Here is a 144179-nt window from a genome sequence, read left to right as displayed (position 1 = left end):
GAATAGTAAAGCACATTCCTCTGTAAATTCCTAAGCCTTAATTCAATCCCTTCCAGAAGATGTATGGAAAAGCAGATGCCCTGTTTTGACCACATACGGTTCACTGCCCTAGAGCAGCTTTCTGACAGAGTCCACCCCCACAATTTGTCATCTCTTGTGGGCTCCAGTTTTGTTTTTCAGGGGAGTACCCACCATGGTACATTTATGTGGGATGGCCCCACCATCCCTAGCCAGTGCTGCTGGTGTGTGGGATAATATCCATTGAGGATGGCAGGATGATGTGAGAACAGTGGCCACTTTGCACCACTTCAGCTTCCTTTTAATTCCTTTCTCTTACATGGCCTTTTGGGTCTCAATTTACAGAGTCAGGGGTCTGCATAAACAACAGCCGAATCTGGCACATGCAATGTACCTGGAAGGAAATATTGCTTTGAGTTATTTGGATTTGCACATGAATCTTGGCACTATTCAGAGCCATATACGAGGAAGCAGGCTGAAACAATGTGCATAAGTGGGGGGGAAAGAAAGAGGTATTCCCTGTACAATGAATAGATTTAGCCATTTCCTTTTTATACTACTTACTAAATACTCTATATTGTACCTTAGTTATTATTTTTTTTTTTATTATTTTAAAGTTGGGTACAGTGAGATGGCCCCCTGAGTCCACCAGTTATTTAATATCAACACAAAGTACTGGGCCCAGTGAAGCATTAAACTCCAGGATAACCTCTTATTACCTGTGTTTTGGTGTCTGTCATTACAAGAGCAGGTCCCATAGTATGGGATGCTGTGCCCCAGGAGTTTGAAAGCTGTGTTGTGAGAATACCTTACAAGGGAGAAGGGATATGACAATGGTAAAACTACCAGGTGCATAAAGTGCCTAACTTGGTCAAACTAAACCAATAAAAAATATTTTACAAGGTATAAATAAATAAATATTTCCTGTTTTCCAAAACCATAGAATTACATAATCATAGAATACCAGGTTGGAAAGGACATGAGGATGATCTGGTCCAACCTTCCTTGGCAAAAGCACAGTCTAGACAAGCTGGCCCAGCACCCTGTCCATCTAAATCTTAAAAGTGTCCAGTGTTGGGGAATCCACCACTTCCCTGGGGAGATTATTCCAGTGGCTGATTGTTCTCATTGTGAAAAAATGTCCTCTTGTGTCCAGTCAGAATTTCCCCAGGAGAAATTTGTACACATTACCCCTTGTCTTTTGCAAGTGACTCCTTGTAAAAAAGGGAGTCTCCATCTCCTTTGTAGCCATCCTTTAAATACTGAAACAGGGTGATAAGGTCTCCCCTAAGCCTTCTTTTCTCAAGGCTGAACAAACCCAGTTCTTGCAACCTTTCCCCACATGGCAGGCTTCCCAGTCCTTTGATCACCTTTGTGGCGCTTCTCTGGACTCTCTCCAGCCTGTCCACATCATTTTTGCACAGCAGGGACCAAAACTGAGCACAGTATTCCAGGTGTGGCCTGACAAGTGCTGAGTAGAGTGGGATAATGACTTCTCTGTCTCTGCTGGTGATGCCCTTGTTGATGCAACCCAGCATCCCATTGGCTTTCATTGCCACTGCAGCACACTGTTCACTCCTATGGAGCATGTTGTCCACCAGGACCCCCAGATCCCTTTCCACAGAGCTGCTCCCCAGCCGGGTAGATCCCAGCCTGTGCTGCACTCCTGGATTATGTTTTCCCGGGTGCAAGACCTGACACTTGTCCTTGTTGAACTTTATAAAGTTCTCATTAGCCCACTCTTCCAGCCTATCCAGGTCTTCCTGCAGAGAGGCTCTCCCTTCCAATGTGTCCACTTCCCAGCACAGTTTGGTATCATCAGCAAACTTCATCAGGGTACAATAGATCCCATCATACAGATCACTTATGAAGATATTAAGCAGCATTAGGCCCCATGTCAATCCCTGGGGGACCCCACTTGTGACAGCATGTAGCATGGAAAATTATTCTGACTACACACTGTTTCAATACATTGTCTGCATTTAATATAAGGGTTAAAAAAAAAACCCAACCAAAAAAGAATAAAGAGAATATGGTGCTCCTACCAAAAATACTGCTCCTTTGTTACCTCTCCCGAAGCTTTAGAATTAATAGGCTGCTTCCATCAAGAGAACATTTTCTTTTAGAAGTATAGTTTTTAAGTAACACATGTGGTACTTCCTATGATCTTGATGTATGTTGGAAAGGAATGACAAGTACTAGATACTTATTCTTAGATGATAAAGTAATTTTAGGAGTGAAGTACTATTAGTACAGTGTAGCATGTATTCTAACAATATATCTGTTGATGTATGTGACTAATTTGTAATAGCAGAACACAATACATGATGAAGTTGAGGTCTTTCCTGGAAAGGAATTCAGGAAATATGAGCTAAAAAGCACTTTTCTTGCACTTACTTTAGAAAATGAGAATGGTAAAGTGTTAAACCTCTTCATTTACATGTGTAAAAAACATGTTCTTCTATAATAGTCATCTCATCCTAGTTCTCTCATGTGAGATACTCATGAGTTTGAGTAAAGGAACGTACAGAAGAACATACTTTATTCACTCAGTCTACTTAACTGTATTCTCTCTTACTGCCAGCTGAAAAGTGAGTCTAATTTGCTGATGAATACAATTAGAAGCAAATGATCCATTACATTAACTTTAATGAGCTGCAGCAGGTCACTTGGTTATGGATAGTTCCATGCAGAGGTTACAGTTCAGGGCAATACTAAATTTCTGACAGTCATCCACAAAGCTTTTACATAGTAGACACAACAAAGACTTACTTACCAAGTCCTGGTCACAGAAGTGACTAGATTTCATAGCCCACTGCTAACTGCCTTAGCTTTAGTCCTACAGTTTAATAATTCATAATTAGCTCTTATACAACTGACAGCCACATAATAAAGGGCATTAACTTAGTGGTCTTGTAGTATCGGGGTGTGAGAACAGGCTTTTCACATCTAGCATATTTTCTCAGATTAGGTTCAAAGAACTCATTCCAAAATTACATTTACTTCTCAAGAACTGAAAAAAAAAAAAAAAATGATACAGTAATAAAGCTCAGGGTAGTCAAATATAACATAAGATCTCATCTGTATTCTCAAAAGGAGTTCAGCTCACAGAAAGAATCTTAATTTCAGAATATTAATATTGATAAACCCTAAAAAGTAAAAATAGCTGAATGAATGACTTAAAATAGTGGTATTAGTGATGTCATTGCTTATACTATTTTCTGTGACTAAAGTCTTGGACCTCTAGAATTGTGTTGCTGGATGAAGTCAGCTCCGTATTCACACCTAGATAAACACTTTAATCCAGCTATTCTAGATATTCACTTTGTTATAGAGTTTGCAATTGCCATAATCAGAAAACTTTTTATGGACCCAGTCTGAGCTCTGTCAGAAGATATCATCCAAACGCGCTGCAGTCCCTGAGCTGAGCCAGCGGAACATGGGAGCCTCCTGCCAGGGGTTCAGGACCATGTAGCTACCTGGTCTGGGACCACAGCTGGATCACAGCTGGAGCTGATCTGAGCTTGCCTGGGTGAGTGCTTACTTCGGTCAGGGCAAACTCAGGCAATTCATTCTGCTGATTTCCTCAGCAGAAGGGAGGAAGCAGGCAACTGGCATCTGTTATGCTAACACAGCTGTTTCTGACCACCGGTTGAGCTGCAACCTTACACTAGATTGGGGATTTCTCATTCAGGTAACCAGGTTGCACTGAATGCACTAATTTCTAGAATGATTGCAGATATTTATAAACTTTGGAGAATACTCATTAATGCATTGTCCTTTTTTTTCCTCCATTATCTAAAAGTTGTCTTTACTTTGAAAAGGTTACATTTAATAGATGATGAACTATTTTTAGACCGTGATAAACTGCTTAATTTGACTGCTTGTTACTCTTATTTTAGATTTGTATTTGATCACCTAGGTCATGCACCTTGAGTGGACAACAAACACTTCAAAAAGGGGAATAATGGTAGAGAAGCACAAATAAGCTATGGTGAATAAGGAACACCCTTGTTCACACACAAATACCCTTGTTTGCACATGAATCTGGGGTTTTGTATGAAAAAGACCCATTCTCCAAACATCCATGTGAAGAGAAACCCATTCAGCATGAATGTTTGTGAACACTGAATAACAAGTGGATGAACAAGCCTGAATCAAACAGCCGTTCAGACTTTGAACCAATGTTCGCAAACACTGGTTTGCATTATTCACCCAGTCCTGTGAACAGCCATCTGTTCAATAACTGATAATGGAGATGGAAGTTGGGTTGTTGGGTAGATATGGCTCATCAGGGAGACAATGGCTATCTATTTGCAGGATTTCTACTTAGACTGTTGCAGGCATAGCCTCTGTTCCTCTTGACCTGTGATACCGGGTTTTTCTTCTCCGTCTCCTGCCAAGATGAGGTTTTGCTTAATGTATAATTTGAAATAAACTTGTATATGCAAATATACAGACACGAACATACCTACACGCACATATATATATTTACTGTCGTTGGTTTTTACTTAGCATTTAAAATATATGTTAAAGTTAAGCACGAGTATCTTTATGACTGAAGTGTTTAGCACATGTTTAAGACCTAGATATGCAAAGATCTATCTGTACAGTTTAAAAATCTGGTTTAGGTGTATTTAGATTTAAAACCAAACGGATCAACATTTTGCACAGCTCTACCTATCTGCATATAGTAGAAAATAATCCTCACTTTTCTTAGGATTTTATAAATATAATATCTGAAAAACACTGATTTTGTTATTAGGACAGACTTTAAAACAAAAATTTTTGCATCCTGTTCCTCAATCAACTCTTCACTGATATTCTTAGTGTAAAAATTCCTCCAGCAGAGGAACTCTCTAAGACTCGTTTTGGAGTTTTAGAAAGTAGGCATTTTTTATTGCAATGCTGTTAGCAAGACGTTTTGGCTTACAGTATGAGCTCTTCCTATCCAAGAGATGATAACTTTGCTCCATTGCTTTTATGTGAGAATAATTAAATACAGACAACTTGTCTGGATTTAGTATAATTTATCTTAAAGTCTGAAATATTTCCAAGTGCTTCTACTGCTTTTCTAACCCCTAAATGAAATATTTATTTTGGGTTAGAAAACATCAAAATAATGTCTGCATAAAGTGCCAACTTATATTTTTGATTTCTGACCTCAGCTTCCTGCACTCTTTAATAGTATCCTTTATCATTCTTAGGAACAATTGGTTCTGTTGTCAGGGCAAGTACCAAAGGTACAGAAAGTCTAACATCTTTACCTATCAAATAAATTTCCAATCAGTGTGGGGTACCCATCAACTATGTTTTAGCACTTGTTTGGAATGTAAAATATTTTTTTTTATTTTTGCTTTGTCCTCCCTGCAGTTTTTTAACCTAAAAATGCCTCTAAGTGCACTTCTCGCAACAGTTGAAATAATTACAAAAAGTGTATCATAAATTAAGATGATAACTGCACCTGGTTCCCAAGCTCTAGTTCTCTAGTTCTTTGACTCTTCACTTTGTCAACATAGCTACAGGCTTACTCTAACCCACAGATGATTCAGTATTTGCTCATTTCAAAGAACTGGGGAATCCGGTGTCTGTGCACAAACTTTGTTCCAAAGTTGCAGTGTTATTTGCAAAACAGTTACTCTAATTCTCATCTATGAATTACAACCTGAGCACATATACATTATCACAACTCAAATAGAAAAAGGAGAAACAATTGATTAAGAATTTAGATTTTAAAAAGCATGAGTTTAATTTTTTTAATTTTAAACCCCCACATATATCATACATTTAAAGTGCATATGCACATTTTCAGTTTTGTAGTGACAATTTTAATAACAAATTAACAGACTCGAATTAAAATTAGAGTCGTAGTGTGGGGTTTTTTTAAACGTTGTTGACTAAAACATACACAAAGAACTAAGAAGCAGCATTTTAGAGTGTGATCATTCTAAATTGCAATAGCTTTGCAGTGGGCCTGAGTAAGTAATGATTATCCTGCCTTTTAGAATTTACCTTGCAGAGAAGGAAGAGATAGCAGTAACTGCAGCCCTAAAGCAGTTCATCAGCTGATGGGAAGAGGAAATAGCTTGATTTAGAAAAGCAAACAGTATGCAAAGGTAATGGCTGGAGCTATTGTCCAGTTGATGGGTGATGAAGCAAGACTGAAGAAGCGCTGATCACGAGGAGATTCCTTTTTCAGCAGGCTATTTTGAGGAAGAGTTCTTATCGGTGTTTTAAGAAATATTTAACATTTTTTATGAGAATCAGACTTTTTGGTGCTTAGGTGTTGAAAAGGGGGTGGCTGATCGGCTTTAGCTTATCCAGAAAAACCTGAAAACTATCAAAGAAACAGATCTATCCCATGAAAAATATGCTTTTAACTCAATCATTTTTTAAAACAATATTTTTAGTATTTCTCTCCCCGGCTTTCTGAGGCTCGAAGCTTTTCGTGAAGAACGCAGTGTGGCTGCCACCCATGGCCATGAGGATGTGTCCAGCGCAATGAGGGATCAGTGACACCAGCACATGCTGCATGTTTTGAGTATAATCTCAGTTGTTTTTCAGAGTAGACAGGTACAAACATAAGTCTGGCTCTGTGTGGTTTGACTTGATAAACTGCTGCATTTTCAGGGAAAGTAGGGAAGTGCCTTCCTGAAGAAAAACATGGATCATTTCCTTCAGTAACGAGCCTGGATCTTTCTTGTGTTTTTATCAACTAGGAGGGTTTCAAATCTGTGCATCAAGTGGTTACTCCTACTCATGTAGCAATATATATATGCAGTCATAAAAGTCAAGCAATTGCGAACAAGTAGCTGTTACCCAAAGTTTATAAAGAAAAGCTTCAAATAGCCAAACTTTCGATTCCTTTTACCCAGTAAGGGGAAGCCCTGTTTTTCCCCTTGTGAGCCTTTCCGCCAGCAGTGCCCCCACCCCAGGGGCACCCCTCTGACTGGCAGAGAAGCACCTGTCTGTCCCCGGCCAATGTCCAGGGCCGCGTTGCCCGGCTAAGCTTGGCTTGGCTTGGCTCAGCTCGGCTGGGCTTGGCCCAGAGGCAGCCCCCCCGGGATTTACAACACTCCAGCTGCATTGAACTCGGGCTTAGTGACGGCGTTAATTAACTATTTTGCCAGCCTTTCAGCAGCTGCCTGTTTCTGTGGTTTTGCTGAAGGGTAGCAGCTCCTTTCTGGGATACATATCTGGCCTTTCCCAGACCTGGCGCTGGGCTAATAATACTGTCTCCGATGATGGCCAGGGCTGCTCTCCAGCTTGTACCTTGGAGCACAGTGTAAGGCTGCCGGACCCCCACAAGAGCGTGGGCCACAGAGGGGCTGGTGAGCAGTAGCCTGTGACCCCCCGGCCCCCCGTACCTTCCTGGGTTGCTGAGGTGGGAGAAAGAAAAGAACAACTTGGGTTTTCTGGGGCTGGAGGCTCCCTGGTCAGCACCGGCCACCCCAGGACATTTTGCATATCATATGCCAGGTGTGAGCTGTGGGGTTTGCTTTACCCGGGGGAAGAAGTGAGAAAGCAGTGCTCCCCACCACCGTGTCCCCTTTGATGCAAGTAGGCCCTGTCACTTTAGTACTTATTATCTTTGTTTTTTGATCAAAGAAAGCTGTTCTAATCGAAGCCCTAACCCTAGGCTAAGTAGAGGCAAACTTTATAGCCATTTGATTCTAGTAGCCATCATCTTAACCACTTAACATTAGTTTTACCAGGGCCACAAGAAGTTGTTAGTATATGCCATAATTTGAGCTACTGTAAGAACTACTTGCTAACTCCTCCCAGTGAAACTCCCTATTAATATAAAATGTAGTGAATTGTTAAATGCATATCTTTACCATGTGTTAGGAACATAAACTGCCTCTGTTGTCAGTTTCTTGCATAAAGACTGTGTTCATCAACAAATGTTTGCTCTCCATGTCTTTTATTTAGGCTTGAGAATAAACAAATTTCAAGAGAGTGACTCACTGGCACCCACAATGTAAAATAAATAATCGCTTTGGTTTTCCTTTTTACTTGCACATTGGTCAAGCTCAAATACATTAGAACCACCAGCAGTTATTCATTGACCTTGATGGTCTGAAAGAGGCCTTAAAGACTGATATCCTTAGAGTAGTTGAATAAAAACAAAGCTGATTTTTCTGTGAAGTCAGTATTTGAGAGCAAGGGTATAATCTGAGCAAGTTTTCCTGGATTTGGATTTATCTATTTCTAAAATAAAATATTTTCTTTTATGGGATGTTTGTTATGAAAGAATGACTAGAAACACAGATGCAAAAAGAGAGCGTCAAAACATATTTTATTACTGAGCTTTACAATATGAAGTAATTTTTTCCCTTTTTATAACAAATACAGAACTAACAATAAAGCTATATGTTCTTATTTCTGTGGTTAGAATTTAATCTTTTTTTTTTTTGTCTTAGCTCCTTAGCATCAAAACTCAAATGGGTTTATTTATTAGACATTTGTTTAATACAAGGAACACTTTTCTAGATATGGAAAGCGCATTTAGCCAAATTGGGACCCTGAGATCTTGCCATAAAACTCCCATCTTTAGTAAACAAAAAATGCATTCATACATGCATGTGTACTACGCATATGCAAGCAGGTATATATATAAGTATATATACATATATAAAAAGTTATATCTCTTATATGTATATATACAATCTATAAAATATGCACATACAGAACTAGTTAATTTCAAAGAACACAAACAAAACACCGGTTGAAATGATTTCCCTGTTTTCCTCAACACAGAACACATTCTTTGTTAGTCTGAAGTTCTTCGATACCACTCAGTAAAGTTTTCATCATATGCAACTGCTGTGTCATCTATGCTACATTTATTGCAAACATAAGGGAGAAGATCTTTTGGTGAAAACTGCACTAAAAATGTGCTCATTTTATATTTACGTGTGGCTTGTCAGTCTAATAAGTATGGTCAAAATCACAGGGGATGATCTAGAGCTGCTGCCAGCTCCCAGTAGGAGAGGGCTATGTGTTCATCTCTTAGGTGCAGAGGAAAAGATTTTGCCTGTGAAATCCCAGAAGCCCACACTCCCAGGAGGAAAATGCTGTCCTTGAAGCACATACATGTTTTTATACCTGTCAGGTCTTTCTAGCTGGTTCTCCCCAACTCTTCTTCCTCGCCTTCCCACACTTCCAGGGGGATGAGCATTTCTCCTGACTTCTCTGCTGTGTCATCTTATCTTCTCTAAAAATGCAGGGTTTTTTCGATTCCCTTGTGTCCTTTCCTCAGCTGGTTACAGGACACCCATGAATGTTGTTAATACATTGTGAGTGGGCTTATTTTTTGAATCCTGTGTGAAAGCTGAGGGAAGAGCTCCTACTATTCCCACCTTTTGGCCATCTCTTTTTTTGAATGGGGAAGTCTTAAGTCTTTCCCCCTTAAGAATAGAAGTAAAGAAGCCCCTATTTTGCTTAGCTTGTCTCCTCCCAATTCCTTCTCACAGATGCTGAAGGAGTGTTTTTGTTTGACTGGCCAAGGAAAAGGCTGCTAATAGAACTGGAGGCAGGGTGGTGGGGTAGCTTAAGTTCAGGATCAAACTTCTGCTCTTCTACGATAAAAAAATATACGCAGGTGTGTGCATTATTAACTGTACATACTCAGATTCTAAATCATCTTTACTCTTAAGCAATCAATAAGTAAATGACAGCTTTATGTTGATGTTAATATCAATTAAAATATAGCTTGAAGAGAAACTGAATATGCTTTTACTTTGGCTTTAGTAAAGTTACTTAAAATAAAATGTAGACAGCAGTAGGATAGCACAGTGAAATAAATATATCCTTCAGGAAGCTTGTCCTCTCTATGGTTACAGTTTATTTTATTCTGGCCTCCTGATAATGTATTTGGCTGGAGTGAGGAACACAATTCGTTCAAAGTTAGTCTGGTAAAATCAATTTTGCCCACTTAGATGAATGTGTTGTATGAAACAGTGAGATAAATAAAGACAGTGTAATAAAATCCAGAATTGACAGACTGTGTAATGAAAGCTCTTAATAGATCCTGGCTACGTGTGTCACGCCATGTGCCTGTGGTCTCGCAGCACAGTGTGGTATAGGTGTGATTCTCGGAGCCAGGGACTGCTCAGCTGGTGGTTGCAGGGTTTATCTCAGCAGGAGGCACTGAATGATGAGCACCAGGGAAAAGCAGGAAACTGTCTTTGGTGCAGATGTTTGGACTGAAGAGACCAGCACTGTAAAAACACAACCATCCCTCTGCAAATTTGGCTGCTGCTTATAGATCTTGACCTCTGCAACTTCTCAATCAATGTGTTGATTTCGATGAGATCATTTCTTAGAGAAATATGTTGAGGAAGAATTATTTTCTTTTAATTTTGACCTTTTTTTTTTTAAGGTCATTATGTAATTTTGATTGGTTTTATCAATATTTTTGTCTTACATCCCATTTTTATCACAATAATGTCAGTACTGGCTTAATGGCTTGGGTTTGTCTGCTTTCTGAAATCCGAGACTATATGAGGTGAGGGTAGGGGACCAAAGAGTATTAAAGCAAACTTCAGCTCCGCAAAAGACTTAAGGAGCAAAACTGAACCCAAAACAGTAATTATGTAGCCTAAAATCCAATACCTGGCAGAGCATTTAGGAGATCTGAAGTACCGTATGGTTGTCTAAGGAATCAATGGTTCATTTGTAGTTGCACTTGCAGCTGATACTTCGCTTAGGATTTAACTGTGTATCCCCCTGTGCTTATAAATAGTGTTAGTGCCTTATTAAAGCAGATTCTGAACTTTTTCCCTTGGCACCCTCCCCTCCGAATAATTTCCTGTTGCTGGTATGAACTGCCATCCAGTAATACCAACCCAGTCTCAAAAAATTAATCATATTTCAAAGCTTCTTTGTGAATTGGACTATGTATGATGATACTCATTTAACATTTAGATGAAACCTGAAGCCCGATGACCAGGTGCATTGCTGGCAGAGTCACAGGGGAAATACTGCTTCACGGGAACTGATGCAGAGCCAAAGGATTACAGTGGTCACAGGGTTGCTCCTCATGAAGTCTGATGCCCAGCTCTTTGCTCCTACCAATTAATGCTTACTCTTTAATATAGCACAGGCAACAGCTTAACTGGTCTCAGAGGTCTACAACCACATGAAATTAATTTGTTTCAGAGACCCGAGTGCCACAATTATAGAATTAAATCATATGCTGAATGACTGACCAAACAAAGTGTTATTGAAACTATTACCTGTGGGTGCCTCTCTCACCCAAAACCTAAACCATTGTAGGAGCTGCCTTAGACTATAGCTGACCTTGCCTAAGGCTGTGGAAATGTAGAACTGTCTAACATGCGCTTCCTTCCACTGTTGGACTAGTGCAATTCCTACCTTGTATTTGTCTGACTTCTGCAGCTGATGTGGGGATGCTGCCTACCTCCTGCACACGTCAGCACCCACTAAGGTGTGCAGGCCTGTGCTAGTAATGCTGTCATGTGCTGATTCCTGCTGCTAATGCTGCCCTCAGGAAAACCGTTCCTGATTTCCAAAGTGTCAGCATCAAGTGGAGAACTACTCCCCTTTCACAGGAGCTGACCTGGAGATGGTAGGAGATGCTGATAACACACTTAGAGCTGGAAACCAACAGTTTACACCCAGACACTGGCCAGGTCCAAGGCTGAGTGCTGCTTTGCAACCCTGCCTGCATGGTGAGAAAAAAATCCTGCCAGGTGAGCATGGGTGCCTGTGGTCAGGCTTGCACAGGACAACGGAGTTTCTGCTTGTACTTCCTTTGCTTTCTACCCCATATCTGGTAATATGATGTTCTAGTTGAGAAATTTTAGTTTTACTCAGCAGAAGATCCAGCACCACATCCTTTTATGCCACCCGTTACTTATTTACATTAAAATTTCTTCTTTGCTCACATTAAAATTCAGCCTCTTGGTTCTTATTTAAGTGTTTGTGGGTTTTTTTGTATATGCCCAATGAAGTACAGCAACCATATTTCTCTTTCAGTGCTGCTGATACAGTACTGAGGGAAGGCAGGGAAGACTTAAAATGAAATTTCTTCACCATCTAAAGTCTACTATCTTCCAGAAGAAAACAAACCTTACAGAGTACAGTATAGATTTGATAAACGTATTCAGTCACATAACTGATTCTGGTCATCTCAGTTTGAACAGTGTGTAATGACTTCAGGATCTGGAAGTACTGGAAGAATAAATAACCCAAAATAGCATAATCTATGAAATATAGGACACACTTGGGATAGAATATTAGGGTGATGCAATGCTGCCACTGCTGTTATTGTTATTGTTATCCCAAATTGATGAGAACGTCTATCTGCAATAGCAAGCACGATACACCACTACTCATCCAAGACAGTTCACAAGTGTTCTGGGGATTTGGTATGCTTCCATCTCTGGGAGACCATGATATGTTGGTTGAAAGAAGCTTGTTTTTTCTGAACATGCTGAAAATCCATCACCAAATATTTGAAGTTACCTTCTGCCAGCTTCCAAAGATCAAACTATTCAAAAACCCAGTCATGCTGAGTTAGTGCTTTGTAACATTTTTACCTTTTCAGTGTGTTTTTATTTCACCAGTTTGCCACTATTTGGGGATCTAATTAGGAAAAGGGTGCGGTACTGATGGACTCAGAAGCACTTTCTCTTTTATTATCTGTTTCTTCCTATTTATCTCTTTTCTTGTAACTGCTTTACATAATAAAAGAGGTTTGGTTGCTTGGTGGTTTGTTCGTTTTTTTTCCCCCAGAAGGCAAATCAGATATTTTCAAAGAAGGCTGCTAGCACAAAGACCTTAAAATAGTCTTGGTCATTGCTAAGATACCCCAGGCAAACACTAAAAAAAGGAGGCAAAAATAACATGAAGAAAGGCTGGATGGTACAAGTTCTGCCAAAGCAAACAATCAGAAAAGGAAAAACAAACACCGTCCCCCTGTTTCCCCAGAATGCACATGTAAATTCAATCACATTTACAAATAAATTTGCTTTGGTTATGCTTACACCTTTACATGTGTGCTTTACGGTGAGTGACTGTCAACATTTACTTATGTAAATACAGAAGACCTGTGATTTTGATCTTTGTATATGCAAACATTTACACTGGAAGTTTTGTAGTAGGATATCACACCTCTGGAACCACCAGCTGACAGTGTTCCCCTCCCACCACGTGTCACAGTCTTGACACAGAAAGGACAAAACCAGCCAAATGCCTGACCATGGACTTTGAGAGCGGGTAAGGGACAAGCACTTCAACTCATCTTGTGTCTGTGATGCTGGAGTTGGAAAATTGCGCAGCAGGAAATTCGATGATACCCTTGGAAGAGTTTGTCTGGGATGGAGAGCTCAGAGCTTCCCTGAATTCTTTGCTGGAATAAAGTGCATGAGAAAGATAAACATTGTATTGGGAATCCTCCATTCAGCTGTGCAAACTGCCAAGGGAGACTCACATTTGAATTGCTCACATTGACCAGGTTTTTACTGAAAGTGATTTTTGGGAAAGGTATGTCTAGCTCAAAAAAGAAAACTACAGCACCATCCGTAAGAAGTATTCTAGAAACCCTCATGCATTTGTCATATAATAAAGAAAACGAAAATTGCTGGGAACTTACCTAGGCCAGTGTACCTCAGATTTAGTGTACGGACTTTTACACAGTTATAGGGAACTATTTGCAGTTCCTTCAGACAATAGAAAAAAATGCACCAAAAATTGTAATAAATAGTTTTTTACTGCAATCAAGTTAAGGTAATTACCTTCTTTTCACATATAAGTCCAAAAGCAGGGCAAGGGCACTGCGTTAAAGACTGCTTCAGAGTCATTTGCTCAACTTCTGAACCTGGCTTCATGTGTAAAATGTTCTGTCCCACAAATTCATTTGCTCTTCTATCATCTGTTTTCATGTCTTCTGCTTGCAACTATGAAGATAATGTAATATCGTAAACAATTCCATACAGGCCAAAAGACTAGGAAGCAAAAAAGAGTGGTGAGAACCACAGAGGAGAATGAAGAAGACAAGAAGTTCTTTGTTTCAGCAGTTCTCTGCTGAAATTTGTTTTTATGCCCCATATGCACTCTTCTGAAAGGTCGCTTCTTATTCATGTTCACTTACCCAACTCCTCATCCAGGCAGTCAGCTTCACCCTCCCCAGGTTGAAAGGCTTTTCATTTTAGAACTTGTGTCTGATGTCTTATACTGACATTTTCCTAAAGGCACAATAAACCTCCACTATCTTGTTATATATTTTATGTTTAAAATAATAACAATGTTTATATTTAAAATATTTATCCCAGACTGCATTATCACTTTAGCTCTGCAATAATATCCTTTCAGATTAAGGATACATTTTCAGGTACAGTGATGTTATTTCAGCCATCGTTTCCAGGATATTTTAAGGCAAGTTCTGAAGAACATCACAGAAACTGCTAACCTGCAATGATATCTCAGGCAATAGCAGTTTTTTTCCAGGCTTCTAAACAGATGGTAGCCAATCCAAATTCAGCAGTGCTAGCAAGCAACACTCAATAAAACTGTAATTGATGCATATGGTACCTGCTAAGCTGTTTAAAAACCAGCTCTGTGGCATTAAAGGGAAATTGTTTAAATGTTCTGGTAGAACTGGACCTGAATTTTGGAGTAAATCTATTGGAGATGAAGTCTTCGCTTCATGTCTTTAGCCTCTCAGTAACCCCTCTGTTTTTATGTCACAGCAGCAGAGTGTTTCTGACCCTCATTTTCTAGGAATCTAGCACAGAAGCTGTAGGTAATGCCGCCATAAAGATGTGTATCAGGTCTTTCAGGCTGTAGCAAGAAGCTGGGCAGAAGGAGCTGAAATAATTTCTTGCTGTTGCAAAGTGAACTGGAGACAAAGGAACATAATGTGTCTTCTCCATCCTGATGAGGTTCCTTGCTCAGTGTTCTGCAGAAGACACCCCATTCAGGAGTCTGCTCTCACTGTAACACAACACAGTGTCACAGGTTGACTTGTTTGTCTCTTGCATAAGGAAGAGGAAAGGAAAAACACAAGCACGCAGCTCTTCGTGACTCTCTGAGTCTGATTAGCCCATAGAACAACCTGAGGGAAGGAGTGTTTCACTGCATTATGAACCACAGTGAGATTTTAATTGGGAATGGTGAGGTCCAAGCTCACTTGTTAATTTACGCAATAGGATGTGACACTGAAAATATTCCTAATTTATCCCTGCTGAAGAAATAGGGATAAATGCAGTAATCTTTTAATAGGTGAGATATTCTAGCAATTTGACTTCTACTCTGAAAATAACCAGCCATCAGGTATCAGGGAACTGATGGATGTGTGCTACCCACCAGAAGATACTATTTTTCAAATTCATCATAACAAGAGCTCTTTCTTCTTCCCTGAAGAAAATGAATGAGATTCTGTGGTGCTTAAGGTGAGCAAAAACCTATAGGAAAGTGATGTTTAAAGGCATGTTTGCCCTGCATAGACTAGTGTTGTACAGGGAATCTAGCGTTAACCCCAAGTTAGACCCAGCAGGGGTCTAGTCCAGGCTCAGCACTTTGTGCTGCTTCTGAAGTAGGCTTGCTTATATGATAGCTCTGGCTCATTGTAATACATTTGTAAGGTAGGGAGGCATACACATAGCACATGAGAGGCACAGGAACAGACACTGAGAGTCACTGAGGCTGCTTTACCAAAATTCCTTAGAGGAAAATCCCATATGTAGGGACAATACAAACCCTCATTCTTTAAGTACTCGAGTTTCAGAAAATAGGATGAGTGGACTAAGAAGAAAAATGAGAACTGGCGTGAGAGGACGACTGAAAAGAAAATGAGACAATAGGGGCAAGAAGAAGGCTGGGGGCTTCTGCACAACTGTGTTTGACCATTGTTGGGTGTTGTGAGCATGACAGACTGTTACAGGGCAAGGATCTGAAGGAAGACACTGAGCAGATACTTACAGCGACCTTGTTTTTGGTGTGAGGGGCAATATGGGAAAATGGATGACGATGCTTGTTTATGTATTGAAGTGACAGAAGTAAAAGTGAGTTAAATGTGGGTGGGAGCTGGTGTCCTCACAGTCACACCATGAGAAATTATAGATGGAGATAGGCTGTGGTGATTTTGTGGTGAAAATAAGATGACTTTAGAGAGATAGAAGAGATGATGAAATCCAAATGATGGATTGGGAAAATGATCTGAGCAAGTGACTACCATTGGGACTATGTGTCACTTATTGGGGGGGGGGGGGGGGGGGGGGGAAGGGATAAAAAAAGGTGATGCAAAATTATGAGAGACTAAAAGGATCTATTTCTCATAAAGAGAATGGAGAAGCCATGGCTTGGGGGATATCCTCCAGATAGTATGTGTGAAATATATACCTAACCCAAGCCATAAGGTCCAGAAAACAATCCAAGCTGACTGGACACCTGAGTTACAGGCAGGATGGTGCTAGTGTTCAAGGTAATGGAAAAAGCATGCAGAAGGAGGGTTTGGTAGTATGGAAATCTCTATTTTAGCCAATCTGAGCTGAAAGTGACAACCAGAGATTTGTTGGAAAGTTTCCAAGAAACAGGCCAAGGTTTTGATTTGGGATAGGCCTGAAGTAGAAAGGTGTCTCCATCTATCTGTCTGGTCCCAGAGTGGAAAAGAAGATTTGTCACTGATGTGCATAAAGCAGGGGTTCATTGTGAGTTTATCACTGAAATTACTGAAGTCCTGCAGAGTAAAGAGGAGTGGACTGAGTCCAGAGCTTGGTGACATCTTCACAGACATCCAGAATGAACACGGGAAAACTACTGCACTGCTTTCAGAAGAAAAAAATCTCCACTGACATAGAGCCTCTACTGACTGCACATGAGGACAACTGAGAAGAGGAGGTATGGACTTTGAGGGAAACCATGATCTCAAGCTTTCAGGAAGATGGGAAGAATTGAGACGTGGAGGCACCAGGTGGAGTTGGTGGGAGCTACTACAAGTGGTCCTGGACACAGCACACAGCAAACTCAGACACTGAACGGAAAAGAGTCTGGGTGTGCAACTGAAGAAGCATAAAGTGCTAGGGATGGCTTCATCATTTAGTTTTTGTTTTAAGTTGGGAAAAGATAAAGTGAGTTTGCCTTGTTAGAGAAAAGAGCCAGCTGGGACTGAGGGGTAAAGGAAAAAGGTAATTTGGGAGTCAGTTTATCCTAACATGTCCTTGAAAGATTCGTTTGTGCTGCTTAGAGCAAACTCTTTGTAGCTTTGGGTTAAAGCCCAGGAGTGTACTTTTTATCTAGAGGATCTCTTGATGACAACTCCAGTGCTGGAAATGCATGGTGTTTTAAAGGTACAGCTGTTTCAGCAAATGCTAGAAATTAAAATCTGCTGGAGACACTGCTCTGTTTACACTGACACAGGGTAGCCTGTAGAAAAAAAAAAAAGAGCTGGCCTCTGGAGACAGAGATTGGGTATGGGCAAAGAAAGATAAAATGTTTGGCAGACATACAGAGGATTTGTAACCTTTCATGGGGTCTTACTGGTTCCAGTCTTTTGATAGACCACACTCCACTAGCACCCAGTCGTGCCACGTGTCATGATTGTATTGTAAATCTCAAGAAAAATTGTGCTTTTCTTAAAGCATTTGAGTCCATCCTATTATATCAGGATATAAGCTTTCATTAAAAAAACCCTCTAGTCCTCATACTTACAAAAAAGCTTGAAAAACATCCCCTAAAGATTCCCAAAAACAGAATTAAAAGAGAATCATACATGTACTACTTGCTAATATCTTGTGATTTTACCTTATTATTTTTGCAGAGTGTTGTGGCAACTCTGATCACTTATAACAAAAACTGAGCTGAGACCTTCAGGGCCTGGCTTACTTTTAAAGTTTAAAAATCTGTTGTGAAGTATGCACTAAGGCAGTGGCTTCCAAAATGTTGTTCACCTTTGGATTATGGTAAAGTGCCTATCATTTGCTGAATGACTTTGCACTGTAGTTTCCACATTGCCTTCACAGCATATTCAACTAAAAGGTGGAAGATAAGCCTGCCAAATGATGTGAGAAAATGCAGTGGCCATTAGGAAACTGAGGGTCCAAAAGGCTTATGAATCAATGTTGCAAAGGTGTAATTTTATTGCAGAGTTAACTCGGTTGTGTGTTTTCAAGCTCCTCCCTTCCCGTTAGACTATCACATGGGAGAGCAGTCCTACTGCTGAGCAATATATGAGCTGCTGTTCTTGTATGGACACCTTTCTCCCCAGGGAGAGAGACAGCAGAGCCATTTCCATTCCCAGGCCATTGCGGTGCTTGCTGTGCGCTGGGAACCCACCCCAGCTACCCTGAAGCTGAACAGCCCAGGTAGCGTTAGCGTCTGGGCACAGCAAGAGGGAATGCAACGTAGGTTAACTACCCAAGTTTTTGCCCTGCTTCCCCGGTGGGCATCTATACCTAAACTCATGAGATCAGTGCTATCCTGGAGATCTCATAACACAGTCCCGCCCTAATGTTTCTGAACTGTAGTAGTTGTCTTGCACCCCACTTTCAGTGGATGGATTCATTTGTTCGTGGCTAAAAAGCTTTTCTCTGGTTTTGGATGCAGAAAGGAAAGGCTGGAGCCCCGGTGGTCCCTGCACAAAGTCCATTTGCAATGACACTGCAGCACATCTGTGTTAGCACAAGGTAAAGCACAACCGCACTTGGAGTGAGGGTCCTCTAAGCAGGTGGGACTTGAAGTAAGCACCAACACATGGGTGCTAACGTGTGGCTGAAGACGATCTCATTCTTCAGAAGAAATATACGTGGAAGTATCTTGTGAAGCAAGAAAATAGTCCAAGTGAAGAAACCAAAATCAAGCCATGCCTGTTATTGGACCAATTAGCTCAGTTATTTCTGCTGCTCAGGACACATGTACCATTAGAAGGAGACCAATGAAAGGTCTACCACATTTGCATTTTTGCTTCCCAGTCCCTGTGTAGGAGTACAGACCTGCAAAGGCCTTAGGAAGCCCCAGAAGCACTGTGGCCCAGATGAGGGCAAACCCAAACACATAGGCCAGCATGTGAGCAGCCACCACGGCTGTATTTCCAAGGGTACAACATAATTTAAAAGGTATTATATCCAGGCCAGGCTGCTGGAGTAAGCTAACAGAGACAGTGGTGCAGAGATCATGGGGAGAAAAAGGGGCAGGTATGAGCTGTGCAGGGAACAGGACAAGCAGAGGGACCTACATGAAGGCCAGATGACTTTGCTCACTGTAGAGGCTTGACTTACTGACTGTACATGGCTTTAAGGGCAGTGAGTCTGACGGACATCAAACTTAAAAGTAGTAATGGGCATTTGCAGTAGCAGTCTTTGCCACTGAAAATATAGATTTACTGAAATAGAAGTAGTTGATCGGTATATTCCTGTTTTCACAAAGCTTCCCACAAAGTGAAGAAAAATTGTGAAGAAAAATTCTAAAGAAAACATGCTATGTGATCTCTTGAGGGTTTTATTGGTTGTTTACTAACATGGCTGCCCTGGGTTTTTGCCAGCTTGGTCTATTGAGGTTCCTAGAGAGAACGGAGTTTTTAAGTCTCATAGCTTCCAGGTAAATCAGTATTCTTGTATATTGAATTTCCATTTGAGAGGAAACAAGCTTTTCATCTTATTTTGGGATGACAATTTCTTCCAAATCCCAAGACTTTTCTTGAAAGTGAAATGAAGCCAGTTTTGTCTTAATAGATCACCTACATCTACAAATGCTGAACTGTGTGGCTCCAGCAGCACCTGCCTTCACAGCCAAGGTATCAGAAGAACCAGAAAAAGCTCTTTGTCTTAATTGGTACATAACTAAGACCAAGGAAGGCACCCTGGATCTTTTCCAGCAAAGAAGTGCCGGGTGGACTTCCTACAGCCAGCAGATGAATAGCACGAGGCAGAGGTGGCTGGAGAAATCCTGACTTGTATGCATGAGTACGCTACTTAGTGCCCAAGCCTCTGAAGAGTCCTTACAGGGGGAAAGCAAGGAGGAAATCTTTGTGATTTATCATTCACGTTTATCTTGTACCAACAAATACTAAATAACAACATATGTCTGACAAAGGAGTTCAGCTTAACAGCATCCTTCTGTGGAGGTGTTGTCTGGGAGGAAAAATGATTGTTATTTTAGCTATAGAATCACTGCTACCTGATGGACAGTTAGCATGATGAATTAAAAACCAAAAAAAACTAAATCAAAAAAAGCACCTAATAAAGAAGACTATTTCAAGAGGAATGAAACAAAAGGAAGGAATGCAGCTTGCTACCTTCTAGGATGAGCACTTATTTAAAACATTAATTTCTGCCTCAGTCTGAAGCAGAGAACCCACAAATGTGCTTCCCAGACACACTATTGATTTCTGACCTACAAATTACTCTCCTTCAAGGAGGGCTGATGTGGAGCACAGACAGTGGGGGAAGAGGGCTGGAGTAGACTGGGTACTTCTCAGCTGCAATCTGCATAATGTTTAGTATTCAGTGAGTTAAAGCACGCAATGAAAGGGAACTGTCAGCGCAATCTAGAAGATATAAAGAAATGAAGGGGTGAAAAAAAAGCCGTATGCTAATAATCCACTCAGTAATTAAGTGAAGATCGCTGCCAAGCGCCACTGCCACTTTCAAAGGGTAATTTGTACAGGAAATCATAGAGTCATTGTCAAATCATTTCAGGATAAAAGGAAAGTCATCAACTAAGATAAGATAAATGCTGGGTGTCTGGCAGCATGTGCCCTAGGAAATGCCTTTGCTTTTTTATATTAAAAAAAAAAAAATTGCAAAAGTGAGGCTAGGAAAACTTGACATGTTGAAATGCACATTTACTATTAATAATAGGGGTGATATATGCATAGATGCATTATTAAATAGGTAACTGGAACAAAAAAAGTCATTAAGTGAGCCAGCTAAAGGGGACTTAACTTTTGACAATCTTATGCGACTTTTAAGTTGAACCTCCAGTAAATTAGAGCACACTTCATCCCACCCTCAAAAGAGTCTTTTGTAATTAATATACTTTAATATTCCTTTCTTCTAAGTATGGGATAATCTGTGGGAGAGCCAGTTTCCCCCAATAAACGAATTATTCACAGGAAAAGATTTGCAGCTTTACAACTGCTAGCCTCCCACAGATCCCTTTCAGTGTCTAAATATTGCCATGTCACAGCTTTCGGGCCCTCCCCAGTGCCGAACCCGCAGTCGGCATGGCAGTGTCGGGTTGCTATTGCTGCGAGAATGAGCTTTTGGGCTGCAGACCCCGCTTCTCTGCAAACAGGCATTATTTACCATTTGCTTAGATTAGGGTTTTAAAGTTTGCCTGTGTGCTCTGGGTGGCACTGAGTTTTCAAATATAAGTTTTCAATCATTAGCGTGCCCTGATTAAGCCTGTGCTTTTGCAAAGGCTGTGTTCTCGCTGGGGCTGCACTCGGATGCGGATGGATATGGCTGCTTGATCAGTGTTCGATGTTCACATTGGGCTGTAGTGGGACAGGGCACGTACTAAGGGCTGGACGCAGGAGATCAGTGATTAACTCCCATGGAAGACAGAGATTTCCCTGAGAACAAGATTTCACCTGGCACATCAGATGGGGACGAACTTGAAGTCTGTCTGGGAAGGTGTTATAGGATGAAAATTAGAAATTTAAGCATTTTAGTTTGTCATGCCATGTATAAATTTGTTTACCTCAAACTAATGAAATGCATGGAGCATATCTCATGGGTAATCATATCTATTCCACATTATATTTAATGGCATGTGGACTTACCCAAGGTTTTATACCATTGTATAAGTGATTTTGACTATATTGTTTTCTTTTACTACATCTTGAAATGATGTGATAAAATTAGACTAATTACTAATTCATATAATTAACTTTTATGTAATGATATTTGAATTCTATTAACTGCATATTCTGGCCTGCGCTTGACCTATCACAGGTGTACAATTACATAGCTGAATTTATGAATCACAAGAAGGTATTTGTTTTCAAGAAACTGTGTTTATCAGACATGGAAAAAATAGTATTTCATGTATTTTTCCAGATATACTAACTACTCTTGTAAAATGTGAGCAGGAGGCTCTTCAGATGTACACTCAATTTTATTTCGTGCCAATTATTTTGCACCTAATTCAGCAATCCAAACACAGAACCCAGATCTGAGAAACAACACAGACTCTTCTTGGTATTTAGCACAGAAGTCTTAACACTCAAACAGCATGAGGGCTTGTTACGCTTTGGAGAGAGTTCTGATTTCTTTAAAACAGTGATAACGTTTCAGCCATCCAGATTTTTTCATCCATGACAGATATAGTATAGATCAAACAGTTCGTATCATAAATAATTCAAGTCTAATTTAATAAAAGTTAATGATCTACAATAGAAATGGCTTTAATTTTACTTTTAACTGTTTCACAACACTGTCTGTGAATGAAAAAATCAGGCTGGAAATGAACTCGATAACATGCAAGCTCCTGTGAATTTTTTAACATGCTACCCTTCACAAAGAATAAATTTCAGAGTGTTTACAAAGTGATGTTTTAAAACTTCTGCCAAAGAGACTGGAAAAGGAAAAATGATCACAAGGAGAACGGAAAAACATGCAATGTCCTTCAGATATACATTTCCTTTATTTTTTTTCCTCCTCCCACTTGTGACATCATTAACCTATTTTTATTCCTTTACATTTTATCTTGTCTTATGTGAAATTAGAATTTTGAACAATTTTATGTTTAGAAAAGATCTTTTTATTTGAAGGTTAAAGTATTTCTGAGTTTGTTTTTGATTAGTATCTCACTTACATTGCATTTCAATAAAAGGACCTCCAGAATATTCATTTACTATTATGTGACTCAGGTGAGCAAGAATTTGCCTTAGAATATATTATTTCACACAGTGCCATATAAAGTATAAAAATAAAAACCTCTTTACCCTTCTGTTTCAGGGCTATTCATATTTTGATCTAAATAGAGATAGAAGAGGGTCATATCTGTACTCAGCACAGAACAGTTAATTGCCTCATATTAAAAAAAAAAAGAAAGAAAAAGGCTTGTTGGTGATCCTCTTGCTAACCAAAAGTGATCTAAAATATACAGTGGTACAATTAGACTAATACCTTGCAATATTCAACATTGTTTCTGAAGATGATGGGTATTTGTCAAGCCTTTTTTTTTTTTTTTCATAGTAGTTCATGTGAAGGATTAGTTTGGGTGAAATTTCTTCCTGTATCTTGGCAAGAGGGACCTCAAAAAAAGGGGGGGGGGGGGATTTAGATGGATTGGATGGTTGTGTTTACCCATACCAAAGGGTGCCCAGCTACCACTACCTGGAGCATAAGCTGCTTTCATGTGTAAGGACCAAGCATGCAAAAATGCAAACATGGTGTAAGCAGCATTTCAATGGCAAAAAAGCCCCCAAATTAGGCTGTACAGACTCACAGGCTTTAGTATTTAAAAGTAGCTCCAGGCCCAACTGGAAATTTGGCTCCAATTGGATTTTACCAATAGGGAAAATTTAGCTGAAAGTTTATGAGGTGAAATGTTGTGTTTCCTGCAATAACAACGATGACTAATTTGTGATTGTATGGCATATCCTAACAGCTGTGATATATGTTGCTTTGAATTCATTTAGTTGTAACAATATTTGTTAATTTTTTCCTTCAGATGCCTGTTGTTGATATTTTCTAAATAAAGCCAAGGAAAAGAAAACGCCAGCATTTTGAAACATAAAGCAATCTGTAAAATTAAAAAAGCTTTCATTCCCCCCCCCCCAAATGTATACCATATGCCAAAGCTACTCCTTAACTACAACCGACTGTTGTTACTGTAGTAATCAGTCTATGTCAGAGCAATTACTTAAAATCATCCGTCCCAATTGTTTTGCAGAGGCTGCGTCACACTGAGCAGAACAATGCGGCTGACAACCCGGGCGGCGCGCGTGGCCCGACCCTCCCTCACACGCTGCCTGATTGACGGGGACCTTCGCCAGCTTGGGGCTGGTTGGGTGCCCCTGCCTTTGCCATGTGGCGGGATTGGGGTGGGCATAGCCGCCGGCGTGCAAGAAGTCACGCCGGTGTTGGCTTCACCAGAGAGGTGACAACTCGGGACGTGTGCCCAGACCCTCACATGCAGCTGATGCGGGGTGATGGGGAAGAAAAGAAAAGCCCAATAGTCCTCACTGAGATGCAGGTGTGCCAAAAATTGTCAGATGCTGTGGAACTTGGTAACATCGAATACCCCCTTCCAAATACTGTCTCTTAGTGGACATGCCTACTTGAAAACAATTTGCTCTTGTTTCTGCCCTTAAGAACATACTTATGCAAAAGGAAAAAAGTGGCCCCCAAACCTGCCTCATTTGCTCTAACAGTCCTGAGATCTTTTATTTTTCACTACCCGCAGAGAGATTTTCAAACACTTACTCACATTTCATTTTATTAACAAATAAGCGCTGTTAGAGGGGAAAGCCATACAGAATCAATTGGTAACCGAAAGGAGATGTACGCATTGATTTCTACATCAATGATATACTGCACTGATTATTGCTGAGAGAAATACTGTTTAGCGATAAGAGTTGTTATACATTTATTGTTACTTTCTTACTTTTTATTATTATTGCAAATTATCTTTTAGAGTAGAACACATGATGTGTTATGGAGCCACAAAAGTAGCTCACGAACATTTGCAGAGGAAAGAGCACAGAGCCTACACAGAAGATGGTAATTCTGAAACTTCAAATCTTTGAAGCTTTTTTGTGACCAAAAAAAAAAAATTGAAAGTAGGAATAAAGCATTCAGAAACCATAACCTTATTGTTGAATTCTCAGGAAGGGTTTTCTGCTCTGTTAATTACTTTTACAATACCTGGTGAGATGGCACCATGACTGGAGTGCTTAGGATACTGCAGTTGAAATAATAAATACTCATCTGACATTTCTTAAAAGGCTTGCTTCTTTCTGAGTGGTGTTGTCTTTTATCAGCCTGCCTCATGCCTTTATCACGTTTGTTCTCATTCAGATCAGTGAAGGCTTTCATTTCCTCAACAGTCCCCAAAGCCAGGATTTGTAGCCTGTATTCAGATTCATTTAAAATCAATGCAGTACAAAATAATTAGAGAAACAAAAAAGGTGTTGCAGGTTCTTTTGTTTCCTTAGATCTTTTGACCATAAAATGATGACTGTTTGTATTGGAGAAGCGTTTTAAAATAGTCAGTGCATGTGTTATGTTGCATACATCCTAGCTGTACACCAAGCAGACCTGTAATTGCAGAATTCTGAACATTAATACAAAGAAATACATTTCTTTTTCTCAGCAGCAGAAGCATCAATAAAAAAAGCCAATTAGAAGAGATGAATTTTTATTGCATGCTGATGATTAAATCTACATTAATCATAAACATCCACAGGCCACCAACAGGGCTTATTTAATCATTTTCAACCATTTGTGTCTCTCTCCAGCTACCATTCTGTTAGATTTTTCTACATTACTTCCATATTTGGTATTGGGATGTTAGAAAGTGCAAGTATACTCCTGGGTAATCAGGATTTCAGGCAATATGACTCAAAAAAACATTCACAAAAGAAGTCTCCTGAAAGGTTTGTAAACCCATGATTTGATGTGCTGTGTAGTTATGTGGCATTGTTTACAGGGCTATTTTGTCATATATGGCACTCACTGTATATGTGGAGGTTATTTCAAGTATTAAATAACAGTTGAATTGGGTAGAGAGATAACTATATAATTGAGATAGGTATAAAAGATATAATGGAGAATAAAAGGTCAAGAAAGCCCCAGGTACAATGTCCTGGACAATGAGGAGGACAAGAAATGACTCTAATATCAACAGGAGAATTTTTAATGAAATTTGTTTTGAGCACCAACCTAGAAAAAAACAGGATATAGCATGTTGTCTCATTGCTAGAAGCAAGTAAATAACGCTACAGAAGAGTTCAGACCTAATTGGGAGTTGGAATAATTATAGATGATGATAAGCCAGCCACCAGAGAAATGCAATATTCAAGATGTGTGGTAACAAACACATTGATTAACATAAGTCAGGACAGGAAAGAACACAGCTTAGAAATAGAGTATATAATTTATGACCATGGCAAAAAATGAATATCAACAATAGATATGAAGAGAAAGAAATAAAATAATTAGAATTCCTCTCTCCCATGTTTTTTTTTTTGTTGTTTTTTTTTTTGTTTTTTTCGATTTCACAGTGATTTTGCAAAGAAGGAGCATTTGGTGAACAATTTTTTGTTTAAGTATGAATTACACTGAAACTGAATGAAGCCTCCCCCCTTCCCCTTTCTGAACACTCACAGAAATTTCACAGCAGTTTTTGGTGGGATACTGAGAAGTTTTTCTGCATGCAGTCATATTCCAAGTTGCCTGGTGCTGATCTTATTTTTTTCTTTTCATAAGCAGACTTTTCTTATATAGAAAAAGGGGAGGGGGGAGGAGGTAAGCAGAAGCCATTTTAGTTTTCCCTTAGATAAATTAAGCCAGCAAAGATGCTTTTGGGAGATTTCTGATAGGAAAAAAATAACACTTTCTGGGCTCTTATTCTTAAGCTATTTTTCATTCCCAACAGCTTGACAAAAGGCAAATCTATGTTTTACAGTTTCACAGAATTGTGTATTTCTCCCTTGCCTTTGAAGGGTTGGGAGACTACAGAGCCAGTGAGGATAACGGGATGGTTTAGTCTGACCTGGGGCTGTAGCATGTCTCACAGCAGGACCCTGCCTGGGATGTTGCATGCAGCTATGGGGATGACTGGGGAAGAACCAGTGGCACAGGCAGCAGCTACCGCATCCCATCACCTGGAGCTGCATTCTGACCGTGTTGCATTAAAGAATGAAAAGGAGATAGAAAGGAGTTACAGCTCCTTAGCCAAAAATTGTAATGTCACTGGTCAGACAATGTAATTCTTTGAATATTGTAGGATTTTACAGGAGTGCATGTCTATATATAGGATGCTTTGTTTCTCTGGGACCACAGGTCAGACTTTAACACAAGGAATCAGACATATAGTGGCTACTGGCTCTTGAGTGAGCTGGTGTGGTGATCACACCACCAGGCAATCTCTCTTTATGTCTCCCAGAAGCAAAACAACCTTACAGTGTGCAGATTTGTAGTGGCAGAGGAGGTGCTCTCTGTTCTAATTTTAAAAAGCCACCCTCATCAGCATGTACTCCATCAGCAGAATATGCCTTGGCTGAAGTCAGTCAGTGGGAAACTATGGAATTATATTGCTTAAGCTAGCAATTCAAAGAATTTCTGTGCTCCAGACTGGTCATCTCTGAATCTCCCAAGTACCTCTGTGCACGTATATCATCAAAATATTAACTGAAAACACTATTAAAGGCAACATGGCTCATTGACCACATACCATGGCGTTGCTGTCAAACAGTTATTTGTAGACCACACTTTGAGAACCACTCACTGAAACTGTCTAAAATGAAGTGTGGAAAACACTGTAAGAAACAAAGCCAAGGAAATAATATATTGGCAAGGAAATGGAATCTAGCCTGATCTTTTTCTGTCTCACAATTGCAGAGATATATGATAGCTCTATCAATTGTAATGCCAGTCTAAGTCAGAATATATGGTCAAGCACAAAGAAATAATTAGGGAACTGTCACAGCAGGCAAAAAGAAGGTATAAGGAATAGTAAATGAAGCTAAGCTGAGATGGATATAAAATGTCGAGAGCCATGAGAAAAGTGAAAGATGAAAGATACCAGCCAGCTCAACAACACGAATATGATGTAAAGCAGAACAGCTTTTAGTTAAGGTAGATCTCAGTTTCTTAACATTCTGTGAGGAAAGATTTGCAAAAGAATGGAGCAATGTGTGAAAATAAGAAACAGAAGGAGCAGAAGGAAGACAATATGGTAACACATGGTTACAGTTCCAAGACTTGAGAATATATTTCTTGTACTATATCCCTTTATGTTAAAATGCATTCTGTTTATTCTGGCTCAATGGCTCAGCTGGTACCATAGTGTAACACCCCACCACATGGTAGACCTAAGCTCAGGAGCAAGCTTGGGCCAACAGAGCTTGGGACTGTCACGGAGGTGATGCTGTTAGCTTCAGTGTTGGCTAGTGCTGCCCAGGGAAGGAATAGAGTTGTATGTTTCTCTCAGAACAGCAAGAAGGAAGGAAAACAATAAGCAAAATGAGAGAAAATGCATCTTAGAAGAATAAATAGACAAAAATATAGATCTCATGTAAGTCTTGCTTTCTCAGGGAAGTGAGAACATCTTTGCTTGTGGTTTTCTACAGGACTGATAGAAGACGTTGGTTTCTGTATTGTAAATATGACTCTTCAAAACAAATTTTATTTGTTTCCCAAATATTGCATGCATTAGTATGGCTATAGGAAGTGAACTGAGATGAACAGCAAAAGTTTAGAGCTAGAATGATAGCTAGTTATAAGAGAGAAACAGTGATCTTATAGATCCCTTCGTAACTTACACACGATTATATATCAGGACTACATTCACTCTCTGATGGAGCTTCCCTGCCTTCTGAGTTTTAACAGAAGTCAGAAGAAAGCATAAAATACTGATTTCAGACTGATTTCAGACATCCTGAATCTAGTTTGCAGAAAGCTCACTTGAAGCATTTATTACTTTATGGAGTCAAAAAGTGGGATTTATCTAACCTCAGTGATCTATTGATATATCAGTTACTTACTTATTTTAGATACTGACTCCAGAATGAGGCCTCTCTCTCCTCATAGACAGAAAAGTCGATTAAATTACAACAGATGCTTGATTTCCTGGTGATTAATCTCAGGTGAGATGAAGCCTAACCCAGGAAAACAGAATGGAGCCATTCTTAATTCCATGTATTTGATGCCACCTGCTTCCATGTCTCTCAAGTATACCAAATATTGTAGTCAGAGAGAAATCAAACTGATTTATTCTGGCTCTCTCAATAGCAATGACACATTGATAATGAAGAACAAGTGGTTTCCCTCAGTAAAATTCATTCCTTGATCTGCACTGTGGTAGTGCAACCTGATGAATATTTTGCAACAAATCTCGCATGGACGGTATGGCTCTGAATTGTAAGCTGCTCTTTTAAAATCAGTTCAGTACTCTGCACATTAGCCAGTAGTTTTTGATTTGTTCTGGGCATGTTTTAGACACAGCATTCATACATATAAACATACATTATTCCAAAAATACTTCTTATGACAGCTGTGAGATCACAGGACTTCTTTGTCAACTAATTCTTCTGAAGAGATAATCATGCAAAACATTGTCTTTTGTAAGCAAACTGTAACTATTTCAGAAATTACTCCTTCCTCTCTCCCCAAACTCAAAAATTCCAAGTGGATATCTGTGAATTATTCCTGAAGACAGTCTCTGTAAAACATATTTAAATAAGAAAGCACGTCCAAGATCATAAGAAAAAAAAAAGAGAACAAAGTTATAATTAAGAAATATTTAAATTCTACACACAATTAAGTTTGATCTGATCAGGGAAATAGGTACTTTCAGCCTGACAAAGATGGGTACATTTGCTTTGCCAGATCTGGGACAATGCATCTTTAAGATACTGTGCCTTTTCTTTTAAGCACTACTTCAAAAATGTGGGAGGAGGGAGCATCCAAAGCAAAATTGCAAATGCAACTTTTGATTGTTATGATTTATTTTTAATTATCCTTTTCTCCTTTTGTCTTAATTGGACAGAGCCAGTCTAAACTTGTTCTGTGCAATTAAGAGCAGTTACATGCATAGAAAATTGAGACCTATTTTAAATCTCATTTGGACTGACTCATAGTTCAGCTTGCTACAGGAAAATTAGAGCAAGAAAATATATTTAAAAAGCTAATGAGCTTTAGTAAAAATATCCTCAACAAAATGATGTGCTGGGAAATTTTACACATTCACTTCAAATCATATCAGACAGTGGATTGGGGGAAAAGCATTTTGCTCTTACTAGGCTTTCATAGGGGACATCTAGGAGCATGTTATCGAATCATCTTAAAAATGCATTCTGAAGTTTGAGCTATTTATTTCCAAGGCAACTAAACAAATATTTTCCAAATAACTTATACATGTGGCTCAGACGGGGGCTAATTCTGTACTTGGTAATTTCCTACCTCTTACAAACACAATTGGCACCCAGTGTACACAGCAATGCACTTTCCGATAGTTAAGGTAACAAAAACGCTGTAAGGTGAAGGCTGTGCTAAAGCACCTGCATAATGCCCATTAGTGTTAATAGGGGCTTGGGAGAACATATCCAATACGTCCATAAAAGGCCTCATGCAGCTTGGAATAAATGTGCAAAACAATAATAAATTAGTGAACCAGTATGAGAATAATCGTTTGAAATGAACCCAAATCCAAATATTGGAAATTTCTGGGGTTTCATGTTACACATGGGACTCATTTCTAAGATCCTTTGGCTAAGGTGCTTGGGAGGGGGGAAAAGAAATCCTGTCTCCTCTCCTAGATGCTTGAATGCAGCTGGTGGCTCAGGACATGGAGGAGGTTGCATATACGAGGAGCAGTCATGGAGAAATTGTACTTGCTTGGCATAAAATACATCTTCTGACTCTCCTGACCACTGTACATTCTCCCCTTCCCTGCTTCAGGTGCTGCATAGGCTGATGTAAAACCTAACAAAACTACTCAGAACCATGTGTGTGCTTGAAGGCTGAACCACATGTTTTGTGAGAAAGTCCCATGGCACAAGTCTTTGCTAATAATTCCTATGGATTCTTTCCAGGGACTTAAAAAACCTGAATGGAGTTATTTTACTTTTTAGCAACTACTTTTTAATTCCTTAACATCCTTGTCTCTGTAATCTCCAGCAAGAAGTAGCGGTAGGAACACATGGCAAATTGAGATTTGTCCATTAAAAAAAAAAAGTTTCCAAAACCCAAGACCCTTAAACAATTTGAAGGTGCTTGATAAAAGTGTTTGTTTGCTTGTTTTAAATACTCTCTCTTTTCTGAACTCTCTTTTTCCTTATGGCCTTTTTTGCCAAAGTCCCACGTTGAGGTCCAGTTGATAGAGTGACCTTGTTCATAAAGTGTGAATTTCCATCAAGTCAGTGAAATGTGAACTTGAACAATGGAGAGCTGGCTCCTCTCCAGCCCTAAATATAGCTGTGTGAGAGTTCTTTGAAACCTGCCAAGTAGTTAGCCCCACTCTTAAAGAAAAGAAAGGCCTGAAATACTTAGGGTCCCTCAGTTTGCCTCATTCATTTCTTTTCCTCCCACAGTTTTGAAAGTCCTTGTGACCAGTTAGACCCTGCTATGTGGAATTTACAGCCAGTTTTTCACACTGCGGTGCTCTGTACATCTCCAGGGCATCTTCCCTTCTGAAAGAGGGGCTTCATTGTGCCCTGAGACTTGCATTGACACTGGAATGAAATTTCAAGTGTGTGGTAAAATAGTAAGTAGGAAGAGCTGCTAGAGCTTGGTGATGTTGAAGTCCCCTGGGACAATGTGTTGACTGGTGACAAAGACAAACCATCTTTTCAAGCATAACCTCCAGTGAGGAGTGGCAGGAGTCCGGGCAGGGTGGCCCAAAAGAGGTGGGGTGGCAGCAGCATCTGGCTGTGGTGACGGTGACAAGCTCCTCACTTGAGCCTGGTGCACCAGGCATGGTCTGGAGGGAAACCTATGGTTGGATTGCTCAGAAAGGCCACTGAGGCAACAGGAGCCTCCAGATGGTCACCAGTGGTCTTGACGACCAAAGGACAGTTAGGCAGTCCCATTTCTATGTGGGATACCAGGGAGAGACTGTATCCTGGAAATGGCACAGATAGCCCCAAATACAGAGCAGGGCTGTGGCTCGCCCCAGTTAATCAAAGTCTTAGTATGCAGAGTCAAGAGATGGTGAGTGGCTCACACTGGAGCTCTGCCAGCGGACATGGCAGTCAATCATTAATGTTTTTTGACCTTCCAGCCAGATATCTTTCTTCAGCTTTCAGCTGCTCTGGCTTTTCCCCAAGGCTGTAGAGATTTAATAAAGAATCCCCTTGTGCTGTTTTTGTTATTCCTTTTGCGCTGCTCAATGCATTTTAGCATTGTTTTTGCTTGGTCTGTTCTCTGCCCTCACATTGGAGGGTCTGCTGTAAAGACAGCGCAGTGCAAACATGGCCTTCCTGATGACAGAGGCTCCACTCTACCAACAAGCTTGGGATTTAAATTTTGGGCAAAGATTTCAGTACAGCTCTTCTAGTTCACAAGCAGAATTGCATGCAGAAATGTACAGAAATTGTATCCTGAGGACAGATTAATAATAAAAGAAAAGACATTGTGACTAATGTACATTTTCAAGGCCCTTATAAGAAAAAAAAATAGCTCATGAATGGCTTTCAAAGTGGCAAAATTTTTTCAGACAGCAGGGCACGCATTTCTTGGGACTGATGATGGATGATAATAGGATGAGAAAATGAGAGCAGTAAGAGGCGCTACATCTCCTAGAGCCCTCCTCTCAGTTGCAGAGCCAGGGGGCGAGGGGAGAGCGGTGAGCATCCCACCAGCAGGCTGCCACTGCGATCCTGCTGCCACCCCAGAACAAGGTTTCTATGCAATCCAGTGCGTATTTATGTCTTGCGTCTAAGGGTGCCAAGAAAGATAAGGAAGGAAAGGAAAATGGAGAGAATGAAGAGAAAATGAGATACAGCTCCAATTCTTCTCAGGCTCCAGGACTTATCAGTGTCTATGAGGAAGAATTCATTCTTATGTACTATTAAAAGAGGGAAAGCAGATTTCAGGGTATGTGCTGTAAAAGGAACATTTCTGCTGTGGGACTCAGATTCTCAAAGAGACATTTTGCTTTTAAACTAAGTATTTTTCTTCTCAATTCATTTTAATTCTTCATTTAAATTCTAACCTTAATTCTTGTGGTTAGGCAGGTTGCTCCGAACCTGGGAGACTTATATACAAAAAGGCTCCAGCTTGAAGTCAACAAACAGACAATAACACAATGTTGACATTGCCAGGGATTTTGCTTGTGGATGGTGTTGGCTGCAATCTCTGGATTTTAATGCTTAATGTGTTAATTATGCTATTGTCTTAGCAAGTGTCTAGAACTTTAGGAACACAGGAATTTATGGCTGGATAACTGAATAGACAATTCTGCTGAACTTGCATAAACTGAATAACTGCATCTTAAAATTTATTTGGATTTTTTCTGATCCTATTTCCCATGGAAAGCTGTTCCAGAACCTCATTGGTTTTATGGTTAGAATTTTTCCTGTTTCCAATCTAAATTTATCCTTCATTAGATTATATCCAATTGGTTTTGGTCTAACACTGTTCTTTATTTAAATAGTTCTTATCCCTGCCTGATGTTTATTTCGTAGTAAATAGCACTCACATCTCCTTTCAGGCTGTGTTTTGATAGTCCAACAAACAAAATATTTTGATTTCTCTTCTTTAAGATAGGCTTTTCTATCTCTCTGCTATCCCCATAGCTGTTTTCTGAAACAGTTCCAGCCAGGGCACATTGATCTTGCACATGAATGGCCAGTATGGACATGCTGTGTTTCAGATGAGGTCTTGCTGGTGCCTTGCACAAGGGCACGAATATTTTCCTATCTCCAGTGGAAATACTTTACCTGACACATGTAGGATGTCACTTGCCTTTTTTCCTAACTGCAGCATCTTGCTGGCTCAGAAAGGCAGTTCCTCTTCTTCCTCCCTTTTTGTTTCAACTGATGAACTCCAGATTGTAGCAGGAGAGCTAATTAGTCTGGGATTGCATAACCTTACACTGAAATTAAAAATGAACCCTTTCATTTGTTTATTTTTAACTTCTTGCTTCTTTAGGGAATTATAAGATGTCTTTCTTCACACAGATACCCCTGGTACAATGTTGCCTACTATGACAGGCTGTCTACAAAGTCTTCTCGAGATGATATGGAGTCAAATATTGCTACATTTTTGAGAAAGCAGTTCTAGGCACAGTCCAGTCCAGTTGAGCTCTTTCTGCCAAAACTTGACATTGTCTTAGCTACTGCTGTTCTCTAATCATTGGTTAGCTGTTGGAGTGAGATCTCATTGCATTTTCTCATAAATTTGTTTAACCAGATAGTCTGTTCTGTATAGAGTGTAGGCTGGTATGGACAGCAGCTGAACTTTTTAATATGAGATTTTACTCTGCTTCACAAAGTAGTGCTCTGATCCATTGGTGGCACTTCTGGGAACCACAAAAAATACCTGGCAGAGGAACCCAAATGAGATCTTAAATTAATATTTTTGAAGAGAATAACAGAATTCCAATACAGAGCTGAATTTTGAACATTTATCAGTATTAAAGTAAGTCCTTAGATATCTTTAGTTAATTTGAACTTAAAAACATACTAAATTTAAACACTATTTATGAAGCAGTGATCTGATCTGGGACAGTATCCAACAATGAACATCTTCTAGTTTTAAGAAAGTACTTGGCTTACTGTGAGATGCTTTCTGCAAAGGAGGTGCTTTCCCTGAACTGAGATGTGAATTGCATCTGGAACTGGTTGAAAATGGGAGTGCTGGTTTCACCAAAAATCCAAAACGCCAATGCCTTTGTTCTGAAAAGTGGGATTAATTTTTAAAAAACAGTACTTACACATTTTTGAAAGCACTGAAGAATGTTATCAAAAGGGATTTAGTGTCTCCATTTCTAAAAAAAGGAACCTCTTTAATTCTTCATACTTTTTTAATAAGTCCTTAAATTTTCAGTATTTTAAATGGATTTTCTGTGGTCCTTTGGATCCTGCAGGTGATTGTATATGTGCTCTACAAGATAGTTATTGTGGCAATTCTGAGATATCCTGAGCACCCAAGTATCTCACTGGCACCTTGCTCTTATGAAACTGTTTGAAGTACAGACTTTCTCCCCTATAAATACAAAGCCAGTCTCAAATTATGATCTCTGAACACAAAAAATATCAGCATCAGAGAACTCCACTCTCTGTTTGCAAGGGACTTCCTATAATAATTCTGATAAAGCAGGATTTTTTTATTTTTCCCTTCAGGTTAGGTATATTCCCAGTACATACTTTAATGAAAGATGGAAGACATTTGTTTCAGGATCAAAGGTCTTTATTTTTCCTCCAAAAATTACTCCCCTCCAAATCCAAAAGTATAATTATGTTGTACCTGGGGCTTCTGCCTCTGCCAAGCTGTGTAGACAATAGCAAAAGGTATTTCAACCTTACTTACTCAGCTACCAGAGGAGATGAATATTTAACTGAGAGACAAGAAAGCTATTTTATTGCATTACTTAGGGGTAGAAAGACAAAGAATTTACTGTACACCCACCCAGCTGTAGCTACAGAGGCTAACACAGAGTATACAATTGCACAGAAAACACTGCAGCAACACTTTTAAATGACGGTTAATGGTTTTGGAGAATGTCACAAACACAAGAAGCAGAACACAGGGTATAAATGAGCCTATACACAGTTACTCGGCTGCTCTAGAAGCATGTGAATTTGGTGCCATGCAGGACAAAATGTTAAGGGATCAGCTAGCGGAGAAATCTTCTGTTCTGTGTATTTGGGGACAATTGCTGTTTAAAAGAACAACTAACAGTGGACCCATATAGATGACTGGAAATTGCTCATAGCCCACGGTCAAAGCTGGGAAAGGTTATAGGACAGGAAGATTTACCTCAGCATTTTGCAGAGGTACTTTTGCTCTTTGCTAGCTCTAGTCCACCAAAGAACTACACTACTCACTGTTTTTGTTTTCAGCCAGGATGACAGGAACATATTTGCAGTTTACAGCAGGTGCCCAGCCAAGTCAACAAAGTGCAAACCATGCAGTAAAAAATAATATATAAAAAAGGTCACTTTGCCAGGGTATGCCGCTCCAGCAAGTTTCAGTGCCTTACAGGGTGAATGTCTGAATCCAGTGACCGGAGTGATACTTTGCTCACCACACGGTCAGTAAAAGTGTTGTCTCCTGTTTAATGTGTGCAGAGACTTTTCAGATGCTTGTCAGCTCTTGTCCTGACAATCATTACTACACTTGTTTCTTTGAAAAAGAAAAAAACTCAGCGTATTCATTTATAACCTCCAGGTGGACACCTTTGTGCTTGTGACAAAAAGCCATTCTTCCTGGCAGGCTTTTCTGAATCAGACCCCTGATGTCATGTCACTTTGCTGAAGGGTCTCACAACGCATGTCCACCTGGCCCTCTGGCAGCGATAGAGGCCTGACTCGATGCCCCCTCCAATGACTATGACTTCCATATCTTCCTACTGAGGATGAAGGAGGCAAAATTAAATATCCTGTAATTACTTGCTAATGATACTACACAAGAAAGACAGCAGTGGTTAAACAGCAGTAGCTCAAATTTGGGTGCGTGTTGACAATTATTTACACAAAAATGTAAGGCTACTCTCAGGTGCTGAGTCCATTAATAGACCTTAATTGCCTATTGCCTTTTCATCCTTACCTGGAACCTCACCCCCCACCCTCTGCTGTGGGTTCTGGGGCTCCCCTCGTGCATGCACTCAGGTACAGGGATCAAGGATCTCATCCAGTTGAAGATTAACTAGGGGTAGAAAAATATTATTTTTCAGCTGAATGTGTCCCCATCCTTTGCATGCTGAGGCCAGCAAAAGGGAATAGACACAACTGTGCAGTCCTGGGAAGGATGAGACCAGCCATTTCCTTTGCTGTTACATGAGAGCGTACCATTTACCTCCTGATCCCATGCAAAACCTGGAAGGAGGATCAGTGGCAGCTTCTACACACAATGAGAGAACCATTAAGCCTTTCAGTGTTTGTGCTAAGGGGTTCAGCCATTGGTAGCTAGCCATGCAAACATCAGTAAGAGTGCAAAAAAACCCCATTCTGTTACTTTGTGTAGGCTTTTTCATACACATCTTATTTCTGTAGGAAAAAAGGCTGATAGTAATTTTGCTTATCTCATTATGACAGTGCTGGTTATCATACGATGAAACTAGGACAGTGTCCATTTTAAAAGAAAGCATATAGAGGTATTTTCTTTCATGTGGTATCAGAACAGTGTTATCAATGTTTGTTACTTGTACATGCTGTGTGGATATTTAGTCCTAGGAAAGACATATCAATGTGGACAAGAGTGAGGTTCTTAGAAACCACCACACTTGGACCAAACTGGCACATTATAGGATTCGGAGCTCCCACTAAAGATGGCCTCATTGCAACATACAGATTTATGGAGGAGAGGGAAAGATTTTCCTTATAGTGTATATGTTCATCCCAGTCGCAGAAGAAAGAGGACAACACTAGATAGAAGGCATTTGGTATCATGCCAGACATTGTTGTTACCTGCTGTTTTCAGATGGATTTCCTAAGAAATGGCACTTACGGAGTCATGTTGTGTGTATGTCCACTTTCTAACTGCTGGCTCCACTAACTCAATTTCAGACACATTTGATAAATAGCTAGAGGTCTCAAGAACAGTAAGAACTGACAAGTTTCATTAAAACTTTTATAGACATATATAAATCACATATAAAATTACATAAGTAACCAGGTTGAAAAAAAAGGTTGTATCAGTGCCTGTGCTAAAGGAAAAGCTGTAGGGTGAACTCACCTGTACTTAATATCAAAGAATTTACATGGAGATATTATAAAACCCAGGAGAACCTTAAACTGGTCTTTGTGTCCTAGTAAATATCAGATCCTATCTTGCACACAAGCACCAGAAAGCAGCTTGATTAATTTTGCATCTCCTGGGATTACTTGTTTCTGTCAGATAAGAGTTCTTCAAGGCATTGTCTATCCACTGAGAAACCGGGTGGGGGAGTGTTTCTCTGGTGAGCAATTTCTAAATTATTCTTCTGCAGATTCCTGTGGGTGAAATAAGTAACGTTGCTCAAACAGGGAGATTGAATGATAAACAGCTGAGACACTGCTGTGCACTTCAACCTCTCTTAAATAACCCCAGTAAGGATGAATACCTAAGAAGGGAGTGGTCTTACTAGCCATATGTAAAAAGCGAGGTAGAGTAAAACTACAAAAAGAGAAGATGCTGATTAACTGGAAGGCAGATGAGGAAGATGGAGAATTTTCTCTTTAAGCAGAAGTGGTTGTACAGCATGGCAAATGAGGGTGAGGTGCAGGTGGGAAAATCAGACTTTGCCTGAGAAGCAATGCAATATATACGACAATGAATAGAGACCTAGGGCTTATATAGAAAGCCAGTCAGATTCACATTTGCTGGCCTTTCTGTGCACAGAAAGAATATATATATGTACAGCCATGACTGCATAGACTCTGTGTTGATAGAGACAGACAGTATTACTTTCCTGGCCACATGCCCTCCCCAGCCTTCATAGCCTGCACTTCAGCCTGCGCTTCTTTGCTGCAAGTGCCTTGGGCTATCACATACCAGCATAACCTACCACTGCAAAATGCCTTCTCCAGAGTATCTGTCTATCTGAAGAGTCTATCTGAAGTTCATCTATTTACTAAGCTTTACAGTGTGCCCTGAAGGTCAACTGACTCAGACTTCCTTGGAATGGAAATGAGAAAGGGATTTCAGACCGGTGGACCTTCAATGAGGAGGTGCTCGCTGCAGCACCCGGATCTTTAAATTGCTGTTTGAGTAGTTCAGGTAATCTCAGTAGCTGATGGAAAATAGGAGAACACAGGCAGTTTGATCACAACAAGCAGCTAATAGTTAAGCCAGTCTGAGACATATTTTAATTTTTAATTAATTTTTTTTCTTTCTCCAGAATTTAAACCGTACTTGTGCCTCCTGGAAGGAAGGAGAAAAAAAGTAATGGAGACATTCATTTTTTTCATTAATTAACCATCTGGGACTGAACTATGAAAAATACTGATATAAAAATACATTTTTTAGCCCTTAAACCAAGCATGGTTTCCTTTGATAATGGAGTACCAGAGTCCATTAAAATCTAGAGAAGTTTTAACCACTGATTTAATGGGCTCTTGAATCTGGGTCTCAATACTACATTTTCCAATGTACCCAGGTACAAGGCAGGTGGCAGCAGGCAAAATCTCACCTTTCTCCATGTTTAGACTTTTGACCACTTTCAATAATGTGGTGCTTGGTGAACTTCGGCTGTCAAAAGGTGAGTTTTCAAGTCTAGGCTACATCTACATTCTCCATGCAGTCCCAGGGCTCCTAGCAGACCACTTTGTCACTCCACTGATCTCCTGATGGTTTTGTTTCAGTTCTGCCATCACTTGAAGCCAACATCAATGCAGATGACTGCTAGCAGGGACAGTCCCACCATTTCAACCAGCTCTTGGGCACCTATCTTAAAATGGGATAAATTGTTCCTGGAATGATCCCTATCTTTCTGTCCTTTTAACTACAGAGAAGACATAGATTAATGTCTAACAGACTTGATTTTAAACAGATAAAGCTAGGTCATGTGCATCCATCTTCACTAAATCAGGTAAAGCCCTAAAACTCACAAAACGATGCAGGGAAATTAAGGCCACTCCAGAACACATGTTTGTATGGGTGCGTGTCCAGTACTAAATGTTCCTGCATAGGCACCTCTAAAGAGGCCCAGTTAAAAAATTAAGGCTTTTTTTCCAGAGGGGTTGACTAGTATCCTAGGTAGTCCCAAATAACTTTTCCTGTCACTATTGTGGAATAATTCTCTCTTTAAAACTGGAAGTTAAATAGAAGTAACATTTCTTGAAAATGTTGAACTTGTTGAATAACATTTTCAGCCTTTTCTTTGGCATGCTTTAGGATGCTCATACTAGGAACTTAGAAACTGGGCAAGGAAATGTGCTTTTGACAATACCTTTTATTGTTCCTAATTAATATTTGTCAAGGACCCTCCAACTGCTCAGACTTTTGAAAAGAGGCAGGTTTCCTCTATCAGCAGACATTTCACAGCTAATGTTTCAACAGCTGAAATGTCAGTCCAAATGCACCCAGCCCTTTTCTGCAGCTCAAGTCTGGGATGTGTTATGTTGAGTTTGAACCTGGAGAGATACCAACAACAAGCAGATTGTCTTCTTTGTCCTTTCAGTGCTGGTCCTCCTGTACTGGTGCCAAATGGAGAGCAGGACTACTGCCTCATTCAAACTTAAAGGAGACAAGCTACATCTTGTCTTGATGTGTCAAGAAATGCAGATTAGGACATGATGGGGGATGTTAAAGTGGGGCAGATGGATCTGAAGATGAATGTATTTAAAGAAACTGAACCAGAGAGTGGGCTGGGGCAGCAAGGAGGAGGCTAGAAAGAAATGCAGCTAGCTGGCAAGTGGAGAATATGGAGTGGGGTAGGAGAAGAAAACTGAGTCTAGTTGAAGAGAAAAGGAGGCATACGGGGATTGAGAGTTATTGGGGCTGAGGTTTTGGAGGGGAAAGAGTGGAGGGGAAATCAGACTAAAGAAGGATGTTATATAGAATGAAAATTCAATTGGGAAGTGTCTAGGTGAGTGGAGTGTGGGAAGACTGAGAGAGGACATAGGAGAGGTCTGATGGGTAAAACTAGAGCTCAGAGCGAGACACATTTTGTTCAAATGTCTGCAGAGAGAATCTGGGAAAATACAAGCAGTAAAGGTGGAAGTAGAGAAAGAGACAGGAGGGGGAAGAGAGCAAAACAGAGCCAGGGACAAACTGAAAGTGTTGGGGTGCGCATAAAGGATCACTTGGGAGTGCCAGCAATAGGATCTCTGTCTTTTTCAGCAGATTCCTTTCAAAAGCCCCAAACAGAAGACAAGACTCCTGAATCTCACTATTCATCTGCCACCAGTATCGGTGAAACCTGATGGCCAAGGGTTGCTTCCCCAGCAGTACTGTTTTTCAGAGACGTATTCTGTTTGTAGGTTACTTCCTTGCTGCAGAGCTCAGTAAGATTCCCAGCTCTGGTGGTGTGCAGCAGGGCAGAGGAGATATGCTCTATGTCAGAAATGGGATTTCTAATTTTTAATGTGCTTTGTTACAAACCTCAGAAATTATACAACACACATGCAAACTGATCTAAAAAGTGAAAATTGCGCTATTAGCGCACTTGAACATTAGGAAATGTTGGACTTCAAGTCATCTTCCTGAAGTCATCTGTTTTATTCACTGGACATCTTATTTTTGCTCTAAATGATTCGGGGAATCTATTAGAAATAATGACCTTTGCAGCTGATGTCTCCCCAGCACATTGTCTGTCCTGAGTGCTGAATAAAGGAAGAGTCCAGTAGAAAAAAAATCTACATAAGAACATGTTATGTAGGACTGTATCATATTCAAGTGCAGGCATGCTTTAAATCAAGAATAGAAAATATGTTCTAAAGTGAAGGAAGGCTCTCAATATCTTTCCCAAGGAAAACAGAATGATTCAGTCCTGCAGATTGATTTTTCCTCCCTAAATATTTATAAAGGTTTGTGAATGACTCCTCTTCTGGCCTTCTCCACCTTGTAGATATATGTTGAACTTCAAAAAAACCTAACCCAAACACAACAAAATAACAGAAAAGAGTAACTGGAAGGTTTTTCTGACTTATTTGCACATCCCCATATAACAAAAATGTGAGAATTTCAAGTTCTTCCTAATTTAGCATTCATGTGCCTTATTTCTTCATCGGAAACAACATACACATCACAGGATTCTGCATTTTTTTCTGACATTAACTAGTAATTTACTCGTGAGAATCATCACACTATAGACACTGTGATTGTTCACATAAGCGTTGCTTAGCAAAAGGAGGGCAGAGTTGGACCCTCCTGGGGTCCAGCTCTATGTAGTTATAGAATCAGTGAAACATGTGATGAATATATGGAAGTGGGAGTGGAGAAAGCAAAATGAGTTTGTGACTTGAAAAAAGAGCATGTTTGATTATCTTAGGTCTCCTGTGTACCTTCTCTCCATATCTGCAGAAGAGAGAATATTCTCTGGCAGCTATCATTTATTATTTATTTTTTATGCTTTAATTATTTGTGGAAATCCTTGGCTTCTGCTTGTTCAGCCAGCTCCTCTGACAGTAAAGTTTACACATTAAGATGTGGGAGGTGAAGCTCTGGTTCAGTGGAAGAAAGGAAGGAAGGAAAAAAAATTGCTTTGACTACTGGTGATGTAATATTGACCATCTAAAATTTTTATGCTTTAATCTGCTCCTATATGTTTTTCAAACAAAAACCTACACAGATGATGACTGATTGCTTATCTGGCTATTTCCATCACTTTCTGAGTTGTTTTATTTGGGCATTCATGCTACTGATATAACCTCTTTATGTTTAAATTTAAGGTTTGGGTTACAGCCAAAGTATTTGCCTTCTTATCCAAACTGCAGTCATTCTTTTCTAAAACTTTGTATTTCCCATTCCTCCCATTCCCTTCTCACCTCTACATTTCTCTGTTTCTTCTTCCCTGCTCTCCTGCCAGACAGCTTTTTTTTTTTAGAGTATCACTGGAGTTTTCTTGGATACTCCTACTTTCTCCACCTGGCAATTCTGTCTGGGTGGAGTTTGGAGATTTTGGACAACTGTCAGGGATTTCTGGACATCTGGCAATCTGTTTGAAACAGGATGGAAAACTTTATATGTGTCTCTGCCCATATGCAGATAATACCTCCAGCACATGTAGAGGTGACTGCACTGATCCCAGGAGTGCTGGCCTGCAGAGTATGTGCTACACAGGTGGTCTTGAGATGGGTCATCATTCCAGCCTGTTTGAGAAGATCAGAGTCACAGCGAGTCTGCCAGGTGGCGCATGTGTACGGGTGCCACTGTGTCCCAGCCCACAGGGCTGATTTCATGTACGTGTGCAGTGCTGCCTGTCCCAAACTCAACGGGGTGTTGTACAGACAACCCGATTTCTTCTTTTCGTTCAGCTTCTGGGCTTCTCTGTCCTTTACTTTGTCCCCCCACCTCTTTCTGCCTGGGGTAGCAGAAATTTGGGGTTTCATGCCTCTTTCTGATACTCTTGGAACAGAGCAAAATTAGCATGTTGGGGGGCAGGTGAGAGCTCAGGGACTTCTGTCACAGCTCTTCAAACATGGGGGGATGTGCGGTGTTGAGTGATATTTGGACTAATTCTCTCCCTTGGTTCCTCTCAGAATTAGTTTGTCTCATATGATGATCATTATTAGTAATAAATACCAGGCCTTGGTGCCAGAAGGATTTTAGGTGATATTGAAACCAACCGAGCATTAAATACCTACAAGAAACACAGGCTCTCAGCTTTAGTGCTTATGATCCCCCCCGTCTCCAAGGGGTTTTACAAGTGAGGTAAGCTTTCTTATTCACAATTTGAAGGTTGGGGAAGAGGGGCAGTACAGATGAAATTCTTTCAGAAGTATCACCTAGCTGGACAAAGTCTCCATAATCCCATCTGAAGTGCCATATATTTGATCACACTCTTACTGTTTCTCATGCTTCCTCTGTTCCAAAAACTCCCTTCTGCAGGAGACCCCTTTATCCTTGCATGTCAGAAATCTCTGCTGATAGTTCCTTGGTAGTTCCTCTTCCACAGCTAACCCTTAAAATCAGAGCTGCTTCATAAGAATGAGGAACAACAGAAGGAAAAATAGAGCATTTCTTTAGGAATCCTGGGTAGAATGCACAAGCCAGAATTCTGGGAAAGCAACCTTTGTGTTTTGATATGATACAGTTGATGCATAAAAACTCAAACGAAATGACTTAAATAAATTTCACGGACACTGCCAGGAAGTGTTCTAGATACAGTAATGGTACATGGAAAATCAATATTTATTATCATTTAAACTGAAAAATTAAAAAGATTTGCCATAAAATGCAAGCGCTTTGCAACATTTTGCATGTTCAGAGCATGCCCTCTAGGGTGCTATTAATATACTTTGTCAAGTGAATGATGCATTGTTTATGCAATTACAGAGATGTAGCCAAATCTTTTCTCTCTCCTTCATTCCTTCCTCTCAAGTGGCAGCAGCAGGTAGTTGGGGCTGATGGATCATTTTTAGGCCTCTGTGGTGAAGAATATATATTTTCAGAAGTAATCTACTAATTGGTTATGCCGACCATCTCCCGGCTGTGTCCCGGTGCCTAAGTGCAGGGAAACCCAAACTCTCAGGTCTGGAAAGGGTAATGCGATAAAAACCTGTTATCATGTAGTAATTGAGGTCCAAGGTTTACAGCAGCATCATAAACAAGATGCATTCAAATGTAGAAGGCTAGGGAGACTCTGGCTTGGGCAGGAGTATCAGAAGTTTATTAGTACTCTGTGGCCTGGTGCACTTGCTCATTCAATGCATATTGAATTTGGAAAGGCTTAAATGCTGCTTTTAAATAACTTTTCACAGTTTATTTTCCTTCAGTGGACACATTTACTGCTGTAACTTGCTGGATTTCACGTGATGCTTGTTTTCTGTGAAGCATGGCAAATTTTTCCATGAACTTTCAACTTTCTTTTTCACTTGAAAGTCAAGAACTGAAACTGGATCAGGCACAATGTAGGACCACTTACACACATCACACTTCAGCCAGGTTTTCTATATTTCCCTTTAAAATCATAAAGGTCTAGATTCAGACATTTTGTTGATGACCTAGTGACTGATAGAAATGCTCTTAAGGTGTCTTGCAGTAGTGTTGATGAGAAACTAACCTTGTTTTTCCCCTTGTTTTTTGTAATTGTTGGGAACTGGCTTCATTATCATTCACAGAAATGTGTAAAAGGGCAACGAAAACTTTCCAAAGACGCAAACATGCAAGACTTTATGTTAATAGCACAAGAAAAAATCCTGAAGAATTTCAGATTGACTCTGGTACTATCACGGGTTAACTGGGCAAAACGCCATAACACCTGGGTACTTCAAAAAGCATACTGATAAAACTCACAATATAGCAATTTTTCTGTGATAAAACCAGGGATATTAGCTTGATGCCTTCTGGTGTTCCAAGATAAAACTGAGCAATTACACAGGAGAGATTTTTCAAACCTTTTTAAGCCAAACTACAAACAAGGCTCACTATTTTTCATATATTGTAGTTAATTCGGCAGATTTATAGCGAATAATAGATTTATGACAAACAAGTGAAAATCTGGCTCTAATTAGTTCTGCTAAAGATGTTGCAGAGCAGAGATCTCTCTTTCTGACTCTTTCCCAGAAAGAGTTTATGGTTTAATTTTTGAATAATTTAATTGGTCCGGAATCTGATTACAGTTATAAAGATTTGAATCAGTAATTGCTCATGGACTTTCAAGAGTTACTTTTGAGTTGCTATAGCATGGAGGAAGAAAATAAATCAGATCCATGTTTTAACTTTACTCAGTATTGTGTTCTGCTATGAAAGAAACAAGGAAGTTGCTATATTTCTTTAAGTTTTTGTTCAGTGAATTGAATGCAGTAAAGATACATACCACACACCCCCGAAGATAGTATTTTGATTTGTACAAAAAGTGGTGCTTGTATCGGCTGAAAAGTGTTTAAAGGATTATACAGCATCATCTATCTAGCTAAGGGATACACGTGAACTGGTGTGAACAGGATGAGAATTGCCAAAGGAGATGATACCAATTTCCATAACAGTAGCTCTTAAAATTATCCTCAATAATACCTTTAGATAGAGTCTCTCTGCTGTTCATAGCACACCTTACATTTTTTGTATTTATGCCCACCTGTAGTCTTTTAAGTCTCATATCTTGAAACTCACTTTATCCAGATGGTAGTATGATTTGCAGCAAGAGCAAGAAAGGATAAAAATTCATAAAACATGAGAACTAGTGGATAAATGCCTACAAATGGCAAACATGCAGGGAGCTTCTGAGAAACTGAGCCTGTGTCTGCACCTGAATGGGAAGCCAAGAGTGGGAGCTCTAAGACTCTGGCTACTTAGTCCCTTTAATAAAATAAAATAGAAATCTTATAGGACTTAATGAGTAGCTTGCTTTTCAGCCTTTAAAAAACTTTTTACTTTTCTGTTTTTCTTTATCCATTGGGATCTAGCTATTTTCTTCAATCCTAAATCTTTTGAAATTATTTTTTACTCTTCTTACGCTTTCTTTAAAAGGAAGATACTGCTGGGAAAATTGTATGCCTTCTGCTGAAAGTCTCATAGCAGATGATTAATATCGGATACTTTGATAGGGAACCTGAAACTTCAAAACACAAGAGTTCAAGCATTTTGCTGCTAGCAGTTTGCTCTGCTCTGAAACCAGTGCCCAAGACCAGCTGAAAGACTACCCATCATCAGGATATGCTGTAGATTGCCTAGTGCTTTAGTTCTGAGTAAAGAAAGGGGAAACTAAGGCATGTAGGCACACAGGGGAGAGAGCTTTAAAAGTAACAAGACTACAACATTGCACATGGAAGATGAGGGGAAGGGGGTGTCCTCCCCCAGTCCTCACTCACTTCTTTATTCTCCCTCCCTCCCTCTGTCTGGTATCTCATGGAGAATAACATAGAGGAAAGACAACCTTCATTTCAAAGATGGGACAAAATGAAGCACCAGATCTGGATTGAATGGGTTTTGTTTCTGTCCCAATTAATCTAAGCAGTGTGTTCAGTCGGAGTCAGTGCAGCCTTTTGTTTAAAGTAAGGTCTGTCTACCACATACATGGCAAAACTATCATGGTTAGAGGCAAGAGGTGGAGAAAAAGAGTTAGTGAATAAAAGGAAGAGAGGAAGCAGAATCTAAAGCACAAGGAGAGACTTTCTTCTCTGGGTGGTCAGTGTGATCATTCTCATCATTAATGGTGTGATTTGCCTTCTTTGACAACTATGTGCATATTTGACATAAATCACTGGTTATTTTCCAGATATTTGATAGTCTTCAGCTCATATCCACACCACAATAATGTATTGTTCATATTTTGACTGATGCTTTGACTTACAGAGAATCATCCCCTATTAATGGCCAAGAAAACTTGAAACTGAAGCTACAGTTTTATACCTTAGGTAAAGGATGGTATACAGATAAATACAGGCAACGGCTGTCTAAGATTGCTGGTACAGTCTTCTGTCAGCTCCTGAACACTTAAACCCTACAATGATTCTACAAGTTAATAATGCAGGGGCAAGGGGCAAGAGAGAAAACAATGATGTGACAGTTGAGATCAACACAAACCAAGTGTCTTATCACCATTTTCAACTGGGCAGTTGCCAGTATTTGCTGAGATTTCAGCAAGGTTAGCAAGCATACTGCTTATGCACAAGACCTATTGCTATCTCAGTCTTTGTGCATGCCATTTGTTACTAGAAAACAGGCAGGCAGAAGAGAGGCTGATTTCTGAAAAGCGTGTTTGTTATCTTCACTTTGAACCAAAGTTTCTAGAACTATAGTTTCTAGAGCTTTCCCTTGTACACAGGAGAGTTAAATAGCAGTATTAACTGTGTGGTGCATGTTGATATAGTGTGACTTTTTTATAGGTAACATTTGTGTCATGACAGATTGTCTATTTAAGAATTATTATCAAAGGGAGGGAGAAAGGACATGAAAAGCATGTTTTATTTAACTAGCTCTTGAACTTATGAGCTACTCAGAATCCTCACCGTTACATTAACTTCAGTCTGAATTAAGTGTGTTGAGGTCCTTCATGAAAGGATGTGAAAGGGGAAAAAAAATAAACAAACAAAAAATGGCCTTTGAACTGCTAACAATACCTTATTTATTTTCTTTTCCTTAGCAAGCCATGAAGAGCACAGTTTGCCGTTTTCCTGCATCAGACTGGCCTCTGAGATCAGCCTGCTGTTTTGTAATACTGGACTCTGTCCAGCACAATGGAAACAGGGAGTATATTTCTGTCTTATTTTGTTTTGTTTTGTTCTGTTTTTCTGTTTGGATGCAATTGCTAGTGTCTTTTATTAGACTTAATTCTATTACACGTTCACAGCTCTGGCTCTAGACCTAATTACCACTTCTGGAAAACTACTACCGCACATACTGCACATAATGCTGTTCAGACCCCTGTGATTCCCTGTTCATTTAAAATTTCTAAATATTTCCGTTTCTGCCCAATCCAGATCACAATAAAATAGTAGTAATCCTTTCTCCTGCCCTTAAACTCATACACAGTTAAGACCAGCCCCTAAACTGTTCCTGTGAACAAGGAACTGCATTTGTTGGCCAGTTCTACAGTTGTTCCTTGAAGTGCTACTCTGGCCTGTGCATCAGAGGTTTTACTACACAAACTATTCAATTTAGATGAGCTAAAGGAGTTAAATGATTGTGCCATGCTGTAGCAAAAATTTACAGACTATGAAATTATCTAGAGAAGAACAAATTGCTTTAGAAGAGTAGGAATTTTCTCAAACATGTCCCCAGGTCTAGCACTAATTTGGAAACAACCTTGCTTTAAACTCTGAAATTAAATGGTAAAATTTGACATCAGGTGAGAAGTTATTTTAACCACAGCCACCATGAAAGAGCAGAGGTAGAATGTGGAGTAGGAAGAGAAACATCAATAAAGATGGGTGGCTTTGGAGAAGGAGAAAGGAATAGTTCTGTTCACTACAAATGCTGCTTCATCAGTGCCAGAATTACTCACTAACTTGGCAAACAGTTTTTGTTGAAAAAGTTCAGTCATGTTGACATCTTTTTTTTTCAGTATTTCCAAAGTGTTATTAGGGAACGTGATTGCAAGACAAGTCCATAAAAGCCTGAAGAGACCCTGATGTCCTTTGCAGAATGGCAGTTTTCATCATACCCTCTTACGCCTATTCACCACTGAAGGTCATCTCTGGGGTGCAGGGTTACTCTCTTTCTTAGGCCCCCAAACTGTATAATTATTTATCTATTATGTAGTTGCTTCAGCCATCTTGTAAGCCAGTTTTATAATTAGCCATTGGTGCATTTGAGGTGGCCACACATGTTCCTACTTCTTGTTTGAAGCACAGAAGGCTTTAAGACCCTTCAGTTTAGTGGCTTCAGTAGCCATCTTAACCACTGGGTGAAAGATTACAAAGGGTAATTCATCCCAGGCAATTTTTAAATAGCTAAATTTAGGGATGGTGTTCAGCCATTGACATTAGGTGTTTCTGGTTTAGTTACAGACACATGTACTGAGCTCCCATGAGGTGTCCAGTCTTCCATTATAGCCAGTGGAGATCACTCCAGTGCAGTCAGTAGAACCTGGAGCTGTCTGAACAACTCTCTAGGACCTCTTGGTGATAACTGTGGACCCTAATGTGACCTAGGGATCCCCTAGGGATTGATAGGTGAGAGAAAATGTAACCTTATTCTCCAGTGAAATCCACCTTTATTCACCTTCACAGCTAGGAGTCTGTTATGGATGTACAAGTTTCTTTCTCCACTTCATTAATTAAAATATTAGCAGAGCAGCTTACAGCAAGACTTGCAGTCTGACATTCATTTCAAAAGAAAGGAAATATATATTTTATACCTGTGTTGCTTACCTCAGAATGAACCTGAAGGACCTAGTCAAAGCATTTGTGCTTATAGTTTTTTTTACCAATAGAAAATTTTCTCTTTGCCTCTGTATGAAATAGACAGTGTATTAAAACATCTCTCCTTGCCTTTTTGATGTCAAGTCAAAGATTTCTGCGAGAATGTACTTTTGTCAGCCAGCTCTGGTACCAAGATTCCAGTGAGGTGTATACATAGCCACCTGATGCTGATGTCAAATGCTGGAGTAGCTAAATCCACATACTTATTAGGAAAAAAACCCCAAACAAATCAATCAGAAAACCCCCCCAAACCCACTAGACTTATTTGTGCAACCTGGTTATATTTTCATCAATAAATCTCTTCAGGGTAGTGTAGATAAGCCCTGCATTTGTATACTGAAGAAGTCTATCTAGGAAGTGATTCTCTATTGCCCTGCACTCACCTCAGAGTTCATTTTAAGGAACTCTATTTACCATTCCTGTGGCAGACACACATGAAAGAGCAGACACAGTCAATGTGTCAGTCTATTCCACCCCAACATCAAACATCTCTGTCACAGTGACACTAGGATCATAGTTGAGTACTCATTAAAAAATAGAAAATCAACTTAACATTGTGTTACTCCAATACAGATTACAGAGCCTTTGGTTGTTAAGTTTCTTGTAAATGCTAATCAACCCCAGCCTTTTTAGTTCTTCATCCTGGACATTTTGTAGCTGTGTGCCTGTATATAGCTGCCACGCTTTGGGCTGAGGTACGAGTAGCAACATTTTTATGGGTCTGTTGTTAAAACTCTAACATTATGAGATTCATCAAACTAAGTAACACTGCTAATCCTGTAAGAGTCTCTTCTTACCCAATGAATGATTTATAACAAAAGCATAGTCTTCTTTATTAAAAGGTTCTCATGCTCTAGAGGCTCTCGTGCTCAAACAGATAAGAGCTGCCACTGTTGCATTAGAAGAAATATGCTTTTCACTTGGACAAAAGCAACTAGAGAAAATGCATCAGTCATTGACTTTCCATGATTTTCTTTCTTTTATCTTCTCTAGAGATTAGTTTGCACAAAACTATGTTTATAGTTTTACCAGTAAAGTTTTTGAATTTGAGAAATACATAATTGCTTTACTGTGCAACTCAGCCCAACTGTAATTTCTGTCATTGTATTAGTATTTATCATTCATTTGTTTGGAAAATGTTAGGGTTATGTTAAATTATAAAACATAGTGGGGCACATTTTCAACACTATCTGATGACTCGATCTTTTAACTTCCAGCCAAAATCTTATGCATGTCTGTACTTCCAAATATTCTTAGGAATGAAAACTCATATATTTCTGACTGCAAATTGCATGGGTCATTGGATGCAAAATTCAAACTGTGGGCACACAGTTGCATTTTTTGTTGGGGGAAACATGATGGTGGTAAATAATTGTATGCAGAAATGTTCACTACATGAAACTCATGGGGAAAAAATCTGGAGAAACATTCATTTTAAGAAATTAATGTATGACAGTGTATGACTCACTTCACATATATTCATTTTAATATAATCTAAACCATAAATATTCCTACAAAAATTCTGAATTTATGGAAGGAAATTTTCCTCAGTTTGTTCTCATGAAAGGAGACCCCTAAACTGTTTGTGAAGAGAGTCTATCGGTTGCTATCAGTTGCTATCAGTTGCTAACAGTCTATCAGCTGCCGAGCCCACTGACTTCCTATGCTGCAACACAGCTAACTACAACCAGCTGCTAAATACGGTCTGAACCCAGCAAAGTACTTTGGCATGTGCTAAGCTTTGTCACGGCAAGTATTCAGATTAAAGTCACTGGGGCTTTCCATATACCTGGAGTGAAGTTCATGCTTAAGTGTTGAGGTAGATTGAGCCTTTCACATACCTTCCCTCTTACCCACATGTAGGTATTGCTAAAATACCCCTTAACATGCCAGTGGGAACCATAAACAGTTAGTTCCTGCACAAAAAACAAATTAATGGAACAGAGGAAATTCTTAGAAATCTGTTAACAAATGATGAAGATGTCTATGCAGTTTTCTAGGAAATAAAAAAAGGTATTGTTAAGTCATCTATTTATGAACTTTTAAGTACGCAGTCATAACGCAGTCTCATAAAATAGTTTCTTTATGATGATGGATGGGTTCATCAGCAGTCTTCCAAGCTGCATAGTACATTTATACATGGATTTGTGCTGGCTATTATTATGTGGTGAAATCTATACAGTAAATAATAATTGGAATGCCATGCACTAGGTACAATTCAGAAGCTCTTCCCACTATGATTGCATATCCCATATGAGCACAAAGATTGTCATGTTGCAGGAAGACCACTGACAGCTATCAGATGCTTGCTCTGGGAAATATGTAGGTCTGTGCATCTCTAAATGGAGTCTATATTATAGTGCTTAGGTAGTATTCACCCTGCTATTCCTTCTTGTTAAGTGAAGAAGTGTCACAGCATAACTGGGGGAAATTCCAGTTTTAACAATGCTCGGTCTTTTTTAGCTAATAATCATGAAAATTGTCAAGAGCACACTGCCTCCTTGCAGCTACCTTTCCCACCCTGTGTTCCAACGCTGATTACGGGACCACGATGCAGGTGGGGGAGGAAGTTCATCCTCAGCCTAACTCAGTTATTCTCCCTCTGTTGAGACTGCAATGAGAGTGTTTTATTTATTCCTCATTATGTTCTATCATACCTGTCAAGTGGCTGTCACAGAAATCCATGAGACATTTGCTAGTGGAGTCCTCCCTCTCCAGGGATGCAGGCTTGAGGGCAGAAAGAAAAAGGCCTGGGAAGCAATGGGCCTCAAAGGATTTAAAGCAGAATTAAAGAGTGAGGAGCTTGGAAGGGAGAAGACTTTCCTGAGAAGAGAATAGCAACTCGGAAAAATAGAGAGGGAATGCACAAGTGGGCTTGTGAAACAAAAGGATAATAAACATCCAGTACTGGGTCCTCATGTTTTATTTATCTTTGATTTCTCTCCTGTTCATTCAATACTGCTCAAACTTTGAAATGAACAAGTCCAGCCTCCATCTCATAGGTATCACGATAATGACGGTTAAGTGCAACATAAAGGTACATGAATGAGACAAGAAGTGCACGTTGACAGATGTCACACCTACAATTTATAGGAGGAATTTTTGTGGGAGATAACTGTTTTGGAAAAACCTACCCAGTGCTCACCATTAATGCTCTGGGTGCCTTGCATCAGGATGCACGCAGAAGGTTTTATGTATTTTACTTCTCTTCTAGGTGCTTTGATAAAAGTGGGAGTTCATACAGCATACAAATGTAATTCCAAAATGGGCATCTCTTGAGCTGCACATTTTCTCTGTGACTGACAGTACAATTGGGAGCCATTTACTGCACAAAGGAAAAGTGTGAGGAGTTATTTTTCTGGCTAAGCTCACAGCATCATTATTATGTGCAGTGGTGTTTATACGCAAGACCCAAAGTGCCAAAGTGCACAGAAACATACTTGAAGTGCTGCTCCTCAGAATCTGCAGTAATCATATTCTCTGAAAGTCAGAGATTAAGGGAGTCATCTGAACAATCAGCAGTGCATCTGTCTCACATATTATATACAGTTTGAAGTATCCCTCAATTTTTTTTTCTGTAAAACTAACATCAGTGTTTACCTATAAACAGACACAGAAGTCATTGCTGACTATACTCTGCTTTGTATACAATGCTATTATATAAAGAGCTCAAGCAGCATGTCTGCCTGCTTAGATGTGTGTGTTCTCCTACTCCAGCTGCCAACAACCTAAATTATTCAGCAAGCCCTGATCATGCCAAGTTTTTAGTCAACAATGGAGATCCTGCCAAAGAGCTAATAATGTTTAAAAAAAAAAAAAGCAATGTTTGTGACAATTAACAGAGCCTGCAGCTTGCAAAGAGAGTTGGACTCATTTGTAAAGGAAAATTTAAATGATATGCTTCATTATAAATGGTCCCATGCAACACATTGCTAATCAACCAGAGCAGCTTCTTTTTTTCTCCTCCTTTCCTATCAGATAAACCAAACAGCAGCATGAGCCAAAGTTCTTGGCCACTGCTTGCTATAGCTATAAATGTGGTGTGGTTATCTATCAGTATCATAATCGACTCAGATCAAACTGAATAATTAGCACTAAAGTGGATGAATAGAGCCCCAGCCTCTTATCTTCTCTATTAATAATAAGTATAACTTCACAGCCAAATCAAGAGGTATGTTATTGTACCCCCGAGAGCCTGTTTGGGTAAAACCCCATGTGACCTCACCACCATAAGCAGTGCAGATGGGACAGTGTGTGCCTGCAATGATGAGATGCCAGCTGCCAGCACCTCCCCAACTCCACAGCTCAAAGTGGGAGTGAGAGAGAAGATAAACAAACCATGCACAAACATGAGAGCCATTTGTAGGGACTCCGTCCTCCCCCCATCTTCCTTATACCACCTCAATTAATAATAATTGCTTTTCATATTACAGAGCTCTGCAGATAAGCAGGTAAGAAGTTAAGGTGTTTTTCACCCAAGCTCACTATGAAATTTAAGTCATGTTTTATAGTGGTACTGTGATGACTACAAATTGCTAAAATCTTAGGAATAACTTTCAGGCACTCTCTTCTCATATGTAAACCCTGGTACATACTGCTAATTATTGTGCAGTGTCCAATGCAATAATTATCATTATACGTTGCACTGAATTACAGTATTACCCTCATTTTATGATCTCTAAGAGTTTTAAGCCACATTTATCTAATCAGTGTCAATTCAATTTTGCTTATTTTAATAATTAGAGAAGTTAACTCAAAGGAAGGGTTTCAAGTTTTGCAAGAGAATTGAGTGCTTTTACTCACGGTTTGGGAAATGCTTACTGCAATTCATCTGCAGTTTACTACTCACATTCACTTTGGTTTTTTTGACAAAAGTACCTGCAAAATGCATTGCTATAAACAGCCTGATTATTCAGCTCACATCAATCACAGAAGCAGAGTTTTATTTATCTGAGATAGATGATTACTTTTTGAAATAGTCTCTCTCTATGTTTTGTACCTGAACTGGGCTGACCCTAAACCAGGCAATTTCTGATTGGATTTGCTTTTGTGTTTTCCAGAGGCTCAAGCAGCGGTTTCCCTTGTGATGTTTTCTTATGAGACTTAAGTTATGAAAAGAGATTTGGTTGCCCCGTTACTAGAAGTGGCTGAGATAGGGAAGTGAAGAAGGAAAGATTACATGTCTTCCCACTGTGGAAAAGCTGGTGGTGGACCTAGCAGTGCTATCTGGTGAAGGAAGAAGGGTTTTTACTTTTTATTAGAAGCAGATGAAGGCTGCCTGTTGTTGGGATCTGGAACAGAGCAGGAGGAGGAGAGAAGTCTGGGTTCATAAGAAAGTATTAGCCTTAGTCTGCTACTGTGTATAATGGGATTAAATGTGGTTTAGTGTTTTGTTTGTTTTTTTCTTTTTGTTAGCTATTAAACACTTAGTAATGCAATTAATTTTTACTAATAATTTATTATTAAAAAACCCACACACAAAACCAAATGCCAAACTCACTATAGGGGACACTGATACCTGTATTTAACCATGGCAAATGGACTACACACAGTTCCTTATAGTCTCAGGCATTTACCTATGTAGCACCAAAAGAGCCAACCACAGCAGCTTCAGATGAGTAATTCCCAATGGGAACACTTCTAGGCTGCAGTAAGGCCACATTTGGGCAAGTACCTGTGTGTATTTGATGGCAAAGGGCTGGAAGAGTTACTAAATACAAGTCCTTAACAAACTGTCCGGATTCAGCTCTTTCCTGATTCAACTTCAGATAAGTTAACGGAAACCTCCACTGGCTTCAGGGAGTGTCAGACCAAGCCAGGTTTATATCTGAGCAAAATGCTAATATATATTTTTATTTCAAAATGGCTTTACTGCAAAATGTCATTTCTACAAGGACACATGGAAAATTGTTATCACTCTTAATTGGTGCAGCCAGCTTTCCAAGGATGAGTTGTTAGAAGAGCATCAGGAATACTAAGTACTCAGTTTTAAAATTAAATGTTTGACGTACTTTTCATGTGTGCAAAAAGATGTCTGTCACTGACACCAATGGCTTCCACTAAATATTTATTTTCTTAGGAAAAGCAGAGAGGACTGAAGTGTGAAGGTAGGACTTGTGGTGGAAGGTTGAGCCGTGAACCGTGACACTCCACCTCTCATGGCTGACAGCAGGATTAAGATAAAATGATCCTTTTTTCAGTTTGCTGGTTTTTTTGCACTACTTTCTTTTGTGCCTTTATAATCCAAAATCAAATGCTTAGTAAAGGAAATCAAATTGGGATTTACATGTACTCCATCCAGCTTTGTTCAGATCTCATTCATTGTATTCAGAATGAGAAAAAGTCTATTTCACTTAATTCAGTCAATCACATCTCTGAAGAGTGGAACTTTGAATGCATCTGAGTGATGACCGGAGCCCTGTATCAGTAAAACTTTCCACTTCTTGTCATCCCTAGGATAACAGGGCGAGATTCACCACTTCTCCTGTTTTATTCCTTACTGTTCAGTTTACTTCTTTCTGAACATCCATCTGGCATTATTGTGCTTGCTTAGCAAAATTCAGGACAAATAAAAAAAGGAAGATAATTTCTTCAAATTCTAAAGTAGCTGTTAAGCTACATCTGCCCATTCAATTCAACCACCAGCAAAGACTCTGCCTCTGCCAGACATGCAGCTGTACTTGCAGCCGTGATTCAAGTCTGGAAATTCATTTCCAGACTCACTAAAAATCTGCTGGAGAGACATGCAATGAGTAATATTTTCTGTTTTGTGTATGTATGGATTTAATATAGACAGAAATTTGGCAAAAGAACTTGCTCCACATTTCCAGCATCCTATCCCTGTAGACTAAGTGTTAAAATACATATGTATACACTCACAGTCACACACTTTTATACATACGGGGTTACATATATGGCCATCTATGCACATGCAATCCCTCCTATTCAATTGGACAGTTACTAATACCAGTTCTCTGTTAAAAAACAGGAGAAGGGAAAATGATCAATTTTTTATAGTGTGTTACCTACAAGTGCAGACATGAGTTTGGTAATCGTGCTTTTGTTGCACACAGACTGTAAAATATTTATGGAGACAATGTGATTTGGGTCAAGGCATTAAATAAAGTAAAAGTTACTTTATTCAATATGTGATGAACAGTATCCATATTAAAAACCAGAGGGAAAAGTGTTCAAATGAAAAAATATGCTTAAAACAAATTCATCTGTTCAATGTTCATAAATGTTTTAAGAAATGCAGACAAACAAGTCTTGAAATCCATATTTACTGTACACAACTGAAAAACTAATAGTATTTATTTAATCCGGAGGGAGAAGTGACTAAAAATTTAGTATTTAATGATCAACAAAAAAATATTTGTCCTTGGAAATTACCATAGTATTTATTGTCAGGCAAGTTACAATAGGGTTATAGCTCTTCTCTTGATAAATTAATAAAGCTGTTAGGTCAACATTGATCTAGAAAGAAAATATTTCCTCCAAGTCTGAGAATATTTCTTAAGCTTCAATTCTACAGTATTTCTGTGTTAAAATATGTGGAGAATGTAAAGTGAATTTGCTTGGCTATGAGACTTCTGCTTCATAAAAAATAAAGATTACAGAAAGACCTGATCCCGTAAAAACTTAAGAACAGGCTTGACTTTACTCATGTATGAGGTCACACTTGCATTTGAAGTTGAGAGTTTGTAAAAGAAAAGAAACTTAAACAGTCAAAGATATTAAACACTGCTGACCTGCAGGCCTTTAGTCCACATGAAATACATGTAAAATACAGTATACATGAATAATAATTCAGACATGTACAGACTGCGCAATTCTTGCTTAATTGAGACAGAAAATAAGGCATTATTTGGCTTTCTGACATAATTGACGTCAGAGGGAATCTACCCACACTTTAAGACCTCACCAATTCTGGGAATTCCTACCTACCATTTTTGCCTTTCACCATGTACACCTTAGTATTCAGTGTTCTACTCTTCATCTTGGCTTATCTTGTCGGTCTGTCACCTTCTATTTCTGAAGCTGAATTTCATTGTCCCTTATAGAACCGGAACATAAAACGCTTAGACCCTGCTCATTTTTTTAATTTCCCTTTTCAAAACTTAACACCGCAGTGTTTAAAATATCAGCTGGGTAACTATGGCACAGAAATTAGTCGCCAAGGCTAGAAGGTGCTTCGAAGGCCCCATACATCTGTTGGGCCACTGTAATAATGGCACTTACACCCTCTAGGTCTGATATCATGGGTGTGTACAAAGTAAAATTAGAGCTTCCATGTTTTACCTCACATTTGCCATGACCTAACAACACCGACAGAGTCAGGTACCATAGCTTGCAGAAGCTGATAAATCACTAAGATGCGGTAACTCATCGTATGTCTGAAGCAGTTAGTTGTTCTTTTATTTGTTTTAATCTTCTAAAAATTAAAGACAGAAGAATCTTGTATTTTGTGACTTAAACACTGTCAAGAGGATCTCAACATTAATTGGAACTTCAATAACTAAACACAACAATTTATGAAATTTGAATCCTGTTTCTGTTTGTTTATACTTTGAATGAATTTGTTCAGGATATTTTACACTGTTTATGCCTTCTTCTCTGTCCATTCTTAACACACCTGCCACACTGCTGCTTAAATGCAAACAAAAATGCAACTGAACCCTCACAAAAATCTTTGAAATAAATAGATATGTGTTACAGAAGGAAATAACGTATCAGAAAACAATTTGGTTTGGGTCTTATGTAAAACACAATTCAATGGCAGCAAGCTCAATGCCCATTCCTCCAGAGAGCCAGTGTTACAGGCAGAATTTTCTTGTGGGATTTCTGTTCTTTTCCTCTATCACAAAAATCTCTTTGGTGACATTCAACCCTGGCTAAAGGAATGGGGCATGTTTCGGTGAACCTTTACCAGATTGCATGCAGGCAATTTGAGCTAGAAAGGGACATACCGCTCTAAAGAACCATCAGCACCATGTGGATAAATGGGCAAAGCAATATTTGTTTTAGACAACATTTATATAGCTTATGATTTTATTTTTTTCTTTTATCCAAATTCTTTCTGGGCTAACGCTGTGAAAACAGTGTCTCAGTATCTTCAGAATCTGTCAGCTCCTTTTGATTGATTCCCAGTTATTACAAAATACAGTTGTACTGTCACATTTATTTCTGTAACAAGTTGTGATGTCATGAGAAAGGGAATATTTGAAAAAGTGTATAATAAAATAAACTAAGTACATTTTAGTTTTTAAATTTTCTAAGTTTTTAAACTATATCTACACTACTATAAACTAAAACTATAGCAGTAGATAAATCCCCACAAAAAAAGACTGGCTATACAAGAATATCTTATAACAAACTAACAGAGGAGGAAACACACAGAAAGTAAAAATATCTAGCTAGGAGTCTCTCTGAGGTACTCTTGAGGCACAGACTACTGTCTAAATTCAAGATGGGCAGCAGGAATGAGCTGCTTGTGGGCAGAGAAGAAAGCTGTTTTCTTCTTTTCCCTTTCTTTTTACAGACTGGCCCTTGTGACTCAAAGTTCAGGAGGGTTGCCTCCCTCCCGTGTTCCAGGCACAAACCATGACATCGCTCACTTGGATCATAGCAGAACATTGTCTTTTGCTTTCTTGCATTCTGCTTGCACTTTCTGATTGTCACAGACCTAGCAGCAAAATACTCCATTTTATATGTTAACTTAAAATTCCTGGAAAAGTATCAGAGATCATCTCAGCAAATCTCTCTTCCTTAGTTCATAAGCAAAATCAAAGCCCAGACCTTCCCTATTCTCTGTATTACTGAAGCCCACTCAAAGACTGACAGTTTTCTTCTTCAATACCTGGAGCACCTCCAGTGCAAAACACACAGTGTTCAGACATCATGGTGGTGTTTCTGGTTTGCATCCAATGTGGTTCAGATGCATGCAAAATTCAGCAAAAATGAGATAGCTTGGACACATTGTAAACCACATTGTCATACCTTTGAACTTGTGATAGAGGTCATTCGTCATTATCCATTTTGCTGGAAACTGCGATGGTTTGACATTTTACATCATGAGCTACCCTTCACATCAGTTAGTGTGACTGTCCTACATGAGATCTGAAAGTAACTTCTACCCAGAATGGCTAACACATAGTGGTAAATAACTATCTGTCAGTGTCCTCTAAGTCTTTATCTGGGTATAACAGGAATTTCGCCAACAGTCGATATTTCTTTTGGTCTTGGTGCCACTGGTAATTGCTGTTATTTTTGGCTCCATACTTTTGTATGGATGCCAGTGGTACATGTACTTTCACTACAGTTTCTACTTCAACTATGTTACCTGCTCCTTAGTAAAGCTGGTACTGTCTGACTGTCATATTTAAAGCCTGGGATGACTAATGACTTCCCACAGCTAAGTGTTGGAAAGACAGAGGCTATTTTAATTGGGGCTTCCTGTCAGCTAAAACAAATGTCTCCTCTTCACTCTGTATTGGAAGGGTGTCATCCTGAACTCACTCATCCTACGAACAGTCCTGTCATCTTTATTGATTCAATACCAAGTTTGATGCTCACACTAGCTGAATTTCTAAGACAGTGCATAATGCTCTACTTCTAACATACGAACAAGTCACATCACAGCTGCTATGGAGATTCAGGTATATTTTCCTTCATTTCTTCAAGAGAATAGAAACAGTGCTTTTTCTGCTCTTCTTAAATAACCTGGTCAAAAATATAGCTCTTGAAAATTGCAGTGTCCACTTTTTTTTTTTTCCCCCTTGAGATACAAGAGAATCTAAAACTTTCACTTATACATCAGATCTAAAACTTCTAGCCACTTCATGAGGTGTTAACAAATACAGGTGACTAAAACCCTCAAATGTAATATTCATGAACCTAGCTAAGCACATATTTCATGCTCTCTACGCAGTGATTTTCACTGAGTCACCATTGCAATAAAGATACCAAAGACATGGACCAAAGCCAGCCAAAACCAATGATTTTTTTTTTTGGTCTTAGTAGAGATCAGTCAATTTGCAGTTTTGCCTGCGCAAAGTAAAGTCAGAAAGGCAGGAACATACAGCTGTGCATGATGATGCATATTCAAGGTACAGGCAAGGAGGAAACAAAACCTGTGATTTTATTGCTATCTGTCAGATCGAAGAATTGATTGCAATTATATTTTTAATTATATTTCTTTATTATTTATTTACCTATTGATTTCCCCATTATTATGTAATGTCAACTACACCATTAAAATGAACACCATCTAAAATATTTTTCTAAAAGCATACAAGATATATAAAAATGTAACTACATTCCTGTATACTGACAAAGCCATATGAAGTATATGTACTCAGATTGTAATACTGTATGGACTAACTCAAAGAGGACACATAGACTTTCTGTTACAAAAGGAGCTGAGCTGAAGACTTAAACCACTTATTTCAAAAGGCTGAAATAGTCTGTCCCCTGAGAACCTTAGATACCTCTTTCACCTTATGTACTAAATCTTGTTTTATATTCTATATATGCCAATCTTCTCTCTATGTCTGGTTACTGATCTTCAGCCCTGTGGTTATGCTCCTTCAATTGGTTTTTTTTTTGACTGAGGTTTGGGAACGATATTCTGAAGTTCAGCTGTAACCTTAGTCATATATATGTTTGAATTAACTGGTTCAGTGCTGCTGCTTTTCTGAAGGTAGACCTGTGAGAAGTATTTTTACCCAAGTAATAGAATGTCCGTTACTTGAAGTAGGTAATGCCTTTACAAGAATTAGCAGGATGAGGATCAAGAACACAGAATCACAGAATCATGGAATTGTATAAGTTGGAAAAGACCTTGAAGATCATCTAGTCCAACCATTAACCAGGAGAAGTCCTAAAGCAATGAAGAGAGATTTCAGGTCCTTGGGGAAACTGATTAAGGGGTTGGGGGCACAAATTGTGTTCTCCTCCATCCCTTCAGTTGGGGGGATGGATGAAGAAGAATACAGGAGAACTCAACAGATGACTTGTGGCTCCAAGACTGGTGTTACCATCAGGGCTTTGGATTTTTCAATCATGGGTTGGTATACAGGGCACCAGACCTTTTGGCATTAGATGGGATGCACCTGTCCCAGAGGGGGAAGAGGATCTTGGGGCAGGAGTTAGCTGGGCTCACTGGCAGAGCTTTAAACTAGATTTGAAGGGGGAAGGGGGCAAAACACCAGCCCATCTGAAGTGCATGTATACCAATGCACACAGCATGAGTAACAAACAGGAGGAGCTTGAAGCCATGATGCAACAGGAAAATTATGATGTAGTGGCTATTACAGAAACATGGTGGGATGTCTCCCATGACTGGAGTGCGCCAATTGATGGCTACAAGCTCTTTAGGAGGGATAGACAAGGAAGGAGAGGTGGTGGGGCAGTGCTGTATGTTAGGGACTGTTATGATTGCTTTGAGTACAAGTGTAGTGAAGACAGGGTGGAGTGTCTTTGCGTTAGAATCAGGAGGAAGGCCAACAGGGCAGATGTTGTAGTAGGAGTCTGCTATAGGCCACCCACCCAGGACAGAGAAGTGGATGAAATATTCTATAGGCATTTAGGAGAAATCTCACAATTGCTTGCCCTTGTTCTTGTAGGAGACTTCAACTTCCCAGACATCTGCTGGAAATACAACACAGCAGAGTGGGACCAGTCTGGACATTCTTGGAATATGTGACAGATAACTTCCTGACGCAGGTGGTGAGTGAACTGACCAGAGAAGGTGCCCTGCTGGATCTCCTCTTTATGAACAGAGAAGGACTGGTAATGTCATCGCTACCTACCTGAAAAACCAAGAGAGGGTAGTAGTCCTTGAGTCTTACTAGAGCGAGGAGTTTTGCCATGAGGTCCTTGATGTGGGCCCCAGGGAGGCAGCAGACTTCCCTATGAAGCGGGTCTGGTCTGCATATTGGGCCTTTGACACCCCTCAGAATGGAGTCACCTACTACAATGACTCTTCTCAGGTTCTTTTTAGAATTAGTTTTAATATCTGGCCTGGAACGACCCGGCCTTGGTGGACTTTGGTCTTCCTCCTTGTTTGTCTCATATTCTTCCTCCTTCTCTTCTTCACTCAAAAGTTCCAGGGCCCCGAATCTATTGTGAAGGGACACCATGGAGGGTGAGGGAGGTCGGGAGAGGATTTTCCTGCCTCCGTGAACAGGGACCTGTTTCCAGCCTCCCCCATCTCTTAGGTCCCCTCCTTCTGCCTGGTAGCAAGAGGGTGAGGGATTACCTGCCTCCTTTGGAGCCTCTGTTTGCTCCTGTTGCCTCAGGGGTGCTAAGGTGTTACTCCACCAATCAATTTCCCTTTCACACTCCCTAATACTTCTTAATCTTTCGACCTCTTTGAGTTCTGCTACCAGGCTGAGCAGGTCATCCAGCTGATCACAGCGCACACAGGTGCTGTCACTGCTGCCCTCCGGCAGGAATGACAGGCTCAGGCACTCCCTGCAGCCCTGGACCTGGACTGCTGCATGTTTGCATGGCAGCTCCATCTGGATTGCCACGTTCTTTCTGGTGGTGGTTTTGACGTGAGTGGAGACCATGGTTCAGTCCACTCGTGGAGGTCGATAAGATGAAACTAGCTCGGATAAGTTCTAGACCCAGATGGACTGCACCCTGTCCGCTCACCCTGCCTGCGCGAACTGCCACGCAAACTGAGGTGCCACACTCTTCTGACGCACCACACCCTGTTTGCCCACCCTGTTCACCGCAGTCCTGGTTGCTCGCACTCCCTGGGGGCCCACGGGAGAGCCTATAAAGAATGTGTTAACTACGTCAAGTTAATAGGTAACAAAACAATATAGTAAAAAGTATCTAGTTTCAATAAAATCAATATGCAGGTAGATGGGGAAAAATAGGTTTATTATGTGAAATTATAAAGGTCCATTAAAACATTAATGTTTAAAAAAACCCGGTATTGTGATCTACTGTTATGAAGTTGCTGTAGTGAAACCTAGTACTAGATTATCAGTGGGATAAAACATGCTAATACACATATCACTTCACAACAGAGTTAATGTGAATCCTGACCACCTGGATTAGTCTAGGCCAAGTGAGAGCAGATACATTGCAAATTCAGTTATCTGACATATTGATGAACTGCCATGCTAAAACAGCTGAAGGCATGTGCCTTAAAGTCTGTGTGCTGAGGTATGATGAACAACTCTGATTCTTTCTCAGTAAGGTGGGGAGAGATTGATCCTCTTGGCATGAAGGGTGTCTGTGGGGATGGAAATGAAGCACTAATGGCACTCAAGTGGCTTAATATATATTCTCTCTAAAATTCTCAATTCATTCACTGAAGATGGTCTCACTTACCTGGAGCTGCAGGTGGCCATATTGCTTGTGATGAAATCAGTACTAAACTGGGGTGACAAACTGGGTGTGCTGAGGTGAGGATTGGGGGCAGCACACAAATACCTGCCTGAGTTAGCTGGAATAAAGGCACACACCAGCTCGCACAGCTTGCTTTGTGCTGACCATCGCGTGCCTTCTAGCCCACTCTGTCTCACACAACTCCTAAAAAAACCAAGAGCTGATCTACAGCCAACCAGAAATAAAGCCTCTATATGAGAGCACTTGTGCCTTCCCAATATTACACTAAACAATCTGACACCCAATTTCAGTGTGTGAGTGACAGAGTCAGGAAAATAACCCGAAGATTAAAAATAGGGTCTTTGCCTCAAGCACTGAGGTCTGTTAGAGAGAAAGATTATTATCTTGCACCTAGTGCCAAAGGTGTGAGCGTCTATCTTATCTTTTAAAAATTGTACAGCAATTCCTCTCCTTTCCCTAAAAATCTGCCGGCTGGTTAATTTCATAGATATCAACTGAAACGTGGAGTTGCCAGCTCCGTGTAACCCACCCCAAATTTAACAGCTGTACTTGTGCACAGGCAGCATCAAGCCATCTGTGCAATGTAGCACAAAGCACTTACTTGACTTAGCAAAGGACAAGAGAGAAAGGCTTTAGCGCTGTTAAGAAACCTTCTTAGGAGTGTTTTGGCCAGCTTATGCCTTGCTTCCCGGGAGACGTGCAGAAATGGGTGTCTTGGAAGAGCTGTGAGGAAGTCTGGCTGAGCGAAATAGCATTCCTTCTGTGGGCTCGCGGTGTGCACACACCACTGTTGGTGGAACAAATGGTAGCCATATGCTTCCTCCTGCGAGCTAGCTAGGCATATGTGACCACTGCCCTCCTTATACCAACTCCTCTGTGTTACCACTCAAAAATCCAGCACCCCAGGAAGGACTGATCTTGTTGATGTGATCTTTGCCAGGACCCATACCTAAGAGCAAAGAAGACATGGCAAAAGCATATTCCCCCTCCTTCAGTGGCTGACTTCAATCTGGCTAATTTGCCTTTGTAAGAGGAATGAGGGGGGGTTGTTCTTTTTCTTCCTTCCTGGTGTCTGTGGATTAGAATGGCGACAGAGAATAATTCAGCAATCACTAGGTGACAGTCGGGTTTGATGGTTATGTTAACACTTTATTTTTTATTTTTTTAAAAAGAAAAGATGCAGATCAAACACCTGACTCTATAAAAACATGCTGATTTTACTCTATTATGCTTTTTACTGGCAAAGATCTTGACTTCCATTAAGTTAGTTATCTGCAGTGATACTGGAGAATGAGAATGGTACCTGGACTGTAGTGTCACTAGTTCACTCCAAGTATGGGAGGTGCCAGTTCATATTCTGTGCAGATTTTACTTAAAAGAATGACAAAGTGTCAGTTTCAAATGCTTTGAAATAAAGTTAATAAAATTATACAAAGAATGAGTTGCCCAAAAAGCTCGGGCTCAAGTCATGTTTCCATCAAGGTTTTGAATGGTGTGCTGTTCAGGCTGGGAAAGAAGATAGGAACTGGACCCAGACATTTTTGGATTCCTCATCAAGAGAGAAATCACTTGTAGGAGTGAAATCTGGACTAGTTTTTACAGTATCTTAAGTATTTGAGACTATTTGCTTCATAGATTTTTGGATCGGGGTCAATGCTAATTAAAATATGCATCCAGCCCTGGGCTAACAACTCACTCAAAGCATTTCATATTTGTGTATCTTTCAAAAAGAATCAATGTCTTTGAGAACAGTAAAGTAGGTCTTCAGTAAGGTCTAAAGTAAGATTGCCTGTGGCTCCACCCCTGCAAACAGGTATTGAAGAAGTATACCATTTTGAATCGTATGACAGTGAAACGAAACCTAGCTTGATGTGATCAAACTGGTTTTTAGGGAAACAGGCAATGTATTTGTTAGCTACATGGAAGAAGTGAATTGATATATTCCATATGCAACTGAGACGTACACAGATGCTCACTCTCTCAGCTGGTATTCTTGTTGGTACAGTAAAAGGTTGGCGGGATTAACAGAAAAATAAGTCATCTTTGCTGTGTCATGTTAAAATGAGTTCAAATAGATATTTATAAGAAAATAAAATCTATGGTGGATCTTTCTCATTGAAGCCTGAATGAACATTGCACATTGTAATATTTTATGTATTTTTTCAGTAAATTAACTAAAACCCCTTAAGTAGTGGTGGAGTTCCAGTTGAAAAGAATTCTTGGGTTTACCTTTGTGTTTCAGTGGAGCCTGTCCTGCAAGGCAGTTACTGTTTGGGTTATGAAGGTCACAGTTGGTAAATCGTGAAGGTACAAATACTTCCATCACTGAAATGCATAAATGAACAATTTTTCTCTGAAATCAGTTGCAGTTTGGATGTTGAACAGTTATTTCAATGGGAAGGAGAGTTTAATTTCTTTAATAAATGAAATTAAGAGATCTTATATTTGATTGGCAAGTGTGTAGGTGGATCTGATGATTCAAAAAGTAGAAATCCCTCTTCAACAGAAAGGAAAAAGGTGGGAAATGATACTTCAAAATATTTTGGCATTAGAGACAGTGAGAGATTACTCTGCTAATATGGATAACAGACAAATCATATGTGAAATTATGGGGCTGATGAAAAGTAGTCTTCTCATACTCGATGCAAACATACTTTCCACAGTGTACAAAGATCTGGGAGTACTTTAATCAATTTTCAAACCTGTGAAATGGGCAAATTTATATTTCTTTTACATAATTCCAAGAGGACTATCCAAGGAACAGGGTTATGTTGTTCTTTATGCAGTGCAAACAAATAAGAAAACTACATGCTTGAGAGTGTGCATGGTCTAGGTCTATCTAAATGAGTAGATAAGCAGGATGGAGAAAAAGAAATGGAAAATAAGGAGATTTGGCAAAAATGTCTGCTCACTAGCTATGTAGATATTACCAGCTGTGAATGTTCCTCCAGTATATTATGCTTGGGAGCATAGCAGAAATTAATGTTAAGGAGAGATCTGAAGGTAGCTGGAGCAGGACATACAGATGAGTGCAGCTGGACGTGAGGATGGCTGCAATGATATGCCACAAATTAACATCTCCTGTATCTGAGTGCATCTGAAGAGATTTCACCGGTAATAGCCTGCAGTTTGGACTAAACTTTTGTCACATTATATTTCAAATCCTCCAAAAGAAAGGAGGTACTTGGTTGCCAAAGACTTTACACCACCCTTTTACTCAAGGGTATCTGGAAAAAAACAGATATTTTCGCAATGGAGGTTTGTCCCTTGGCATCTTGTCCACTTTTGTCTCAACCTGGTATGACTGAATATTCCGAATCCACTCCTCAAATTGATTTATCGTACTGTAACTGAACTTAACTGCTCCTCTTTGCTGATATGAGATTGAAACAATTCACTAAGTCTGTGCCAACAGACTAAATTTCTTTCCAATCAAGAAAACTCAATGGACAATTAGGAGAGTTTTGTTTTATTTTTTTAAAATCAAGTATACACATCTCCCCTGGTAGAATATGATCTGTACCTCCTATCATCAAACCAACACTGAGCCTAAAAGGAAAACAACAACAGTCTGCTGCTTTAACAGGACTGGAAGAAAGGTGCATAGACAGCAGTGGCACTGCAATTCTACAGGCTGAAACTTAATTTTAAACCAGTCTCACGTGAAATGTGTCAATGTGTTCAGAGGCAGCTGTTTTGATTTAGGTTGATTCAATCTGCAGTGAGGTAGTTTGCTTTTTCAAAGTACAAAAACTGAAATGTTTTGGTAGAACTGAAAATTTATTTTAGAAAACATTCCTGTGAATATTCTATTTTACACTGGAAAAGCATTTATACAAAAAAATTACCAGACAGCTCTGCTATAATTCTTGCTGGACTTTGTTTTATTTGTATTTTATGTTGTTAAGTAAATACCCAGGCCTCAGTAGATCTTGTCTTTTTATGACCTTTGAAGATAAATTTTAACAGTAAAAGTTAGAAACTAAGGATCAAGTATCTCTTCAGTACATTGAATTTCATATCCATTATATGTGGAAACCAATATATTGCCAGAATTTCCTCTTTCCTCTTGTCTCAGTTTTTGATAAGCTCCTGAAAAGACTGTTATCTGGGGCCCTATCTTTCTGCCATTCTTAGGAAGAATGAGTGCTATAGCAAGTAGATTGATCTTGAGAGCAAAGTTAGAAGATTAGGAAAACAGATAATAGACTTAGCCAACCCCTCTCTTTGCCTCAAGAAGCCTCTTTACAGACCATTGCAAATTCACTCATAATCTATAAAACACAGATATCCATCACTTTTACTAGGTAGTGCCTGTACCAGTAGGGGGGATAAGATGAGGAGGTTGCGTGTTTGGTTGCTGATTTCTCAGTATAAGCCTACAGTCATAATAGCAGTTAGAGGAGCTCTGTGGGGTAAAACATTCACACACATACAGACCCATGAGACCTTATTAAGCTTAATAGTTCAGAAATGCTATGAGCAGTTATATAGAAAATTAGAGCCAGGCATTATGCACAGATGAACAGACATTTCTCTATTCTCTCAACTTCTCTCAGTGATCTGCATGGGAGATGGGAGGCTTCTCGAATCTCCCTGCAGTTAGGAGAGAAAAAGAGAAAAGATGAACTAATTTAAAATCTACCCCAAGGGAAAGTTCTTGGCCCTGGTGGGTTTAAAGGAGATTTCTATAAACCTTTTGCTTAGCCTTCTTTGTACATTTACTTGACACGCTCTATTCCTTGAGGGATTCAGGTGGATTCATTTCTACCACTTTTAGTGCATACACTTAATTGTACAGATTACAAAATGGTATCTCCTGTAAACTGATTTTATTCATCCATGAAGATAACAAACCCCTACAAAAAGTTAACTCAGTCAATACCACAACTATGAGCTGAGAGGAAGCGATAACCTTGACCAGAAGCATTTATTTTTACTGTTAGCTGTGCTGTGCACTGCATTTCCAGCTGTAGGATGCCCTGTTGCATCCATCACAGCCTGCAGTGGTTCAAACTCAGTCCTTGCTCTAGAAACCACTTGGAGGAACGTCACCTCCACAGTACTGAGATGAAGCAGGCATATTATCGTTTCTTCATAGGGAGTGTCAGTTCAATTACAGATAGTTACACAGTGGTGTAAGAAGAACGATGGCACCCAAAATCATCCAGGCTGTAGTACTCTGGGAATCAGATGAGGACTTCGAAAGATCCAAAGACTCAAGGGAATCTTAGACCTTTTATTTTGGGCAAGGCAGAATGCACTTGATGTTTTATGATATTCAAATCTTAGGACCTATTTTCCTAAGAATGCTTTTACGTTGTAAAGATTTTAATTTTATAGACTCACTAGAAAAGTGATTTCCCATTTTATGGCTTCTACTTGTCTTCTCAATCATACGTTTTGCAGATTAAAATAAGAACAGGAGACTGATATCTGTGCAGGCAGTGAATATTAGAAGATTCTTCTTTACACAAATAGATTAGTGGCAAATCTTAAAAGCCCAGTCAACTCCACCAGCATTTTTAATTCTTCTCCTAATAGCTTATGATAAATACTTCTGAAAAATTATGAACTCTAATGTGCTTCTTTAGATGATCATTTGAGTGTTTCAGATTTTGGAGATCTTAGTGTCAAATACTAAAGAGGGTCCATAAAACTACATTTATAAAACAAGCAAAGCATGTAAGTGAGTTCTTTGTGGGATAAAGTCATGGCAGCTTTGACATATGGAAAGTGAGATTTCTAGTAAGTGCTGTTTGGAGTGACGATCCTATTAGCAAGTCCATAGCTTTATAACAAGTAGGTTGCATGGTATGAAAAGTCACACTTTACAAAATCAGACAGTTTGCACTTACTTGCTTTTAATCACTTTTGTGAGGAGCCTGCAATCTCTGCATAAACTGTGTAAACTTGGGAATGTTGGAGCAATACTTGAAAAAAAGTTCTCAGGATTTTCCAAGGTGCATCTATTCTGTCAGTAAATAATAAATGGGTGTCCTTGAATTGTGCTCCAACAGATATTCCTTCTGAATGTGAAAATACTTTTCTGATAGAATGGATTTTTTTTTTTTTTTAGAAGATAATTTTTAACTGAAGATGTTGTGGATATTTACAAGTGACTTAAGTATCCAAAACCAAACCCTGGACAAATTTCAATTTGGATAATATATTTGCTGCTTAGTTAAAGTTAACCTATCTTTATAATTAGATACACTGGGATACTCTAGTGGAATAACTTGAGGTCAGTCAAATTATATTAATTTATACCAATGAGGATCTGGCTCAAAATTTTTCTTCACTTCTTGCCCTAGGATCTCACTAGGGAGGCTATTAATAGAGTGGCAACATCACGAGGGAAAGGAAATGGGGAAAGGGGAAATTGGATAAGTCTTTAAAAATAAATTTAATCCAATCAAGACTACAGACAGTGTCAGGAATGAAATTCTAGTCACGCGGTTACTGTGTATGGTCACCATAGGACAAAGTTCTTCATTTTTCACAGTAGCACTTTCTGTATTCAGCTTTTCCCTTTGTTTTTGATAGTTGATATATTATCTTCACAGTGCATAATTCAGATCAATGCTTTCCAATTATTTTCATGTATTCTTTTGTTCATCTGTCTGGACTGATCTCCTGCATTCTCTCTTAAAGTCTGAGTTCTTTTTGGTCAGGAAGCTCATTTTGTCTTATTCTTGTGTGGCACCAGATGGACATGGAATCAGACCCTGCTCCACTGGGTTTGTTTCAGCTCCTGCTGAAGACTCTGCTGAACATGATGCCACCATGGCTTTCCAGTCCCTATTCCTGGAGCAGGACAGAAGCAGATAGCGAGGCATGGGTGTTTTTTCCCCAATTTAGGGTTCTCTCACTCTGCTGTGGTTCTGATTACACCCATGTGTGCAAGTGAAACCTGAATTCTCTGAATTCTTTGACAAGATGTTTGGAAACAATGGAACATGATTTCAGTTATTTCATGCTTGATTAGAATAGATCTCAGACCTGCCACCAACCTCACACTAGTCTCTCCAAGCCCATGACGGTTCATGGAGAAGCACAGTGGGCACTCCCAACTTGTTTTTCAGCTGCTCACAAGTGTCAGCAAACAATGTTCAGGAGGATGCATTGATGTTTTATGCACATAACTGGAAAATGGTTGCTGTTCCTGTCTGTTGATGACAAAGTCCAAATAACAACATTAATTCTAATTAAAATAAAATTTAATAAATACCCCTCTCTGTGTCCACACCAGTGTAACATTTACATGAGTTGAGTTAATTTAAGTGCATTTACTATATGGTTAATTTTCAGTCAAAATACAGTCTAGAAAGAGCAGGCATTGTATGGCTTTCATTTGCATTTGTTTTATATTTGTGGTATTTGATATCAGATATAAATCTGTGTATGTGTGCTGGTAAATACGGTCATTACTTTTTAAAAGGGGAAATCTTTGCAAGAATGTACTTAAATGCAAAGTTATTGTATCACATCTTCTATCAAAGCTATGGATGCTGTAATAATGCTTTGAGGATGACTTCTTTGTTTGTGCTAGATATAGTTTTTATGCATTATGATCTGGCAATGGACATGATGTTAATGACTACATACTTTCCATTCAGCAAGCAGTACTGTTGGATCCAGCTTGATTTATAAAACAACAACACAACAACACTAGTTAGGGCATTGTATTCTACTTGCCAGATGGTTAACTCCCATGGGTTAATGAGTATACCCAAATTCTAGATGATTTAAGATGTCCTGCGGATATTTCCTTAGGTACGAGGATTGCTGGCTGTTAATTTACATGTGTACTGTATTTTTCCCTCTCTCTATTGGTCTCATGAGGATTCTGAATTTCTTTTTCTCCATAAAATGTTAATAAGCCATATTTAACACCTTCCCCTTTTGCCGCTCTGACCATCAAAACCTTGTTTTCAGATTTCAAACACTTCATCTATTAGACTGAATTAGTTCCTCACAAAGAGCCAGGAACTGGAAATTTATATTTGTATACACACATTCTCTCACACTCACACACATATATATACACACACATGTATATGTATACATACATACACACACACACTCCCATTTTTAGCTTATGCATGATAGTTTCTTAAGTCCTTTTTTCAGGAATTTCTCAAGACCTCATCACTAGAAAATATTTGAACATATTAACAAATTGTTAGCAAGCACTTAAAAACTAAGTTATCTATTAGTCTGAAATAAATCTAAACTTTATTTTATGCCAAAGCAAAGAATCTAAGTTTGTGTCACAGAGAGATGTTATCATTCTGTGATTCTGTGATTCTTGACAGCTGAAACTCATGGAAAGGATCCCTTATTAATCACAATATTTTCTTGAGATCTCTCTGTAGTGGTGTGGCACTTTATTACCTCTGACTGTGTCTAACTGCCACACATTCACCTTGAAAGACCGAAGTTATAGAAGCAACATGAAAAACATTCATCTAGAGGGAAAAGACATGACTTAAGTACAGCTGTTTTATACTTGCATATGGAAAAAAAAAAAAGATGAGTAGAAATTCCGGGGCAGTATGTCAGAAGTTCAATGATAAATGAAACAGAGCAAGTTGCTGTTTCAAGATAGCTGGCTATCAGCCTTCTCCTGGTTTCTAGCCCCTCTCTATTATCAGGTCACCTTATACCTCTCATGTACATTCAAAAAAATTAACTACATCACAAGGGAAAATGGTGTACCGGAAAGTCAAGGACGGGCTGTTGGCAAAGGAAAAGAGAAATAAGGGAATGAGGAACAGTTCTTTTGTATAGAAACATAGGTGTTGACATTTGTGATATAGTTCACAGCCGTGTTCCTCCTGGCAGCAGTTGTTGGCATGAAGTTTTGTGAAAGATATTGTAATGGGAAGTTCTTTTCTGATTCTCTTTTACCCTTTAAGGGACACACATGTTCCCTTTTACCTATATAGAGGTTTAATCTTAATTTTTAAAATCCTATTAAACTCTTCACATAAACAATATCTTGTGACAATAAGTTTCACAAGGTCAGCATATTGGATAAATCATATCTTATTGTTTTAAATTAAATGTTTTATCCCTACAACTTTTTTAGCTCTTTCCTCATTTTTGATAAGATGGTATTTTATTTTACTTTTAAATTCACTCTTCAAAGCATTTTATGTCTCTTTTTAATCCACTCATTTTCTGTGCCTAGCTCATAACCTTTTTTGTACCTGTCTATCCAGAACTGAGTATTTGTACAATGTTGTTCAAGATCAGGATCCTGGTGCATGACTACAGTTCTTAAGCACCAGGGCTGTGCATGTTACTGTTGTTTCTACCACTCGCAGCAGCAACAACAAACCATCCTGGCATTTACAGAAGCCTCTCCACCATCCTAGAGATATTCACTGGCCACCTCTGGATTCTTTCTATGACTTCTTCTAGTTAGGATGGCAAGAATTCAAAGTAAGATTTAATCTGAGGGAAAGCTATCATAACCACAAAGAAAAAAAGGTCTATTTTGGGCATTCTATATGCATCTAATATTACCCCCCCCTTTTTTTTTTTTTTTCCTTCTAATATAACTGTACCAAAACTGAAAGTTTTCCTTGAACTATCCATTTAAACATTTGGATCTTTTTTCCCCTGAGTCACCACAGTTAATTTCAAAACCAGCAGTGCGAGCAATGCAGATGATTTCCTCCCACCTGCATTACTTGGTGACGCTTCTGTTTCCCCACAGTAAAACTAAGGTACCTGGAAATACCATCCAAGTATTTCAACAGCATATAAACTAAATGTACAGGATCAGTAGGAAACGAGAAATGCAGCTGACCTTCACCAACATATTGATATACCTCCTCATATAGTGGAGACAACTTCAAGCAAGTTTGAGCCTATTGCTGAAGTGACTGGTTGATGTCTGGAAAATCTGTCCATCAAATCTCAGGGTACTGACTTGGTTTTCAAGCTGGAGTAATGTGACAGGGACCTAACAAGTGCTTTGCCTTGCCCTGCTGGAGGAAGGCAGGGGCTGGCAGCATAAGTGGCCATTCCTCCCCATCCGCCTCCTGAAGCACATCAGTAGAGCAAGCCAAACCCAAGGACAAATAGCAAGGGACCTGTCTAGACAGAGGAAGCAGAAGCATTTCTGTTGGGTTGCCCATGCCAAGCTGGGAGTAGGATGCTTGCGTGCATGGGGTGCTGAGCCACTCACGGTGCCTGTGTGCCTGCATCTACACCAGCCTGGGTCAAGAATTTGCAAGACACCTTTTGTCTGGCTCTCACTCCATTTTAATAAAACTTGCTGCTCTGACTGTGACCACCTTACTTCCAGACCTGGGTAAAATGGTTAGAATCAATAACTTGAAGATTTACTTGCTCAGGGACCTCTGCAGCTAAATTGTACCATGAAGGCATACTCTACAGAAAGCCCCTCTGAGACTCGAGATCAGCCTCAGATAACCTTGCAGACCTCTGGAAGAGTGCTGAGTCAGGTAAACACCGTTCACTCTCCAAGTTCGTGCACTTTTACAAGTTTTCTTGTTACAATATTTCCTTCAATAAAAGCACTGCCATCCATCTTCAAAGCACACATTAAACTGACAGCTTGAGCTCCGCATACCTGTTTGGAAACCTTAAAGCCTGGATAATGCAACCATGTCTGATGACATGGACTGAGACCACAGTCACCATGACCAACCACATAGTTATGAGACAACATCAGAAGAAAAATACCCAGCTATATGGACAGTGAAACATCTGCTGAGGGTCTGTAGTAACAAACCTCACCAATGCTACCGGTACCTTGTTTACAGCCCTGCACCTGCTGCCTCATCATTTTAAATACCCACAATTGCTGCCAGGTCTGATCCCAGGGAACAAACTCTCATATCTGTGGTAGGTGTAACCGTGGGTGCTGTACCACATCTGCTCTGGCCACAATTAGGCTGAAAGTTAATTCCAGATAAGGGACATCCCAACTGGTTTCTTACAGATGGGAAAGCTGGAAACAGGGAGATGGTGAAGCCTGCTCAAGGCTAAAGAGGGTGCCAGTGGCAAGTCCAGCTCCTTAATTCACTGACCTGTGGTGACCAGACAGGACATGACAGTTTAAATTGTGTATGTAGCCTATTTTCTGCTCACTGTGTAAGTTTTGGAGTTTAATCTCATAACACCAAAAGTATAAAAAAATCCTGACAAGCATTTCAGCACAAAAGCACATAATTCTATTCTGGTTTATAATATCTGGTGATTATATAGTTAAGAAACCTATAGTATGATGGGCAAAGAAGCAAGAAGTAAACAAGAAAAGTATAGACTAAGTGAGCCAATAGATGGGAAGAGCTATGGGCTGAATGCCCATCTATGGAAATCTAATCAGCATGGACTGAATACTACTCTGCCACCCAAACAGAGCATTATAGGATGCCAGCTGCATCTGCTTTCCCCCTAGTTATTCCTATTTTTGCACATAAACCAAGCTCTTAGGGAGTAACTTCTAATAGCATACCCAAATAAGAAGTGCTGTGAGAGGTGTTATAAACGTTAAATTGCCATTAGCTAATCAGAATCATTGTTCAGTGACCATTATCTTTTATTAAATGACCACTGAATCAGAATGTTCGTTCTGATTTTCAATTACAATGTAGAATAGTCGCCATGACTCAATATCACCCATTAGCAACACTGGGACCACTGAAACAGACATTGTCAGGAGGAAATTCAGTGCTTGAGAAGGTAAGTTAATTTCTTCTTGTAAATGCTTATTTCTAGCTGGGCATACTTCAAAACAGGTTTTCTAACAGGAACTGCGATATAGTCACAAAGGCATGACCTTCCTTTTCTACTTTTGCAAAGTCCCGTCTCTTCTTCTTGAGAGACAGTAGAGGGGAGATGCATAAAACATGTACGTGGAAGGGCAGAACTTCTTCCTCCATACATGGATGCTGCCAGAGCCATGGAGGCTTATGATAGCTCCCACCTCGAAGTGGGTGCCTCCCTGGCACAGGAGCACCTTAGGACATAAAATACTTTTAGAAAGGTTGAACCATCAATCTACTATGTGATGTGAAAATGCTCTTCAACTTCTATGATTAAAAATGCGATGACAACAAACATTCTGGAGTTCTTCTTTCAATGATGTTAGAGAGATATTTTGTGATTTACAATCACAAGTCTTTGATGAGTCTTTATATAAGGGCAAATCACATCCTATATGTATATGTGCTCCTGCACATATATCTTCTCACTTAATATACTGGTAAAGATAAAATAATGAATAGCCAGGTAACAATGAGTTAATTCTCCCAAAGGAAACAGAAGCACGTAGTTAAATACTACATCACAAATTACCATTTTTATGTCACCACCTCACCATGACTTTAGCACTAACCCATCTCCATCTTCACACTCTCATTAGGATATAATGCATATTCATGGTCCTGATTATATAGCCACTTTCTTGACTTGTTTTAATTGTGCATAAAGACATTGTGACAGGAGACCTGACCTTTTCAAGATCATTTTCTCTCCATTACTTTTCACAAAGCTATTAACTTGTCGCCTTCCATAAGATTGCAATAATTTATTTCCCATTAATAAAAAATTCCTGGTGCCATGCAAATTAAAATTTATTCAGCAAATAGAATTCTTTGGATTATTTTCTAATGGCTTTATATACTTCCATCTTAGGAAGAAAAATAATATTAATGGATACAGGCTGAGTGGATAATTGCATACATTGGAGAAAAATGAATATACAACTGGTGCTGTGGCTTACTGCACACCAATTACCCAGAAGAGTTCCTTTACTTCCTTTTTCAAGAAATATATTAAATAATTTATTTCAGGGGGATATCATTATAATCTTGAAATTATTCCCATTGTATAAAGGGCTTGGCAACCTGATGCACAAACAACAAATGTTGGTATTAGAAAACCCACACTAAGTTAAAATACTTGTAAGTGTAAATGAAACTAAGGGAAGTAATAACTTTGACGAAGTTACAACAGTACTTCAGTAGAATTAGAGACGGATTACATGGTGAAGTGATAAACATAGTTTCTATTTCACAGTGTTTTTCCAATAGGAATGAATTATGTTGAAATTGCATAACATGTTAATGATGGAAAGGCTTAGGTTTTCTGAGAACTTTTCAGTTTTGAGCATGTGATAAAAATACTGATATAATAGGAAAACCAGAGGATCATAGTTCATCAGCATTTATCTTTTTTTTTTTCTTTTACAATTTAAAGTATGATATGTCCTTAGACTTGTTTACATAAGTTCCTACTGGGAAAAAAACCTCACGTACATTTTAAGGCATGTATTAGTGATATATAGTAACTACCGCACAAACAGATATTTCAGTGTTTAGAAGTTGGCACAAAAACTGCAAACCATGTAACAGCAGCCATTTCAAATCCCTGACCATCTAAATTGGAGTGATGATATGTTGTTGGAACGTTTCAAGGTTGTAGAAAAAGAAATCATTAAACTTTCTACTTCAAAGTCACAGAAATGCTGCCTCTCCCAAACGATTCAAGGCTGTTCCCACTCCACCCTGGTGCAACTGTAAGCAGTTGCTTAGAAATCTTTTAAAAACTGCTAAATAGTGCTATACATTGAGGAATTTGACCGTGTGTAGGAAAGCAAGATGTTGTCTTAATTCATTAGCAAGATGGACTCTAATAGAGAAATACGGAGAGCAGGATGGAAAAGTATGCAAGGAGAAAGGAGAAGAATGGTTAGGGAGGGAAGCAAGGCTCAGTACAAACCGCTGCAAGTCCGAGCCCCGGAAGAGAGAGATCTAGGTGTTAGAAAAGAGACTTTGTCCACAAAGTATACATTGCTATCAGGGTCCATGCATCTCTGGCCTGGGCCAAAGTCATGTTGGGGACCAATCCAGCAACGGGAACATCAGAGATGTGCTGTGGTCTGTGCTTGCTAATGTCTCCTGGCAAAAATAAAGAACATTTGTGTTTTCAGGGGCCGAATGGGAGGGGGTGCTTGGTGCACCAATAGATCCTACCCCCCAGCCTGTCTTATGCTGGGGTAGAAGCTTTTTGCATGAAACCACAAGTTCATCAGCAAAAGCTGTGGGAGAAAAGAAAGCCTGAAAAAAGAAAAAGCAATGGATGAAAGGACTAAAGTGAACTCAGCTCTGGAGATTCATCCTTTTGTCTGGTCTCTAAGAGGTCAGTAAGTGCTTATTGGTTCTGGCTCATTTGGCCAGTTGTGTAGCATGAGGGTATCCCACAGAGCTGGTTCAGTGTGTCTGAGACCGACAGAACTGTCAGCAACCACATGAGAGTTTAGATTCCTGTGCTATTAAATGAAACTGGCCTGGAACATTAAGCTGTATATCATAAACAAAGACAAACTCAACTGTCTCCACAGTAATGATTTGTGGCTAGGGGACATTTTTAAGAACTCAAACCAAAAAGTACTGAATGATTTTGTGAACTTTTAATATATAGATATCTTTCTTAGTAAATCTTTTGAGGTCCTCTGGGATCTTTTTTTGTAAGTATATTTGTTAACCAAAATTAACATGGTCTTCTTGTGAAATCTGATTTCTAAGTAGAAGATGAATGAAATTCAAAGAATAAAATTTTAAATACTGAATAAAAATTGGAAAATGAAAGCTCAAAATAGAAGATTTTGACAGTGTTCATGAACTCAAAACCAGGAACAGCAGCTAGATTTCTGACCTATGATAAAGAAAAACTTCACAGGAATGACAATCTACAAGCTAAATGATTTTATCATTGTGTTACTGCATTAGACCTGGGAAGCCTTTATTTTTTTAAAAAATCTTGATGTTTTCGCTTTTTGGTGGGGATTCTGAAACAGCTGATTGGCAGTACAAGAATTTTTTATTTTACACTTATGTCTGTAAGTTCACAGTAAAGAATAACTGACTAAACCGTGCAATGTTCATTGTCCTTTAAATATATAAAACTAGTCACCATGTAGACCCCTTTTAAATGTAGCTTTAAAAAAAATCAACTTGTAATTCATTACAAAAATCCAGTTCAAGCTTGTAATTTATCTCAATGTATGAAAGAATCAGAAAATTTGCTGTTTTTTCAGTTGGCTTGTACTTATTCAAACGCCACGTTCTCTTTACCTGTCTTAACATAACTAAATGAGTTTGTTACCCCAAACCCATGGTTTATCCCAGAGGGTAGGTATTCTGATACACTTTAAATTCACAGTCCAACCTAACTTAGACATTTTATACACCTGAAAATCTCCTAAGGAATCTTTCATAGTGTAACATGAATGACAAATATTCAGTAATAGAAAAAAACTTTCAAATCTATTGCAGCTATTCCCTGACTCACACAAATTACTTTCAGAACTTCAGAGTGGTCATTACTGATCCCTGAATACTTACCAACAGTAATCACACTGATGTGCTGCAGAAAATTAATTACAGTTTGTCTTTCGCAGGATTGATGCCTCACTGCTATTAATAGGGTATCGATACCTTTTACTTTAGAAGGCAAAAAAGAAGGGTTTAAACATACAGGTTGGTACCAGTTGAATAATAGAACAAGGTCATTCTAGTGAAAAAGTTATTGTAACCTTCTCTGTTAATAGGCCTTTGCTAATAAGGACCAGACTTGTAAGGATGTTCAAGATGTCTGGAAAGATTTGGCATTTCCTTGTGCAATCACCTGCATGTAGCTACAAGACTTATAATGAAATAGTTACATTAGGAATTTGAGTGGAATTTGGAATAATTCAAGTGCCAGTTTAGGCTGCATTTGTATTTGAAAAATTACAAATTTAGGACTCAGGAAAAAAGAGCTGGCCACAAAATTGTGTTTTCCTTCATGAAAAAAAATGAGTGAGCATGAACATTTTTGTTTGCTTTCACAGAAACTTTGAGAGATTCTCCAAAAACCCTAAATCAAATACTGAAATATTTATTTTCGTGAAAAAAATCCTCAAATTGTTTACACAGAGGATTTTCTCCATTTCACTTTTGTAGGAAAAAGCCATTTTTTCAAAAGCGTTTGTTAGAGGGCTTTATATCACATTATCACAGTCTACTGACCCATGCTGTCCTCTTTCTGAGCACCAACATTTAAACCAGAAAAACACATTGGACCAAGTTTGTATTTGGGGCAGCTTGGCTGTGGTGTTGAAATAAACAGATGCACTGGGGATTAACTGGGTCTGGTTTGCCTACCACCAGCCCAACAGTTTAATTTTCCAGCAGTCAACAGTATGCTATATTTATTACAAGAATACAGCTCTTACTAAATCATTGCATCACTTGTGTTTCCCCACACTGATGCTCACTCACCATTAAACTGAGCTCTGCAACATTGCAAAGAAAATCTTTATATCCTGGCCTAGTTAAATGGTCTAAGCAAACGTGACGTGTACCTATTTCATAAGGCAATGTAATGTAAAGATGGGGCTCTTGCTCCCCTTTACTTGTGCAGATGGGTATATTTTGCATGCCTCCCACACATTTCCATCCAAATGCACAATATGGATGTTTTATCTTTCACAACAGGAACCTTCTGTTCACAGATATGTCAACATTCCTGAGAATGTTTCTGAATTTTTGCAGGATGGGACCCTACCTGAATACCAGATAGTTCATCCTATGACACTGATACACTACAGAGAGGAAATTCAACTCTCCAAGAAAGCCCTAATATTTTATATGGTTATCAAATTTAAGAACCCAGGAAGCATTGCTGTCCTTACTAACATGAGTATGAGTTTCAGCATTTATTTTGACTGAGCCAAGATTTACTCAAATCTTAATTTTACAGCAAATAATTTATATGCATATTTTATATATATCTACGTAACGAGATATGGTATCTTAGAGATAAAGCTGACCTTATTTTCTCATTTAGTAGGAAGCTGAAGTTTATATCTGCAAATGATCATATGCCACATTTATTAAGTTGCTTCTGTTCATTTTTTGAGAAAAATATAAACGTGCACTATTATTTTTACATGCACTTTTATTTTTAATCATGTCACTAAAAGGAGGATGCATCTAGCTGTAGAGCTGATGTAGACAATAACTTTTATAATGTTCTGATGATGCCGTATCAAGGGTTTGTCATTAAAAGCAAGCATACTATCAAGTGGGAAAGCAGACTTATATTGCAATTATTTTCCTATTAGCTGCTGCCCATTGCTCCTGACAGGTATAAATTAGATCTCGCCAGGTTGCCTACAGATTAATGAGTTCCAAAATTGGCATTTAATTGTTTGGGAGTAAGAGGCAGAAAAGGAAGGTATCTGCAAAAAATCTTTATCCACCTGTGATTAGAAGATATTTTCCTTTCTTTCTGCTTTTCCTTTCTCCCCTGGCATCGCTTGGGTGATAACTGACACTTCTATCAGAGGATTCCTTTCGACGCAGCAGAAACTTGCAGCTGAGGCAAGGCCAGAATTAATAATCTGCGTGAGCAAACACACAGCTGCTGTTTGTGGAGAGAGATTCTATTAACGAACAGTGAATTCTCATAATTAGCTGAGCGGTTTCTGCAGCTGCCTGCCTGACCCCAGACTACACAAATTGTGGGTGGTGTTCGGCCTCTAAATCAATCTTACCTAATTACTATAAGCATGTTCCTCCAGTCCTAATGACTGGGGGGGTATGGGGGGGAATAGGCATTTCCTTACCCATTCAAATGTTCCTCTTATTAGATTCTCCTTTGTGCCTAAATTCATATTTTTTCTATTAGCATTTCTAAGGGTATACAGGTGTGGTTACAAATCAGAAGCACAGAAGTATAATTCATGTCCTACAACCATGTGCCAGTGTGTGTCTGCTTTGCAAACAGTAGCAAAATGTGTGCTTGTTGGAAGCATCTGCCTTGCTTCAATTCACAAAACATAATTTAAAGCACACATGTCTGTCTGGATTCAAAGCCTTTTCTCTGCCCTACTTCCCCTCCCCCCCAAATTAATGTGACAAAAACGGAAAATCATGAATGGTTGTGCCTTCATCTGGTCTGAAGCACAGTTACTTACTACTGCCTCATCACGTGGCGCCTGAGAAGACAAGCGTATTTGTCACTCGGGAGAAAAAAGGGGACGATTTTCACTGACAGCCCGTTGCTCAGCAAGGGCCTTCATCTTCCGGAGCTGGGGTGGAGCATGGAGCTGGAGGGCTCACCCACACAGTGGTGGGCAAACCTCGGGGCACCCCACCTGCAGCAGTGCTGCAGGAAATGCAGTGGCTGCCGAAAGGTGCCCACAAGACATGGTGCTGCAGGAGGAGAGGCTGGCGCCTGCCCACCAGCCCACCATCTGCGTGGTAGTGGCACTCTTTGGCATCGTTTATTTCTGTTGGGGAGAACGCTAGCTGCACATATTCCCAAATAAACTAGATATGTGCATTATGACTAATTTGCCCTAAAAAAACAGTCTCCAGAACAAAATCCCTTACCCATCCCCGTCCTTTGTCTGCCCATGCACCCTCATAAGCAAAGACTCCCTTTGTCACTTGTCTGACACCATTCGGCTTACAGCAGCTCCTCCCCGATTGTAAAACATACTGCTGATGTCTGCAGTCCTTCCCTCCTTAGGAGCTCCAGGTCTTTGGCTTCTCCTTTGGTGTCCTTTTAGGGATTTGAGTTGTTATCAGCTTCTTCCATCATAATTGGCAACATCCAGAAGATCCATGTCCTGGGTTCCTTTTTTATTTTAGCTGAAAATTGTATGCGGGGCAAACCATTAACGGCCTGAGAGTGAGCTAGCTGAATCTGATTCGGTGTTGACCTAGGCAGTAATTGGATGTGGTTAATGTAAAATCAGATGTTTGCTGTGATTTTGAGACTTAATTAATTTAGGAATGAGGTGCACAGACAGTAAATTCAAGTGAAGCTTTAAGAATGGTTGGAAATACTAACTCTCAGGAGCTTTATGTAAAGGTCCCAATATTACAGGTACAGAATTACTAGCTTGCTTGATCAATTTTTAAGAGGGCAACATCTCTCAAGTTATTCTACATGTATTTAAGGTGGTATCTTTGATAGGGTTATAAATATTAGGGGTTGGATTGTTAACGACCAGATTTTCACCTGCTGGTTAGGGTCAACCTTGCTGTCAAGGGCACAACTCCAACAACAGTGGAGAATTCAGCAACACAGAAACCAACAGCGAGGGGGGGAGAACAAGGAACAACCTGTAGGGCAACCAAATTATATAGAGATATAAGCACAACACATTTTTCACAGCACTACCACTTGTGATCATTACATGTTTGTATATCAACCAAGAAAATCTCAAATGGATTCATTATTCACATTATTTATAGATTGCTTTATGAATTATTCCTCCTTATAAACTGTTAGAAACTCTGAGAACATCCAATACTTTAAATTTGGGATCTAGATTTAGTTTGTCACTTTCACAAGTCATGTATTTTTTGTTTCTTGTTTGATTGGTTCATCTTGGATCTGACAGACTGAATTTCAAATTTTAAATTTTAAGACCCAGAACATAACTTGAAATTAATTTTGGTGAAACAATTAGAAGCTGTGGTTTATAATTTCATTTTCACAAGTTCATGTCACAGCTAGTAAAGCTCCTGAATTTTTGTACAACGTGAAAGCTGTAAGGTCACAATAACATAAAATATATTTAACAGAAAGATGTGTATTCCTAGAAATATTTTCTGAGGAAACAACAATTAAAATAATTTCCTGTGACACATAATGTAAAGAATTGAAATATATTACACTGTTGACAGCTCTTCTCCAGCTGAAGAGAATGAACTGAATTTTATACGTAGAATCTTTCTGGAATCAGTGGGAAAAAACCACTTTTTCGCCAGGTCAACTGCAACGCTTCAGTTTCTTCATATTCATAACAATAGAAAATTCCATGTCTCGTAGCTTAACGGCTAGTTCTTTAGTGCCACTTATACCATATAATACTACATCAGAAATCCAAAATCAAACAACCCTGGGCCCTGAGTTAACAGGTTAACAATATAAAGACCAGTCTGTATACTGCACACCAGCAGCCCAGCTGGATTTGGCCCCCTACATCATCTCACTTGCATGCAACAAACCCTACTGATAATAATACTCCTAGTCTTGGAAGCACAATGCCATACACAAAACTTGGTTGTAACAGTTTATTGGGATGTTATGAGGTAGCTTCAGTAGGTAAACAATAAATGGAGACATAATACCTGTCTGTGCATGTTGCTTGCTGCACGTTAGTAATACACAATAGATGTTATTTCTGTCTTTTCTTTATTTTAACATATAGGCTTCTTCTAATATTAACAATAAAACACTGCCTGAAATATACTCTGAAGAAGCACATCTGTTGCAATCTACTGTGTATACAGAATGTAGCCTCCACAATAAATCTTTTAAAAATAGAACATGTTGGTCCAAATAAACAAGCAAGAGCCCAGCTTCTTACAGGTAAAAGGACAATCTTTTTCTATTAAATTTGTGTTTTAAAGATATTGCATTTCCTATGTCAGTCAGGAGAAAGTCACAAGGTGTTTAGATCCTGTCTTATAACAATGGAAAGAGGAATAAAATGGTCTTTCAAACCCCCCCAAACAATTTATTTTCATAGACAAGGTACTGCAGGTCACTCTCATCACAAAGCCTAGCAAGTAAATAAGGATTTGTGGCAGCAATAAGGGACTTGTTCTGTATCTGTAGACACATTGAATGTACAAAATAGGGGAGGTATGGATACAAATAAAAAAAACAAAGCAAAATTCAAAATAAAACCATAGAAATAGTAAAAAAAGAAGACAACAAAATAATCTGGTTAGGAATATGGTGCTAACTAAAGCACCTGAAAATTATTCATCTCTGAAGAATCTGGTGTTGAACCAGAACAAAGTCAATGAAAGAAAAAAATGGCTGTGTTTTCACCACTTTACCCACATGAACAAGTCTAATATATATACCGCAGCATAACAGAACAGCCGCTGGTCCTACCTATGCCAAGAGAAGCTCTTACGCTCTTCACAGAGAGTCTGGTCCAGAATCCGCTCGAATCATTGGACATTTTTCCATCTAAGGCCCACATGCTCATAGGTATCAAAAGCCTTTGTTTTCTCTTAACCTTTCAAAACTTTCCCAGTCATTTTTTGTTAATACAGTCATCTGAGAATGGCTGGAGTCTGAGGGAAGAATTCCTCTCTTCCAGGAAGGAGAAGTGGAACAACAAAAAACACAAGCATTGTCTACCTTCCAAAGAGAATTGTCCTTCAGCCAGGGTCCAAAGGGAAGCCCACCTGTGGCTGATGCCTGTGCACAAAGGCAGTGATACATGCACGTTTTGTGCTTCCATCCCTAGAAATAACAGTTCCAACTCACCAAACAACCCAACTCAAGTTTTATAATGCCATGAATGCTGCAGTCTTTATCATCTTTTCTTTAAAGAATGGGAAAGATTTTCCAGCTTGTTTTTTTGCCTTGGCCAAAGCTAGCCTGGGACCCAGCTGTGTAAGAAAGGAGGTTATGCCAAGCTGTTGCAGCTCAGCTGATGGCAGAAGCCCAGCACAGGTTCATGCCAAAGGATTCTTCTGGTTTTCAAGCCCTGTTGACAATGAAGTGATGGGGGATCTCTAATAATCCTGAGAAAAGTACCCCAGGGGAGTGGAGAGGCAGCTTTTACAGCAGGATTGTGTGGGGAGACTGAGGATTGCAAAAAGCTGGGCCCAGCCTGTAACGGATAAGAAAAATCAAGGAAACAACAGGTTACCTGTACTTTGTGGTTTAATAATAGGGAGTTGTAAATGAGCAAAACAGTTAAATTAAATAAAATGAACTCCTCTTGTCCATATTTCTGCATACTTGGGGCAAATCATTTTGATCCCTGGAAACAATACTATATGAACCTATGAAGAAACATGGGTTCAGATCCATAACCCTCTACAGCTTGGTTCACGTTAAATTATCAGCCTTTTATTGTATCTCTTTACAGAACTTGGGCTTAGATTTTCATCATACAAAAGTATGTCTCTACAGAAATTCAACGCAATAAGTAGACCTCAGTAAAATCACCTGGCAGGACAGACTGGAGCTCCTCTCCTAAGGATCTGCAGTCTAAAAATCTGAAAAAAATACCCATCTTAATTTTTGGATGTTGGAAGAATGTGCTGTCTACATGTTATACTTCATGTTAGTCTCATCCTCCAAGGAGGCTGAGAGTGGTGGTCACTGTCCTAGGAGTTGCCTAGCAGGCAGACGAGGGCTCAGGTAGCAGTAGCTGTTCATTTTCTGAGCTAGATCCTACTACTCAACCAGAAGTGCACTATTGTGTGAAATGGACTTTGTCTTTCAGTCAGCATGTTTGAAATCAAAGCTGAATTTCCTCATGGTAATATCTACTTTGAGAATACATGTACTTCGTGCAAATTGTTTAAACAGAATGGTATGAACAATATGCTTATGGAGCTAGAAATATCAACAACATGAGATTTTTGTGCTGGAGGATATCTTCAACATTTTACCAAGTTATCTTGTTAGTGTGGTCACATTTTGTCTAATGAGTAACTGAACACACAAATTCTACTTTCTATTTTTCTAGATGTGTCATTACAAATGCTTACTATTTAAATCATGCAATTATAGAAGTTTTAACCAAAAATAATTTATTAATAAATACTCAACCATACATACATCCTATACTTTATACATCCAGCTGTGGCTGGATAACAAAGTTGCCTACTATCACCTAAACAAATAGCAGTGGGAAAATCTGAATTTCTCATAGAGGGTTGATCATCCCCTTGAAAAATATCTCTTGAAGCACACCAGATACAGAAGGAATTCTCTAGTGTTTTGATCACACTTTCCTCTATCTTTGCCATAGAAACTCAGGAGAAGGCAGACCTGACCCCAAACCCTGAAGTCCTAGATCAGCCTTGGAGTTTTTTGTTTTCTTTTCTGTTCTGTTCTCTGTCTACAAGCAGCTCACCTCCTTCAAAAGTACATGCATGAGTCTCCCAACAGTCAAGTGAAGGTCTTAACAGGGCATATTTCAAAGCAGATACAGGGGCACACATCTATATTCTTGTCACTGTTTTCAACTGAAATATGGACAATTCAAACTACATGTCTAGTACCATCTTTACCTACATTTAAACTCTTAATAACCTGCTCCTAAACCTCCAGTATAACAAAGTCTCTTAACACATACTTGCCTTAAACAGGTAAGAGAACATCTTTTTCTATAGGATTATTCATATTTGAATGCTTTGTTGGTCTGGGGTCTCAGATCCTTGTCCTGTAAAGGGCTGCATGTGTGACACCCAACAAATAAGATACAGACACAGTAACTGATACGCTAAGCACACAGAGCCAAAGCAAGCAGTGGCTGGAAGTGACCTCAGAGCTTGTTTAGTCACTCATTCAGTCCCAAGGCAGGAGCAGCTCTACCTAGAGCATCCCTGGCAAGTGTTTATCTAACCTGCCCCCAAAAAACTTCTGATTTGCAGAGTGCCACAGTTTCCTCAGACTGCTCTAGTTTTAGCACAGGAAAACTCTTTCTAATGTCTAATCTGAACCTTCCATGTTGCTATTTAAACTCTTCTTGTCCTAGCTGATTCTGTCCATACTTGAATACCAGAATTTCCCTCAAATTCTGCCCAGCAAAACTAACTCAAATCTTTTCAGGCCTTCCTCCCAAGTAATTTTTTTCAAATGGTTTGTAGTTTTCATCATTCTCTCTTATACAGTCTCCAACTGGGTTAAACTTCTACACTGAGATGCCTAAAAGCAGCCACGCTGCTCCAGAAGACTTTTCTGGTGACAAGGGGAATGGAAAGATCTCTTCAGCTGCCTCCCCATATATCCACTCTTATTTACAAAACTCAGTAAGACATGTTGCTTTTTCTGCAGTAGTTGGACAACCTTGACTCACATTCTGTTTACAAGCCTGTGTCATCCTTAGAGCATTTCCTACACAGGTACTGTGAATCAGCTGTTCCTGACAAAGCCACCCTGACTCCTCAAACTTCTGTTTTCTCCCCAGTCTGAGGAAACAGTTCATTTGATTATTTGTTCTAACATTTTGTAAGAACTGAAGTTGAGATGATGGTCTACACTTAACAGCAGGTACCAGGTACAACCACCTACTGCTATTTTGACAATATACCCATTTCTAAAACTACAAGCAGAGCCTGGGTTTTTTTCCTCTAGATTTTTAAGTATCCTACAGTGAAGCCCATCAGACTCAGCTGATCTGAAAGCATCTAATGAGTAGTCTCATCAACTCCAATGAGATGCATGTGCTCAAAGTTAAGCCTGTACTCAAGTGGTTTGCTGGACCAGGGCCAGAAAGCTCAGCACTTTACAGAACAAAGCTGCTTTAAGTTCTCATGATTGGCAGTGGAAATACAGGACTATCGAAAGACCATGTGTCCACACCTTGCATGGCTCAGGCCATAAGAACATACGTTATACAGCAGTGCATCGCACTTCCCTAAGGGAAAATGTGAAGCTGTTTTCAGGTCAGGAAGAATGATCAGATCCACTATTTTTAGTAAAAAAAAGAGTCTCTACATGATCTATCACCCCAGAATTACTACTGATATAGCAGCCTTCTCTTGCATCTGTGTGTTGCAAAGACCCTGTTAAAAATGTGAGAAAACAAACTGGTATAACAGCACTTTTGTGCAGCAGCAACTCTGGTAATAAGCAAGTAAAAGAATTGTGGTTTTGAAAGGGCTGCTGAACTATTTGTGGGAAGTCCTTGGGTTTCTGGGCCACTTAATTCAAGACCCATATCTACCACAAAGGTAACAGAATCCAAGTGTAAATTTTAATAATTGCAGCAGTGATTACTTTTAGTTCTTGGCAGTTCATTACTGACTGCACAATTCCAGAGGCTCTCGTTAAATGGTCCATGGAATGAATCAGGCATGGAATTAACCTATTTTGAGTTCCCTGAAGCTTATGTCCCATGAAGGAGTATTCACATACCTCTCTTGGGGCCAATCCTGAAAGCCCTTCTTCATACGAGTAATCCTTACCCACACCAGACTGCTGTTGACTTCAGTGCCAGCATTTGTGCTAGCAAAGACTGCACTCATGAGTAATCATTTGCAGGATTGGGTGCATAGTTTTCATGTTCCATTTGACAAAAGCAAATTACTTGTGGGCACAGTCCCAAGTCCACATGAAAAATTACACTTACTTGTTTAAAAAGAAACATCATTTCTGTTACATTCTTCCTTCCTTTCTAATTGCAAGCACATTTATGTTCTGTCCTAACAGAGGCAAATGCCAGTGAGATTGGGTGCAGTGGTTGTGAATCATTATTAACTGCACAGTGCTGTTCATATGCCAGTTGTGATGATCCGTGGTCTGTCTGCTAGAATTCCCTAGGGAAACAACATGTGGGAAAGGGTAAAGCTAAACAGAGGGTTAGTAACTATCAAAAAGTTCCTTGTCTTTTTTAAAGCTTCCCTTTTCAAATGTTTTGTTTAAAGAAAATCCAAAAGAAAATCTATTTTTTCCCCCATATTTTTTCTTTTAGTCTAAAGCCTGCAAGGATGAAGAGAGAGTCCTGCTGGGTTCCAGCTCCTTTCCTTTCCAGCCAAAGTCAGCGACAGATTCAGAAGGTATTAGTGCACTGTTTCCTGAGGTTGTCTTAGTGTTGTCCATGCTATGACATGGCATGTTGCCCACATGTTTATAGACTGTTCATGGCATTGCTCACAGGCAGTGGGTGGATGCTGGAAACTGCACGATGGGCAGACAGACTCTTCAGCACAAAGAGCTTTAGTGCTGAGCTGATGTAACCAAAAGCAAAACAGATCCTAAAATTCACTGTCTGAATGGGCTCCTCTACACTGCTATCTCTGTGTGTCTTCTCAGCACCTTTAATGCACGGCCTTTTGAAACCAATCTTAAAGCTGCGACTGGAAGATTGTACAGTAGTATTATCTCTATGGAGAACAAAGCTAGTGCTTTAAAGATAAGCTGCTCAGTTCATTTTTCCTTCTAGCTCTGTTTAGGTCAGTACCTGATTAGGACCTGACAAAATTGTCTGATTTTTCTTATATGAATAATATAACTAAACCCTCCTCTATTTCTGTCAAAGGAGCAGGTTAGCTGAAGTCAATGAAAGTTTCAATTCATTTAAAGAAAGCAGTAGTGGGTCTAAATTAATAATTTTCTACATTTACTGAAGTCTTTACAGTGGAGTCTTTCTTTTCTTCTTTTTTATTTTTTTATTTTTTTTCCTTTTCTTTTTCTTCCTATAGTGTACAGACAGGTGTGGAGTTAAAATAGAAACCAGGTGTCATGCGAGCTGGTGTTATCCCAAACTGCTTCTCATAATTCTTCAACAGTAACTGGTCTGGGCCAGCGATGTCTCCAGTTTATCTTAGTGGAAACATCATGTTGAGCCAGATACTATAACGATTTTTCTTCTTTGGAATATTATGACTCAAATGAGACTGGAAAATTCATTTTCATAGTTTAAATTTAGATCCCCAAAAGAAAAAGATCAGGGACTAATCTTTCAAAGCCTCTGTCCCATACTCAGTCCTTGGCCCTGAGTGCAGAAAACCTTTACTCAAAACCTGCAGACCCAGTTATTTCACTAGGATGTCTGAGGTGACATGAGGATTTTGAAGAACATGACAACAAAGGTGCTAAATTGGTGAAACCCTTGCCTAGGCACTATCAAGGTGGAACCTTTGCCCCACTTTTGGGACATAAAACTCAATTACCTGCTAACACTGAAGACATGTCATTGGCTAGCTAACGATAAGCGCAGCAGAGAAGCTGCCACTTATCTTTCTGTATTAAACCTTATCATAGAATTTTTGGAGCATTTAATGTTTGTAAAGCTTTTAAAACACTTCAGGCACTTGAGGACTTTCACAACATGTTAAGCATGAAAAAAGCAGTGTCATGAAAGCAGAATACCAGGGATAGTGCAAGGGTCTCACTGTGTAGTTTGAAAATTGTCTTCCAAAATGCATGAAACCAGAGTGTAGGGACCTCCTGATCATAGGTCCAACTTACTGCTGTTCTGTAAGGGTACTGTTTAACCCCTTCATAAACTTACAGGGTTCATCATGGCATTGGCTAATTTTTCCTCCCGCAGACTCCAGATTGAAGGCTGTCCCAGACTCCCCTGTTTTTACTAGCTGGAATTTATGCATACAGTCCTTCTTCCATGGCCATATATATAGTGTTTGTGTCATAAATAACTAGAAAGTAGATGCAAAATCAATATGTGGAAAGCTAAGGCTTAAAATGTGGTATAATGTTTTAATGATCCCATGTAGGGCAATAAAGAGCTCTGGCACTGAATAGGGGACAAGGTAACGAGAAACTCAGCTCTTCCGAAAAAGCAAGGCACTCAAAACAACTGACACTGAAGTGGAAGACAATCAAAACCAGATTGAGATTCACAGAGACACAGACATAGATCCGTCAAGCCCAGTCATGCACACAGCCAGCCCCATAAACAACCTCTAGGTATCATTTTTGTTGGAGTGCAGCCACCAGCTGCTCTGAGCCGACAGCGACCCCACTGCGAGGCTCTGCTGCTGACCTCCGATGCTTTAATTCCTCTGCATGCATATTTTAACATTATTACAAAAGGTTTCATTTACAATTCACAGGCTGAGCAACAATGAGTACATTTCGTGGAGGTCAGCCTCAACCATTCCTCCTAGTGATGGAATTATAGTTTAAACAGCTGGAGCACGGTCCCAGGAGGGACACTGGGATGTGGTTCCTTTACAGCAGAATAAATCCATCAGGCATATTTCATGTGTCCGATAACATTAATAGATATCAGGGCTTTTTAATATTTAATGAACTCACTTCGAGGTTGTTTACTAGGGAAAGAGCAATCAGAAAGGTGATCAGAGCCTTTTGATCTGTAATGACAACAACAAACCCCAAATCTCAGCCAATGGGGCCAGCCTCCCTCTCTCCCCTCACCCTCCTGCTGCCTCTCTCAGCCCTATCAGAAGAAGCTCCCTCATGCAAGACCTGTTTCAGCTTCAGAACGTGCAAGAGTGTTTTTAGTTTCGTGGTTCAAAAGTTAATCATTTCCATGTTTCCCACAATTTAATAGAGATGCCAGAAACCGTCAAATAACTTTCAGTTTAGTGATGAAGAAAACAGGAAAGGGAAGACAACTTGCAGAGGCATAAAGCAAACAGTGTACCACTAACAGAAGCCAGAATGAACCTGGGTGTGCTAATGAATGTTATGTCCATTAGCACAGAGATCTCACTGAATGTGAGCTTTGGCAGTGACTCTCTTTACTAACGGTCTTTGGTCTTAATATTGCCATCATATGTTTCCTTTTTAATTTTACTATAATACCCAGTTTATTAGAGATTAGAGGATTTCAGTTGAATAGAAGCTTGCTTTTCCTTCCTTCCTCTATTTCATGTCCTTATTTTTAACATACTTTATCAAGTTTGGTTTGACTTTATCAAGTTTGGTTTGACTGAGGACTAGGAGGAATTATTCACAGAGGAGATGTGTGTTGATATGTACCTCTTATGCAGAGTTTTCAGACACATCTTTAATTGCAGAGGATTTTTGGATTTAGGATTATTTTCTTCTGTATCAGAGCAAGTGTGAAGTAGCAGATTTTTGCAGGTGAAAGATGTGCAACCTGCTTCTCAGTGGGATAGCCTCAACCAGAGTGAAGAGGAGCACAAGAGACACAGGTTAAGTTCCTGCAGAATATGAAACAGACATCGCAGCTCAGTTGATCTGGAATCACTGGGGTTTGGGGTGAACACGCAAGTTTACACGTTCAGATTCACTGAGATCATGAAAAGGTCTACTCAGTCCCCAGAAATGGCCTATACTCATTTAAATGTACAAGCCTGTGATGTGAGTCATCCCACTGACATTGCTGACCTTGGCCAAGGCAGAAGAACTTCTCAGAGCTGGTATGTTCAGGAGAGATATGGAAACAGCAAGCACCTCCATATGAGGCATCAGCCATCTGATGAGGCATCAGTCCATTTGATCACCTGCATGCAGAGGGACCTGAATTCAAACTGGAAAGGTGCAGAGAAAGGGCAGTAGTAGGATGAGTGGAAATGGAAAGCCTGTTGTATGAGAGGAAACAAGTTTCTTCTGTTTTCTTATAATCTAGCAGACCAAAAGCTCAGGGGAACAGGACTGCTTTCTGTACTCTTGGAGGTGGGAGAAGGACAAGACATAGAAAAAATCGTTTCAGCTGGAGGATGCTGTTGAAAGCTGAATAGAGTACCCATGAATAAATATATTTGGAAATTAGAAGTTGATTAGAGTTTAGAAGTAGATAAAGGAGTGAGGATCTGGAATAAGGAGTAGTAAGAGTGAAATCTTAGCTTACTTTCAGATGGACACTGATACATTTACACCACTTACAGAAGTGATTGTATCATTGCCTGTAGTAAAAGCAGCTGGATTTCATAGTTTTAGAGATGCCTTTCAATCTTATGCTGGTGCATGAATGTAGATTTGGGAGCTGTGTCCATTTTGCCTTCATCTTGCACTCAAAATCTGTATTAATAACTACTTCTGAGCTACAAGCAAGTTAGTCCAGGATGTCAGACTTCATTCATAATTTTCGTACTTCATTTGTCAACATTCATCAGAAACAGGCTGCATTTCTGGGTGAAAAACTTTTAGCAGATTACCCAGGGTTACCAGTTTAGAAGAATGAGTTGCTGTGAAAATTGGTGAACTGTGTAGAGAAACACATTGCATGTGAAAGCCATTAGGATTGTTCACTTGCAGGTTTTTATTTTTTTCTTGTTACTGTTTGGTTTTCAGATTTTCTGTTCCTTCGAAAGTGGAGAAGTAAGCAGATGGTGGATTTCCTGAGAGCCAGGGCTGCTCCACTGATGAAGTGCTGTCATTCTTAGTAAGAAAATCACCACCAGCCTTCACCTTTTAAAAGAAAAAATTTTCAGGTAGAAGCACATTGAAAATAATTTCAAAGCACTAAACCAGTAGCAGATGTTCAGATATGATTTAGGAATATTTATCTGCTGTGGCAATGAATACACAGAGATTGTTTTTAGCAGACACTGGGTACCTCTCCACTCCTGTCCCCTTTGACTTTTGCTTATTAATGACTAGGGGTTAAATAAAAGGCTCAGCTGCAGCCCTGCTAAATGAATGATATAAAGAACAGGTAAAAATACCTGCTTGGTAGAAGAAATGATTTAGCTTTGCATCAGGATCTGATGTCAAATGCTGATATTTGAGATTTACTTGCAAAGGAGCTTCCTTGGAAACATCTTATTGTATAGAAAATTAATGGCAAGAAGAAAAGCAAGCTGATCTTTTTTCTTCTTCCTCCTTCTTTTGATTTGTCAAAACTTTTTAATTAATATACTTTGGAAATACAAAAAATTTCTGGAGGACAAAGGACCAGAGACCTCCCTTTGGAAACTGAATCTGCTCTGGAATAAAAATTGAAAGCAATAAAAGCTGAAACTAATTTCCAGATGGAATAAATTGGTTCCAGGGTTTCTTGAGATTTTGGCCAACATATTGCACAGCTGAAGCTGAACTTGCTAATTTTACCAAGGGAAAATGTCTCAACAGGGACACACTCCCCTTGAGACTCTGTGTGCTGCTTGTGCTGTTCTGTTTCATCTTATCTATCTGTTTCGTCCCATCTCTGAAGGCAGGGCACACATCTTGCCAAGACCATCACTGGCACCCTCTTGGGGTTACAGCCTTGCAAGCCTCGAATCCCTGCATCGCTTCAGAGTCACCTAAACAGTCCCTGAACCTTGTCAGCCTCCAAACGTGGGCGACTAGGCAAATTTTATCTGATTGGAGCAGGGTGGGTCTGGTTTATTTATTGGTTAATTAAGTGTAATATCCTTGACAAGGTGCCTTATTGACATTGCAGCAAATTAAAGACCTTATTATGCAACAAACACTGTCATCACTCAAGCAAAACTTAGTTCAGAGGGGAATTTTGCCGGAGAAAGGACCGCTGTGTTTGAACTCACTGTTTATTCGAATAACCTCCATTGCAGCATATGGAAAAGTATTCTAGGGTCGAAAGATGAGATTCATCTCCATATTTTGCCTGTTCCCCCTCTGCCAAGATTGCCAACAGTGACTGTCCTTTTGATGCAGACACCTGCCTGGAGGAAAAATCCCTTTTTTTTCTCAAGGCCAGGTGGCCAGACATGGTGGTACATGGCTGCATCTGCATTTGAACCTGTGATACGTAAGGTAGGGTGAAAGATTCTGATTATCCAGTCAGTGGAGAATACTTATTTTTAAAAGAAAAAGTCCTCATTAAAGTAACAATATTTCCACGCCATGAAATGACTCCTTTCCAAGAAAAGAAGGGAAAAAGGCCTTCTTAAAGCTTTTAAAAACAATAAAAACTGTTTGTTTAATAAGTGCTCTTTTGCATGCTTGCCAACAGCACAAACCATATTATCCAGAACAGTCATCTGTTTAGGGTTTCCAATGTTAAATAAAACCTCAACCAAGCACAAATTTGAGAATAGGCTGAAAACACTCCACTCACTGGCAACTTATTCTCCAGCACACAGGACTGGTGCTCAGGGACAGTTTTCCATATGACCTGGAAGGCTTCTATCAGCCACCACTAGCACTCAGTTCCTGCCTATATGCATGATCCATGATTTGTCTTTCTTAAATTATATATTGGAATTCAAGGGGGAACGTATTTGTTCATAGCTGAAGCATCTACCTATGTTATTTACAATTACTGTATTCCAGGCTCTGGGGTTTTGGCTGGCTAATCCAAGGTGGTCTTAGAGAAGATATGTGCTAGGCAGTGAGTGAGACAGCGCAGGATCCCTAATTTCCCACGGGCCTGTGGAGTCACAGAGGGTTGACCTATGCTGGAGAAAGGCTAGAGAGTGACAGGTTGTATCTTGGGAATTTTGCATCTTCTGTAGCTCTAGGTAATTTCTAGAGCCCTCTATCTCTGTGGATGCATTTCTTTTTGGCTCAGAGTGGGTGCTTCTCAATGCCACTCTACAATATGGCCAGCTAGAGCTGAGACAGACTACTGATGAGCATCTCCTGCTACTTAATTAAAGCCCTCCTGGTTTGCATATTTTTGAAATTCAGGTAACAACTGCCTTTTAAATATCTTTATCATTGACCAGTGGAGATTATTTTAATTCATTTCCTGCATAGCAATGAAAACCAGAGGTTATATTCTTTTTATCCTGATGGACTAACCTCCCTCTCACTGTTGCCGTATCGTTGTGGCGGAGCAGCCCTCCCAAACCGCAGAAGGACTCTCACTCCACAGCGCTGACGTGCCTGCTCATGCATTAATTCTTGTCAGAGTTGAAGGAGGTTTTCTGTCTCCTGAGACCCTCCTGTCTCTGCTAGCCCTACCTGGCGGACTCCATCACAGAGCAGTTACTGGGGAGAGGCATACCATTCAGCTGGGGAGAAACACTATATGCTATCCTCCTCCTCCTCCTCCTCCTTCTCCTCCTCCTCCCTGCATGTCAAAAGAGATAATGAATAGGAGGGATTCTGGCTCTGACAGTGGCTGACAACTCCGATCAATAGCTGTTGTTTAAAAAATATACTAATTAAATTATTAGAGCTTTCTTGCAACAACACCATCTTCTCAAACCAGAACCTACAGAATAAGGTCCTGTCTACAGCCCCCTTCCCCCTTATAAAGCAAAGCAAGGAAGGAGGTTTGGATATGCTTTGTGTTCTTAGAGGAATAGCTATCACACCGCTGTGGGATTAGTGGTAAAAGCTGTGAGGTTTATTCACCCACAAAACCCATTATTTTCCAAACAGAATGGCACATGTTAGGGCAACACACAAGTCATTAGGAAGCAAGAAGTTTGTTTACCTTGCTTAATATAGAATTGTTTCCAGTTTAATGGGTTTCTGTTAAAATGTTACCCACAATATATATTTTTTGTTCTCTCCCATCAACCAAATTACAGACTGATTTTATTTTTTTTTTTCATTGGGGAGGGCAAAGGTGGTGTAATGATCCACAATTTTCCCTCAAACATGTTATTCATATTTTATTAACCAAGTAAATTATTTAAACATGTTCACTTACACACATGCCTCCTCTTATACACATGCCACACATTCTTGCCAGTGCAGCCTACCTAGATGTAATGAGATGCTCTTCTCTGCATCTTTTTTGCCCAATCAGACTGTAATTAAGCCTATGAAGATGCAGGTAAATGTGCAAGATGCCTGTTTAATTAAAAACGAAAATGAGGGTTTAAGTATCAATTTGTGTTCTATTCAATTATCTGCAAGATTCGTAGAGCAACTTTACCTTTCAGTACCATTTAATTTAAAAAAAAAAAAAAAAACCCAAAACAAAGCACAAAGCTAAACCTAAACCTAACCCACCCTAAATTCATACTTCCATATGGCACGGTTACTTCCACATGCAGGAGAAATGTTGGTATATTACAGAAAATCCCATGAAAAACAAAATGATTGCATCAATTCATGGAGGGAAAAAATACAAACCTAAAACACAGTGCTGTCAGAACACAGCAGACTGAGTCAATGTATAGCTTGCATATGGAAACAATGACATGATTGTTTACTCACTGGTTTAATGATATTCACTTTCTCCTAATGGCAATGTTGAAAATGTGAATGCCAGATGTTGAGCCTACAGCACAGAAGCGATGAACACTGGAAGGTCTATAGAAAGGAATTTATCCTGACATCAAAATATAGTGTAACTCTTCAGTTTATTAATGCTGTGTGGGGTTTTTTTTTAATTTATAAAAAGAAATAGTTTCTTGTTTGCAGTTTAAATTTCCATATTTTATAACAGTTCAGCAACAAATTTACATATTTCCTGGAATCTGCAGATATAAAAGCGGTAAAACACTCCAGGCATTATTAGATAGTAGATTATAACCCATTACTATTGTTTCAATTAGCAATGTAAAAGTGACCTGCAGTGTTCAGATGACCCACTAATGGATTTAAATGCTTTCAAATATTAATGCAGGTTTTCTAAAGATGAATCCCAAACCCATTATTCCTGGAATAACCGTGAGCTGAAAAGCTGGCAATGATTGTGCATTATGTGGAAAGGCTCATGGTTAATTAAATGAATACCTAGCATTACACTGTTCACTTTAGTGCTACAAAATTATTTCTCATTGATTTTTACATTCTGAGCCCGTGATTCAATTTACTTCTGCAATTTGTGTTGTTGTGTCAATAAAACAGAACTGCTTGAAGATGGAAGCATTAGAGAAGGATACATACATTAAGACCCAACGAAAACTGTAGTTTTCCTATTTTTCTCCCTGTTGAAATATAATTTGTAGGCATTGCTTTGTTATGTATTATTAATACAATTTTTGTTTGTTTCCATCTGCTCTTTCTTCATTTTTATATTCAGGAACTGCAATGTTAGTGATTGCTTAAGGGTGAGTAGCTAATTTTTCAGTAACAAGTTCTCCTACTATCACGAACAAAAGCACCATCAACACAAGTCTGTTATTTCATGTTAAATGGACTAGAAGGGCTCAATTCATCAAAGTAATCATGCTGGAGAGTCAGGGAGATTTTAATTCAGCAAATACATGAAGTTGAATTTTGAAGTTATTAAAATGGAGAATTCTGAGAAGTGAATGCAGAATCAGAATCAGCCCTGCATGGTTTTTGGGAAATGTCCATTCTCTTTGGTGTAAAAAACTGCATGGAAGAAGGGGGAGAAATTCTTTCCATGGAGATGCTCACTGAGGAAAACTGATGCGAGTAAGCTCTCTAGTGGGTTTTAACACTTAGCTGCTGTTGTTTAGGATAAGTTTTCTGTCTGAAGAGGGGCTTGTGTGCTACTTCTGCACATTTTCCATGATTTGGTTGATAATTCTCTCAAGGATCTTTGGTCTTGGCCACCTGTGAGTGTCTGCAGAACACATGTATTTTATAACATCTGAAAATATTTTAAATTAATCCCATTTATACTTGTGTTATACTATGTACAAGGTGAATGCAGTAACATTTGCCTCACCTTTCTCTTGGGACTTCAAGTAAATTTGATCTCCAGGGTCAGAAAGAATTAAGAATGAGCACTGCATGTCAAACTCTAAGCCCTCTGCCCAGTCAGACAGGAATCAGACTCCATGATGGGTTTGGATAATAGCAAGTTCTTAGCAGAAATGCACTTACAGATCTACTTCTGCTGCATTGTACCTAAATGATTCATCTGATGGTCATTGTTATTTTCAAGGTAACTTTTTTAAGCGGGTGTGCAAATCTCAATTTTCTTACATCAGGGAAAATGAAGAGTAATTCCATTTAGAACCAGTGGAACTGTAATGATGTAAAATCAGTGTAGGTGAGATGATAATCAGACCCACACTGTTCATTGTGTGACACAGTCCTGTAATCACTTACTTGCATGAGTAATGCTGTCTTCAGGAAGTTCACCGAGTTCAATTGGATTATTTGCATGAGTAAGCATCCCCTCATGTGTGTGCACCCTATTTTCATATGTTTAATGCTTCCAAAAGGGAAACTAACTATAAACCAGCATTGTGAAGAAACAGAAGATATAAACCACTTCAATTAACCTGTAGAAATTGATTTAAATTAGAAATATAAAAGATATACAAAAACCAAGGAGGACAAATTTGGTTTTGCTTCAGGGAACTGCTTTTTAGAAACCAGAAGGTGTGGCAGAAAATCCTATTCAAAGTTAGGATCATTATAATCTCAGATAATTAAATGGCTAGGGAGCTATTTTGTGTTCACCAGCTAGGACAATGCATTCAGAACTAAAATGCACTTATGTGTAGCCTCACTTAGAGCATTAGCCATTACTTGAACCTTGACCATGAGCATTCAGTGTGACAGTAACCAGTTTTACATCTAGACCCAGCTAAATGAGGATGCATGTTTGTGATATAGATTAGAGACTTACTCCTTCTGATGGCAGAAAAAAACAGAAGGTTTGCAACTGGCTTAACTGGAAAAAGATCTGGCTCTCATTACTAAAGGTAAGCAGCTCTGAATGTAATTAAAGATTTCCTACAAAATGGGATCACTGTGTCAGGATTCTTACAAAGGAAGAATTTCATGCTATGCTATGATCTGTAGGTAAATGCCACTTACGTACTTTGTATTTTTAGTGGATAGAAATGTCATTTATTCATTAAAATGTGAAAAAATCTCCTAGCCACTATATTCCTGTAATGAATTCATTCTCATTTTATTGCTCTCTGGAATGCCATTCCCTTTTCTTTCCCACTTAGCAGAAAAATGTAAATACAATTATTTCCCCCTTGTTATGTTGTCCATTATGCTATAAAACAGAGTGAACAAACCCTACTAGTTTGGCTTGCAGAGTCGCTTCCTGAACCTGAACGGAGAAAAGCCAGCTGCACTGTAGTTGCACATCCCCCAGCTGTAAGAAGGTGGTGGTGGGTAGGAGATGTGGTTTTAGGGACTTCCATGGCACAGGGACTGCCATCCCATCACAGGTAGGATCATGCAGGCAAAACTTCCATTAATATTAGTGTCTCTTTTCCTTAAGTGAGAAGTACAGGTCTGGATTCAGCAAGTTGCAATTGAATGATCTGATCACAACTGATGAAAGTACCAAAAGCCAGATCTGAGGGAGGATTTAGGACACATAATTAGTGTCAAGATGAAGTTTAGGAAGTATATGAGCAAGTCATTGAAGTTTCCCATCTCCCAGGCTGCTGAAACACCTACCTTTATGCAGGTAGACACTCTTACACAGTCATGGCCTATCTTCTCTAGTCCTTATTTTGAGTGAGGGAAATTTTTTGTCCTTTCTATTCAATGGTTTAGCTTCAACAAAAAGGGAACTTCTGCAATGGAGGTAGAAACAGCAAAAAGAGGACTTCAAACCTAGCCTGCTCCTCAGGCTGATGTACTAAGCATCAGGGTGCCCTTATGCAGTCCTCCTTTGGCAGTTGTTTCTACAGGCAAAACCTGTGCCTGTGCGCCTGCCTCTAAAGAATGACCGAGACAGCATTTTCCCGGAAGTGATTCTGGATCATGAATGTGAGTCTTAGGTATGTAAAAAAGGACTGAAATAAAGCACCTGACTCAAAAAAGTAGATGGGGTTTTAGATATCTCTCTCTGCAGCGTTTTGTCTTGTCTAAGATATTCCCCTTCCTGTCTACTTCTTATGTATCTAATGTGTCAGCTGGAAGCCACTGTGTGGGGACCTTACACCAGCACATGAGTGCCTGGTTCTGGGCTTTTCTGGTTACCACAAGTCAGCACAGATTATGCACATCCATCCTGCTCCAGCTGGGATGGGAAACAGAGTGAGGGGGATCTTTTCTCTACTGGCTGTGCACACAGAGAGGTTGTCTTCCAATCTGTTTTCTTTGGTATCACTGTTAGCAGAGACGTGAACACCAAAATCCTGTAAAGGTGAATTCACTCCTGCTGTGGAGACACTGTAGTCCCAGTTCAGACTGGGGTGCAACTTCATCTCAGTCAAGTCTCCAACTCTGAATTTCTCAAAGTTAGAAAGGCTGATCTGAGTTTAAGAATTTAGTATTGACCATCGTGGGGTTTTTTTGTTTAGAAATAAACGTTGCTTCTGATAGTTGTTCACACAATCCTGTATTTCCTACTGCTTGTTTTAAAAAGAGAATTTTGCAAAGGCGAGACAACAGAATTTGGTCCTTTTTAGATACGCATGTGCTCTGATTACAAGTATTCAAGATTAAATTACATGAACAGAAAAACAAATATCCTGTGCAAAAGCTATTCTGTAAAAGCTATATAGTCTAATTAGAAAGACAGAAACAGAAAATATTATAGCAATAAAGAATTAGAACACAATAAAGAATATAGATTTTAGAAATTTATTGTAGACTACCAACACCATGTATGGATTATACAGCTGTGAGGAAGTCATTTGGGGAAATATTTACCTACCAATACAGTAAGTGTAACTGTTGAAGGTTAGCAGTATCCATTAGAATTCTGTATTTTTGATAAAAAATAAAAAGAAGACTATTGTTTGGACAAAGGACACAAAGAGTTTCTACAAATTAGGAAAGCAAGATAGCAGTTACATGTGCAAGATTTATTATTAATTATGAAAAATATATCTGAATTTGGAAAAAAATTCTGAAAAAAAAGGGAAGGCACGGGGTAAAGGCTTTTTTTATACTAAGATAAAAAAATCTGAAACTGTATTTTATGCAAAGCTTGAAGTGAATTCAGATCCTTTGTTATGGTTCACATATTTTCAGCTTCCCACGTTTAATCATAACAGCCTCCTTGTGGTTTAATTATGATCAGAGTTCTGAAGATGATTCAACCACTTGCACTGAGAATTTGACTTGCATTGATCAGAAAAAAAAAATATCTCCAAGTGTTAATTAACCATTTAAGTGAAAAACATTCCTTTCCTGAGACTCTGCCTTATGCTATGATAAACTAAAGATGCATAAACCGTGAATCATAACCTGGGAAAAATACATAATAGCTGCTTACGGGCTGTAAATAAGGTTGCAATTAAGTATGTTGGTATGAATTTAACCCTTTTGTACACAAGCTTTTGCATGGGTTTCATACTGGAATTACCCAGATTTGGGGAAGAAGTAGTGGATACATACTGCATACAATTAATGTATATCTCAGGTACGGCTATTCGCTATAGGTAGTCCCTACAAAGGTACATGTGGGTTTTTTAGAAGTGCTTATGTTGGCTATATCATGCACTGAATTCAGTGGGTCCAGAGGGAGGTGGAGGCTGAATGCTTGTCAAAATCCCATTCCCCATGCATAAAGATTCTTGACAACAGCATCAATGGGAGTGCAAATGTTCTAGAAATTCTGCTCTAATTTGTCCTCAGAATTTCAGTTTAAAACGAAGCAAGTCCTCTAGCTGTGGTAAATTTCACAAACAATTATGAAGACAGATCCTGAGACTCTTTACACCTCTTCTAGCTCAATGACTAATTTTAGTGGCTTGATAGAAGCAAGTTCAGCTAAATTTTGTCCTTGACAGAAAAAAAAAGGGAGGGGCTTTTTTTTTTTTCTTTTCACTTATATAATATAATAGAGAAGGAGACTAAATGACTGACTGTTTCTAAGATCATCACTTGCATTGAAAAACCTTGTCAAATAAATGATTTGAAAGGTGATGGCGTGTTGCTGTAAAACTCGATCAATAACCAAATCTGCACAATTCTTCCATTTGACAATTAAATTCTCGTTCACTTGATAATTTTAGCTTTAAATCAGGTGAAATTATGAGATAGTATAAACATACCTGCTTACTCACATGAGGAAATTCAGCAAATAAAATCAAGTCATTTACATAAACATTGGATGAGCATATATATGCTTTCCATACACTGACCCAAACTTCAGATTAGATTGAACTGTAGATAGGTGCACAATACAGAAGAATAAAATTGAAAAATCGGTTCTTATTTGTATGCTGTGAGAATGAGGCTTCTAACAAAGATTTCCACTTCTGCTAGTCCCTAAAGCTTAACAGCACTGGAAAGGAATTCCTGTATATGCTGAGATCTGTTCTATGTTAACTTTTCATTTCTTCAGTTTTCAGTCTTATTAGAGATTGTCCAACAGGACTAATCCAGAGAATTTTGTACTCAGAAGGAGCTGCTGGACATTATCACAAATTCCCACCTCAGTGGAACTCTTAAGGTGTCAAGTTGTAACAACTTAATCAAGTGCAGATCTTAAAACCTTAAAAAAATCACTCATGCCTTTGAAAGAAGGCTTAAAATATATGTAGGAAGGAAATGTAAAATTTGACACAATTCCAGCAAATAATTTATTTTTTTTATTTGAAACTGAAATAAAAGACAACTGAAAATTTACATGGAAATTAGTGTGCAGCAACTTTGTTTGAGATAAGATCAAACTGCTGCAATGCTAAAATTTGTTGTTGATAAGGAAGCTTAAATGTATTACACTATGCTGTATTTTGCCTCCCTTTCACTCAGAAAGTGTATTCATTATAATAAATTCACACTTTACTATGTAAAATTCATTCATATAGCCAGAAGCTTATAAAAAGAATATAGACTAAAGAGCAAGTTGCATAATGAGATCTAATCTATGTAAAATAAGTCCCAGAAGAAATGTCCTTTACTTTGATCATATCCCTTGAAACAAGATCCCCTGCTGGAAACCACAATAAAATGAGAGCTTGGGAAAACTTGCCTGGCAAGCAAGTTAGCTTTTTAAAAACAAAAGCTCGCCAAGCCCACCGACCTCATGATCCCAGGCAAAACATAATTAAGGCTAATAAAATCTTTCAGACTCCCCGAGGCTTAATGGGAGAATAAAGATTTTGGGGGGCTCGTGGCATGCTCCTGAGCTCTTCTCTCTACCTCTGTGCAGCTGAAAACCTCAGCTTGCTGCCATGTGCAGGAAAAGACTCAAGGTCCATCCAGAGGGAGATGACAATGTGGGGATCCCTCCTCAGCACACGTGCATGCACACACACACGTGCACAGACACATGCACACACACACACCCCATCAGGGAATTTAGTAGCCCTTCTGGGTCCCAGGGTATTTTAGTGCTGGCTGGTGTCTCTGATTCACAGGGACAATTTCTGAGTTGCTCTTCACTGCCAGCACCGTGGGTGAATCACCACTTCTGGGAGATTATAATGCTAAATTAATTTTTTTAAGTGCTTTGGTCTTCCAGGATGAAAGGTGTTATACAAATATAAAATGTCCTTATCATGAACTGAGAACTTAGAAGGACACATTGTAGTGGCCACTAGTTTAAATAACCAGCAAATAACACCCTGTCTCTGAAAGGAAAATGCTAAGAAAACCATTTGTTTGTAACAACAGTATTTCCTATATATTGTACTTTAGTCTGTAATACCATAAATCATTTTAAGTCATGAAACGAGATATATAAATGGTTGCTTATCAGGGAAACTCTGACATCTTAAAAAAGAAATTAAATAATTAATATAGAAGTATATTATTTTCTTCCTGATGTGGCAGTTAGTCTGAGAGTATGCAATATACAAACATACTTCTTGAGCACCCATCAGTGTAACACCCTCCAAGGTAATCGCAGATGCTGGGTGCACAGCAAGACAAAAGGTTGAAGGTGGGGAGCATTCACACCACAGAAGTAAAGCTGGTTGCAACAAAGGACTAATTTTCTTGAACGTAGAGAAGAGTGCAGTTAATTTATTTCATTTTCTGTAGAAATGGTGAGCTTATCCTGTGTCCAGTCACCCGTCTGCTGTGCCATGCGCTTGGGATGGAGCTGAGGAGAGTGATTTGTCCTGCTGTCCTGATTAGGCTGAACTGTTCAAATTTTCTGCAGTGTCTGAGCATGCCTGGGTAAATCAGATCTAAATGATGAGCTTGGCAGCAGTTTTATTCCTTTTCTCTTCCTCCTCTGGCAATCAGGAGCTCTGGATGGGGTGAAGGTGTTTTCCAGCAGTGGGTTGGTTACCTGTTCGCCCAAGCCCACAGTGAAACCCTGCACTTCCTGTGTGCCAGCACATTTGTGCCAGTGCCATGTCAAACCCGTCACTGCCACAAGCCCTGAGGACACCAGGGTTATCACCAGTTTTTGGGGACAGCTGGATTCAGGGTGAGGAGGAGTTGGAAAGCCAGGGAAGGCACCTTGGCTTGGCCCTCAAATCTTTCATGGTGAATACTATTTGCCCTTTATTTTGGTCTAATTTGAGGCAGCTGCTCTCTGGTCAGCAGCTGATGATCCACAGCAACTGCTTGGGGTGTGGGGAGCGGATGGGCGGTATCTCCTGCCTCGTGCTGGGATGAGCATCAGAGCACCTGGTGCAGGGGTGAGAGAAACCCTCTGGCTCCACCACCCCCTATCCTTCCCCAGAATTACTCCCTACCACCCCAAAGGGACCTGCATCACACTACCAACCTTTCAGTAAGCCAGCCTGGCCCCATCTTTTCCCTGCTTTTTCACTTGTCCCCTTGGTGTGGAGGAGGAGCTTTGCTCCCTAGGTAACCACAAAGGAACAGAGAAAAGGTCTTTGTTGTATCTCTGTCCCCTACACACATGGGCAATGCTGTCTGGCCATTTGTGATGAAATGATGGAAAATAATAATTGTTTCAGTATTTCTTTAATGGCTTTTTTTCCCCATTTGGCTTTATTTCATAGATACATAAACCAGTTTACAAATATTATCATCAAGGTGGAGTTATGAAAAGCTTATCTAATATATGACTTTCTTTCAAGACTGTTAGAAGAATGACTTCTGCATAACAAAACCTCAGGAATACACAAGTGATCTTAACAAATACAGTATGACTGCTGTGTGGTTTCCCGTTGCCTTTGTAGTTTCTAAGACGCTATAACATTATTTAATTAGCTAAAATTTCCTCTCTCTTGAGGATGGAAACTCAATGAAATGTCAACAGTGCTGTCAGTCTGCTTCAGGCTAAACTCATTACACAAAGGCTCGCGATAAAAATAGTCCAAGACAGATTATTTTGTTGCAAAACATAGGCCCACACAACTTATGCCTCAGAAACCAGATGTGGAATCCATGCAAGTGCTACATTTTGGGGGTTAATGGGACTGTTAAGTTCCACCAGGCAATTATAGATGCTATGTACTTTGACTGTTCTATATACAACTAGCAAAAGGAAAAAGAAAGACTATTAAATCCTGCTAATGATTTCTCACAGACCATTTGTTGAGGGATATTCTTACATCAGTCAAAGGCTGATGTGAAATCTATATCTTTGCTTTAAAAATTCACCTTCTCCCATCACTGAGAGAGTGAAGAGAGATTGTATTTTAAGTAAAACGTGGTGAGGAGCAAAGAAAAAAATTGTTTCACTTACTCTGAATTATAACTGATATTTCAGAATACATGTGCTCATTACTAAGCATAATAAAATTTGGCATTTTCTATTGTCAGAGGGTTTATAAAGGCTAAATTTCTTGATTTATTTAAATAGACAGATAGGAAAGAGCAAACTACAAAAACAAGTGCTATATACTGAAGGCATGTGAATTACCTCCTTCCCAAGGATAATGCAAATTAGAAGTATGTAAAGCTTTGTCTGCACCTGGGATCTTTAATGAGGATAAAGAAAAATCAGACGGAGATTCTCCTGGGAAAAGAGAGGATCGTTATTTGAATAACCTGCAGTGAATTCTAATCAATGCAACGTGACTTTGAAAATGAATGTGGTCTTTCAACCCGCTGTACATGAGCCATAATATTAATCATAACTTCATGGTACAGTAAAGCCCATGACAAATGGTTATTCAGTGGACTAACGAAAAGACCATTCATAGTGGGAGGAAGGTAAGGGCCATATATTGAGTAATTTTTTTGTTTTGTTTGCAAAAGCATCTGTCTAAATATATACATATATATACACACATATATGTAAGCATGCATGTGTGTGTGCAAACACATGTCCATATGTGTGTGTCCCATTTTAGAATGTAAGCATGAAATAGGTTCGGTTTTCTTCAGGAGTAACATGAACAAGCAGTGTCTTATCCTGTTATGCTTCAAAGAATATTATCTAGTGTTACACTAGTTAACACAAAGCTTGGGATCTTTTTTTTTGAAACAGGGTTTACTGGATGCATTAGTCATGTATCTTCCAGTGTTTGAAGCCTCTGCTGTGCCTCTGAAAGGCTGGAGGTAATTTGTGTATTCTCTCCACTACTAAGCTTTGTTCACGTTCCTATATTTGTAGGAAGAGCTTAACATAAAGCATGGTTCACTGGCTGCAAAGTAGAAACACAATGCTGATTTATTTACCCAGAGCACAAACCAGAACTTTTATATATTCTTTTTATCTCAAGAATTAAAATCAATAAACTTTTTGACATTCTCACTATTAACATGTTTATATCAGCAAAACAAGCTGTGTCAAAAATCATACTTTCAAAGAAGCACTTCTAAAGGAAATCAGATGTATTTTGCAATGTATTTTAAGGGATGAGTGCATATTTTAGCCAGAGGGTTATTTATGTAGGATATGGGGAAGTAAATATATTTTGTTCTGTTGATGTGATGTGGTGAGGATGTTCATATATAAGCAGTAAAATGTGACAAGCTATGCCATAAAACGCTATGCACCAAAATGTGTGATGAGATTTTCTTTTTCTTCCCCACTGTGACTATCTCCCACTCCCATGCAAGTGGCATTTGTCACCTTTGCCCGTGGGTGGATGCACACTCTGGAGGTCTGGCCAGGCAGTGAGCTCCAGTGTGACAACCCAGCCAAGGACCACGGAGGGGTTGGGGCTGAGTTATGTGGAGATGGCAACAGAACCTGTACAACACAGGTGTAACCACATAAATAGATTCACATATATACTAAAGTACAACTGCTGCCCGCAGCAGCCCTCAGGCAAAAGCTCAAGAAGAGCACAAGGGCCTTGAAGGTTAAGCTCAAGATCTGTCAGTCTGGGTAAGAAGCTGACTGCAGAGGTAAAGGCCTTCCACTTGCAATGTCTTGCCATCTGACCCTGGACACTCAAATTGATAGCACAAACCTATCATGTATGAGTGATCTGAGGGAAGAGAGGTTGTCTTTCCTATACCTAAAAAATCAGTATCGTAAAAGAATAATAAGAGCAGATCTATGAAAGAAAGGGGAGAGTTACCGTGGATAACTGCTGAGCATGTGCTCAGAGTGCAAAAAGCAAACAAAACCCCTAGAGGTAAATACTATGGGATACCTTACAGGAGCAGCATCATAAAGAATATATTTGCAGTACTATTTCTTTTGTCAACTCATGTTTAAAAATAAAAAAAAACAAACCAAAGAAAGAGCCACCAGGTAATTTGGATCTGTTGGAAGAAGGTGGTGGTTGCAGAGAAGTTTAACATGTGTAGCTTCACAAAGTGAAGGGTAAGGGGTGATTTGATCGGTGTGTAAGTATGTTTTGGACAAGAGGTTACTTGAAGAACAGGGATGTTTGATTTAAAGAACAAAGATCTAGGAAGATACAATTTTTAACAGTAAGAATAATTAGCCTTTTAAATAAGGCATCAAGAAATGAATTGAATTTTCTACTACTTCAAATTTTGAAAAGAAGTCTGGATAACTTTCCAGAGAAGATGCCATAGCTCCTTTGAAAAGTGTGGGCTTGATGTAAGAATGTCTGATGAAATTTTATGTTCTATGTTAATGCAAGCAGTCACACACAATGATAAAAACTAGGTGCAGATTGTTTTAGGACTGCTTCCACCTTTGCCCCTTAATACTGGCCAATTTAATGCATATTGTGTTTTAACAGATACCATGGTGGCCCCATAGCTAAACAGTTGTCTGATTGAATCAGTGTTGGTCCACTGAACCTAGAATCTATGAATTATGATGTAAACCAGTGGATTAAATAACAGTAACATCATCCACATCAGCCTGACAAAGTTTTGCTTTAGTTGTTTCAAGAACATAAGTGATTCTCGAGCTAGTCTCAGGGACACATGATAAAGCATATACCTTCCACTGAAGAATATACGAATTTTAAAAGCTTAACAAAAAATTCAGGCTTTCTTGAAGATTTGTGATGAAGGATGATGAAGGATGGCAGTAAGTCATTCAGTGGTTACAGAGAGGCACCGTCACCAGAATCTTCCAGTAGTTCTCTTGCCATTGTCCTTAGTCTTAACTTTTTTGAACCTGAAGTTAAGCTGTTATGGCTTGCTGCAGTATCTGGGAAGATGTGGGTGTTGCTGTGCCTTATTTTACAACTCTCCCTTGGCTTAGTTGCATTTTTTACTGTGAACTTAAAATGTTGGTTCTCTGTTGCTTACTTTTTCTTGTGGAAGAGAGTCTTTGCCTGTAAGAAGAAAATAAATAGCTAAAGTGGGGGAATACACAGCTCTCACATTCTTCTTGCGGCAGCTTGGAGCAGCAGGAAGTCAGACTGTCTTCTTGTCATGGACATAGACCTAAGCCATCAAGGGGTCTTTGCACAGGTTTCATGCCAGATGATCAGTTACTCAGAGGAATATAACTTGGTAGCCTGACTGTTCAAGGACAAACAGGGAGTTTAATTTCTCAGGGGACTTTCCAGATTTCTCTTGTGCTTTTCTGGGGGGCATAAGCTCCAGTTGGGTTTCAGGAACAGTGAAGTGGTTTAATCACTTTCTTTTAGCTAAATCACTGCAGGAAAAATTACACTTGAAGCATGAGAAGCATAGGCAAAATGCACTTTGAATTTTTCCCAGCTCCCTTTTCTCTTTATAGCAACAAGATACTTTGGTTTGATTGAAAAAAAAAAAAAAAAAAAAAAAAAAAGAAATCCAAATCTTAAGAAAATAACCATGGAATTTAGATATATCTCTGATTCCAGCTTTAAAAACAAGCGGAATAGCGATATAAGTATTTCAGGCCTCAGCGGTCATCCAGTATGGATGATCTATAGCTTGCTTCTGGATTTTTTCAACGTGGCTTTCTTTGCTAGCCAGTATGGCCCATTCTTTCCTTGAGCTATCTTTTGTTTGCTTGATAATATTGTGGTTTACTTCTCAGCTAGCCAGATCTGAAACCTGAAATCACTAGGACAAAAATTTCACCAACTGGGGTTCAAACTGACCGTCTGATTTTCCTATTCCCTATCCTGGGAAGAAGAGTTTGGATGGAATAACTAAGGAGGATGGTTTCTATCTAAGCCCGAGTAACTGGAAGATGGTTCTAAATTTCTGGTTTTGTTTTTAAATATACCATACCTTTGGATGCTTGTGGTACCTATAAGAAGTCTGATCTTTGGTTATATGTGTCTTCAAACACAAATTATTTAAGATCTAAATTTGTCATGTTTCTTGTGGCTAGTTTCGCTCAAACCATTCTGGAAAACTTAATAGGGAATCAGATTTGGATTGTAAAAAACTGTCCGATACTTAAAAGAAAGTATACGAAGAGTTGTGCATCTCTATCAGTCTATATATACTCTGTCTGTTTTACGGGATTCATCTCCAATTAGCTGCAGAGTTGGCTGTAGGAATTTTATTTTCAAAGCAGTTCTACAGCACATCAGCCAGGGAGAGCTTCTTGCATACTTGCTCATGTCTATCATAAATGCAAGAATCAGCATTGAATGAAAAATCATTCATTCAACAAAGAATGACAATTTGAGTCCGAGTGAAGTCACAAAGAGTTCGGCTGCTGAATTTAGTGGAGTCAGCATCATCTGCGAGATTCAGCTGCATTTTCACACTATTTGAATATCATTGGAGATGCTGGAGAAAAGAGAAGTTGTAAAACCACTCCCACCTAACAGAGGGACAGAGAGGAAAGAAACTTCACCTCCATCCATCAGAGGAGAGATACATACTTTAAATTGCTTCTTTTGCTCCTATTTCATAGTGGTTGAAAATACTTTAAGATTTTTCAAATCCCCTTGTACATGTCCTATTACAGATTCACAGAATCACAGGATGGTTGAATTTGGAAGGGACTGCTGGAGGTCATCTGGTCCAATCCCCCTGCTCAAGCAGGATCACCTAGAACTGGTTGCCCAGAACCATATATTCAGCCTGCACTGAATTCACCAGTATTCAGCCTAGATAATGACCACCCTTGATTCAGGGGGAAAAAAAATTCTGAACAATTCTAGTATGCAGAACTGATCTAGTTCCTTTTTTCCTATCCACTCTGTGTTCTAACTTTGTTGTTTGGACTCCTTTCAGATGGTCTTCCTTCCTCTTCCACCATCACGACAGACCTGCAGCTTCTGTTTCTGGCAGTCAGATTTGTACCAGAAAACCAGAATATCAGCACAGTGGCAATAGCAGCCAAAGTCCTACTTAGCCCTGCTCTACCTTCAGTTCTCTGGTATCACTTTAACTTTGTCCATTTTACATTGCCATGGTATATATGAGCTCCAAAAATAAATTATAAAAGTGGAAGAAAAGTGTGATACCTATTTTCTTGCTTCTTCACCATGGACTCCTGTTAGTTTAGGCACAGAAGCAAAAATAGAAACAATTATGGGGAAGGGATGTCACGTGGAAGTAGGCTGATATTCTATATCCTAGTAAAATGATAGCACCAAGGGTGTCCCCAGTTTCTCCTTCTATTAAAAGAAATGGCCTCTCACAAACATTGTTCAGATAGCTTGATAACTGCTAACATCAAATGAAAAACAGCCACTGATAACAGATATGATCCTATTCCTGCTAACGACATAGAAAACTGGCAGGATCAGACCCAAAAAAAACAGTAATACAAAGATCGTATGTCTGATTTGAGTCACATAGGTTTATTGATTTATCCAAGGGTTACTGAAATGAAGATCTGGCTCATGGTTCAGGTGAGGATGGGAGGAAAGTGATTACTGCTTTATTACAGGCCTTCCCTGTAGATACAGGGTGTGGAAATAATCAGGGCTGATCTTACAGGGAGTGCAGCAGATGCACAGCATCTGGTCTCTGGTCTCCAAGGCTACATCTATACTAGTAAACTAAACAGGCTTAGGACATGTTTAAGCACTGCTCCATGAGATCCATACTATTTAACCCTTACCACTGTCTCTGGAGTTTGGCCCTTGCCAAGCAGCACTGCCTGGGTGCACAGGTCAGCAGCTGCTACCCCAAGATAGTGGGAATGAGCCCACCTGGTCCTGGGGGAGAAGAGGGTGAGCCATGAGCCGTGTGAGCTGAGGGCTTGAGGTCAGAGGGTGGGCCACCATTCCTCCTACTTATTTGTGTAGACATAGGCAGAAAGAGTCCCCACATGGCTGATTTCTGACTGTCTCACTTTCTGTTGAAGTAAAACACATAACCAAAGTATTTTTCCCAAAGAAAGAAAGCACGTACTTAAATAATTTCCCATTGTCCTTTTGATTACATGGATGGGGGACCAATTTTCATCCCAGCTCTGGTCCTTATGCTTAGAAGAAAACTCTTGTGTACAACTAAAGTCCTACAGGCACAAGGCAAATGCACACAAGTCTGATCTTTAACCAGCCGATGCCAATTTTCCCTGCTCTAGCTCCAGTGCCTAAAATTGACTTGGCCACTATTTGTTCTCTGGGACACAGAACAAGGTGCTTGGAAAATATGAGTTTTCTTCTGAAATGTATATCAAACTTCTGCTCTGACTTCAGTAAGCCAGACCTCAGCACTGGCCTCCTGGAATCCAAAATTATAACTCTGGGAGTGAGCTTAGCTTTTTACTATTATATCATAGAATTTGGTCTTGTTATATTTCACCATAGTCTCCAAGCATCTCCCATGTAGAATAGACTGGTAAAAGGGAAGTCCCTGGTGTGTTTCCTGGATTTTTTGGCTCTTCTCCTTTTTGGGGTTAATTTAATCAAAAATTTTAAAAGGATAATTAGATTTTTACAACTTTTTTACAGAGGTAAAAATTTAAACCTATTTCCACATAGAAGAAATTTGGAAGGTACCCAAGATTTCCTTTCAAAGTAACATCATCAAATAATATTCTCGTGTATCTGAGATTTAACATTTCAGATTCCTTCCCCTGCACCTTTTATTGTTCCTATTTACGGTGCACCTGAAACACATTGTGTAATTGGCAGAGAGCCCAGATTTTCCATTTAAGAACAGTTTGATGATTTCACTTTTTCTTTCTCTCTCTCTCTCTCTTTTTTTTTTTGAAAACAGCAGGTGCTCTACATTGTAAACAATGCCAGTCGCCATAATATTATTAGCTTTTGCATTTTTATTACATTTTTGCCTCCCTACATATTTTAAACTTCATTGCAAGGCACTTTTGGCACCAACTCAGAAAGCTTCTTATTTCATAAGGAAGATGGATACCAGTGAACACAGTGCTTTGTTGTCATTTATAATTAGAAACCGTAAGATTTACTTAATCATTAAACCACCCAATATTTGCAGGTTTGTTTCTCATTTTCTGTGAGATACATTCACATCTGTCCCATGCAGTACATTAATTCCCCTTTCTGTAATATTGATTTTTCAAACATTTAACCCTTTTCTTTGTACGGCATCAAAATCATCTTTTATAACATTGCTTTTCTCCTCCCTATCACCTTGCCTAAGATCCTGTAAACTGCATTTCAGATTTTTCACAGTTTGATGGGTCAATAGCCAGAACTGACATAGCCCAGTGGTTCTGCAATTACTCTTGTTGTGTACTGAGAGTTTATATTCCACTGGTTATTAAAAACGTGTGCAAACAAATGGAGTTGAAGAAAAACAATTCAGAAATTCATTTTAAAAGAAATCTTGAAAAAAATCAACACAAGAATGAGCAGATGAATACTCCAGAAATGCAAATAACACAAGGCGAGAATTGTCTTTATGTGCAGGTTTTTTTAATGTGTGTGTTTACATGATTTCTAGATAGAGGACATATCACTTGAAAACAGATTTAGGCAAATGTCATGTGCAATAAATATTTATTTTTAGAATTATTTGTGGTTTCAATGAGGTCTTCATTAGCAAACAAAGGAAAAAAAAATCAAGCTATTTTCATGTTTATACAGCAAAGATGTCTTTTGCTAAACTGCATTTTGAGCTACATTTTTTTTCCAGATCAATTCAATAAGTGAAAGCCCAACAGAGAACAGATGCAATATAAGAGCAATAAAGGGAAGTAAAAAAAATTAAAAATCCTTTGTTCTCCCTGCAGTATATCCGTAAATCTATTAGTGTTATTTTCCTTTCTTCTCTTTTTTGCATCCCAAGCCAGATCTCAAGTTCTCTGAAGCAATCCTTAATCAAGCTCCCCAAAGGCCTACGACTGCATGCAGCAATTTCTCCCCTGCTCTCAGCACAGATGTTTCGAGCACATTCCATTACACCTACATGCCATTACAGCTAATGGCTTATTCTGATGAAGAAAGCTGCTTTCTGCTCAGTGCAGCAAAGGGGAAAATAGCCTCCTGTACAGTTCGTACACTGCAACAATGAAATGTGGGGGCAGGTGGTACAACAGAACTCTCTAATGTTAATTACATACTGTATTACCCCCAAATTTGGCTGGTCATTAATTATGCTAATTTACCTTCCTGAAAATTAGCACCATTCATGTGAACATTTGAGCTGTTTTTAGCAAAATGAACTATGGCAAAGCAGTTTGTAAACTTAAACCTTTTGAACCACCCAAATACAGGATCTCAGAGGCTGCAAGATGTGTTATGGAAGGGGGACCAGGCTGTCAGGCAAGGGACCCCACCAGCAGTGGCAGCCCCATCACACACTTCTTTGTGGCCTTGGACAGGTTGCATCTAGCTGCTCCGTGCCTCAGTTTCTGTCTGTGGAAAATTATACCTGCCTCACACAGGCCATCTCCTGATGTTTGAAGAACAGCATTTGATTCATGAGTTCCTGAAGGATGATGATGCTTTCTGCTGCATAACATCAAGCATCAGATTACTGGGAAAGCTGGACACATCAAATAAATGATTAAAATGTTTTGCTCAGGTGAAGAACATTTATCAACTTTTAAAGAAAAAATATTACCAGTTAAAATCTTCCTTCAGAATAAAGGCAGAAAATGACACAGTTAAACATTTCTGTGCTCTATAGTGAACCTTAACAGACTCCATGATCTGCTAGAGAGGATGACATTGAAAACAAAGCTTTGAGAGCCAAAATCTCTTCTAACTCCTCAAATCTGTCCAGGCAACCCTGCAATGACTTTTTGTATATATTTAGATTACATTAGGTCTCTACAAAGAGTGATATAGTAGCTTCAAGTGTGCCTATAGCTATAGATTGATTTTTTTTATTTAACTTTCATAAAAAATTAATCTCTGTCTTCTTCCAACAAAAACTAAGATTTTACCATATTGATTATGGGCCTAACAAAGTAAGGTATCAGATTTAGATTCAATTTGTTTTCCTATGAATTAAATACATTAAATCACTTTTTACTCATGTTGAAATTGATTGAGTTTCAGAGTTAAACAAAATATCTTCTCTATGTTGTGAACTGTCTCCATTTCTTCCTCAAGGCTGCTGTTTTCTTCTATCCATCTCCAAGAAGCCATCATCATATTAACATAGATGACAATCTGGCAAGGAGGTGCTGATCAAAGATAAATTTCACACTCGCACTTCGCATTTTCTAATTACACCATCTGTGTCAGACTCTTTCGTGGCAGTTCTGCCCAATCTGTCAAATGCTGCATGCCTATGGGAATGCAGAGGAGCTGAGAAAATCGCCTCCATTTCCCCCACCAGCCGATCCATCACCCCAATCGGAGCTGGGTGGATATATTAGTCTAATTGGTACTGGAATGAAGGTTCCAGACTGCATATAAGATGAGGTGTTTGGGGGATGCAAGACATGAGATTTACAATTTGAATCATATTACAAGGCTTGCCCCAGCTTGTTTCATAGCAAGCTGAGAGCAAGCCATGCATGCAATATCAGCATGTGGAGGGGAAAAAAAAACCCAGAAGAAAGAAATGAGGAATATTTAAAAACAAATCATGAATGAGAAGGTGTCTCCTTTCATTACTCTTGGCTTTTTCCAGACATACTAAATGTAAATGATTACCAATAAGTTCAGATGAAATGAATTTATCCTTGTATTAGAATGTAAGAAAAATAAACATAAAGCATTATATACCCTGACCTACCAGAGACGGCTAGATGGTTTCCAATCAAGTCCTGATCTATTAAATCCAGCAACTCTATCAAAATAAGGATGGTCCTTTCACACTAAAAGTGTATTACTTCCTATCCACGATGCATGAGATTAAGTCACAGAAGGTGAAAAGTTGTAGCTTTTCTAGCAAGGCTGACATTTAAAATTATCTACTTTATGGGTCATTTTTTTTTTCAGGGAAATTAATCTCAGCTTTGTACCTGTGTGTAAAAAATTGTAAACTACTATTGCTGGGTGTGATCAAATCTGCTGTAGTATCTCTGTGTCCCTACGCAATCACGTTTAAAAGTGAAAATGAGTTGCATTTCTGGGTGCATGAAGAGTGGTCTACCTGTTTACTCTGGGGTCTGCAAGCCCAAAAATCTAATGCAAAAAATGGTGTGACAAAGGAAATCTGGTTGTGCAGTAATGCAGACTACATGCAAAAATTGTGAACCACATCTGGGATACATGTTCTTTCATGACATCTACATTTATATACACACTACTGATCTAAAACTTCACACTTCTTTTTTCTAGACAAAACACACACCATAGAGACATGCTCAAGTTCATCTCACACATCTGGGTTTGACCTCAGGTTCCCATCCTTTTTGGGTGTTGCCTTCAGCATAAAACTGGTTCACCCGAGGGTTTTTTAATACTATTATATTTAAAATGAGAGAGAGCAAAAAAATTATGGACCAATCAAAGAACTCTTTATTTTCAAATCTGAATTTCTGTAGGACATAAGAAGCAAGATTCAAGCACATTGTTTTCTGTTCCTACCTTTGGTTTATTTAGTACAGAGCCAAAGGCGTCACTGATGCAAGAATGTTGTTGGTCTTCAGCCTCCACAAAGTAACGCTACCGGAGTATGATACTTTTAACACCCTTTTCTGCATTCAGAGTGAGCTGGGGAAAGAGCTGTTCAAATATTCATAAAGGACAGAAGACAAATATTTGGCAACTCCCAACATTTCAGTGCTAAATCATTTAGTAAACACAGGCTAACAGCATTAACACAAGATCAGACAGAACTGCCCAGCACCACTCAGGGCTAGGTCAGCTGAAAGTAACCTTAATGCTGTAAATCAAGCTTTTACTGCCACATATTTGACTGAACTTGTGTCTTTACTTGAACTTTTGAATTTTTCCCTTTCAAAGAAATGTATAAGACAGCCTCAAGGTGGAATATGCCAGAATGACTCCACTTCAGAGGCACAATCAATGAACAGCAATTATCTCAGATATATTTGAGCTTTTTATAGACAAAGACCTTTGTCTGGGTGGGTGCTGCGTAACATAATGTGTCTGTATAGGCTACTTCTCTTTCCCCTGTGCATTTTAATTACACTGGCAATTTTTTTTCCCCAAATAGCTATGAACAGAATTTCAATTACACTTATTCATGAGTGTGCAATGCTCATCCCTGCTTCTGTGAGCCTTGTGTACGGGCTTTGAGGAGGAGGCTAGGAGCTGCTGAGAGGCAGGCTGGTGCCTGTGCTGGGGATGGCACAATAACCCACTGCTGCTCTTGAATTAGAGAAGGAGCTGCAGCCTCCACAGACACACTTTGCAAAGGGTTCACAGCTGGTCAAGGTGCACGGCTGCATGGTGATGTGTTACATGCCTCAAGGTCTCTTCCACGCAGGTCTCTGTGGGACTGACCCCAGACTGTAGAGAAGGGTGGACTTCACTGTGCCTGCTGTGGGGCCTCATGCATGGGCACTGATGGGAGGGTGACTTCTGTGCTGTGCTGAGGAGCAGCCATTCTCTGCAGGTCAACAGGCTTCTTGTTCCTATAATGTGAAAAGCAAAGGACAGTAGTAATAATAGGAAAAACTAAGTGGATACCCTAAAGTATCATGGCCAGAATTCAACCACTATTGTCCCGCATTACTGTAACCCTGTTCCTCCACATATCCTCCAGAGTTCTCTGCACAACCCAGTATGCCCTAGTATCACCTTGTCCTTCCCCAGGGCTGAGCTTATGCCATGTACTGTCACCCATCCCTGGCACTGAGCACACAGGTGTGTGGTCAGGCAGAAGTGATATGGGCTGGGCTCACTCTGCAGCCTTTCCTCTCTGCAGGGCTCCTGTCCAAGTCTTGCTTCTTCCCCAGCCATAGAGTTTCAGAAAATATGTGAGGGTTTCTTGCCTTTGAGACAGACATTGCTATCTTGGGTTATACTTGGCCAGTAAGTCCAAAATTATTAGTGATGGGTAGGCAAAGTCAGTGCAGCTGTGAAACGAAGGGGAAAAAGCACCTACAGAAAGAGAAAATCAGATAAACCTCTTGCTGGAGAACTGCATGACAGTATTGACAAGGTGAGAGTACATCAGAGAAATTGGTAAGAATATAACCATCATAAACAGCACCAGTTAAACACCGCAGGGTGAAGCTGCGCCAGTGTGCATACATAAGGAGCAACTGTTTGTGAAGTGGGAGAAACTGTAACCGTCTCTCGTATGAGAGATATCTCTGCAGCCAAGGACATATTGACATGCCTGGAAAATCCCCCTTTTTTTTCTGCAAGGAAGCCCAGGCACAAACTGTCTGCAGTAGGAACGCCAATGAACCTTCAGGCAAGTCTTTCAAAACTAAACAAACACAAAAGAAGAGATTTGCTTGGCTGATCTTTGTGCCATTGCAAAGCCTGTACCTGTTTTTTTGAAATAAAATCTGGAGGGAAGGCCCCAGTGTTATCAGAGCACTGATGCCCCAGCCCTGACACCCTTCCCCAAAGCCACATGATGGTGGTATATGGGAGATATCCTGATTTCCTGAAAATACATGATGTTCTTCTCCAGAGAAGGGAAAGCAGATTTATTCCTTCTGTGAACTTGGAACAATCTGCTCGCACAAGTGACAGAAAAAGCCATTTCTACTGTTTTCTCTTGCTACCCGGGCTGGAGGCTCGGTCGTTCATGCATTTTCTAAAGGATCACTACCAGTCCTCATCCCTCCCACCTGCCTAAGCCCAGTGAAGTCCATGGCTTTGCTCAGGTGTCATTAAGGACCTTCTCTGGAGGCAATAGGGCTGTGCAGGCTTAAACGAGGCAGCTGAGCTCAAGAAACCTTTGTTGCAGGTGATGATGATAGGTAAGAGGGAACAAGGACTGGCAATTAAAGAAATCACTCTACATTTGTAAACCAAACACATGAAATGAAAAGCACTGGTGTAAGAGACTTGGATCTGTGCTGTACAGCTCTTGCAGGCTCCTTTCAGAGCAGGGCTGTGCTTTCAGCAGAGACAGGCAGTTTTTTAGAGCTCATACGGCTGCAGACAGTAAGTGTATGCATCATTGTGGTTGAACAAATAAATATCCACTAAAGGAACCTGGTTCAGAAGAGTAAAATAATTAAGAAACATGGAAAACATCACTGCCCATATTCAATTAACAGCTGAAGTATTGTTAGAAAGATGGATCAATCTGGAATGATCTGACTAAAAGCAACAGTTTAGATAACTTGTCTGATAATGGCATGTGCATATCCCATAAATGCCCAGCAATCCTATATCATTAAGCTTTCAAGGACAAGTCTGATTGATGACAATGCATGTGCAGGAAGCAGCTCAGATGGAAAAACTCCAATGTGTGCCAGTAAAGTAATTACCTGGGATGGTGACTGTGCTATGTGGTTAGATAGGAATGGTGCAGGTATTGCAGTGCTCTGAACACTGCCCTGGTTCCCTCTTCTGAGAGACAGCTCCATGCACTGTCAACTGAGGCAGAGGCGGCTCTTTCTTGCTCCTATTTACTTATTCTACTGAGTCTTCAAGGTCACTGTCTCTGTCCCATTTCAGTACATCTGCACTACCTTTACATGGCAAAGGAATACTGTGTCCATCTACAGTGACTTTATACTTTACTTATCACAGTATAAGCTGTTCCAAATACAAGCAAATTCAAGATGCACCGGAAATTTGAAACCAGTGATGCCTCTCCCATATGCAGAAACACACAAGTTGTTTAACAGTTAACATTCGCCAGCAATGAATCTATCCTCCTTATTTATTTTTTTTTAAATCTCTGTCTCCTGTTACCATTCAGCGCAAGGACTAAAAATAAGTATGTCACAATCATGCAACCCAATCCAAGTAATCAAGCACTCCTATTTCAGTAATGCTCTTTATGTATAAATATTTCAAGAATAAAGATTATTTTTGAGCTCTCAAGTGCTGAAATGTAATATTTACACTTAGAAAAGTAATACTTGGGACAAGAATTCAGTGAATCATCCTCCTCAGTTTCCCAACAAAAGGAGGCTGTAGTTTCTTTGCCCTCGTGAGGAGAACTCAGTATATGGGGGTAAGAGTACAGAAATATGAAAAGCTGCCAAATCTTCTTTGTCTTGGTGGTGTCCCATTCCAAAGCACAGAAGCTGAGCAGCCCTCACCAACAATCAGCTCAGCTCAGTTGAGTTTCCAGTTAAGTGTGTAAAAGCAGGGAAACAAAGTACAAAGACTTATACAAGACTTACACTGAACTTCTGAAAGATCAGAGTTTTTCTTTTCACTCTTCCATCTGTCCTTTGATTTAGTAGAGTACTTCTTGATCAGACTTAAGGGTAGGTCAGAATTACATCCCAAGTCTGAAAACAGATTTGGAAATCCAGCAAGGCTCATCTAGAGGCTCCCAGTACCATTGAGATTGTTTAGGCCAGAGACAAAGAAAGAAGATATCTCTTTTATGGTCTTTTGGCAGAGGTAACCCCTGTTTCAGAGGCTTAAAAATTTGGCTTAATTTAGTCTGAGCTGCAAGGCAAAAGCAGGTCTCTTCCTACTGTGTGCCTCTTTTTACATGCAGAACTTAAAGTGAAATAAAAGGTCCTGTCCTTGATCTAAACTGTTTTATTAATTTCTAATTTGATTACCTCTTGGTCTTTTCAAACATTATGGTTTCATTTAAGTCAGTGACAAAAGTCACCTCCCACTGGTTTCACTGGGAGTGGGATCTGTCCCAAGGAAGACATCAATATGCTTGTACTCTGCGGGCTGACTACACATCTTTTAAACAAACTGTGATGGAAAGCAAAAGCTGACCACATTCAAGATGCTGATTTTGTGTCTTGGACCCATATCTAAAAAAACAGATTTAGCATACAGATTGAACAAACAAGTTAAGAACCAGTGATTATTGTTGTTATTATTTACAGCATATTGAATATGCTGATGTGAATATTTTATTTCAGAAGGTTATTTTGCAGAGAGAAGCATTCATATATTTCTTAGCTATGTTCTTAGTTATGCCAAAATTATAAATTAGCAAAACCGTTCTAAGCTTGCTTAAGCAAATTTAGACAACCATGACAATTCTATCCTGAGCCATCTGATATTCTACAACATTTACAGGTCACAAATGACATCAAACAGTTGCCACCCAAGGCTGACAAGAAAAGCTAAGGCTCCATTACAGACCTCACTGGTCCATGCAATTCCTACATGTGGTAACTTGATCAGAAGTCTGGAATTTCACAAATCATTTAATGAAGAGGGACATTTACCTTTTGCTTTCTCAGAATAACTTTCACATGCAGAGAGACAATGTTGAATGAGCCAGATGTCATGTGCAGAATTAATTGATGGTGATTGGGGCATGATATTTTGCATCGGTTTACAAAACGAGGTCAGTTCAATGCTCCAAGATAATTCAACAATACAGCATGCTTTAAAAGCTATAGCAAAATTCCCATTGTTTTTATGGGACAGGACTGAACCTGGTATCTATATCCACATATACTTCATGTAAGACCCTGGATATAAGGACATTTTTGATTTTCAACATACTGTAGATATTGCCCACTTTAGGAAAAGACTGATCACTGTTTGAGTGAACATATAAAGTTAAGCCCACAATAGTTACAGTGCTTTCCACTTGAGGTCTATCAGGTTGTCTTGAGTTAGTCAGAGCAGTGCCCATATTAATAGCTGTATCTATTTAGTGACACTAGAAGTAAGTAATTGAAATACAGAGTGGTTTTGCAACTTTTAAGGGAAAAAAAGTTGCAGAAAATTTTCATATATCTGTTCCAATATTTTCATCTATCAGTGTCTGTCACCCTACTTTTTCACCTTTCACCTTCAGTGGCAAAATGGTGTGGAAAAGGCAGAACATACTACTCTGAAAAGTACAGTATAAATACGAGTTTACAGTGGGGTTGTTTTCCTTTTTTTCACCATCTATATTTCTCAGATTTCCCTTTATCCCAAATCCCCCTTGCCTTTTCTTGAAGAAATTATGCTACTGTTATTTATTGTTCCATCAAGGGTAAAAAACCACCATAATTCCAACCAGAGAACCCATAAATTAATAGTGTACAGAAAAAGGCTGAAGTTCAGTGTGAACTCCTATACAGGTTTACAGGGGTTTTTTTACATTTTAAGGTATCACAAATGGTCAGAAAATCTGGAAAGATGGAAAGGGTGATGGTATCTTTTTCCATGTCTGAAGGGGAATTATACAGCTACATTTGATAGTCCACTGGTAGCATTTTTGATGCTGATATTTGACTCTTCACTCCTGCGAGCTGCTTACATTTTCCATATTGGAGATCCTAAATCCTTCAAGGCAAGGATTCAAGATAATATTGAATTAAACGTAACACAGTTTTTCATAATGGAAAAGAACGTGCAAGGAAGCAGTTGTAATATTTGAAGAAGAGGAGCCATCTGTTTAAAACCTTGACACTGATAACATGGGGACAAAAAATTCTGTGGAACAGTTCACATGAACAGTTACTTACGTGCTTAAAAGTTTTTGGGATGGGCCTGTAGAACGTGACTGTATTTCACTGCACTAAAATCAGCAGAAATCATAAAATATTCCAGCAGTGATGTCAAGACAATGACCGTAACACTGAAAGTGTTTGCCACACTATTTTTCCTTGTGACAGATTTTATTAAAGCTATTTATTGTTAACACATGGGTTTGTGGGTTATTAATATTGCATATAGATATATATGATTCCTGTGTTATTGCCCAACATAACTGAGATTTCAGTGGAAAGACAGACTTGGAATTTTAAATATTGAATTCCAGATGTCTTCTCGGTAGACCTTTACTACACAAAGATGCATTATGCATTTACAGTTTACTACCTGGAGAGAAAAGAATTAATATAGGGATTGCACATGTCCAGCTTCTATGTCAAGCTCAGCTGAGGAAATCAGTTCATACCACAGCTGGTCAAAAATCTATCACACGTTTACATTTTTGGCAGGATGTCACCTTAGGCACTGTAAATGGTGTATGTGTGCTATATAATTATATTGTCCATGGATTTATGCACCTGTGTTGCATATTTCATTACATTTTCTTGGCCTGCTTATTAGGACTACATTTTACATGTCTAATAATACTATTCAAATTCTACCAAATATGAAACACTGACTTTCAAGCAGAGCTAAGTGAAGCTTAAGTAATTTAACATGAACCAATGGAAGAGAAAAGAATTACTTCACTCATAGCAAGGTCACGAGGTTCCTCTTGCTGGTCTTCCACCCACATTTCCTCTCTTTCTGCTCATAAAAAAATTTGAGCTGGAGAGATGCAATTTTAATCCATTTATTTACTGACAATACAACAGAAAGCTCATTCCTTTTTTTGGAAAGAAAGCATTAATGGGACGTTTACAGGAAATCACAATGAGCTTGGAATCTTTTGCAGAATCAAATCAGAGTTCATACAACAAATATCATGCGTATTTTGTTGTTTCTAAACATCAATTGGCCGTATAAAAAGTGTAATAGAAAAATTAAAAATTTGTGATTACAATGACACAGAGCGCGTGCCAACAACTCTGTGGATGGCTTTTTATCTCATTCCCTTAGTGAAAACAGTTAACTAGGCACTGGTGAGATATTCTGTAACTGCGCAACAAAAAGCTGGCACAACTGCCAAGTGTGGCATGCCAGATGTGTGAATACATTCTGGAGAGCAGTATCAGCAGCTCCAACAGAAAGCCATAGCCATTAATCTAGAGACCTCTGGGAGTTCAGGATCGTGCTGTAAAACCTAGACCCTGCCAAGACTGCATCAGATAAAGCCATCAATGCATTGTAAAAAAGACACAAAACCTATTTCATGGGCTGCACTGATCAAGCAATTACAATCATTGACTACATTAAGCAAAGAAACAGCAGGGTGCCCTATAAAATTGACTGCCAACTTGAATAATCAATAGACTCCATGTAGAGTAAATTAAATAACTGAAAACTATTTGGAAAAGCTGAAGTTAAAAAGCCAATCTGTAATCCCTCATCCATGGAAAAACAATCCTGCATCCAAAAGATTCTTAAGCTTGCTTTCATTCTTGTCACTGGGAAATACAGTAACAGTAAACTAAGATGTTTCTTAACTATCTCATTCACTAGTTAATAATTGTTCATTTAACCCAGGCATTCATAATCAATGCATGCATTAGTATCATACCTCCCATTCCGCCAGGCTTCAAACATGGGCCTAAATTGCAGGGCTAATACTCAGAACAAGGGAACCCAGAGAAATTGTATGTTCTCTGGGAGACTTAAAATGATACAGAGTGCTTTCCCTAATACAAGGCATATTCAATTTGGCCTGACTCTCATGATTATTTCCAACATAAACCATTTATAGCAATAGCCATAATTTTGCAATTGATAGAGGAATGAGTTGGAAATGTTACAACAGAGTTTTTTTTTTTTTTTCAATAAAAGATGCTGGTTCATCAGAAACAAAGGTTATGGAAACAGAATGGCATTGTCTAAACAGTTTTTTTAGTCCTGTGCGGGAGGGTGGTTGACAGAAGGCTACCCCCTCTCTCCCCTATGCAAACACATGCAGGTGGAGACAATGTGCTCCCTCCCATAGCTGCCCATCACGGCAGTGACTGGAGCATGAGCTTGTCTTACAGCACTTCTCCAGAAGAAATCTGAACCCAAGTGCTGAGCAAGGACCACAATCCTGGATTTCCTGTCTTCTGGACCTCAGGGGCTTTTCTGAGAAATATTAACAGCTTTTAGGCTTTAAGTGTACAGAAAACTAACAGTTTCTGTTTTGTTTTGTTTTTCCAAAATTTTTCAAAATTTGGAGGAGTTTTAGGGTGTGCCTAAATGACTGTATAGGAGCGGACAGCAGTGGTGCTGTGGAGCAGTCTATACAGATCAGCAGTCCACCTTCGAATTGCTAGAGCTGGGTAGGAGCTGTCTTTTACTGATTGCACTGCACTCTGTCAATGGGGCTCATTCAGACACTGTTTTGGACAGGGACCATCGACTGCAGGACCATGAGTGTTTCTTTCAAGGCTGATACTTTCATTGCAGCATTAAGACAGCTAGGAGCATATTGCAAAAGCATATCCAAGTTACTGTGTCCTAACAAGTACTGTTCACATCATTAGGACTTCCAGGGCACATATGCCATAGTTCTTTGCTTGCAGTAAGACAAGCCAGCTATTGGCACTGCAAGACTATCTGTCTATGAGTGCTCATTGTTTTGTGCCTCATTACCTAGTGGAATACCAATCTGAGCAAAAGCAGAACGTCAGATTTTAACTCTTGTCTGAACTGGTCTAAGTATCATTTCACATGGCCACAGGTTTGTGCGTATAACCTGAATTCAGTTCAGCACTTGGCAGGAAACATGCTGCAGCAAAGAGGAACAGTTCAACAGTATTAGATTGCTCCATATGTCAAGAAGGAAGGGACACCTGTAAAAACCTCAGTTAACAGCAAATATTCTGATTTTATATCCAAGAGAAAATGAGTTCTTTTTAATTCCTGTAGTAAAAACAATAAATACCCGTTTTGAAAAAATTGCACTTTTTGATGCCTATGCACATTTTCTCAGTTTTCATTCGCTTGTTTTGAAAGAAAAGTCCCTTTTTGCAGTGAAAATATATTCTTTCTTGGAAAAAAAAGCCTTCTGTTTTCATTCTACCAAACTAGGAAATATCAAAGGCAAAGCTGCAACATATTTTGCTTCTCAGAGAATCTGGAGAAATGTGATTTAGCAGTTTTTCCAGTGGTGCAAATATTTTTTACTCACCTCACACTAACATGGGTTTTTTTGTGTGGATAAATTAACACGTAAGCAAGGGTGTTAGGCTCTGTACCTACGGTAATAGCATGAGTTGGGTTCTTCACTGACAAATGTTTTCTTATTTTTTTAGCTGAAACATAATGTAGAATTTTGGATTCATTCAGTCTGGTCTGCAGATTAAAGGAAAACAGATGAAGAATTGAAATTAACTCCTCACTACACAGAGCTTTTTCACTGGGTTGAAAAAGTACTTCTTGAATATATTCAGTAACTATTCAGAATAAATGTTGGAGTGGTCATCATTACTGAAAAGGTTTTTATAAATCAAGACATCTGGGAAATCTGGACATTAATTGATCAGTATTTTGGGGAGTTTTGTACAAGTATTTTTGTTTCTTGATACACAATAAATAAGCTGTCAATAAACAGTCTGGGATAACAGTACTCTCTCACCTGTTTGAGAAAATGGTGACAAAGCATCTGAAAATGTGCAATATAAGCAAACTCACAGTAACTGCATATCAAAGAAAGAGAAGTATGATGAACTAAAAGCGATTATGTGTCACAATAAAATTTTCCAACTTGTCTGCTGATTAGATGGTAATGCTGCCTGTAAAAGTGAGGGTGGTGGGGAAGCACTGCAGAGAACCTGATAAAACATCCTACTGAACTCTATTGTATTTACTACTTATTAGATTCTGAACTCAAATAGATCTTGATTGTTGAGAGCTTGGGTATTTAAAAGCCTTAAGATCATCAATTACATTACTCATAATTTCCACATCTGCCTGTTCCCCAGCAATTCAGAAAGAGAGAGACGGCTGTTATAAGAGTCTTTCTGCAACTTGATTACTATGAGTCTCTGTTACAATGTGCACTTGAAATGCCTTTAAGGATTTGAACTTAACTGTAATTTGCAGCTTTATGGAACTCCTACGTGGATCGCTTTTTGGTGATAGTGAAAATCAAATGAGTGGAGATGGTCCAAATTACCTGGAAGAAAAGCAGGTTCTTATCCACTCAGAGGAATCCCTACAAGCCTGCCAAAAGCACAATAAACGCACTCTTCTTTCCTGCGTCATCTGGAAAGTGAATATGTATTTCAAATTAAACAGAGACTCTGATTAGCTCAGTTATTATGAAGCTAAAAAGCAAGAAGACTATGTTTGCAGAAGGCATTTGCAGGCTGCAGGGAATGTTTCTTCCCTATTGTGTCACTCTTTTCAAAATGAATACTTTTTTAACAAAACCTTTTCTTTTTTCAAAGCACTGACATCCTGATCCTATTTCCCATTAAAGTCAATGGAGAGCTACCCATTATCTCTTATGGGAGTTGGATCACACTAATGGAGTGTACTTTTCTCATTCACAAGCAACCCTACCCATGCTGCTTGAAGACAGTACAAGGTATTCTTACACTGATATCAACCTGACTTTAGTAACAGAAATATGTTTTTCAGTAACCATACTGTCTGCTCCTTCTGTACTTTATGAGTGCTACCTTTATTTGAATTCAGTTTTGTAACAGGAGGGATTTCAAAGGCAGTGGAGACACTCAACAAGTTGCAGTGTAGGATGGAGGCCTGTACGAAAAACCCCACTGAAATCAATAGAGTATCTATAAGGTAATATTAAATGCAAGTATCAGACCTCAGAATTTATGTATGTATCATGTACTGTGCTGCAGAAAGAGGCTTAACGTGAAAAATGGATGAATCAAATAAAGCACTGTCATAGAAATTGTGTGGAGACACTCTTAGAGATTGCAGTGAAATAAATACATAAATAAAAGCATTTCCAGAAACTACTCTTGCAAATGACAAGCGCAGAATGTGAAGCTTCCTTAGATGCTAGTGTTTCAGCATAACTTCTTCTGGGTGGTCTGTTTTGCCTTAGGTTGCAATATCTCAGTATTTCTCGCAGAGAAAAAAATGCTCTCACTGCAGCTTCACTGAATGTTACTTTTGTGAAGTTCATAGAAACTTTAGTAAATGTAATTTGGTTGTCATTTACTTTAAATGATTATAGAAATTACATCCATTATTAACAACTGATGTGATTTTCAGGAGAGAGAAGAGTCTTGTTTTAAAGTTTCCTTACCTGTATCTGTCCTTCATTAAAAAGACCCCTGAGAAGTTCCATACTAAAAGTTAAATGTTGGAGTAGAGCCTTCAAACATCAGGAGACAGGCAATTCAGAAGTTGAAATGGGTTTCCCAAGGAAGAAAGAATGACAGAAAGCTAAAGAAGGGTGAAGAAAAGCACAAGTACAATAAAAGAAGTTATAAAGTCATGAAGATAGTGTATAAAAGTGATGGAAGGGGCCATAGCAGGAGGAAGATGACAAGGACATGCACACTTTGCTAAAGTAATAGAAGATATCTCTAGGAAGAATAGCAGTTCTTAAGAAACATTATCACCATTCTTTGACAAATGCAAGCAAGAATACTGGGGGGAAAAAAAAAAGATAACTATCAGCTTCTATTTTGAATTAGTGTTCACAACTGTACTTTGCAAAATCCTGAAAACCAGTATGTTGATGACGTGAAGACTTATGACTGTTTCATCCAAGGCACCTGCAGGAATATAAAACAGGGAGATGTTGATTCCGTCTAGGTTGCAGGGCAGATTCTGCTTTTACCTCATTGCACTAGACACGTTTGTGATTTACACTGGTTAATATGAGAGGGAGGCTTTCTTCCTGGGGAAATGTGACAGCTTAAACAGAATGCAGCACTGCTCATCCTGCCCTACAGCAGAGAAAGACTTGGTGCTGCTTACTTGCTCCAAAAGACTTCCTTGGTAATCCAAAGAACTCACTGCAGAATATGTTTTGGTTTTAACAATTTGGTGTTTATTTATATTTCCTTATACTTGTACAGGAAGAACTGAGCCCCTCAATTTCATATGGTATGAAAAGTCATCATTTTGTATCTTTCAATGTCATCATTGTTGTTGCATTTTTTGGTCATCTACGTGAGTGTGGTGAGTATAACAAGATTTCTGCCTCTCAATGATTCCACATTGATCTGTATACATAAATGGATAAAACAGTTACCATTAAAAATACCAGTACAATGACTTAGATTTTCTCAGGCAAAGTATAGCTAATGGCAAATGCTTTCTACTGAATATACCACTGCTACATCACTTTTATGGACTTTTCCAAGTGTTACTTATAGATAACTGTGTTTATATTCTGCCTTTTCATTTGCACAGCTCTTGCTACAGATTTAGATATTAATTTTCTGCGAAGCTTAAAAGCATGGAAACATGGATTTACCTCTAACAATAGAAATTTTGGGAAGATGGAAAAAAGCAGCACTGAATTGTTCACTGAAGCTAAGTAATATTTTCTCATCTAACAGCACATAAAAACCACTGTTAAATGCACTTATTAAGTAACTATGAAATGGATAACAGTATATTGACAAAAATACTTTGGATTAGAGATGAAGCTGTGCTACACACTGATGGGGTTAATCATGTGTTTTATCTACATTATAAAATAGGGGTAATCCTAAAATGATGAAAATCTTAAAATGTTGTTATAATAATCTTAAAATGATGTTTCTTCTTGGAGAAACAAAAAGAGGGGTTAGTAAAACTGACACCTTAGACTTTCGGAGGGCTAACTTTGACCTGTTCAAAAGACTGATTAACAAAATCCCTTGGGAGGCTGCCTTGAAGGATATGGGAGTCCAGGAAGGCTGGACATACTTCAGGAGAGAAGTCTTAAAGGCACAGGAACAGGCTGTTCCCGTCTGCCGAAAAACACACAGGCGGGGAAGGAGACCGGCCTGGCTAAACAGGGACCTTTGGCTGGATCTTAAGAACAAAAGGAGAATCTATGACCTTTGGAAGAGGGGGCAGATCTTTCATGAAGGCTATAAAGATGTAGTGAAGCTATGCAGGGAGAACATTAGGAGAGCCAAAGCACAGCTAGAGCTCAACCTGGCTACAGCTGTTAAAGATAATAAAAAATGTTTCTATAAATTCATTAACAACAAAAGAACGATTAGGGAAAATCTCCCTCCTTTATTGGATGCAGAGGGAAACATGGTAATAAAGGATGAGGAAAAGGCTGAGGTGCTCAACTTTGCCTCAGTCTTTAGCAGTGGAACTGGCTGTTCCCTGGACACCCAGACTCATGAGCTGGGAGATGGGGAGGGGAAGCAGAATGAGGTCATCACAATTAAAAAGGAGGTGGTCAGAGACCTGCTACACCGCTTGGATGCACACAAGTCTGTTGGACCAGATGGGTTACATCCAATGGTGCTGAAAGAGTTGGCAGATGTGCTCACCAAGCTGCTTTCTATGATTTACCTGAAGTCATGGCTAACTGGGGAGGTCCCATAGGACTGGAGGGTGGCAAATGTGACACCCATCTACAAGAAAGGCAGAAAGGACGATCCAGGAAACTACAGACCTGTCAGTCTCACCTCGGTGCCAGGGAAGGTCATGGAGCAGGTCATCTCAAGTGCCATTACAAGTCATATAATGGACAACCAGGGCATCAGGCCTAGTCAGCATGGGTTTATGAAAGGCAGGTCCTGCCTGACAAACCTGATCTCCTTCTATGACAAGATGACCCCACTATTGGACAAGGGAAAAGCTGTGGATATTGTCTACCTGGATTTTCGAAAAGCATTTGTCACAGTTCCCATAGAATGCTCATAGGAAAACTGGCTGCCCATGGCCTGGATCAGCGAACAGTCCGCTGGGTCAAGCACTGGCTGGCTGGACGGTCCCAGAGAGTGGTGGTCAATGGAGCTAAACCCAGCTGGCGGCCGGTCACAAGTGGTGTTCCTCAGGGCTTGGTGTTGGGACCATTTCTGTTTAACATCTTTATTGATGATCTTGATAAGGACATAGAGTGTATCATCAGTAAGTTCACAGATGACACCAAGTTAAGCGGGAGTGTCGATCTGCATGAGGATAGGGAGGCTCTACAGAGAGACTTGGATAGATTGGATCAGTGGGCCAACGTTAACGGGCTGAGCTTCAACAAGGCCAAGTGCCAGGTCCTGCACTTGGGCCACAACAACCCCATGCATCGCTACAGGCTTGGGGAGGTGTGGCTGGAGAGCTGTGTGGAAGAGAAGGATCTGGGGGTTCTAATTGACAAGCAGCTGAACATGAGCCAGCAGTGTGCCCGGGTGGCCAAGAAAGCCAACGGCATCCTGGCTTGTATTAGAAATAGTGTGACCAGCAGAAGTAGGGAGGTGATAGTTCCCCTATACTCTGCACTGGTGAGGCCACACCTGGAGTATTGTGTCCAGTTTTGGGCACCTCAATACGAGAGGGATATCGAGGTGCTGGAGTGAGTGCAGAGGAGGGCAACGAAGCTGGTGAAGGGCCTGGAGAATAAATCCTATGAGGAGAGATTGAAGGAGCTGGGACTGTTCAGTTTGAGGAAGAGAAGGCTGAGGGGAGACCTCATCACTCTCTACAACTACCTGAAAGGACATTGTAGAGAGGTTGGTGCTGGTCTCTTCTCACAGGTAATTAGCGATAGAACAAGAGGGAATGGCTTTAAACTCCAACAGGGGAGGTTCAGACTGGACATTAGGAAAAACATTTTTACAGAGTGGTCAGACAGTGGAATAGGTTGCCCAGGGAGGTGGTGGAGTCACCATCCCTGGATGTGTTTAAGGGTCGTTTAGATGAGATGCTGGGGGATATGGTGTAGGGGAGAACTTTGTAGAGTAGGGCTGATGGTTGGACTTGATGATCCCAAGGGTCTTTTCCAACCTGAATGATTCTGTGATTCTGTGAAAATGGAAAGATTTAATATTTTTCTCTTACAAACAAAAACTGAAATAGATGTAAGCAGACACTTAGAATGGGACTTATCTTACTTCATCTTGGGCACCCGGACCTGAGTCAGCATGGTATCGAATAACACGGTTAGAGGTCCCTCCCCGCTGCTGAGGAAACTTAACCCTATCCTAGCTGAACTAGGACACTCACTTAAACAGAAATTTAGGTTAATTGTCTAGCATATCTTTGTATTTTATAGACAGAGATACCATCAGAAGCTGGATCACCTTATGGCCCAAACCCATCTGAGATGAATGGAAGGAATCACTCTCTGGAGGTGCTTATTCTTTCCACCAATCACAGTAAATGCCCTAGTCCACACACCTAATTTTCCAGTGTTTGAAGTTAGGTGCAGTTCTTGCTGCACAGAGGGCACTTGCATTCCTCATTCTAGAGAAAAAACTTTGAAATAAGCATGATCATCCCTATATATAGTCAAGATAATAAAGTTCAGTTTACTCAACACAGGATTAAGGACCAACAGTAAATATGACCCATAATGTACAGTTCCATGCAAAATTAGACATCTGAGTAGCCCACCACTGTTCTAAAAATACCTCATCTGAAATATTTGTGAGACAACATTTTGAAGAATCTAAATATAGTAATAATTATATAATTTTAAACTTTAAGGTGTATCTTCTAACTCTAAGAGAAAACACCACATTAAAATTTTCTTTTCATTTTTGGATGTTCATATTGATGTGTTAGAACTTAGGTTTTCTTCTGGTGTGATTTTTGTTATGCTCCTAAAATGTATGGAGGGATGTGTTCCTGATCTTTTTCATGAACTTATCTCTTCTCAGATTCTTTATTACTTACAGCAAATTTTAATAGTTCTGTCTATTCTTGTGTGCTTCATGTTAAATTTTGTTGTGATTACTTAACAAGCAGGATAAAAACTTCCCAGTCATTCAGTTTGCCTATTATAAATCCTTTTGGACTGCAGAGAATATGTAGATATGTACAGGCTATAGGATTTCCTTAAATTAACTCTGATTTAATGAAAATACATCTTTTGAAGTAGTATAACAATTTTCTTACAGATCCACAAATTTCTTATCACTCTTGCAACAGCATTGCAAGAAAAAGTTCTTGAGAAAGTGACTGATATAGATCTGGACAATAAAATAAAATCACTGTTACACAAGAAATATGAAAGATTTCAATCAGACATATCTGTTATTGTGTGCTGAAGATGCATGCCTTGAAAATTCAAAATATAGTGCCAGATATAAACATCCCTGACAGACAAACTTTTGCTAATTTTATGGGTATGGGAAAATTAATTGTTTAATTAAAAATGAACAATAGGCACATAACCTAGAATGCAATAATCAAGAGGAAAGTGTGTGATACAATGTACAAGAAACTGCCCAAATGGATATTAAGGGAAGACGCAAAGCTGCTGGATAGATGGATGTCAGCATGGGTTGTTATGCAATCAGTGTATTTTGTCAGATTTTCTATCTGCCATGATGACCGAATAAATTAATGTGTCTGATGAATCTGGTCTAAACTGGCTCAGTGAGTAAAAGAACTGAGTTCGTTAGTGATCCTGAGGGTAGTTGGCAGGATAGACTTTTCACCAGTGCACATTCATGTCCAGGTAAATGTCTGAAGATGGATTAACACAATACTGACAGTGGTCAGTGGGATAGACAGAGCCTAGAAGAAAGAAACAAATAACGTGAAGAAAAAAATCTGTTTTTTCATTCACCCTCTTCAACCAGCTGCACACATTATCACACTCCATGTATGATCACAGGGTGTTTTTCAAGCCTATCATTTCTTGAGAAACTTTGTTCACAATCTGTAGCTTCTGTGAAGATACCAGCTTCTTGCTCTCCAAATCTCTTGAATGACAGTCCTGAGAGATGCTGAATAAACTCCATTGGACCAAAGCACTGTAGAGGCTATGCCAAGCCCCTCTGAACCTGGGCCACAGTTTCTATGGTTCAGGCATGTTCTGTATCCATATATATGTTTAAAGTTGTTCAAACATCATTGATCCTAAAAGGGAATGACATTTTGCAAAGGAGAAGACGCACCAACATATGAAGCTTCATTAAAACTTGAGAAAAAATTTATTATATATCCACCTTTATGCAGAGCTCGGTACTAAAATAAAATCGTATTTCTGAGTAATTAACCCAGGCCTATTATGCTAAGATGTTCAAAGCAAAGACAAGACACAGTACCATTTCAGTAACTGTGCAACTGCCACCAATAGCTACTATTTCATAGCTGTTCCCACTGTCATAGAAATGAATACAACCAGTGGAAAGTGAGTCAATTTGCAGAAAGCCTTATGCATTATTTTGCTGAGTAAAAGAAATACCAGATCTGTTTCTTGTTTAGGAAAGTCAGCTACACTACACGAGCACACGCCGGTCTGTCACCAGCCTTGTGGGTCACGGTTCTAATAGGACTAAGCTACAGACCTCATAAAATCAAGTGTAAACAATTTCTTTCAGTACCATCTAAATCTTATGTTGAGGTCAAGTAGCCAGATTAAGTATTCACTAAGGTCTTTTGGTCAAAATATTAATTGAAATTTCAAGGATATTGTTTTTAAAAAAGGAAGAGAATTAAACCAAGGATGAGATACTTATACAGCAACATTCAAAAGCATATCAATGTAAAGAAACATTAAAGAAGAATTTTTAATTGATAGGCACATAATCGCAGTTCTCTGAAAGAAATCAGTGCACCCAGCATGAAACATATGAGTTTTACAAACATCATTTCAATTTTTTTTATTACCTACGAGCATTAGGATATACTTCCTTGACTCTATAATAATTGCTTGCAGTTAATTACAAATGAAACAGAAGTGCTGGTAATATTAGACTTGCACCCTACATAAAGCTAGAAATTACTGCTATTACTCTTATTTGCTGAGAATATTGGGTCATAGATGCTAATTAGCAGTTCACAGCCCCCTACAGGAAAAAACTCATTATTATGAAAATCTGTCTTGGTAGCCAAAGCCACCACTCATGTCACTGTGAACATTTTTGTCAGAGCAATTATAAGGTATGACAAAACTTAAGATTTACTTTTGTATAAAGAAAATTATGAAGGTTAAAAATACAACATGCTAATCTAAAAATTAATTGCCATATCAAGAAAAGAGATCCTGAATTATTTTGTCTTAGTAAAATTTGACTGTATATTGGGTAGAATGACAGCAAATTTTTATTAAGTGTGCACACAAACACCATTTCTTTCAAAAATATATAAAATGCAAGAAAAACCTCTCCACAGCCAAGTAAAAAAAACAAAGTAAAATGAGACATAAGCAGCTAACGGAAATGAATGTTGCAAGGTCATATACCTAGAGCAAGGAACATGATTTATTATTCATGAGTAATTTTGGGGGAACATTTCATTTTCCTGTAAACAAGGACCTGATTCAGAAAAATAAAAAAAGTAAGGACTTGTTTACCCAAGTTTTCTGAAGAGTTTATTCAAAAAATATGAAGCAGAAAACAGTGCTTTTGTGTGATTTATTAAACCTCTCTCTTCATAGCACATGCAACCAACTTTGTATGCTTAAGGGAAAGGAGACAGTGAATAAAAGAGCAGCTAATTGTAACACCAGGCTGAATTCTGCTAATTTACTGAGAAAGAAAATGTAAATGTCATGTTGGGATGAAGCGGTGGTTTAGGAGTGGTTCTAAGTCACGTAAGGGTGAGGGGGCAGTCATGGTTCTTAATTTCAGCCATGTAAAACCAGGCAGTTAGTCTAAAATGCTTGCCTGAACTCCCCATGTTGGCCAAAACCAGGGAAGATGCACCAACCCAGAGCAACTCCTTACCAGCCTCTCTCGAATGGCTATGGAGTGACCCTAAAACATACAGGTGAGAAGTGGAGCTGTCTTCAGGTGGGAGAAGAAGGATCTTAACTGTAAACAGTCTAAAGATACAAATCCATAGAGAGTCAGATATATGCAGCTGCTTATTGTTACACTGAGAACAGCAAAATGATGAAGGAAAAGGAGGAATTTGAATAACACATAAATGTTGTACTAAGATGAGGAGGAGGACCATATGAATTGTGCAGTATTTTAAGGAAAAATGGTTTCTCAAAATGATATTCCACCTTGTCCACATTAGGCTGAACTTTGCTTTCAGCAGAGCTAACTAGATTTCCATCAGTGTAAAGGAGAATGGGACTTGACTACTGATGCAACCGCACTGCTCACCTACTCATGAAAATAAGTTTTCTTTTCATCAGAGGGGATTACATTAGTTAAAATTAAACAGAACAAAGCATTATTTGAAGACCTCTAATAGCACCCAGAAAAAGGAAAAAAAATACCCTGTCTTAAAACTGGGAAATGAAACCAGTCATGCAATATGCTGTTAGAAAATTTGTTATCATATATGCTGGCACCTTGCTAATCCCCTGAAACTCTGGTATGAAACCTGGAACTGTGAATAAAACCTACCCAATTCCATCTTACCCATACACTGCAGGCCTTGTTTCAAAAATCTGTGTGAGCAAATAGAGAAGGGGCTTGATGGATTTAGGAATGAATAAAACAGCATACAAGGACTGCATTCTAAAGAGGTGTATATGATTTTGCAGAGATTTGAGAAAATACAACTACCCTATGGTAGGACTCTTGCTCTGGCCACCCAAAGCTGCTCTGCTCCCCAGGATACCCTGTTCTACCCGCATACTTTAGCTACTACCTTCTGGACATGCACTTGATGCTATTACTTAGATAATGCAGCATGACAATGAATTAACAAGATGAATTGCAAGGTGTAGTTTAACAGGCCTCTGGGAAACAAACTCTGCAGACGAGTGGGTTTTTTACATTGCTGTATCATAGAGGACCAGTCCTGTAAATCTTCACTCATACAATTAGCCTTCATTCATCTGAGTGGGAATTTTGCAGAATTAGGTCCTAAATTATTACTAACAGTGTTTTTTTCTGACAGCCAAGGTCAAGTGTCACTCCAATCCAGGCAATGCAAAAACAAGATATAGTTATAACCAGCAGTCACAACACTGAGTGCCTGATGGTGTGTGTTGATCATGGTGCCCCAAAATGAGAAAGCAGTGGAAATGGGTACATCTGGGCTAACAATGAAGGGCTGACCTGGAGGCCACCCCCAACTGACCCCACCACTTCTGCATCTTTATCATATCCTGTGTATATTCAGCCATTTTGTGCAAAGCCAAGCTTTTTCAGGAATCATTTGGGCAGGCTCAAGGTTGGGGCTGATTGCGACACTCAGTGGCATGTTTGGTGGAGATCATCAGTGGCCTACCCCTGCTGTTCATGTGGACATAGACTGTGTGCTCTGAGGCACAGGTCTCCATGTGCCCGCCTCTTGCACCAGGGGAGGAGCATGAGTTCGACTTCTGACTGTGTTTACAACACACCATTGTTTATTCTTTGCATCCAGGTAATGCCCTTGGTTGGCCAGCTGAAGTGGGTGACGTTAAGAAAGTGTCTGTTTTCTTCTGCAAGCTACCAGTGTCACAGCTTGATTCCAGAAACAATTTATGTTCTACATTAAAAAAGGAAAAATTATACTACTTAATATTGTACCACAACAAAGTGTAATCTAACAATGCATGATATGACACTGTAATGCAGATGGAAACCAAATATTTCACCTTTATAAATATATCCCCAAAATTCTATAATAAAATCAATAGTGATATGTATTGTTATTACTACAATAACAATCAAATAAGAATTGCTTCAGATCTCTGGGCTAGGCCTCCTGTATATTATTCAAAGCATATCTCTGCTGAAATCCTGAAGACATTCAGCTAAGAATTCAGCTACTCATTGTAAAGTAAAGCTATTATCACACTTCTTGCTTTCACCTGTAGATCTCTTTATAAAGATGTGTACACGTCATTATCACCTTTTTATACATCCCATAGCTAAAATGAAATTACATTAGTATGCATGAGAACATTTCTTGCCAAGTGCATGCAATATGGTTCTAATACATTGGAGACCAGAGCTCTGCTGATTTATCTCCCCCAAATTTCTTACAGATTCATCAATATTAGAGTTCTTAACCCAAGTTAATTGATTTTCATGTAACTCATGTTAGCTAACAAATCTGTTAAGTCTAGTGTAGGCATTTCACGAATGCTTGTTGCTCCATGAATTTATGTTGTTTTCCTGTGTAACTGTCTCAGAGCTTCCCTTTGTTCTTGGATACACAGAATGGGTCACAGTCAAGGCTATATGGATTTTTGCAGCTAAAGAACTTTAAAAGTCACCTGGAGAGAAGAAAATAAGAAGAAAATAATAGATACATGTGAAAGCCCTGAAAATTTTCCCAGGCCAAAACATATCCTTAACAAATCAAGAGAGTGGTGGTTTTTTGCCTGTTTTAAAGGGGTTTAATGTTAAAAATCCAGGTCTTGTCTACCCTGGAGGACAGTATGCTAGCTGCAGAACTAGTCAGATACTTGCATCCCAAGAGAATGAAGAAATCTGAGCAACTCAGAAAACAGATGTTTTTAGCTATATTCTCTAGATTCTGTACTTTTCTTAACACTCATTTAACTCCAGTAACAAATGAACACTGATGAGAAATGATGTCTTTGTTAAAGATTCAATACCCCTTGAGAGTTCCAAATAAGCATCTGAAATTCCCCAAGAAAGTTCTTCCACAAACAAAAGGTTAATTACATTTTAGTGGGTATCTCCGGGTGAAGGCTATTTTTCTGCCATGCAATTACAATAAGAGTAAATTGAAGGTTTTCAGGATTTCAGGGGTTTGATTGATGTGTTCATTAATTTACCTTTTCAAACCTAGGAAGAATCAAGTTTTAAATATTTTATTAATCATTTGAATTTTTCTTGAGGTCGTTTTTCTACTGTTGTTTTGTCTGTTTGACTGGTACTTGATGACTGGATCGAGATACCAAAGTCCTTTTTTGTCCTGATTTTCTAAACAAACGAGGTTTGTGTGTTCACACAGTTGGGATGAATTTCTTCTTGCTTGTAACTTTTGAACTGTTTGGCCATTTTCAACCAAATTAGACAGAGTTGTAAGGGTTTCAAACAAGTTGTGTTCCAGCAGCTTCCAATTAGGTGGCCAGGTAGGAAAGGGAGACACTATTGATACCACTGCAAGAGATGCTGCAGGATGGATGAGCTTTCTCTTTTTGACACAGGGAATTCACACCAATTTCACACAGAAAACACATACAAGGCATTGCCAAAAGTGACTCCTGATTAAACACCAGAGACTGCTCTCGGGGATGCACACCTGTAGAAAATCAACCTCTGCTAGTTCAGATGCACATCAAGATGTTTGTTTTGGGAAAAAAAGAATTACATGAGCAATGACATTGCATTTTATATGTTTATCAACTGGCAGACCTCAGGCTTATTTAAAAGTTATTTCCCCTCAGATAACAACAGCCATGCAGCACCCATCTCAGACTTCCCATCCAGCAACTCTGGCTGGGATAAAAGCATATCAGCTGGTTCTTGTACACTGTGTGAAGTTCCCACATGGGAACTCATGCATATGGGTGAAGTTCCCAGTTAGACCTGGAATAGTGCCAACTACCATCACCTCTGCCACAGTTGGGGGTTTAGTTTGAGGTCAGGGTCTCACATGGGCACTCACTGTAGCCTGATGACAGTCTTTAGGTTACCATATCACTATGGTGATCTGACAGTTTCCCTTCTAATCTCAACTGCTGATTGCATTAGTTACAAAGCAAACAGAAAGAATTAATTTACTCTCCAGACAAGGCCCAGCCTTCATGTAACAATTTGCTCCCTCTGCCTGTGTCTATAGAGAAGCATGTCTGTCTCATTAATCGGTGAAAACCAGTGAAAACACAGGCCCTTGTTTTCCAAACATTTCCTTTTTTTGCTAGCAATTGCCTATGTATCTAGAAGGATGAAGGATGATTGTGTGAAGGTAGCTGTATAAAAGCCACCCAGAAGGAGGGGTGACTGTCCAGGAATGGTGCAGGTGATCAGTTTGAGCAAAGGAACTGAAATAAGGGGTGATGGTATTCAGGAATACTATAGCAACATCAACACCTTCAGGAATCGGAGCCTTGATGGTCTGGGAATGGTACAAACTTAGAGGATTCATCTTCATTTAAATGCAAAAGACAGTATTTAGATAATACTCATGACAAGCTCCTGTTGTGCACCAATTGATTGACTCCTTTAGTTGGGTGGCCCAGGAATGCCTGGGTTTTGTCTGGAGCATCTTCAAGGCTAGACCTGGAAACCCTCAAATGAGGGCATCCTGGAGGGGACTCTTCTCAGATCAGTCAGGATACATTTTCTCCCATTTTCTAAGCAAGTGGCTTGGAGGTCCTGTGTTCATGCCAGTCCCTGAACAGCTTACTAAGTCCCAGGAGGAGATGCTGGTAAAAATCATTCCTGTTTTCCAGACCATAGGCTCTGATTGAGGGAAATGCTTAAATGTGTATTTTTAGTAATACAGAGAAAACTAATATAAAATGACATCCTGTCCTGCATGGCAGGGATGTAGTCCAGCTGTGGTTGTTCTCTGTGAGGGAAGAGATGTGTTTCCTAAAGAGAACTTGTTTTTGTTGACTAAAAACTGAGAACTGAGGGGAAGAGGAGAGTGAAAAGGGGAGGAGGAGAGTGAAAATGGGAAGAGGAGCTACTGGCTCTCTCTTTGAAGATATTAATAAGATCATGTTTTGATGTTGCATTTTGAAATAAGAGGATTCCCTTTTTCATTCTAAAAATGTACAATAAAAATGACACCACTATTTATTGCAAAGCATTAACAAAGACTTTACGTCTATTATTTAACAAGTGAAAATATTAGCTATCTACTACTCTCTCAGTGATGTTATGCTGAAATTGAAATCTATGGCTGCCCTCTACCAGCTTAAGCCCACATGCTTCACTTTTCTAAGGATCATGGAAAAAAAGAAAGGCACCAGTGTAAAATACTTTATCAGATGCTGACCTTCTGGCGGGAAGTCAGAACCATCTTGTGGGAAAATGAATAACTCCTAGCTCTCAGTCTCATTTTTCCTGATGCTGTACACAGCCTTGTCCTACCTCCATGCTCTTGCTAAGCTTTTATTTCATGCAGGACTTGCAGAGGATATCAGGCGTCCATTACATTTATTCCCTTATGTTTTTACAGATACATATATAAATACACATACATAAACCCCCAAATCTAATAATTAGTTCTCCTTATGGCAGCATGAGCACTTGTTCCAACTCAGTCTGCTGAAATCATTAAAAAAGTCTCTCTGCCAAGAGAAGCCATGTTTAGTCAAAAACTTTTCCTAATATATCTAAAACAAAACATACACAAAAAGTACTTAAGCCTGAACAAAGTCTCCAACCGCTAAAAGACAAGAATCATCCAGAAGAAAAAAAGCCTTGGATTCTATTTTATCACGATGTATCATTTTACTCCTTGGTGTATGAAAGTCTCATCAGAAACTCGAATCAGATTTATAGCTTTCCCACAACTGTATAAGCAAGTAAGTAACATTTAAGCAGACTCTGTCTAGCTCAGGACAGCAATTACATTGCAACTGTAGAGAAATAGGAGCTTAGTACAAAGTCATTATCAGACACATATTACAAATTCAAGGTGTTGTACATAAAATATGTATGATTTCTCCTTACTGTATACCATGTACCAAAATATAATGTGTTTCTGAGGCACAAATGAATTTAAAATGAAATATTTTATTGAAAAAACACACAGTTTTCCTGATATAGGTAAGTGGAATTTAAAATTGAAAATGTTTCACAACCATCCATTAAAGCATACTTTGAAATATTCTTAGAATCCAGATTTCCTGCCAGGGAAATGAAGTAGAGTTAAATATCCTAAGCAGGAAGCTTGCCTGATAGACACTATTTGCTACTAAAAATTTTTACGACAAGAAATGATGATACTTTACAAGGTAAACACTCACAATCTCAAGTCCGGGAGAGTGCAGATAGCATGGAAAAAGCCACCAGTACGCTATTTTTTTGCATGGAAGAACAAGTCTGTTAGAGGATGATGGGAAGTGATAAGGACATAGTCTTGGAAAAGTTTGATCAATATTATGTGATTGTGGGGGTTTTTTGTTTTTTGTTTTTATTAAAATGAAACCTTTTGGAGGGCTGATCTGTTTTTGTTCTGCTTCCTACTCTAGCAGGAATCACAAGGGTCTAGGAGTGGGGAGAATGGTTGTTCCAGCCATGTGTGGGATTAGTGAATACCCACCTTATGCTACACCTTCAGGGCAGAAATCACACTGGAAGCTGGGCTGGACCGTGGGCTGCAGGGATCTGACAGAGCCGTGAGCAAGGGCAGGGTAACACCTCAGCTGCTGTATTTTATCCTGAGGGTTTCGCTGGCACTCGGTATAAACAGATTCAAGTGCTGCAAAGGGAGATCTGTGCCTCTCATAAGGTTGGAACACAAAATCTAAGCCAGTCCCTCTTACAGAGAAGTTGCTCTAGGAAAATCCTTATCCCAAAGGCAAGTGCAAATACAGTCTGAAAGATACTTCCTATGAGAGGGCTCTACAGTATATCTCTGTAGTGTGCAGAAATATGCAGAAAAAAAGAACCAGCAACTAGTCAGAGAAAAGTAGAAATAAGAATAATTGAAGTGTCCACAGGTGATCTGCAGAAACTAGGAATAGAAAAATACATTTTCTCATATCCTCCCCTTCCAGTCCTACAGCTGTGCTCTCCCAGCCCACAGTGCAGGTGTATTCCTGAGGTTACCCGTGAGTGTGGGTCCTCTCCATTGCTGTTTTAGACTTTAGATGTGTAAGCACACAGCCACGTGTCTGCCACTTCTTGGATTGAACTCCTTGCTGATGGAGCCATAACTCCGGAGCATATTTGCCCTCTGTGGGTTTGGGAAAGCCTTTGAGTATCATATTTTGTGAAGTGCATCACTCTGCTTATCAAGACTTGTGTCTGCCTACATAAGGAAGAATGTTGCTTAAGTGCAGAGGAAGTTAATTATGCACAGAATAATTAATAGCAATTTACTTAGTGCATCTATATACTTACTCACAGAAATAGGAAGCGCACTTGAAGTGCTCCCGTTGGTTTGAGAGAGAGCCCACTTTACCCAGTGCTCTTCCCTTCCTGAGCTGTCAATCTAGGGAAGCTCTGATCAGGGGAATTGAAAAAACATGGTCACTGGGCAGTATTTGCCGTCACTGACTTGTAGGTGAAGATTTATGAGACAATTGTAAGGTTTACCTTACTTGACAGAAGTCAGGCAGGCAATGCGTTGTAGAGAGTCCAGCAGCGTTTGCTCGGCTGCACCCTGAGAAAAAGTCTTCTCTGGTAGAAGGAGAAAAGCCTACAAGTTTCTCTTGCCATCTCCAGTTTAAAAGTTAACAGTTCAGATTTCTGAACACTTGCTAACCCACTCTCCAAAACGTATTCAGGAAACCTTGACAGATTGCCGTTGTTCAGGGCCTTTGCAGGAATTATCAAACCTGTCAGCATGGCCATTATTAACATAACAATATCAGAAAGAATCTGAGTTATAGCACTGATGTGAGGCCAGGCAAGAGCATGCTCCCACTTGTATAGCTCTCACAAGGGGCAGCAATCCTATGATTTTGTCATGAAAATGAAACATGTAACTTGACAAAAGCCAAGATACAAATTTGAGTAAACACTTTCCATGAGAACAGACTCCCCCCACCTTCTCTGGAAATGCATACAAAGGGAGAAGTGAAGGTACTCCCATTTACAGTGTTAACTGATTTTCTCTGCAGATCCACCTTAAATCCTTTCTTTCTTTTTTTTTTTTTTTTTTATTCCCTTAAAGCTGCACATCCCAGCTGGCATGTCCCAATCCTATAAACGTCTCAATATAATACAACATCATTGTCTGATGTATGGGCTTCCATTTGGTGCACCATGTCCAAAGAATATTTCTTCATGCTCGAATGACTCGTGTATGAGGAGATTAATCTCTCTGGGGGAGAAATCGGTGTCTCTCCTATGGAAGCAAGTTGCTATGCACACATTAGCTGTCGATCTCACTCGTGTTTTTAATATTCAGGGTACAGCTTCTATCTGCCATAAAAATCCTTTTGTCCTTCCCCAACTTGGTGT

Source organism: Strix aluco, chromosome 1 (genome assembly GCF_031877795.1).
Source record: "Strix aluco isolate bStrAlu1 chromosome 1, bStrAlu1.hap1, whole genome shotgun sequence".
In the NCBI taxonomy this organism is placed as follows: domain Eukaryota; kingdom Metazoa; phylum Chordata; class Aves; order Strigiformes; family Strigidae; genus Strix; species Strix aluco.
Note: the sequence above shows the minus strand (reverse complement) of the source record.